Source organism: Larimichthys crocea, chromosome XXIV (genome assembly GCF_000972845.2).
Source record: "Larimichthys crocea isolate SSNF chromosome XXIV, L_crocea_2.0, whole genome shotgun sequence".
Lineage (NCBI taxonomy): Eukaryota > Metazoa > Chordata > Actinopteri > Sciaenidae > Larimichthys > Larimichthys crocea.
In genome coordinates this window covers 16,234,584-16,351,788 of record NC_040034.1, presented here as the reverse complement: position 1 = coordinate 16,351,788, position 117,205 = coordinate 16,234,584, and the positions used below count along the sequence as shown (strand labels likewise).

The 117,205-nt window shown below is 40.7% G+C and overlaps 2 protein-coding genes across 10 annotated transcripts in view; both read left to right on the top strand.

The window, feature by feature from the left end:
• Positions 1–7,210: 7,210 nt before the first annotated feature.
• On the top strand, positions 7,211–71,759 carry kiaa1109 (KIAA1109 ortholog). Of its 5 annotated transcripts, XM_019262713.2 has the most exons (91): positions 7,211–7,366; positions 9,823–9,952; positions 11,150–11,266; positions 12,562–12,640; positions 12,728–12,792; positions 13,058–13,232; positions 13,661–13,742; positions 13,898–14,091; positions 15,078–15,157; positions 15,377–15,527; positions 15,904–16,060; positions 16,497–16,575; positions 18,669–18,760; positions 18,934–19,051; positions 19,175–19,330; positions 19,932–20,029; positions 20,238–20,422; positions 21,312–21,418; positions 21,528–21,760; positions 21,938–22,156; positions 22,444–22,581; positions 23,182–23,358; positions 23,656–23,784; positions 24,353–24,472; positions 24,570–24,901; positions 26,225–26,475; positions 26,796–27,033; positions 27,218–27,709; positions 29,181–29,454; positions 29,562–29,699; positions 29,815–29,885; positions 30,015–30,188; positions 30,736–30,856; positions 31,130–31,279; positions 31,887–32,014; positions 32,261–32,463; positions 32,742–32,942; positions 33,094–33,305; positions 34,047–34,198; positions 34,923–35,073; positions 35,183–35,335; positions 35,550–35,790; positions 36,019–36,167; positions 37,088–37,319; positions 37,876–38,037; positions 39,748–39,932; positions 40,318–40,493; positions 40,603–41,197; positions 41,907–42,105; positions 43,423–43,686; positions 43,915–44,008; positions 45,163–45,213; positions 45,774–45,980; positions 46,484–46,719; positions 46,938–47,182; positions 47,282–47,387; positions 47,883–47,980; positions 48,156–48,344; positions 48,487–48,655; positions 49,087–49,298; positions 50,291–50,374; positions 51,291–51,489; positions 51,814–51,873; positions 52,034–52,260; positions 52,618–52,794; positions 53,334–53,464; positions 53,564–53,687; positions 53,845–53,957; positions 54,494–54,584; positions 54,899–54,958; positions 57,365–57,621; positions 57,775–57,990; positions 58,288–58,468; positions 58,964–59,153; positions 59,480–59,641; positions 59,736–59,875; positions 60,094–60,289; positions 60,747–60,947; positions 61,113–61,289; positions 62,476–62,613; positions 63,110–63,355; positions 63,571–63,724; positions 64,922–65,079; positions 66,159–66,348; positions 66,589–66,806; positions 67,127–67,378; positions 67,522–67,725; positions 68,376–68,570; positions 68,881–69,015; positions 69,633–69,798; positions 70,782–71,759. In XM_019262713.2, exons 2-91 carry the CDS (start codon positions 9,853–9,855, stop codon positions 70,996–70,998), a joined length of 15,561 nt encoding a protein of 5,186 aa, XP_019118258.2. In that variant the 5' UTR covers positions 7,211–7,366; positions 9,823–9,852; the 3' UTR covers positions 70,999–71,759. The 5 variants fall into 5 exon arrangements, with proteins under 5 accessions (XP_019118258.2, XP_019118259.2, XP_019118262.2 ...); XM_019262714.2 differs by lacking the exon at positions 45,163–45,213; XM_019262717.2 differs by lacking the exon at positions 52,618–52,794.
• Positions 71,760–82,735: 10,976 nt separating this feature from the next.
• Positions 82,736–117,205, top strand: part of sntg2 (syntrophin, gamma 2) — a 93,607-nt gene continuing 59,137 nt past the window's right edge. For 3 of the 5 annotated variants that reach the window (XM_027274700.1, XM_027274696.1, XM_027274699.1), the window contains exons 1-7: positions 82,736–83,135; positions 111,185–111,322; positions 111,439–111,495; positions 111,647–111,704; positions 112,949–112,992; positions 114,235–114,276; positions 115,338–115,425. In XM_027274700.1, the coding sequence (XP_027130501.1) occupies positions 83,064–83,135; positions 111,185–111,322; positions 111,439–111,495; positions 111,647–111,704; positions 112,949–112,992; positions 114,235–114,276; positions 115,338–115,425 (499 nt within the window). In that variant the 5' untranslated portion in view covers positions 82,736–83,063. Of the gene's footprint in view, positions 83,136–110,318; positions 110,368–111,184; positions 111,323–111,438; positions 111,496–111,646; positions 111,705–112,948; positions 112,993–114,234; positions 114,277–115,337; positions 115,426–117,205 lie in introns of all 5 variants that reach the window. The other 2 variants (XM_027274697.1, XM_027274698.1) reach the window with 2 other exon arrangements.

The window sequence follows — 117,205 nt, the reverse complement described above, 5'->3', positions numbered from 1 at the left end:
TCCAATAGTTGAAGATATTTTAGAATGGAACAGCAGACAACAGAGTGATATCCTTTGAGCCGCCTCTCTATCATGGCAAAATGTCAAAGAATAAAGTAAGATTAGAGTCGTGCAAAACTAATGATGTAAAAGTTGGCCAGCCTTAGCTCCTCAAACAGCTCTAGAGCTGAAGGAGCCCTGATAACAAAGATTCAATCACCTTCAGGCTAAGCTCAGACTCCATGAGTTTAAAAAGCTCTTTATTCAGGGACTATGAGCCTTTCCGCGAATGCATCAGGCACAATAAAGCTGGGTGAAATACGACCAAAGTAATGAGCAAAGTTATATTGTTGTTTAGCTTAGCATTAGGAATGCTGGCCCTTTATAACTTAATTTATGGATTTATGTGTGCCCTCAGACTCACCGCCTACATTTTACATTTAAAGCACTGCTGATGGAAATAGAAAACCTACTCAAACATCACCTGACTCATCATTGGCAAACTAATTTTGGCTGACCATGTACCATTCGATAAGGTTAACGGAACTGAGTATGCCAAATGTGCTTTATATATTCTTTAATGTTTTTAGACATTCAGTACTTTATAAGTCAAGGTATAAGGCCAACTTTTACATCATTAGTTTTGCACGACTCTAATCTACTTTATTCTTTGACATTTGCCATGATAGAGAGGCGGCTCAAAGGATCACTCTGTTGTCTGCTGTTCCATTCTAAATATCTTCAACTATTGGATTGATGCTATGGCATTCTGTGCAGACGTTCATGGTGCCCAGAAGATGAACCTAATGATAGCAATCCCGACTTCTCCTCTTGTGGCATCATGAGGTCAACATTTGTGGTTTTGGATGAAATGTCCGACAGCTATTCAATGTCACCCAGGATGAACTGTCTCACTTCTCTTCTAGCGCCACCATCAGGTCAAAATATTTTTATATTGCTGATGTGCAAAAACAGGACATTTCCATTAGCCTCAGCTTTACTTTCTGTTCAGTGCAAAAAGCAGATTTTAGTATGCTACCACAATAAACTAAAGCACATAATATTGTGTAACAGTGTAATAGATGGTATATATATATATATATATTAGGGGTGTGACGAGATCTCGTGTGACGAGACCTTGCGAGATGAAAATTTGCGAGATTTCTCGTCGGATTGGAATCGGTCTCGCGAGATTTGTTGTCCAACAAGCAGCTGGAAAACACATGCATAACTATTTGTGACGCCCCCGCCACTTTTAAATAGAAATAAAAAACAGGCTGAGAGGGAGGTTGAAAACACAGGAGAGAGGCATCTATCCCTCTCAGTGGCTGCCCTTGAAGTGGTGGCAAGACCACTGCTCCCGATATCCTTTGCTGTCTCAACTTGCCAAAGCGTGCCTTGCTGTCCCTGCTACCTCTGTTCCCAGCGAGCGCATCTTTTCCACAGCTGGAGACATAGTCAATGCGCAAAGATCCCAACTACTGCCAGAGAATGTGGACATGCTAATATCTGAACAGGATGTGTAGTTGTCAGTGACAACATGATACATCTTTGTATCACAGAGAAAACTTCTTGTTTTGCACATATTGTTTGCACTTGAAAAAAGGAGAAATAATTTTATTGATTTTATTTTAACTTTTATAAAATTTTATTTTATTTCCAATTTGTAGAGGAAGAAGTGACATACTTGTCAGTGACATGCTTGGTTATCTGTTTGCACTATTGCAGTCTGTACTGACAGAGAAGAACCTTTTGTTTGCACATATTGTTTGCATTGGAAAAAAAGGAGGAATATAATATATATATATATATTATATATATATATATATATATTTTTTTTTTTTTTTTTTTTTTTTACTATTTCAACTTTTATAACATTTTATTTTAGTTTCAATCGTAGAGGAAGAAGTTAATTAAGAAGTTCCTTTCAGGATCTGCACAATCTTGCTCTTTGACTCTTCGTAGAGTTTCGGAATTACTGTACGAGTAAAATGTGTGCGTGATGGGATAGTGTATTTTGGTTCTAGTGTGTGGAGAAGGCGCCGGAATCCTTTATTTTCTACCACAGAAAATGGCCTCATATCAGCAGCAATGAAAACACCTATGTCTCTCGTTATTGCTGTGGCTCTGGCGCTTGACGGTGTGAGTTGAGGTCCGAATGTGTGCGTCAGCGTTGTCTGGTTTTTTGGCGTTTTCTTCGGTGCAGTTGTGGATTTGAGTACTGCGCTGTGGTGGTGCTGTAAATGTCTTTGCATTGTGCTGGTATTAGCTGCGCTGTATGGCATTGTTAGCTTGCAGTGTCTGCATATTGTCCGTGTCTTATCACTTACTCTCTTGCCATTTATCATTTCTGCCGGAAACCCAAAATGCTGCCAGACAAAAGATTTGAAAGTGGTGGGGGCATCTTCCATTCCAATACCTGTATTTTCCGACGTCATTCGGCTGCTTGTTGGATCACAATTTAAAAGTGGCGGGGGCGTCGCAAATAGTTATGCATGTGTTTTCCAGCTGCTTGTTGGACAACAAATCTCGCGAGACCGATTTCCAATCCGACGAGAAATCTCGCAAATTTTCATCTCGCAAGGTCTCGTCACACGAGATCTCGTCACACCCCTAATATATATATATATATATACCATCTATTACACTGTTACACAATATTTATGTGCTTTAGTTTATTGTGGTAGCATACTAAAATCTGCTATTTTGCACTGAACAGAAAGTAAAGCTGAGGCTAATGGAAATGTCCTGTTTTGCACATCAGCAATATAAAAATATTTTGACCTGATGGTGGCGCTAGAAGAGAAGTGAGACAGTTCATCCTGGGTGACATTGAATAGCTGTCGAGACATTTCATCCAAAACCACAAATGTTGACCTCATGATGCCACAAGAGGAGAAGTCGGGATTGCTATCATTAGGGTTCATCTTCTGGGCACCATGAACGTCTGCACAGAATGCCATAGCAATCAATCCAATAGTTGAAGATATTTTAGAATGGAACAGCAGACAACAGAGTGATATCCTTTGAGCCGCCTCTCTATCATGGCAAAATGTCAAAGAATAAAGTAAGATTAGAGTCGTGCAAAACTAATGATGTAAAAGTTGGCCAGCCTTAGCTCCTCAAACAGCTCTAGAGCTGAAGGAGCCCTGATAACAAAGATTCAATCACCTTCAGGCTAAGCTCAGACTCCATGAGTTTAAAAAGCTCTTTATTCAGGGACTATGAGCCTTTCCGCGAATGCATCAGGCACAATAAAGCTGGGTGAAATACGACCAAAGTAATGAGCAAAGTTATATTGTTGTTTAGCTTAGCATTAGGAATGCTGGCCCTTTATAACTTAATTTATGGATTTATGTGTGCCCTCAGACTCACCGCCTACATTTTACATTTAAAGCACTGCTGATGGAAATAGAAATCCTACTCAAACATCACTCTGACTCATCATTGGCAAACTTAATTTTGGCTGACCATGTACCATTTGATAAGGTTAACGGAACTGAGTATGCCAAATGTGCTTTATATATTCTTTAACGTTTTTAGACATTCAGTACTTTATAAGTCAAGGTATAACAATCTGGCAAAGTGTGTGTCATGGTGGAAGTGGAGTCCAAGTGGAGGTATGCATTGAAAGCTGCAGCATTAGGCTTCAATTAATCCTAAAAACACTGTTCAGATCAATCAATCAGATTAACACCATCTGGCTCAGGAGAGAAATATCTGTGACAAACCACCTTGTCGAGATGCAGCTGAATAACATTAAATAATTGGCCTTTGGATGTCAAACAGTCAAAGAATATAGAAAAACAGTAGATCTAACAGTGAGTCAGAAATAATTAGTCATTGTAACTGAGGCAGTTCGTGAACTGTAAAGTCCTTCACAACCTTACTGCAGTTGCTCTGAGAGGTGGTTATCCACAAGTGATATCATCAGTGTGGAAACCGCTTTCTCTAAATCACTGGATAAAAAAGGCGGCTCGCTGTCTATAATTGCCTCAAGCTAAAAAATTATAATTAGTTGTCCTCTAGAGGGCCTTGAACTGTTGCATATTTAAAACAAGAGGGAAATGAACCAAAAGTGAAGCTGTTAATTACTAATAGAATATCTGTAGCAAATGTACCAAGGACCTCCTTCAGGAATTTAACTGAAATAACACTCACGAGGCAGGAAAGAGAACTCAGGTGAGATATGGTTTCTTTTAAAGTCACAGCCAAAATAGGTTGGTCTTAAGGGGAAGGTGTGATTGGCAGGGAAAAGCCTTGAGCTTGATGTTTGGCAGCTTTTTAGTGATTTGACTCCTACTTGTTCTTTAGGGAGGCTTTATTGTTGTGACTGGAAGAGGGCATGACAGCAGCCTCTTACATTAAACAGTATCCTAAAGTTCTGACAATTCTTAGAGATAACAAAAAAGTTGATATTGTACCCTAAAATGTTTCTGGTGTGTTGACATTAGATTGTTTTTGAATAGAACAAGAAGTCAGATGGCCCCTAGTGTCTTTCCTTTTGGCTCCCAGCAAAGAAGATAAGATGTTTTTAAGATAAAAAACATCAGCTAACTTGTATTAAGCTTGTCATTTTAGGAGTTTGTAGTGGCTTTAAATAAAAAAAATTAATTCTAGTGTTGGCAAAACATTTGAATTGATCAGCAGCATAGAGATCAATGTTGGCAAGTTGATCTCTTTAGTCCAACAACTATTGGATGCCATGAAATGTTGTACTGACATAGTTGTGTTTGTGTGGGGTCATGAAATATTTCATCTTCTACTAGATGGATTGGCACAAAATGTAGAACAATCGTGGTTCCTAGAGGATAGACCCTAATGATTCCAGTGATCCCTTTCTTGAGGTACCTCTATGACTTTGACACTTGGTACAGACATTCTTGCTCCCCTTGGGATTAACTTTGATCCACTGACTTAGTGCTATGAGCACCATGTAGCACTATGATCAATTCAAAATATTCATTGTCTACTAGGGTTGTCATCTGTCCTGTAAAATTAAGATCATCCTGTATTGAAAAATATAATACACTCTCCATTACTGAATCCATATAGGATGCGATTTGTCCTGTATTTTTGTGCAATGCCAACTCTAAAACATGTTTTCACGTGGTTGAAGTGACAGAGATATAGTGCAGAAGAATCAGAATTTGTGGAAGAAAGTGACACCTACCAAGACAGGCCAGTTGTCAGTCGCTCAAAGTCATTGTTGCCCTGGTCACGGAGACTCAGATGCATGGTCTTTTAAAAAAAACAACTGCAAATACCTCCAGGCTGTAAGCAGAGTGAGGCTGTCCAAACACAGGTGTGAATGGCAGATGGATGACGAGTGGACTAATCCTGTCAATGGACTGTCTGACCTGAAGCTACATTCCCTCAGTCTGGAAAAGGCTTTATTTCAGTGCTTAAATCCAGGAGAGATGCTCTGGATATTATTTTATTTATGTTATATTTTGACAAATAAAAGGAATATCTTTCAGTCATCCACTATTGTCATCTCTGCGGTCTGTCAAGTCTTTTGCCATTGACAAGTTTCTTGCTTCCTCCAAATAAATAGTTTATTTTGACAGTCTGAACATTGTGTCTATGTCTATGATCTGACGCCTTGGTCTGATGCAACTCTGTTTACTCTTATTGACTCTTTATTTCCCTTACAGTCATGTTGAGAATATCAGAGGACACCCTAAATCTCAACCCCACACTTGATTTGTATTTCCCAGGCAACGGGCCGTTGGCAAGCTGTCCCTTATTTTTCCATATGGAAGGTGGCAAGCCTACTTACAGCACAACTGTTGTTTGTAACTGCAAATGTTAGCATCCTAACGCACTAAATTAACATAATTAATGTAGGAACTATACCAAGGGGCAACCTCAGTGGCTGTGATGTGAAGCCTATGTGGAAGTGCTGAAGAGACAGGGCTGCCAACATGGTGGCCAGATATTTAACCCAGGAACACTGTAAAGGAATGTTTTAAGATTTACAAAAGTAACATACACAAATAATCAAATGGCAGGAAAAATAAAGAGTGACTGTTATAATTCTTAACAGTTATACAATAAACTTTCACATTCCCAAGAAACATTTATAGCCTAATGGAAATGACAGGAAATGTGTTGCCTAACATAACAAACGTTTGTACACATTGCACTTTCTGTTTCAATATGATAGCATGAAGGAACACAGGTAGACTTCTCTTGAACAGGCTATATATGTTAGTAGATGATTTTTAGTCTAATTTATTGCCTCCCTAATATGCTAATAACATGTAAGCATGGAGTAGTCCCTCCAACATTGCATTTGACTGCTTTAGGAACTGAATTTGCAGCCTTTATAATTATTAGTATTATTTTTAAAAGTCAAAGTTAACTTTATTTGTTAACGTTGCCGTACAAGACATACAGAGAATTGTAATGACATTTCCCTCAAATCCCTGGTGCAAACGACAATACACATGAAATATTAAATATATATATATACAAGTTAAAAAGATATCTATCTAAATATGGCAAATCTTAAGGATATAAGCAGTATAAATATGGTAAATAAAGCAGTATGAACAGAGTGAACAGTATAAATATGGGTAAACAGTGATTGTAAACAGTTTGATGTACAGCAATTTACTGTACATGCAATTAAAAAAAAGTTAAAGTTTGTAAAGTAGGAGGCTGAAGAAGCAATCTCCTGTTGGCTAGAGACCTTGTTTTACTGAGATAGAGATAAAAAATCAAAATCACACTCATGAATAAGGGAAATATTTCAGCATATTACCTTGAAAGAGTATGGTCCACATTGAATATTGAATCCCCTCTTGTCTTACGCAGGAAAGTTAGTCTACAGTAAATGAAAGGCAGTGTGTTTGCTTTTTGCTTTTAGGTGATTAACTACCTTCATTTCTTTGCTCTTTACTGTTTTGTCTGTTATTTGTGTTTTATTGCATATATAATGTGTGTATATTTATCATTGTAATTGTATTTTGTATCCAGTTTTTACATAATTTTTCGTTTTCATACCCCAAGCAACTTCAATAAACAGATAAATAAACAAAACATTTAATGCAACACCTGAGTCCTCATGACCCCGCTGCGGGTTCACCAAACACACTATTATAAAAACATTCACGCTGATTGGTTGAAAGAACTGTCACTCATGCGTTTGGTCCCGCTCACGCTTCCTTCTGATTGGTCAGTCTTTGACTTTCCCTTTTCCCTATTGGTCGGTTCCGGTGAGCGCTCTGGACAGAGCAGGAAGAGATGTGAGCTGGCCGTCCGCCAGGTAAATATTCAACAGAGGATGCTAGCTGTTCTCATGTCCGACACGACAAACGGACAGCAACTCCCGAATAACCGGAGCAAAGATGAAACCACATGCTTCGTCGAGGACATTAAGGTATTGTACGAGAAGCGAGTGACTTTGTCTGTCACAGTTTGAGAATGGAGAAGTTACAGGGCGCGGCCTGCTGTCATTAGCCTGCCAGCTAGCCCCAGTGCTAACGTTGTGATGTGCAGCAGTTTAATAATAACTGCATCAAACACAGGACAACACGTCATTAGAGATAACAAAACTAACCGGACCGGGTCAGCAGCCTCTTGCAGTGACGTTAAAAACGACATAAAAATACAAAACACGTCAGATAACAACAGTACGTGATTGTTTGGAGAGCTGAGGATAATGCTCAGACCACAGAGCTGGGATTAGCTGGGCTAGGTGTGTGTGTGTGGTTTGTGTCAGGCTACAAAGTGAGCTGTCACTTTATCAATGGATTTACGCAGGGCCGTAAAGAGACAGGATTATGTGAAGATAGTAACCTGTGACGATATTAGCTCCACAAGTTCACTGTGTAAACAAAGCCCGGAGAAGATACTCCTCTGCTTTCTCTCGTCGTCTTGTTTAGCGTTGACCAACATACAACACCCAGACCGAAGCAAAGAAAGCTGCTGGGTGTGTTTACAAGTCTTTAAAGTTGTGTCATTTTGCTGATAGGCGAGATCAGATTGAAGTGAATGGACATGTTTTCAGTCAAGTTGCAGGGTTAAACATCTTTGTTACAGACTTTCATTTAGTTTGTTTTGAACATATATTACTCCACTACTACTGTTCTTCATACTTGGATTTTGTACCTGTGTCCAGTATTCACGTCAGTCGATAGATAAACTTTTTATTCACTGTTAAGTACAAAATCAAAGAGTGACTTTTTTTCAGATGTGTGTTTTTTGGGACGATAAACAGTCCCAGAAACTGTCCTAACTGTCAGGAGGGTTGATAACCTGACAAATACGCATGTGGCTGTGGTAGCTGATTTAAAAGTCGATAGTTACGGAGTTATTTACCCGTCACCACGTCCAAACCAAAACTGAAAACGTTAATGTGAAGTGTCGCTGATGGATGACGTGTTGTGATTCATTCAAATGGACACACAGTGTGTAAGAGGCACGCGCACACACACAACAAGTAACATTTAGGTGAAGTCGTCGTGCACATGTTTCCAAAACACTGTTTTATTTTAGTTAAAGCTGACCACATAAGTTGTGGTTTGCGTTTGCCATCTGTCTGATTTGACACAGTAAACAAACACAGCAGCCACAGCAAATTGGGTTAGTGTCTGGCAGGTAGCTCGTGTCAAGTCCCCTGTGAGAGCCAGATGTTTTGTTTAATTGCAGAGTGTCAAATTGAACAGATAATCACATTTTGATTCTTTAAAATGTGATATCTGTCAAAAAAAGTTTTTTCTTGTGTGAGAGGGACTGCTGGGTTTTGTTACATCTCAGTGGTTTTACAGCCGGCGTCATTTAAAGTGGATTAGATGAGGATTTGTGTTTGTGTGTGTGAGTCTGTTTGTGTCTGTAACAGTATTCGAGCTTTGTGGTCTTAAGCACGGGCTGACCGAGATCACAGCATACACTTGTGGATACGCACACACACACACACGCACACACACACACACACACGCAACGACGTTCCATCAGCCCCCTGCTGCTGCTGCACACAAACAAAATAAAATAATCCTGCCGAGGCAAAGTCCTCGTCACCAAACGCCGCCTATGTCCTCATGACATGCAAAGTAGCTGCAGTGCACATATAAGTGCACATAATTCTGGTCACGTGTTTGGTACGCAGACCAAACATTTTCCCCCTGTGCTCAGCTCCTGTGAAGAGTACTATACAAACGAGTTAAAATCACTGTATGATACAGTTATATACTAAGATAATGTACCTTCTTTCTAAATATGATGGCACCATGTGCAAAATGTTTTGAAATAATGAATGTTACCGTTTGCCTGCAGCTCTTCATCTAAGTAACACATTGAACAGACCGAGTGTACAGCTGACCATGAAGACATCTTTGTTCTCTTTCATAAATGAAAAAAACAAAAAAAAACAAAATAAAATAAAATAATTTATCTGTTGTCAGGAGATTTTATTTTCTATTTAATATCAACATGTGGTGAAGTTGGAGTGGCTGTTTTAAGCACTGTTTATCTGTTGTGTCTATTTACAATTCAAATAATTGTTTACTTGTGTTTATGATTTAAACCTATGTAATCTTAATCGTGTGTCATTACTTGACCTTGTTTTAGAATTGAATTCACTTTTCATAAGTTTGTTGTTGTCTTTTCAGTGCCGCCATTTTAATTTAAGAATTTAGTCTTAAGTGACTGTAGCTTCTTGTAAAACTTATGCTGCACCCATTGGTCGATCAAAAACGTATTCAAATAATTAAAATATTAAAACTGCATCTCTTTTCTTTTTCTTTGCCGTCCACATGGTTAATTTTTTAGTTTTCTGTCTTGCCTGTGTTCCTCTGCCATGGAAGCAATCTGATATTTGTCTGTTTTTATTTTCAGTTTTAGACATCGGACTGAGAGCCTGTAGCCATGGATGTTGCCAAAAACAATGAAAGCACTTTCCCCAGCTTCGTTGATCTGGATAACTTTCTTACCAAGCACAACTCGAACTTTATCTGGCTCCTCGTTGGTAAGTCTGTATCTATCGCCGTGTGGGTGAATATGGAGATCAAGCAATATTTTCTTGACTTCGAGTAATTGGTCGCATATAAAGTGCTGACCTGTCAGCAGTGGATAAAGTTGCATTTTAGATCCATAGCAGTGTCGTAGAAGATATGCTACTCTATGACATTTTTACTACTTCATTTGCATGTAATGTATTAGACAGAGATTTGTGACATGTTATCTCTACAGGTACGAATGTTGACTATTTGGAGGAGTGATAATATTAATTCAGTCCAGATTTTGATGAAGTTCTCTACACAAATGTTAATTACCTTCTTTCATACTCGTTAAAAATATGATGAGGAAAAATTCAATGTCAGGGCCAGAGCAGTTGCTCATTTGGCACATTCGATAATATAGTAAGCATGACAAATTGTTTCAATATCAGCTCATAATAAGTTCTTTTGATTCATGCAGTTATCTTAGGTAAACTGAGGTTTGCTGCATTGAGCTGCACGGTATAAAGTATGATAAAACTCTGTAATATTCCCGAAAGTGTTAAAGATCTCATTTCATGAAAGATTTTAATTAGTGTTTGCTTTTAATTTAGACTGTATTAAGATTTCATTAAATTTAACTATGACAAATGATTGTTTCCAGTTCTTGCTCGGTCCAGGTGCGGCTCTCTGTAAGGCCAGCAATATTGCGTGTCTCACAGAATGAAACAGAAAAAACATTCTGTCCCCAAACACTCTTTGGGTAAAATAAAAACAAAGGTTTAGTGCTTAACTCAGCCATCAGCCCACATAAGAAAGAATAAGTAAGAGTTACTATATTATTTCCATCTGCCTTGGTATATTCCTCTGTGTCATGTCAGAAAAAATAGTATCTGGGCCACAGTTAGCTGGATTTAATTATTTCGTGTACCCAGCTTCTAAATCTGTGCCTGTTAACGCTGCAAAATAACGACATGAAGAAGATCCCTTTGGTTTGTGTCCGACGGTTTGACAGACAGACAGAGGGAGAGAGCAAACGCTAGTCGAGAGACGTAGACACACACACAAACACACAACCCTGCGGCGAATTGCCTCAGCGCCCGACGCTGTCTGAATGTACACTTATTGTTAGAGTCACAAAATGAAAAATACCTGATGTAAACAACTCAAGTACTAGCATCAGAAACCACAAATGTTGTTGATCACGTTGTGTTTTTCCCTTTCAGCCACCATTCTGTCCTGTGGATGGATCATCTATTTAACTTATTACAACTCCCGCAACATTGGCCTCATCCTCACCCTCATCATCAACAGACTCTACAAGGATGGCTACATTCATATTGGTGTGTGCATCAGGAGCTCTGTCACACTGTGATGAATAGCGAGATGGAGCGCTGCCGAAGCCTCGAGTTCAAGGCGTTAACCCAGTCTGCTGAATATTTCATGATGAGCTGGCTTCTCTCAGTGATTATCTCCATTGAGTCTCAACAGCAAACTGCAACCAACACCAGATTGAATTTCTCTCCATAAATGACACGAAACTTAATTTCTACAGCACCTTGAGGCCATAAATCCACGCGTAAATGTGTCATTACTTTTTAGCAAGTGATTTGTTTCTACCAAGAAAGCATCAGTTTCTTGACTAAAGAGCAGATTTTGGCAGGTGCATCTGCTCCGTGATGCAGCCCTAAATACCATACACTCTAATCAAAAAACCCAGAGTGATGCCTACTTTGTGAAGAGACGTGTTTGTGTCGAATATTTTATCAGGCGAATTGGCAAATTCACACCAGAGTGTGTTTGAAAGAAACCCGCAACAAGCTGACTTTGAGCAAACGGGAAGTGCGAGAATGATTGCCACGGCAACATTAAGATTTGATGAGGAAGGCATGACTTAGTTAACAAGTCTTTGGCAACTTGTGTCGCTACAAAATGAGCAGTCACCCAGTGTGCCTGCTTATCTATTTTTAAAATTGTATTGGTTTTTGTCTTTCTTGAATTGATTCAGGGCTCTAACAGAGGTTGTTTTCGTGTGTAGGGGCAGCATTCACAAAAAGCTTTTTTACTTAATAATTGTATAAACAGAGCACAGCACCAGAGCAGAACCTTCATAACAAATCAAGCGTACACATCCTGTCCTCCGCCAGTCAGAGGAAAAAGTCAAAAAATATCACAGACATGAGGAAGTGTCAGCTGGGTTGACGCCACTCGGCTTGAACAGCACAGGCGCTGACGCTCTCTGCGTGAAATGAGTGAAACACAAGAAGATGATGTGAGCCAAAAAGGATTAATGGTGGAAGATCATGTTCAGTTTTCTTGCTCATTTCTCTCTCTCAGTGACAGACTCTGACCTACTTATTGTACAATTAGATCCTAATTAAGATTATATTTTTTTTCTAAAGGATAAGAGGGAGACAGAGAGATTAAATATCCTAGCAACATCCAGACTGTTTATTTCCACCACAGCTTGTACAACCGACTAATTACATCCTTTGTTTATCCATTTTAATTAGCTGCTTTGTTGGCTAGGATTCAGATCATTGTGATCAAATCCCTAACGTTTATATAGCTTCATATGTTATGTAAATATTATACTTTTATGTCTGTGTAACATACAATGTATCTGACCCCACCACAGGCTCCTTCTCCTTCTCTGTGCTGTCGGGGAAAGTCATGTTCAGAGACGTCTACTACATCAACCAAGACATGTCGATCAGGTAACCTGACCCGTGCTGCATCTCTCCTCCTCTTCCTCTTTGATCGCACGGCTTGCTTATCGGTTATGTTTCTCTTCTGTGTTACAGGATACAGGATGGCTTCCTCATATTTCGTTGGTGGAAAATGTATAACCCAAAACAGAAACAGCATGGTGAGAAGAGTGGATATGTGTTTACATAGTTTAGCAGCTTGTAATTATGCTAATGCTGAAGATAAATGTAGCTTAAATAAGCTTTGCTTGGATTTATAGTCTTGGCAAAAGTTTATTTGTTAGTATTTTTTAATATATTTCAACTTTGTAGAACAGTATAAAGTTCTTCAGTCTGTTCAAAGTGTAGCAGCTTTCTAAGTGAACCAGTCATGGAAGGGAAACATCAACAGGAGTTGTGAGTTTCTTCTCTGTGTCTTTCCGTCAGACCCCAAGGCAGAGACCAGGCTTTACGTGACGGTCAACGGCTTTGAATTTCACGTCTACAACCGGACTGACCTCTATGCCCGACTGCAGGAGACCTTCGGGCTGGAGCCCACACTCTTAACACCCAAGAAAGATGAGGAGAAGGGACGAGAGGACAGAAACAAGACCCTAGATAGGTAGGTGTGACCGAGGCCTCTGGGAAAATCAAACTTCTCTAACTTTGCTGAGTTGAAGTTACTTTCAAAAAATTCAATTTTAATAGAAACTCCTCATTGCTGAGTACCGACAATATCTTACTTATGTAGCTGTCTCACCTTATGATGATATAAAAACGACATTTGGTAAATCGCCTGATCCACAAGTTTGAGCGGTGAACAAAACTGCCAAAAAAAAGGAATCAGCAATTTTCCATCACAGATGACTGATGAATAAAGATTAGATGACAGGCAAGAAAAAGCTGCACATGGGCGCGCTCCCTTATCACCACATGCATTGGAAGTGTCGGCACAGAGGAGAGCTATTGTGATTCCGTACTGACAACCAGATTAAATGTACTGACTGGAAATATATTAAATTGACTGAATGTCTTTTGGTCTTTTTATAGTGTGAACATCAAAGCAGAGAGTCAGGACCCCACGTCATCTTGGCGCTCCCTCATTCCTGTCATCAAAGTTAACATCAGCACTGTAAGTACCTCAGAAATTCAACAAAACATTTATGGGATTTGGTCAATGGCCTGAAGAAAGGAAGCACAATTCTTTTTTAGAAATGACTACAACAGAACGTCTCTGAAGTGTTTTGGGCCTTCCTTTATTACATGTTTTTGCTTGCTCTCTTGTAGGGCCGTCTGGCTTTTGGTAACCACTGCCTCCCCCAAACTCTGTGCGTGAACTTTGAGGATGCCTTCCTGACGTACGCCACCAAGCCTCCATCCAGCCACCTGGACCAGTACATGCACATCGTCAAAGGCTCGCTGGAGAATGTGCGCGTCATGCTGGTTCCCAGTCCGCGCTACCTTGGCATGCAGAATGATGAGTAAGTAAAGAAAAATTGTACTTATTTTTAATTTGAATTTAAGTTGCAGTAACATCACCCCAAAGAAGTTTAAATTCAGGTGTAAAATTCCTCTGCAGACTTCTTGGTACTTATTTATTCAAAGCACTTTGTGAAAATTAACATAACATAATTTTTCTTGTCAAATTGTTGTCACGACTAAAACTGTTTTGCCTGAAAACATTTTTCGAGATAAATCTCTTGCCTGGAAAAATAATAACCACAAAATTCATTATACAGTTTAAAATTGATAATGCTGTGCACTGCAATCTGCACTGCGATATGCAATGTGTGTGAATCTGAAAGAAAGGCAGAAGACAGAAGATTAAAACAGAAGTGTAGCTTTTTGTGCCACATTTGTGATGAGTAAATTTCAAATAACATTTTCTTTTTTGTACATTCAGCCACTTGCCATTTAACTGATGACCCTGCTTTTCGGTTGAGTGTAGGAATAGATGGTTGGATTTAGCTATTGAAAGATTTAGTAACAAAAACTTGGCAGAATATTTGAATCAGGCCTCTTTTTTTCTCCTCTAATTGTTGTTACCTGGCAGCTTTAAATGTACTGCATCATAAGTGAGGATACCATAAACCGTTATCTGTACTTCAGCCAAATGAAATGACACAGAGTAAATTCCGTTAGCCCTCCGCGAGAGTCACTCTCAATAAAAAAAACTTGGCGTCCACAGAGGCTGTTGTTGCCATCAATGATTTCAACCTCCAGTAGACCTTTACTTGTCTTAAAGCTTTTTTTTTTTTTTACTTCCAGTGAGATGAAAGCCGCTGCATTTATGAAACTAAGTGTCTTCGTGCAAGAATCGAGCGACAGTATCGACTGAATGTTTAATTCATGCTTTGGAGCCTTTTAGGTACCTGCCAACCTGCTGTGACAAGACCAGGCTGCAGAGTTCATAACCTCTACATAAAATCTGTACTTTGACTCTAAACTTTGTGGATTTCTCATCCAGACCTCCCAGACTGATGGGTGAAGGCTTTGTGGTCATGCAGTCCAATGATGTTGACATCTACTATTACCAGGATGAACCTGGTAAGCTCACACACACTCGAACACAGACAGATGATGTACAAATGTTTATAATTGGGACATTCTTTTCCTCCTCTACACTTTATGGCTGTTAGAAAAATTAGTTTCAAGATTGCCTGCAAGGTTTTTTTTTTGTTTTTTTTGTCCACTTTTATCTTTTTGTTCAGCATTTGTTGTCACCGTCTTCTAGAGCTTGAAATGCGTGTTTGTGTGTGTGTGCAGGTCTGGTCCCTGTGGAGCAGGAGAGCGGGGAGGAGGCAGAGACGTGCAGCGAGGGCGATAAGCTTCAGGATCTGCCTCCGTGCTGGGGTCTGGACATTGTTTGTGGAAAAGGGACTGACTTCAACTACGGTCCATGGGCAGATCGTCAGAGGTGAGTAATGATGAGGCACGAACACACAAACTTCATCAAAGTTTCATTAAAGAATTTAAGCACAAAATCTCTTGTAAGTCCCGCCACGGTGCTGCGCATACTACACATATTACACAAACAGTGGAATTTATTGACATCAAACAAGTGGCACAAATGTGGTTCGCATTTCAAATTGGTGAATGACACTAATTTGGAAAACATAGCACTGTTCTTATGTCTTTTGCATAACCGCACAGCATATCAATACAGATGTAAATGTAGTAGATGTAAGATGAATGCTGTTTTGGTCAAGTGAGTCTTCAAACAGCTCAAACTTGTAAAGCTTCGGGCTTTACAGATTTCATCTTTCATTTGCATAAACTCTTACTTTTCTCAGGGACTGTCTGTGGAAGTTCTTCCTGCCGGCTGACTACCAGGCCATGAAAGTGACCGAGGTCGCCCAGCCAGGAAAACCCAGGCAGATCCAGGCGTTCGAGCTCCGCATGAACATCATTGCTGACGCCACCATCGATCTGCTTTTTACCAAAAACAGGGTGACTCTCTCTCTCTCTCTCTCTCTCTCTCTGTCTCCCCCCTTTCTTTCTTTGTAATCTCTGTGATCTTTATTCCTCCCCCTGCTGCTCCCCTTGTCTTTGCCTTTATGGCTCACCATGTTTTAGCTGCTGATATTGGTTCATGTTTTATGCTTTTTCAAATTTGCCTCCTCGAGCAGTGCAGGAATTCTCACAAAGCTAAGCACGTGAAGTGCATACTAAATATCAACATAAATGCGTGTTGAATAAAAACATGAAAAGGCTCGTCACTGAAGATTGCCATTTTGTTACATCTTTTCAGCATATTTTTGTTCAATTTAGGCGACTTTCTTGTATTTTTAAGGCAGTCTCTCTAATAATTTGACAGCATGTATGACTTTTTGGTTTGCTCTCTCTTTGTCACCCCCCCATGCTCTATCTTCATCTCTGTTACTAGGAAACCAATGCAATCCATGTGAATGTAGGAGCAGGCTCTTACCTGGAAGTCAACATCCCCATGACTGTAGGAGAGAACGGTGAGTGTCTGTTTGAAATATCACTATACTAAAATGTCAAAATGTCAGAACTTCAATCAGCTGCCACAGCAAAGGTCCCACTGCCTTCAGGACAGATAGAAACTCACATCAACAGATTTCCCATCATTTGATGATCAGCTGTCGCACTGGTTAATGGCTGAACTAAGCCAGAAATATATATATGAATGTTGAGAATTAATGTGCCTTAAGCTGGACACAGTATAATTGGATCTTTCTCTATTTTCCAGTGAAATATATCATGTAGGAAAATTGTGTAGGGTCATTCACAGTTATCACCTGATGCCACAGCTCCCCTCGCCTTTTCAGAGCGTTCATCATTTATCCGTCTGTACACAACCTGTTCAGCACCACAGCAGATAGACACAGTTAGAGACTAGCTGGTAAACACAGTGGAGCATTTAGCAGCCAGATATTTCCCTCAGGAGTCAGACACGGCTCCAATTGAATGATCATTTTGCTCCGTAACTGCTGGTTTACGAAGATGTTATGTCAGTGTTGTGTTCACCTCTTGTTTGTGCTGTTGCCATAGTGAGCCCAACGTGAATTCAACATTGTGGAAATTATGTTTATATGTGTATATTGCAGTTGCTTTCAGTTATTATAACTGATGAATGGTCATTGAAATCACCACAACAGAATATTAGCCCTGTTACCAAGGTCAATTTACTTTAATAAAGAATTTTGTGAGTACGGACTGTGAACTGCAGAGTGTGACAACAATAAATCAAAATAAATGGAGAAAGTCTTTGGAGAAGTTTGATGCAAAAATGATAATTTATTGTTAAAAATCAGCGTTTTAGAGCGACTCTGTAGTTGAATGTTACATCATGCATGCCACATGGTCACAGTAATTACGGGTTCGATTCCCACCATGCTCCTCTCTCTCCCCACTGTCTGTTCGCCTCTTCACCTGTCACTATCAAATCAATAAAAAAACAAAAACAATCTTTCCAATAAGGTTGAGCCTTAAATAATCTGTTTGCATAGAGAGCTAAGTCTGATTCATAGCAGGGACAGTCAGGGCTGCATAACAATAATTCAGCACTAGGATCAGATTGGGGGGGTTGAGCTGAATTCAGACACATAAGTAAAGTCCTGCTCATTACTAAGACAGAATCTATTTAATGACTGGCTTCAGTCAGATTTTATTTATATATGCCACAATCACAGATCTCAAATTATTTCTGTTGGCTATACAATCTGTACAGCGGGCACTACCCTCTGTTCTTAGAACCTTAATTCAGGTAAGGTAAGAGCTCTAAACTACATTTTTCTTACTTCAGATATATAGAGCACATTATTTAACACGTCATTATTATTGTATTAATATTTTACATTTATACCGTACTGTAAATGTTACACACACATCAGATCATCTCAAATTGTTTGTAAAATGGCGTTGAAAACATCCAGTATTGGCAGAGACGAAGGGAACCTCATGTCATCATTGGCACAGAACTAAAAGAAGTTCCAAGACATCATCAAGGGATCATGCTGAAGTACTATTACTGAACTGTGTACCAGAGGAAACGTCTTACTTTAAAGTTTCTGCAAAATCACAAACACATCTCTGCAAGCTGTGACTAAAGTTTACTACATGAGAGCCCTTTGCATTTTTTATGTACAGTGTCTATGAGTATCTAGAAAAGCGCTTTTAGATAAAATGCAATATATGTTGTGTAAGTGTAACACTCTCCACACCACATAGGTTAGGTGAGCTTAAATTCAATACTGAAGTTTATCCTCCATTATTCAGTAATACAGATAAAAGATGAAGTTAAACTATCAGAAATTCAATTCAAAGTCATGTCCAGAATAAAACTGCTGACCTCAGGGAACATCAACAGTCTCAGCACTGATAGTTTGTGAGATATGTGTAATAATTGATCACACTGAGCTGATAATATTTGGCAGTCATCAGTCAATTCTCTCCTCTGCCCCCTGAAATGCAGTTAACATAAGTAGCTTTTCAAGTTTTGCTGGTAAATGACATTATTTACAAGAACTTCGCCCTAGCTCTGGGTTCTGAGAACTGATAGCTCTGCTGCTCTGTCTCTCTCCTCTGCCCTCAGGCTACTCTCCCACCATCAAAGGCCAGCTGCTTCATGTGGACACCACCAGCAGCATGCTGTACAGGACTCTTCTGGAGGCTGAGATGCTGGCGGTGAGTAGCTGGCAATTACACAAGAAGCTTTTCAGTTGACGTATTGGACAGAAATTTAGAAAAATCACTTCTCTGCTGACTTACAGATGCAAAGACAAGTTGCAAATCAGATTTGAAATGCACATACATAGTAAGTGCTCCGCCATTAGTGAAATCGTGTTCTGTTCCCTCAGTTCCACGTGATAGCCAGCTACCCTCGGGTGTGGAACATGCCTCAATCGTGGCAGTGTGAGATTGAGGTGTACAAGGCGACGTACCACTTCATCTACGCTCAGAAAAACTTCTTCACTGGTGAGTCGTTCAGCACACACCTTGTCAGAGCAGTTAATGCTTAGCTTTGTTAGAGTGAAATATAGGATGGTAAAACTTTCCATTTCTTTCACTCACTGTTCGTTCTTTCTTTTTCTTTTTTAGATTTGATCCAGGACTGGGCGAGTGACAGCGCCCCAGACATCTACTCCTTTGTGCCGTATTCCTGGAAGTTCAAGATCCTTTTCCACCAGTTTGAGATGATCTGGGCAGCAAACCAGCACAACTGGATCGATTGCTCCACCAAGCAGCAAGAGAATGGTACGAAAGATGATCTTCCGGATGTAAATAACTTAAGAAGCAGAAAGTTCATACTAAATGAAAAGTTTCCTACTTTGAATAAAAAAGATGAATTGTTTTTACACAGAAAGTGTATTTATTATGACTAAAAGTTTCACTAAAAATTAAATACATATGCATATTTTTTGACAGCAGTTACTTTATACAGTCAATAATGATTTTCAGTGAGTAAGACAAAGGTGTAAGATCAAATCACTAAACATTCAATTCTTGAGGCAGATGTTTCATTTTCTGCATCTTGAATCTCATCTTCATATGCAAACATGAGTCAGACCACAAATCACAGGCTCATTTGAGACACACGTACAGATGATTCTGTGGTGATGTGAATGTAAAAAATTCTTGACTAATTATATTCACAGCAAGTTGATCTAACAAGTAAGTGCAAGAACACTAATAGAAAATACCCACATCCAGCCATGAAAGCAATAGATAACTTAATGCCTCTGGAAGCTGATGTCCATGACAGGATACTATAAAATCATTATATCTTGTACAATATATACTTCACTTAATCCCAGAGCAGGGCAGACTAATCAATTGCATTATTGATCTTCTGTAGTTTACCTGGCAGCATGCGGTGAGACGCTCAATATAGACTTCACTTTGCCTTTCAATGAGTTTGTTCCAACCACCTGCCATACCCGCTTCAGCTTAAAGGTGAGTCATGCTTTAAGTGAATTTGATTTGTTCAGAAAATCAGGAAAAACGTTTTTCATTCCAGACATATTGCCGCATACGCAGCGTGTTTTTAGTATTTGTTAGATGTCGATTTTTGCAATTCAGATGTATTCTCTAGTCTTTGACACCAACCATGAATATGCGCGGGTGCCGTTCATGTATCGTATATGTGTTCCGTCCTCCTCAGGCAGAGGACACAGACATGCGACTGTCCCTGCCAGAGTGCCACCCGAGCCGCTATCCCCTCCTCACGCTGGCCAAAGACTACCAGAACGTCAAACTGCCCCCGGACATGTTCATGCAGGGGGAGAACCAAGGTGCTCCCCCTCCCAAGCCTGGCAAGTCCCGCTGGAGGAACATCACCCACGCAGAGTGAGTTAAACCTGGGAATTATTTCTCTATAGTTGTGGGCAAAAAAATGAGCGTGTTAGCAAAGAGCAGGATGATTCATCGATGTAACGCTGACTCACATCAATATCAATGCTTGGTAGGAAAGAAATGTTGCGGAGGTAGTAGGTGGTAATTTTATGCAAATGTACCACTTACTGTCACTTTGTAAGCTTTGTTGGCTTGATAGTTACTGTTTCTGTTGGTTTTAGGTGAAGTGTAATAGCCTGATTATTAGGGCTGTTTTGACAGATTGAATTGTGCTGTGTCAGTTCTATTTGGCACCCTCAATTGTATAAAAGTTTTTAACTAATTTTTTTAAATGTTGAGTTATCCCTTGCTTGAGATAAAGATAGGAGGTATAGACTCTTTTTCTTAGAGCGTGCACCAGTGGTGCCATACCAGTCTTTTTCTACTGTTCTGCATCCATCTTAGTCTGCATTTCTTTTGTGCCCAGAGCATATTTCCACATAAGCACCACCCCGCAGGTTCATCAAAGTTCATAAAGCTGCTGGAGAACTTGTGCTAGTTGATTAGCACATGCATTGTGCGCACTAGTACATAATATCTCAACATAAACAACATCTAGATCATTTATTATGTATAGCTCAGAGCCAGACTACACTGATGTAGCACTGTGAGACCCACTTACCCCCCTGGGAGGTTACGATCGAATTCTGTCTGGACCGCTGCACTCTGTGCTGCAGAGAAATCAGGCGCAACCCATTTGCCGTGTATTCGCCTCGACTTTATGTCCTCGATCCTCGGTTCATAAAGCAAATGATAACTGGAAAATCCACTTCAAATGATGATAGACTAAGCATTTTGACTGTGTACTGAGCGTGCATGTTTTTTTTTTTTTCCCTTACATCAGAGCCGGCTGGGTGGATTGCTGGAGTGTGCCCAACTTCTTGCTCATCATTGACTACACCTGGCACCCTATTTATCCGCAGAAGGCCGATGAGCAACTCAAGCAGTCGTGTAAGCGTACTTCTTTAGTATCAGTTTGCTCTACAGCTAATCACACCACTGTCGACTGTGGAAGAAACATCATCTTACCTACAGTGCATGATGTGATTTGTGTCTGAAGTGTCAGAGATGGAGGAATCGATGCTGTCAGCTCTACGTCCTCCAGAACACTCCTCGGCACCTCACAATGCCCAACCGCGCTACACCTCCACGTCTGCCTCAGCTGCCCACAGCCGCATGCCCACTGACCCCTCAGAGCTGCCTCCCGACAGACTTCACGTGGAGATGGAAATGTCGCCAGACTCTCAAATCATCCTCTACGGACCTTTGCTCCGAGCACTGATCTCCATTAAGGTACAGAAACGCTCGAGTCACCGTGGCACCATTTTTCACTCGGTAGTTTAATTTAATAGTGGGGATGCTAAAGTTTTTGGATGATAATGAAACCACCACAAACTAATTTGTGTTAACGAATCAATTAGAAGGCTAAACGGCTCATTTTTCTAACCTTCCTTTCCTCTGTCGCTACAGGAAAACTACTTTGGTGAGGACGACATGTACACAGACTTTGAGGAGGCAGTATCCAGCCCTGTGTTGTCCACCTCCACCTCCTCGGGCCTCGGTTGGTCTCCTCTTGGAATGGAAGACAGCGAACAGAAGGAAACCTCAGACATCCATCCGCTGGACCTGCGCCCCTGGGACATCACCGTGTACATCAACCTCTACAAAGTCCATGGCCGACTGCCAATGGTAAAACAGATGACTGCCAAGTCTATGTAATGATTTGGTTTGAGAAGAAAAGAGCAAGAGAGAGAGAGAGAGAAGTGCATTAAAGATGATTCTTAATGTATTACATCAGTAGGGTGAAATAAAAATGATAAAAATGTGCAGTACAGACATAGAAGACAAAAATATATATATTTGTTGTATGTATCATTAAGTCTACTTTATTTACCCCCATTGAGTTGATGCATGTGTATGAAAACAGCTTGATGCATGAGTCCACATGTTTACTCACTGTTTCTCCTTGCCTCCAGCACTGCAGCAGCGAGGGTCCCGAAGGTCCGTCCGGCTTCCTGGAGCGTCTGTGTTTTGAGATGAAAAAGGGTTACAAGGAGACGATGCTTCAGCTGCTCCTGTCTCCCATTCACATCTTCATCAGTGACAACTACCAGGTCCGGAACGCAGCTACACTAGCCTGATATGAATATTTCGGTGCAGTCGCTTTAGATCTTTATAGGAAACCGCTTGAGAAAAAGATGTTTATGTCAAGCAGCGCACAAGAAAATGTAACAACAATAAAACAAAAGTGACATGTCGTGCTCAGCATTCATCGTTCTAATTACAAAGGGTAATCAAGACAGTGTGATTCTGAAACTGTGTTGTGAAGAGGTTAAATAATTCATACACAAACAACTCTTTTCTTTATCGGGGTGATTCAGTCTTTACGAAGCACCATAAATAAAGCATAATTTAAAATGTGCTTTTCACCAGCCATGTTTGCATAAGCACCTGCATATTGTACAACCGCGCAGGGTTTCTAAGCTTTAGCCGTGAGTTGAATATCTTTCCCTAATCCCTGACAAAGAATGTGTAACCCTCATCTCACTCCTCAAGTGACACTAGAAGCTCTCTTTTTATGGCACTTGCAGGGATACAATGAAATGAATTTCACTTTATTTGAAGCTGAAATGTCCCTCATGTTGTTCACTTTCGGTTTGTTACCCAGTGAAGTATGAGAGTAGAAATATTTGACTGTTGTTCGATGTCCACAGCGTCCCACAGCAGATGGGGTTTTGAGGGATGGTCACCTGAGTCTGTCAGGCCTACAGATGAGGGCCCATGCCATGTTCTCCGCTCAGGGCCTCCCACTGGGCAGCGACACGCTGGAGTACGCCTGGCTCATCGACATGCAGGCTGGGGGGCTGACAGGCAGGGTCTCTGTTCCACAGGTACGTATGTTTGTTTGGCTTAAGTAAAAGAGTGGTTTGGAATGTGGAAGGGATAAATGTTTACAGCTTTAGATTATCATCATGTGACTACTTTTCAAGTCATGTTTTCTAAAGCTCACTCGTTTGTTCAATATAATTCCCTCCAAAAATAACCCAGCTTTAATGTATTCCCTCTGCTTTGCCCACCTTCGCAATGACTGTTACACATTTTTGACTCTGTGCAGTTGCAGTAAATGCATTTATTGATATTAAAAGCACAAATGTGTCTGCCTGTGTGTGTCTGTTTGTGATTATCAGGTGGCCAGTTTGATAGAGTGGGGTGAGACTTTCCTTTTCCATGGGGTGTCCCGAGAGTTCCAGCTAGAACAGCCCAAACCCTCGGTCATCTGCCAGCACGGCGCTGACCGTCGCATCTGCGATGCCAAGGTACAAACAGGCAGTATAATGCCGCACAAGGTGTGAGCCTCATTTCTCACATCTTCTCTGCTAAAGCTGTCCAGCTTTGAACTAGTTAGCAGCTGCGCGTGTCTGAATCTCACGCTTGAAGCTGTTTAATTAGCTCGTTACTGCTGTTGTTTCTTCTGCGCGAGACTTGAATGCTGGTCGGAACTGTCCAGCAAGAAAGTACATGGCACAAATGGCACAGGATAACATAATAGACCACTGTGAACCTTTTCTCTAATGATGCATGATTCATGACTCAGCTGACCCAGCTTCGAACACAAAACTATTGATCTACTCACAGCAGACAACACCATGATGTGCGAAGTAACATGAAGAGAAAACGAGTCTGTTTCACAAAATGTCTTGTTTGTAAGTGAATACTAACAAGGATATTTTTAAAAACTGAGAACTCTCATTAGTTTTTGACGACTGAGCAGCTGTGGCTGCAGGTTATGTAGCAAGATGTAAAGCATAGCCAGACTAAATCAAAGATTTGTTTCCTTGCGAGCACAGAAAGTCTAATTGGGACTGAATGATGGCTGTCTTTCAGATGAGCTGCCTGCCAGGTCACTGCCGCACATCAGAGGAGCTGAAGTACACCATGACCCGACTGGCCATGGATGGAGTTGACCTCTTCATTGTAGAGCACGGCTGTGCCGCTAACGTCAAGGTAAAAAGCAACAACCATCTATGTGTTGGTATTTTAACTAAATATTTGTTTATGTCTGAAATATCAATTTTCCCTTTTTTAATTCCTCGCTCCCCAGACGGCTATCGTCCGCGTAGCCAACTGCAACCTGCACAACCAGGCGGTAGGAGAGGGCATCAGCGCCGTGGTGCAGGACGTAAACATCCGGCAATACATTGAACAGCAGCAACACACCGAGGCGACCAGGCTACAGCCAACTGGACAGGGGCAAGGTCCGGGTCAGCCGCTGGGTCTCGGTCAGCCCCCTTTGCTGCGACGCTCTGTCTGGCTGGAGGCAGGTTCAGTCAACCTGAACCTCATCACAGCAGACATTGCCCTGGCTGCTGACCACCCAGCCAAATGTGAAGTCCAGAGGCATTTCCTGGAGCTACACGACGCCCAGACCAAGAGGTAGAAAACTCAGACTCTCGTTCACTCTTGTGTTGTTTACTCTTTCAAGCACTTTTTCATTTTGAGCGTGTGGGAGGAAAAGACTCCTCCATTTGTCCTTCAGCTATCCCAGAGCAGCATTTTGACATTTTGGCATTTCTTGTGTATATCATTGGCCACTGTGGTATACTTTTATTTCATTTGTGAATTTGCTTACAGCTAACAGCAGCCTCTAATGTTTACAAAAATGTCAATGCTGAAACTTATTTTCAAAGTGGAAATGACTCACTTGCTCTATCACCCCTCTGTATGATGACTCATTGATACAGTTGATGTAAGATATTCAGCTCGTAATGTAAATGTATTTAAGCAAAACGAGCTGATTCTTTTGCTGTCATATATGAAGATGCTGCTCATCATGTGATAATCAGCTGGTAGATTGGCCGACTACTGTGATGATAGATTTAACATGATGATTCAAGAGCTCATTAAAGGTCTGAAGGGAACCATTACCAGTACAGATGTTCTTGTCTGGCTTGTAATTGGACATGATCTTCCTTATTAGTTTAGCTAAATGCTCATATCTGAGGGTTATGAGAAATGGTAAAGTTTGTACATGCATGATTTATGTAGTGTATGCCAAAGCAGAACCAAGGTCTGGAAAATTTAAAAGAAAACGTTGTTATTTTTCAACCTAGATTTTTATTTTCCAATGTTTGTTTTTTTTTCTTCATTTTTGTCTAAGTGACTAATGGAGACAACCATTTCTGAAATTGGTCCAGTATCGAGTGAGAGTTCTGCAGCCAGCTGTCACAAACAGGCTGCGATGTGTAACCCTTGGGGGCACCATCGAAGTACATTCACTGAAAGTGCTTGTATTTGGCACGGACAGGCTCGGATAGTTATTACAAATGTCTGACAACATTATGGAAAGGACCCTACAAAGATATATGTTTTTGTTCAACAGTAAGATCCGTTTTGTTTAAGCAGAAACAGCCATTACTGTATATCTCTATGTTAAAGCCACCCGACTCCATTGGAAGAAAAACAAATTTTATATCGCAGATTGCAGCAGTTGTTTGTCTACTCTTTTCTGTCGCTGCCTCGATAGATGAGTTTGTTTGTGTGACAAACTAACTGAAAATGACATATTACAGTGCTTTTGCAGCTTCGAAGCTCTGGCTTGATACTGAACCAATTGCAAAAATTGTCCCCACTAGTCCCAACACATGGTAAAATAGGTCTAGGTTGCTAGAGCCATGAAGTGTCTGACTCTTTTAGTGATCTCGTTACCCCCAAATCCTCATCATGTCATCATCTCTCCCTTTACCCTCTTCTCTTCAGACTCTGGTTCCTGTGGCCAGAAGAGGCTGGCATTCGCAACAAGCGCAGCAGGAACCGCTGTGGCTGCCTCGGAGGCTGCAGGTTCTTTGGAGGTACCAACATGGGCCTAGACTTCTTTAAGCTTGAAGAGCTGACGCCCTCGTCCTCGTCTGCGTTCTCTTCTTCCAGCACTGAGTCAGACATGTCTTACGGCCAGTCTTTGCTACAGCCTGGGGAGTGGATTATTACCAAGGAAACACCCAAAGTGGACGGTATGGATTTGCACGTTTCATTTATTATTAAAACAGCAGCTACTCTCTCATTGCAGGGCAACTGGGAGTAAGAATGCAGGTCTTTGTTTATCTAGGAATTCATTACATGAGAATTTATTGTATTATATGGTAATGTATTGAGACTTTTATTATTATCTTGTCTGCCTAATCAATGATCTTTAAACTTTTATGTGTCTCCAGCTTCCTATAAAACAGAATGTATGCAGGGAGTGTAAAATACTGAATGTAACGATCTGATACAGGAAAAAAATGTGTGGGAAGTGATAGCAGTTACTAAACTTATTGCGTGTTTTTCACAGGGAGAGTTGTGGGACTTAAGACGGACACACACTCGCCGTGCCTGCCCCCTGAGCTGCCTGAGAGACGTCAGCAACACCTCAGTCTCCAGGTGCCCCAACGCTCCCACAGCTCCGCCTCTTCCTCTGAAGAAAATAGTTCCTCCAGTGCCGCGTTGCCCCTGCTGGCCGGAGAGAGGGACACTCCCTCGCCAAGCACAGAGGAGCGTATGCTCCCCATGAATGGCAAAAGCCCAGCAGAGTGAGTAACAGCCAGACTGACAGTCTGTTGTCTACATACTATGTTTACTGTAACATTATGTGATGTATTTTAACATTAGAAAAAAACCCACATACATAAATATAAGAGGTCAGAGCATGTAGGAATAACTAAAAGGCAGAACAAGCCAGGGTGTAATCACTTATTTTCTCCTCTGTCTGTGCAGCACCCTAGGGGAGGTCCCAGAGGTCTCGCCCGTCTCACCCAACAGCTCCCAGGACCGCTCCTCAGTACGCTCACCCCTGTGCTCCCCTCTCAAGCGTCAGTCCTCTGTGCAATCAGGTCGACTGGGCAGCACCAAAAGCCTGTCGGCTGCCGTCTTTAACGACAAGCCTCCACCAGTTTTGTCTGGAGGTGTCCAGTTCAGCAGCGAGGTTTCCCGCAGCGACGAGAACGTCCTGGATTCGCCACGTCAGCGCAGGAGCTATGGCTCATTTCCCTTCACGCCTTCAGCAGACTCCAACACCTTCCATCAGTACCGCTCTGCAGACTCCAGCATGTCCGTGGCCGACAGCGAGGCCTACTTCTCTGCCACTGAGGACTTTGAGCCAATCAGCAGTGCCGATGAGGGTCCAGGGACGTACCCGGGGCGCAAAAAGAAGAGGAGGCAGCAGATGCAGCAGCCACAGCAGCCTCCGTATCACATGGAGAACTACAGGTTAGCTTAGATGATGATATACTGTACTTTGGTACTCCAATATTATTCCGCAAGGGGCACGCCGCTCCAGTTCAACTCACAAAAGTTCTCAAAGTTAAATAGTTTGTTTCTTTAAGGGAGATCTAAAACAGGACTTGGAAGATGGTCAGACGAAGTGCAAGGTTAAGAATGGGATTAAGGTGATCGTTGAGTCTAGACAGCTCATGGCTCTCAGTAACATCAAAGCGTCTCTCATTTCTCATCTGTAAGAGCAGATGAATTAATGACCCATTTAGCAAGTTCTGACCTTGCTTGAGACGTTCCCCTTTTAAATAATGTTAAAAGGACCGTTCTGAAGAAGTTTTGATTTATAATTTCAAGGTCATGATGAATGCAGCAATTAGATTTTTCCCCCAATTTGTCAGTTCCTCTTTGTGGGTACAAAATGTTTTAGGTTATTATCATGTGAGTTTCCAAGATTTTATGAAATATATTCACATGGTTTTAAAGGGTGCGAAAGACAAACCAGGGTGGCTGAGGAAATGTGTGGAAAAACATGAACGACCCTATCTTGAGCCAGATGTAGAAACATCGTGGTTGAACATTTTGGACTGGACCCGTGGTGTCTGTAGATATGAAAGACTCATTCTAAAGTAACAAAAAAAAAAATCATTATTTTCAGGTGATTACACACTAATGAAACATTTTTATTGCATTTTTGACATTTCTGTAAATAGAGACGCTGCACGCTAGAACCTCTGCACATTGGAATGAAAAACAGGCAGTAAACTATTTCATCAAATAACTTCTGACGACTCACACTGACATCTTTACAATGTTTGTACATTTTTGGCACAATGTACAGGAAAACATTAACAGTGTTATGACATTTTAATGTTTTGATTCCTGACAAGTTTTGCATCTCATGGCGTTACGCAACTCGTCACGGAGCTAAACACGTCGCAGCTTTCATTTATTACTTTGATACGGTCATGCAAGGACGGATGTGAACTAGACTGGCTGTAGCAAATGAGATGTTTGATCCATGGGCAGCCACTTACCGGCTGGTGTATTTGTGCAAATTGGATTTCAGTCTTGTTCTGCAACCACCTTGTCATTTTTCTATTACCCCCCAAAATGTTCTTGCATTGATTCCAGCACGCTTTTTTTGATTGATACAGCCCCCACACACAAACAGACAGAATCAATTCAGTCTCATGAAAGGCACAAGCCTGTGGAAACACAAAGCTGAATCTCAACAGAGCACAAAACTTTATTCAGAAAAGAGATGCAACAGATTCTGTTTGACATACTGTTCAACACCTGGTTAATGTCGACATTGTTGACATCACTGCTGTTGTATAAACGTGTGAGGCTAAATTATGAAGCAGAACGATTTCAAGGGTTTGTTTGACTGTAACAGGAGTGACATCCAAGTGCAACAAAAGGCCATTTGCCTCCAAACAGCATTTTCTTGTACTTACTTCTCCAGCCGGAGCTCCATCTACCACAGCGTTGAAGGTCCTCTCACCTACGTTCTCAATGGGGAGCTGATCACAGAGCCACGTCCCCTACCCCTGCCCCCGATGCTGCCACCTCTGCCTCCGCAACCCCTGCCCAGCCACACTTCCCAGGCCTCCTTCGTCTCAGCCCTCGCCATGGAGGAGGAGAGCTCGGTGGAGGCGGAAAAGACGGCTGAACCCGGCCCTGTGACCCGCCAGCCCCACGTCATGGCATGCTACCAGAGCTACCTAGCCCACTACCAGGTGAAGTTCGTTATACGTGTGGAAATGCTGCGTATTAGCAAGTAGGTTTATTATTCACTGTGATAATTTATTTGTCCAATTAAAACACTTTTCTGCACCTCTGCCAGGTCTCAAATTGGTCTGTCAAGCAGCCCACTAATAAGAGGACCTCCAAGTCTTCTCTGCACCGCCCCCTAGATTTGGACACACCCACCAGCGAGGAGAGCTCCGCCTCCTTTGACCAGCTCTCTGTCCCCAGCTTTAAGGTGTTTGTGACTTCCTGTCTTTGGCTGTTTTTAAATGGTTAAATGGTTTGTGTGTATCCATAATACACACAGTAGACCCATTTGGAGGTGTGACTTTTTCTTTTGTGTGTTACAGGTGATAAAGCAAGGCCTCTCAGCCAGCTCTCTACTGGACAGGGGAGTTCAGCTGATGGGAGAGAACAACAGGTATCTCATCCTTCTTTGTGTACTTGTATAGCTTCACACTGTCCTTTTTAAGTAGCACCCGATGCTGTGCTTTGTATTATTGATAAAAAAAAAAGTATGATCTTAGACGGTCTCTTTGTTCATCTATAGTACGCCATATACCCCGCTGGATAAGAGAGCCATGGAGAACACAGATGAGGACACAACAACAGATGACTGGACTCTGGAGCAGCCCTTAGCTCAGACCAGGACCACTGCCATCGTGGAGGTGAAGGGAGCCATCAATGTGGTCCTCACGCCTCTTGTGGCCGAGTCTCTTGACAGGTAGTAACTAAATCCTTCATGTTGTTTTTGTTTTGTTTAAATCTGTGTGTTGTTTGTCTTTGGTCTGCTTGTCTCGCTGCTTTATTGACTCACATCTCCCTTCACGTCAGGTTTTCAGTCTCCGTTTGAAATATTTCATGAGGAAAATAAATTTAAAAAACTTTCTCACACTATAGACTCTTAGTTAAGTCTTTCTTTTAGCCTGAAGCTAAGATTTGACCTTAAGCCAATTTAATCCCATTGCACATTGCATCGTGGATCTGAAAGTCTGTTGACAGTGTTTCAGTGTCTGGCCTCGCTTTCTGTCGTTCACCAGTGTGAATCTTTCAGTTTGCCAGAGTCTAATTGTGCTGGCTTTACAGTGGTCTTACAGGCACTTAGCTCTTGGCTAGTGCAGCGTGGAGGTTACTGTAGCTACAAGGTCGAATTATACTTGAACTTGATTCTACATGGAAAGTTTGATTTCTGAGTCAGCTATGGTTTGTTAAGTGCTTTACAAATATCTTTTTTTTTTATGACAACTATCTATCTGTTTGTCGTCTTTCAGGTATATTGAATCCATGGTCCACTTTGCCAGTATCCGACATCCTGCAGCCATTCTAGATGACCTGCATGGGAAAGTCCTCAACGAAGCCTATCAGATCAGCAAGTCCACAGTCACTGAGTCCGTAAGTATAACAATGCACAGAGCAGATTAATATAGTTTGATTTGTTAATATTTATTCATCACCATAGGTGTTTTTGAATGCTGTCTCACAGCTGATTAATCAGAGTTTGACGAAGGAAAAGATGTTCTTGTGATGGTGTCGAATGTGTCAACTATTTATCAACAGTATGAAATAAGTGTTTCTTTTCTAAATGCTTTGAGCGTCACGATTGTGGCTTTTTTCTTTTAAACCCACTGACTGATGTCCTACTGTTTTGGATCTGGATCTGCACAGAGCCAAACAGGCAAGCAGGAGCACAAGCTGTCCAAGACGGAGGGCACGACCCCTGGCTCCCTCAACATCTCCCATGGTCAAACAGACCTGTCTGTCAAACCAGATAATGTGAAAATCAAGGGCCTGCAAGCCAACGTCTCCATCCCCAAGGTAACGGCCATGACCCCAAATAATGAGAGGCCGGCAGCGTTCCTCAGACTGTGGTCTGACCAAGGAAGGCCTAAGAGCCAGCACAGAATCAATAGCTTTGCTCTAGATCACTTAACATTTCAACAATGAATATACAGCACACATATTATTATGTAGGATGATGATAGTTTATCAAATTATTAAGCTTTCCGCCTACGAAATGTAGCCTGTGCTGTCTGGAACCATTTAAGATTCTTTTTTCATTCCACTGAATGGAAGTTAAAGTCTGTTTACACAGAAAGTTAGACTGGATCCATAATACATTGTTGTTAGTGTTGCAGTATTGATTTTTCTATTGCCCTCTATATATCTTCATATAGAGAAATCATAAAAAATCTTACTTTTGGGGAAAATATCCTCACACACACAGTATGACTTACCTGCTTACCTGTATTCATCCCTGTGGAGCAATAATTTGTCTTTCCAAAGAGCTTCTTGTGAGAAAGCACAATTATTTATATCCATAGCATCAGCTATTTTTTTTTTAACAACAATATTTTACAGCGTAGTGGAGTTCACTTCAGGTCGATTTAGCGTCTGTTTATATTTTGTTTTTCTCTTCTCGCAGGTGAACCTTTGCCTCCTGCAGGCTTCTGTAGAGGAGGGGTCACCGTCTTGCTCCAACAAGTGCGTCACACATGTGTCTCTCGTGGCGCTGTGCTTCGACAGGATTGCCACCCAGTTCAGGATGAACAGGTAACGCATCGCCTGCTCCTCATGTCAGTGTTTGTGTACAGTGACTAAGCTTTTTGGAGTATAAGCGCTCAGGGCAAATCTGCTTAGATATGAAGATGAAATGCACGTTGGCACATTTGATTGTGGTTGTTTGGGTGAAATTAGGACTCATTTAGATTTTATACAGAATCAACAAATCTTATTTCTCTGACTCCACAACAGCAGCAGAGCTCAAACGCAAACACAGATTCTTTCTCCTTCTTTCAGGGGTATTGTAGAGGAGACACCCAACACCACAGAACATGGCAGACCTTCAGTCATGTTGGAGAAGTATGCCTCAGCCACCAAGATGCAGCCGCAGTCTTCTGGCTCACTGCGATCCAACGCCGGCATCGAGAAAGGCAAAGAGATCGCTGCCAGGCTCAACGTCCACCGCATTCACAGCCAGCTGCGAGGCCTCGACTCCACAGGTCGGTTCAGGGGAACAACAGCCTGTTTTGATCCCCTGTGCCACTTTTTGAAGCATTTAACTGACCTTTTATATGACCTGCAACCTCTATGTTAATATGCTGCATGAGTTGTCCCCAGACAGGGTGCAAAGGTGCCTTTACTTGACCTACAGTATGAAGCAAAACTATTTAGACCTTTTGACTTTTTGTGTATCCTAAGGTTATTTTAAAAATGCTTTTTTCAGATATTTGGCTCTTCCTAATTGCAAAAAGTTGTGTTGTTTCTTTTCTTTTTGTAGACATTGGCACATGTGCCATCACAGCAATCCCTTTTGAGAAGTCCAAAGTGCTGTTTGGCCTGGAGGAACTGGAGGAGTTTTCACTGGTGGATGAAACCGATGCCCAGGCCACTGCAGGCGATCTCAGCCGTTCCACTGCTTCTCTAGAGAAATGGGGCTGGATCATGTTTGAATGTGGTATCGAGAACCTCACAGTTAAAGGTAAAACATCCCAAACTCTTTGAGCAGGACTCATAGCTTTTATTGAGACATAAGTATATGAAAGAATGTAAAAGATTGCTTGAGTTGTACAAAGAAGGATGTAGGGGGAATTCATTACAGATTTGTGAATGCGCTACACTTTGTGTTGCAGGGGGCCGTCAGTCAGGAGCCATTCTTTACAATGCATTTGGTGTGATGGGCCGCTCAGACACTGGAGGGAAGGCGGGTATGTCCAAGTCCAATGGCTCGACAGGCTCTCAGACGGGCAGTGGTTACAGCACTGACGTCTCTGATGACAACCTGCCACATGATACTATCAGCCCCGTCTCTGATGTCAACGAACACTCGGACTCAGACGACCAGGTGACATACCGATAAAACGCTCTCCATACATTCCTCCCTCAGATTTATTTTGCTCGGGTTCAGAAAACTACCCAAACCATGGATTTAGAATTCTTACCATGACATTTGAATCCTCTGCAGACTTGAGTTCCACATTCTCTTTTATCTGTTTCCCGTGAGTTTGACACATGAAAGATGACAGCTACCTCAAACTTTCACTTAAAATGAATTCTCTTCAAGCCAACTTCTTCTTCTTTATTTTATCTGCCCCTCTTAGTTCGCTGCATTAAAATGTAACTTATTGTGAGTTTACAAGCCTCTAAATGTCTCAGAAGGTGCATGTGAATGTGAACTATCAGAGAATCAAAGCTCTAATCCACTGATATGAACCAAAATGCATCTGTGCGACGATTCATCTGTTTCTTCTTGCATTTTTGTTTTTGAAAATTTGATAATATCGCTGCCTGTTGCCAGCCTTTGGTTCAGATTTAATAACTGTGTTGCACAAAATTAGCTCCTTAAGACTGATTCTGATGTGTATCAAAAAATTACTTTCAGTCGAAATAATCATGTTGAGCCTGAAGAAAGACATTAAAGTCGTCAATATAGGAAAAAGACTTTGAGAGGGAAAATAAGTCACATCAAATCCAAGCTGTAATTAGGCTGAAAGTGATGTGTTGTGGCTCCTGAGCTGCAATCCTGGAACTCATACCCACCAGCCGGTCTAGTCCACCGCTAACCCTATTTTCTTGTGCACCGTAGGATGAAGGGGTGGAGTCAGATGACTTGAAGAAAGACCTCCCCCTCATGCCCCCACCTCCTGACTCCAGCAGCATGAAGCTGACCATCAGGGAGATCTGGTTCAGCTTCGCTGCTCCCACGAACGTGCGTTCACCTTCCCAGGCCATCTCCAGGTACGACTCCACTAACATCAATAGCCTTCTTTACAAACATTCTTTCCCTTCCATTACATTAAACTCATGATTTGTGCTTCATGGTTAGCAGGTAATCTGGTGTATTTTCCATGAAGCTGCACAAATAAACAAGATTTCATAGCAAGTAGCTGGTAATAGTCATTATGGATACCTGTATATGTACACGTTTGTGAGAAATAAGCCAAGGTGAAATATACCATTCTACCATACTATTCCTTGAAGTTCAGAGAAAAACACATTTCACCATCCTCTGGCTGAAGTACTGTGAGCTCACTAGTTGTTCCCCTTGTGGCAGTAGTGTGACGGAAATGCAGTGTGATGAGTACCATATTATCTGTTGGAGAGTTTTTTTTTTTTATTATCATTTTGTAGGAGAAATCCTCTCTAGTGTGCCCCTGGCAAATGCTTGTCAACCACTGTCAACTTTGCTGCTGATGCAGACTTGTCAGCCTCACAGTTAATCAAAGTGACAGGTGCATTCTGGGTTTTGAGTTTTATTATAACTCAACTGAGTGCAGTTAAGAATAAAGCAACAAAACTTGATTTTTAACCAACAAAAGTTGTTGACATACTAATAATACATACGTTACAAACATATTACATACATAACATGATTTAAAAGAAGTATAAACATGTTTTAGAATATATTGATTAATAATATGAGGTGATTAAAAACTCCTCTGACTCTCTTTTGTGTTTACAGGCAGTTGAATCTGCTCAGCACAGCCACGCCAGCGATAGGAGCCTGGCTGGTTCCCATCGACCAGCTCAAATCTTCTCTGCGCAAACTGGACATGGAGGGCACGCTGCGAGTGTGTGCTGTCATGGGCTGCATCATGACAGAAGCTCTTGAGGTCAGCATTACATCTGTAGACCTAAACAGACGAAGAATGTTAAGAAGATTACCGTAAACCTCGCGTCTACTTGATTTTATGTCTACTTTTTTTTGTCATTCCCCAACAGAAAAAGAGCATCCACATCCCCATCCGGAGCAAGTACAACCGCGTAACTAAACGAGCTCGCTACCTGCACGAGAATCCCTCCTGTATGCTTTGTAACATCCTTCACCGCTATCTGCAGCAGGCCGACTACTCTGTCATAGAGGAGGCTACCATGGTCAGTGCGATGCCTCTGAATCTCTTCTTTTCTATCAGTTTATGAGACCTTCACTTAAATTGCTACTAAAATTGATGCTATACGGTCTCATTTGGACTACAGCCGGCAATTATTTTAAGTGGTCTTAAGTGCTCTTGGCTGCCCTTCACTATTTTAATTCATCCTTCGTCAGTGGCATCAATCCAATTCTTTCCTCTTCTCCTTTACATCGCAGAATGACGGCGTTCCGGCACTTGTGACTCTAAAGAAAGGTCTGGTTGCTTTGGCCAGACAATGGATGAAATTCATTGTGGTAACTCAGGGCTTCAAGGCTATAGGTCTAATGAGGCCCAACCAGCTTGCCAAACCCAAGGAGCCTCAGCAGAGCCTGGGTGAGACCATCTTGGGCCTGGACAACGGCGCCGCACTGCAGAGTGACACAAGCGCCGACGGAGCTGAATTTGAATTTGACGCAGGTGGGAACTTAGAGCTTTCAGTGTGTTAATATTAGTTTGACATGCCCATCTGTTACCACAGATGGACTGGTAAACTCCTGACCTCGACTTCTCAGTGTTTGCACAGCAATAAATAGGCTGTCACTTCTTGAGATTGAGTGTATATATTTTGTATGAATGTTCATGTTTTACATTTAGAGCAGTCACATGGTTCTTCTAGGAGTTTTATTTGATTTAATTATTGTGAAGCCACAGTGAGTGAACACACCATGTTGCTGGAGGGAGCATGCAGTCGTCCTCCGCCAAAGGAAGGGAACTCGGGTCCCGTCAGTGGAGTCGAGATCATGAGGAAACTGTCCAAGTCCCACACACACAACGAGTCTGCACTCAGGATAAAGGTACAACTCTGTGACTTAGAACGTCTTTGTGTCTTTGTCTATCTGTTGTAAATCCTTATTGGGTTGCATTAGATTGCACAATTATACCTAATAAATGCATTGTATAAATGTGCATATACATTTCTAGGGCTGCAACTACCGATATTTCCATTCCCGATTACTGTATCAATGTTTTTTCTCAGTTGTTCATCTATGAAATGTCACCAGTCAGTGATGACGTCTACAAATGTGTTTTTTTTTTTTCCAACCAACTGTACAAAACCCAAAGATGTTTTCTAACATAGAAGAAGAAAACAGAAAACCAGACAAATATTCTGATCTGAGATCAAGATTTGTTTTGACAATTCTGATCAATTGCTTTTGAGGCAAAAATGTCGAAAATTCAGTGGCTCCAGCTCTTCAAATTCTTAGTTTCCTCAGAATACATTGACCAAAAAAAAAAAAGAGCAAAAAAGAAGTTGTCACCTTGGGCTCTTGCCTCTCTTAAAATCTGCGATGGACTTTTTTCAGACCAAACCTTTAATCAAGGAAATAATAAGCAAATTTATTGTAATAAAACTAATTAGTTAAAGCCCCTGAAAGACAGTCTGCTGTTCCTTCCTGACTGTGGTGTGAAGGTGATACCATCGTTTGAAAGTCAGGAGCGATCAGAGCTGACGTTTGGTGGCGAGAGATTTCCTCTCTCTCTCTCCACCAAATCAAACCGTAACACTTTTTTTGAAACCATCTCAGGGTCTGTCAAGGTTATTCAGCTCTTTTGTCAGGAAAAAAAAAGTACTACCTCAACTCTGGATTATTTCCATAATGGATCATGGCAGCCACTTCGTATCCCACTCATGTTTCAAATCTAAAAAGCCACAGGAGGTGTTATAGTGTGAACATGACCTCCTCTCAGTAATCTGTACATTTGTCATAACCAGGGCTCCCATCCATACCAGTCACTGAGCTACACCAGCGGTGACACAGCAGCCGACTCACCCGCCCATGTGAGCCGCGTAGGCCTGCCAGCCAAGGACAGCCCCAGGAAGGAGAGCCTCCTGAGCAATCTGACGGGCAGCTTTCGGAGTCTGCACAACCTGCTGGAGGGCATGCCCCAGAGGAACGAGCCGTCTGCCGCCACTGCAGCCAAGAGCAGCTCCCTAACCCGAACAGGTAATCACGGAGGCACCACTGTTAATGTTGCTCAGTATGTGGAAGATACAGAAAAACAGCAGAATACAACGTTTAGCTGATTTTTATTACCACAATGTAAAAGTCATTTTTGCTGCAAGGCTGACCTCTACCGTTCAACAGTGTACAGACTAAAATTCACAGCTTCGTTCCCCTTTAAACACATGCCAACAGTGAATAAATATGCAGTGTGTCATAAGTTATTTACTTTGTTTCACACTGTAAACGTACAGCACCCTGGCTGATATCATCTGATATATCTTCATAAAAGCAGAAACCAGAGAGGGAACTAAAAACAAAAATAAAGCATACCTTCTACATGTTTCAGTTCCTCATGAACGCGTATGCAAACATGAAACTAATTTTGAAATCCCCAAATCTGAATTTACATGAACTCTCCGTGCCTCTCTGATTGAAGATGAAAGTTGTCTGTGAAGAGCAGTCGGTCTCTCTGTGATGTCTCTATTATTTATTTTTTTTCTGCAGTAATCCACTCCATGATGTAATGTGCTCTCAATCTCTTTCTTCTGGGTCTCAGGAAACAGCTTAGGGACAGACATGCTGACCGAGCACCCGCTGCTGTCAGAGCCCTCTTCCGTCAGCTTTTACAACTGGATGTCCAACGCTGTGGGCAACAGGACGGGGGCTGGAGCCCAGGACTCCCCGGTTAACCGTTCCCAGCACAACAGCCTGCAGACAGGTGAGACACTGTTCCTTAATATTTGGATCTCAGTTGATTAAGTTGAAACAATTAATGTAGTACCTTGAGGGAACAATGCTGCTATTTTTTCTTCTTGAATGTTTTGCTGTTAGAATAGATACTACTCATTAACAGCTGAGGAACTCCATTAAACGTCCATATAATGTTGCTGTTTTACTAGACCCCCCGGATTCTCCTGTCAACCACTACCAGTACCAACCACTACCAACAGTTCACAGTCCAGAAGGAGGTCAGGGATTGTTGCTCAGTGTTGTGCTGATGGTGTTGGTGAACTAATCATTCAGCTAGCAGTTAGTTTGTCCCCCTGTGTTAGTTCAACAGTCACCTAGAACTCCTAAAAAAACCCTGGAAACTAAATAATCATACTTGAGGACACTTCAGTTTAACAATTAAGACTGTACATTGTGGGTTAACATCACTAAGTGTACATTTATTCTGTAATCATAGTATATAATTAAAATTATTATTATTATTATTCATTTTAAAATGAGCAATTCAGCAATTCATGCCTATTTAAAGAAGACTTCAAAGCAGTTTGAGCATATATACATATAATAACTATAATTAAGATTTATATTCTTAGTCATCAGTGTGGGATTCTCACGTGATTTGCGTATCCACCTACCTCACAAGGTAACACGATTCAGGCAGCAGGTTTGCTTATCACATTTTCACACGTCATGTAACCGCAACAGATGGTGGTCTACTTTGCCAACTGCAAATTTGCCAACTGGATTGAAATTGTAAATAAAGAGCAGAAGAGAAGGGTCTATCTGCAATCTCAGAATACACGACACACACCCTGTAAAGATACATTCTTGGATTAATGTAATGTTACTTATTTGAACACACACACACGCCGTAGTGTCCTGTAGTACTGTGCATCCACAGATAGACTTAACTTGGAGCAGAAAACCTTGAAGCTTCTATGTTGAAGAACTTGCTCGAACTCAAGTCTGGTCTAGTGGTTATTAGTGGTCATCTAGTACAGCACTCTCTTGTTATGTGAATATATCAAAAGAATCAAAAGTAGTAGCTTCTTGGGCTCTCTGGAGTCCATTGTGACTGCACTACAGGCCTGCAGCGGTGCCACTGTGATGGATAGGTGAAGTCACGTTGTTGATGTTTCCTCTCTGTTACCTTCCTGCCGAGCATTCTGTGAGGATCAGAGCATGTTCAGCGACCCGAAATTTAGTTCAATCCCTCACAGCGCTGCTCTTTTCCCACCCTCTGTTCCTCTGTACTCCCACTCACTTTCTGAGTTCACAAACAGCTGCACTCTGCAATTGTTTAATCCTGCCCTCAATAGTAGTTTAATATTTGAAATCACCCACTTGGATCACTGAAAAGATGCATTTTAACCATCACAACCTTCAATAAAACTGAAGCTTTGTCCTTATCTACACACCCAGGTGTCAGCCAGTGACGGCGCGATAAATTAGCAGTACTTCGTAAACAAATGCAGCGGATGTGATGTGACTGTTCCAAATTGTGCATAACACCCCCTGTGATGTGACTGTTGCCTTCCATTTAATCCACTCTAACATCTTTTGTTATGACGAGCTGCAACTGCTACTTCAAGTCAAGTAACGTACTGCTGCTCACACACTGTGGTGTCAACATACTTTACCAGGACCTGCGTGGACTCACAACGCATGTATCTTAAATCTCTTTTCTGGACACCCTTAGGTGGGACGTGTAACCTGCCCACCATCCCCTCGGCTTCAGACTTCAACACGGTGCTGTCCAGCGACCAGAACACTCTCGATGGGACTCATTCCCAACACTCCCAGCACAGCACCAGCCAAGACGACATGGCCGACATTGAGGAGGGCAACCAGTGTCCGGCTGCTGTTCAGCTGGCCGACGCTCAGGTGCTGTGAACACATCTGTCTGCACTTCTTTGTCACTTTCTGATTAAACTTTCTCTTGGGAGCTCAATAACTTGATGACTGCACCTCTTTATTTCTTGAATTATGTAACTGTAGAATTGGAGCAGATGAAACGAGCAGAATATAATTCAATTTTCAAATAATGTGTGGCAGTAATGTCACCAAGGCTCAAAAATATGTGAATCCATTCAGCCTCTGTCTAATAGTTTACACAGTATATGAGCTTTTAGCTTGGTTGTATTTGATTCATCTTTATTTCCCATATGTAAGTGTTCTGTCTGCAAGGATCATAGCTTAAAACAACTCGCCTCTCCCAAAAAAGTATTCAAAGTCATTTGGTGTCTTGGTATCTGTTTTCCACCCTCAGGTTGTTTTCAAGCCTTTGCTGAGCTACACAGGCATCCAGGCCCAAGACACCACTCCTCTTAGTTACAAGATGTATTTTGGAGAGCATCTGTCTTTTTCTGGCAACCTTGAGTGTCTCAGAGCGGACATCGTCGACTCTGACACTTCCAAAGAGCGCAAAAATAAAAGATCCAGGAGGTAAAAATAAATCGTCTCCATCATAGCATCATCATCATGTGATTTTAAGTATGGAACGTCTGCTGAATGCACATATAACCCTCCTCCTGTCCCTCCCTCTTGTCTGTAGACAAGGCATGGTGAACCTCCCTCCCCTGGAGTTCAAGCCAGCGCTGCTGATTGAGACATTCAGCCTGAACGCGGTGGTGATGGAGAAGTCAACGAGCGCTCCACAGGGCCCCACAGCAGCTCCGCTTTCCTTCCACGACCTCAACCGTCGCCATTACAACACATTCCACTGTGATTTCACCACAGCCTGCCAGGCCATCAGCCAGCGTGTGGACATGGCTTTGGTGCGCCTCATCCACCAGTTCAGCACCATGATCGACGACATCAAGGCCACGCAGACCGACATCAAGCTGAGCCGCTACACTGCCGGCTCGGCCTCCCCGACGCCTACCTTCAAGGCCCGGCCGTACCGCCACTTCAGGTCCTCGGACTTCAGCCGCAGCTCCCGGGGCAGCCTCAACGGAGCGGGACGCAGCGGAACCCAGACCCTGAAGAGCAAGAGAGGGGTGGGTGGAGGAGGAGGAGCAGGTGGTGGAGGATCAGGCGTTACAGGGGGTTTGCCATCTAACGGGCCACCATCAGGCATGGACACACTCGGGAGGAGGGAGCCTCGGGGACGCAGCTCCCTCGGACGCTCAGAGCGACGCACCTCTAAGGTAACGATAATAAAACTTTTTAGAACATTTTAAGAACTTATTTCAGTGATTACATAGAACTTGTCAACACAATTTCCTTTCAAAGCAACAGCCTGTGTTAATACTGAATGTTGAGACTTTCAGCCTTGACAGCGTAAGCTCCAAATTGGTCTAAGTTTGTTTCCTATTATATATTTGCAAAAAAAAAAGGGCCCATAAATTTTGAACACCCAAAGCAGCCCATTTCAGAGTTTAGGAACACACTTGCCTTGGAACAACCAGTACCTGTCTGAAGGCTTAAGTTAAGATCTGATATTTCTTTATTATTCTTAGCAGCACACCTTTCCATACGACCAGTAAAATCACAAAATTGAATTGAGTCATTTTCTACACACAAACCCTAGAGGGAGCCACGAGATAAGAATTTCAATCACCATTCACTGAAACACAGCCAGCTATTAGAAAAAAGTACCTGCCTGTTGGCAGAAGATGTTCAGTAAAACTTGAAAAAGGGTAAAAGCCTTCCCTGCAAAACCCTGTTTGGATTGATAGAAGTCGGGGATGTGAGGATTTTTATCAACATGTCCACAGTATCTTCCACAAGTATAGTCTAAACCGGGCAGAAACAGTGGAAGGAAATAAGTAGACCAGACTGTTTATTTCTCCTTCAGCCCAGTGATGCGACATTTCTATTTGTTTCATGATATAAAACATTCTGTAACGTCATCAGGTGTCGAGGAAAGGCTCCCGTGACGTGGCAGACCACATGGCCATCCAGATGGACGACTCTGACTCCATCACTGTGTCAGAGCAGAGCGAGCCATCGGCAGAATGTTGGCAGAACATGTACAAGCTGCTCAACTTCTACTCTCTCATCTCCGATCCCACTGGAATCCTGGAGAAGAGCTCCCCAGAGAACTGCCTCCCAGGTGGGAATCAGCAGTGTGCCAGCTTCTAATGACCATCATTTATCTCACCCATGACGTTCCTTTTCTGCTTCCTTTAGCAGTTCTACATTGTTTATACATCCTTCCAAACATTATTTTTTGGAGTCATACCTCTTTGTTTTCCATTCTTCTCCTTCTTCCTCTCTGCTCTGCCTTACAAACCTTGCTGCTGCATCTCAGTTATCCCCTGACCTGAACTATAGCTGCTTTATTTATCAAACTATCAAGTTACTTTGATACGTTTTCTTTCTCTTTTTCATTCATTACAATCTTTTCCTCATACAGTACCATTGTATGTATCCTACGGAAGCGCATTGCATTCACTGGATAAAAAAAACTAGACACCTTATCTCGTAATTACGAGTAAAGATCTTGTTTTAGGTTGAAATTATGTGTGTTTTGTGTTTTAACAAAAGAGTTATTGATCTCGGAAGTGCCATCTTTCTAACTTTACCGAAGTGCAGTGGTCAATGTGGCACCTTTCCTTTCCTTAGATCCTGAACTCGTAATTAAAATTAATTCAAAACACACATATTTTCAACCTGATCTCGTAATTACGAGATAAGGTGTCTAATTTTTTTTTTTTATCCAGTGAATGCAATGCGCTTCCTTAGTATCCTAACTATACAAATCTACCCTTGAAATCCTCAAGTCATTGAAAGTGCTTGAATTTTATATATTTTGTTTTTTTAGAATAGAAATTGAAGTTACTTAATTTTTTTTTTTACTTAATGTTAGTAAATAGGCTACATTCTGCTGTCTGCAGTGTTGTAACAGTAATCACTTCGATCTGCGTCTATGCCGTGTTGGGTCCTTGAATTGAGGGAATTGGGCCAGAGAAGTCCTTTAAAAGTCCTTGAATGTGATGTTTAAGAAGGCGTGGGAAGCCTGCATGTAATATTTCCCACTTGCTGTATTATTTATTCATTTCTAGTCACTCGATCCTCATATCGCCTTTTGCTGCTGTTATGACCCCACATTCCCAGAGGACTTCATTAAGTATGAGAGTAGCTTGTAGTGGTGGGACAGTGTTTCAGCAGAACTCTCTTTGATGCAGTGACAGAATGAGTTCCTTAGGGTCTAAAACTTTGCATTACATTTTACACTTGGTTTTTGAAAGGGCACACGTCATCCAGTTAAACCCGCAGCTAAATGAAGACTGCATTGTGATGTACTGAAGTCATACCTCACAAATATTTGTAGTCTTCTGTACAAAACCTTCGTACAAACGGTACTATTGTAATAATACAATTGGAACTACAGTGTTTGACTTGGCATGTGAATCGTTTTTTCCTGCAGAAGGTGGATGTCGCCCCTCCGAGCCACTCTGTAAAGTGATCTTCGAGAACGAGCAGCAGGAGCCCGCCACGCCCAACAAGCCCCCCGGTACGGGCGGGCGGCGGCGCAGCCTTGTGAGCTCAGAACCCCAGCACGTCACGCTCATAGTGTTTGGCATCGGCATGGTGAACCGAACCCACCTGGAGGCCGACATCGGCGGGCTGACAATGGAAGCCGAGCTGAAGAAGATCCATGGAAGTTTCACCCTGAAGGAAAAGATGAAAGGTTTTTATTCTTCTTTTTTTTTTAACGATTCGTTTGAACTTGTTGAGTCGTGGAAGGAACAATCTGACATCAATCACGCATCAAAGCCATTCTTCGGCAGATCAATAAAACTTTAATTTTATCATCCTTGTCCTGGAACTTGAATGATTTGATAAATTCCACGTCTGCAAAAATGGGTCAACAGCAATTCTCTGAATAGGTAAAAGTTTTTCTTTTATGTGTTCACAGACATCCTGCACCAGAAAATGACTGAGACGTGTGCATCGGCTCACATAGGAGGGGTAAACATTGTTCTACTGGAGGGCATAACACCTGATATCCAGTACGTACAAGTTCTCTTCAGCTTCTGCTAATTAGGAAAGTGCTCTAGCAATTGTTTAAAAATGAAGAAGTCGCTTAAATATGAAGGTTTGCGTAATTATAAGTGCGAAATTATGTTGTAAATAGCGAAACTGAGTGTATTGATTGTGACGCCCGCTGGATGTCGATTTGTTAATTGTGGCCTGAAGTTTGAAAAACTTTTTAATTCTAACTAATTCATGATTTTTGGTTTTGTTTTAATATTCTTTTATTTGTTCTATTTGTTTTTGATTTTGCTCTGAAAGACACAAAACTTTTCAGCTCCCAAGTATTAGAACCTGACCAGAATAGAGATACTTAATGAAATTAAAATAGTGAGTGAAGTCAAAAGAAGAACACCTTACTCTGACTTGCAACAGACCTGCATATGGATGCTTTGATGTCAAGCATATTTGTAAAATTCACAGTTTAAATGAAAAACTGCTGGCGAGAGACAATTTCCAACTCCTTTCCAGCCAGATAATTTTAACAGCAGCTTTTTGTTTTCACTGCAGGCAATTTCCTCAAAACATAAGCACCATAATCAGTTTAGAAGCCTTGTAGTTATGCATTCAGACAGGCTGATGTATCTCCGCGCTGCTTTAATTCAGTTCAGAATTCATAACGCTGCTCCAGTGAGAAGTGTTTTCTTTTCTTGTTGTTTTTTTTTTTTATCCTTCTATTTAACAGATTCACCCACTGTGAAAATAAAACTGAATCGGGATCCCATTTTTCATACTATATGCTCTGAACAGCTCACATGTGTTTGAATTTGTATATGCCAGACAACTTTGCACTTTGCACTTGTTACTGATGTTTAAAATTGGCCAACATTCAGATGTAGGAAGTAAGAATGATTGCACTGCCTGTTTGCTTCAAATGAACGCAGTGTGCAGACAAAGCACATTGATTACGCGATAATCAACAACAGGCTCCGATGCAAATGTGTCACGATTAAAGCACGGTGTCTGCCGTATTAGCAGATGGTTTAGAGATATTTTCTTTCACTCTAAGTGGCTCCTTGATGTTCTTGCTTGTGGAAAAAAAATTGTTTTCACCTTATAGGACTGTTTCACACTTCTTCTGCTCTTCTTCTTTTTAAATTTCCTTGTCTTTCTCTTCCAACTACTTGCATAGACTGGAGGATTTCCCAACATCTCCCACCAGCACAGCTAAACAAGAGTTTCTGTATGTTATTGCTACCATTCAGGGCTCACACGCATCAGTAAATCAAAGCTGCCCTTGATTGCACATCATTCATTTGTCTCCTGTCACCCATGTGTGTCTTCAGTGACCAGTTTCTCAGGACTCCCCTTGTACAGATGTTAACTGTTTGTGTGTAACGGTTTCGTTAGTTACAAAAAAAATAAGGGTCATCGTTACTGTTGATTTCATTAAAGCAGAGTCAAGTTATTTATGAATCCCCTGGTGGAAATGCTGAAAATATCGTACAATCAGTAAGATATTTTCTCCTATAAGTAAGTACACATTCACAAGTCACTAAGAATGCAGACAGTGTTGCATATTCATCTGCCATAGTGTACAAGTCATTGCCTTATTGTTTCATAGTGGAACATTTGTCACTGATAACGACTGCTCACCTGTTCCCAGAAAACTTGTCCTGAATCTGCATGGCGTTCCAGTGTTTGACATCCATCTCACATCTATTCAAATGTCCACATCACCTGGAGCAAAAACAAATAAAAAATTAAATCCCATTGCTCATTCCAGTTGACTCTGTGTTACAGAACGGTGGTCAAATGTAACATCGCCAAGTCCCAGGCCTTGTACAGCGCCCAGCGAGGACTGAAGACCAACAACGCAGCCGTATTTAAAGTGGGGGCCATCATGATCAACATCCCCCAGCACCCGGCTACTTTGCACAGCATGATGGTCCGCAGCTCCCACCAGCTCTCGAAACAAATCTCTGACCTCATCCGCCAGCCCTCCAATGTGTACGTACGCTTCGTCTATCTTTAAACAAAGTCTCGTTTATAGCGTTTTAAAAGTAACGAGTCTCTAGACTGTGTTTAATTAATCCACCCTGCAACAGCTAATGTCTTCTGAATTTAATAAAATCCTCATAAGAAGTCTTTTCATCTATATAAGTGACTTCAGTAAATCCTCACTGTTGCCAGTTAACTGCTTTCAAAGCCTGCGTGTGGTCCGTAATATTCGGAGTTATGTTAATATATTTATAGAGTTGTAGGTGTGCTGAGGATAATAAACAACCTTTCTATAATTTGATGTTCACAGGAATATGAGCCAGTATCTGCAAAGCTCTGCATAACAACACACACATCAATCAAAACAGCAATAATTTCAGCTTTTAAAACAAGTTTAGGCTGTGATCAGTTACGATCAGTTAGAATTTTAAAGTCAACACTTTTGTACATAATGAGCCGATCCTGACTTGACTGAGTGTTGTTTTATTTTTTTATTTTTTCTCCCCTCATAGTCAACCTCCTAACAGGGAGGACACCCCCACCCCGCAACCCTCTGACAAAGCATCCAGCATCAATCAAACCCCCGTAGAAGCCAATGAGTTCCCTCAGCTTCCCGAGGGCCTGGAGAAGAAGCCCATCGTACTCAAGTTCAGCGCCATGATGGATGGCATCACCATCGGGGCCGCCCTGCTGCCCTCGCTGAAAGCAGAGTACAAAATGGGTCGCATGAAGAGCCATGGCATGACAGGTGTGTGTGTGTGTGACAATGATTTTGATGTCAATGAATTAGCCAACAGAGCTCTGGAACGTTATTTCTACCTGTCCTATGTTTTAATCCTCATTCCTAAAAAGATAAAACTGATTTTAAGGAATAACTTTGTCTTTCCTGTGTTAATATCAATGACGAGGCAAAAGAACAAGTCATAATATTGTTTTTTTTCTTCCCTCCATCCTTCTGCATTTCAGGGGCACAAACCAGTTTCACCTTTGAGTTGCCAAACCACAAGCTTTGCTTCCAGTCAAAAGTGTCCCCGGTGGATATGTCCACCATGCCTCCATCAGCCAGCCTCACCCTGCCTCCAGTCACCATGTCGGGAGAGTACATCATGGAGGAGCATGAGAGTCACTCAGACCAGGGCTGGGCACCTGACGACTTCCCGGCAAAGCAAGGAAACTACCTCCAAGGCAACTACCTGCGCTGTGTAGCTGAGGTGAAAGGCTCCTTCATATGTGTGTAGCCACCTGGATGTATGAACGGGGCACCATGTGTTGAGTTGAACTGACCCAAACTTATCTCCTTTGGCGTGCAGATTGGTTCATTTGAGCACAACCTGACCACAGACCTGCTCAACCACCTGGTTTTCCTGCAGAAGGTTTTCATGAAGGAGGTCAATGAGGTCATTCAGAAGGTCTCAGGTACTGTACTGAAACAGATATTTTCATACTGCAAACTTACCTCATATGTGTGGAACCTGAATAAACTATTTCATTTTCTTTGCTGCTGTAATGGCTCAGTACTCGGATCAATAAAGTGAATCTTATTTCAAACACTAAACATCTGACTGCTCCAAACAGTCTGCCTATAGCAACTGCTTTATCCACACAAAACAATGCCCAAGGCACTGGCACAAATCCAGTCGTGTTTAATTCCACAGCAGTATTGATAGGAATTTCTTTAGCTCACTAAGCTTGATCGATGTAATTGTCCAACGGAGAGAGAACTGGGAGTTTGAAGCCAGTTTAGGGTAAAGAATAATGAGGCCGGTCTAACTATTCACATCACAGAGGAGACTTTTTAATGTAGCTGTACTGGGTCATAAGTATTACAGGTACACGCACACGGACAACTTAATTCCACTTTAACACACACTGAAGCTGTGGTGTTGACTTGTATACTTTCCATGCATGCAGGAGGAGAACAACCAATCCCGCTTTGGAACGAGCACGACACCTCAACAGATGCAGACAAGCCCAAAATCCTGCTTTATTCTCTCAGCCTCATGTTCAAGGTATCCCACGTTCATGTTTCTTTCAGCATGAAAAGCCAAACTAATACGTCAGACAGTCTGGGCAAAGCAACTAGATGAAGACTTTCATCCAACTTTGTGTTGTTTTATGTAATAAAACCAGAAGGGCTTCTCTCTTTTTGTTATATTTTCTGAACGCAGTTTTTCTTGTTCACAGGGAATCCAGATGACAGCCACAACTCCTTCTATGCGAGCTGTACGCTTTGAGACGGGCCTCATTGAACTGGAGCTATCCAACAGGATCCAGTGCAAGGCTCAGCCCGGCGGCAGCAGCAGTTACCTTAAGCTGTTTGGCAAATGTCAGGTGGATCTCAACCTTGCTCTCGGACAGATCGTCAAGCACCAGGTACAGATCAGCCTCTTACAAGTGAAATATAAGTTTTCTTTCAGTAACTTTCACGGTAAAACACAAAAAAATTATCCTACAGAATCCACGTTTCAGTGCTTGGTTATATTTGTTCGTGACGTGACGCAACTTCACTTTCCAGGTATATGAAGAAGCTGGCTCGGACTTCCACCAGGTGGCGTACTTCCGAACTCGGATCGGTCTGCGTAACGCTCTGCAGGAGGAGATCAGTGGTTCCTCAGACAAGGAGGCTGTCCTCATTACGCTCAACAGGCCAATTGTTTTCGCCCAGCCGGTGGCATTTGACAGAGGTTCAGTTTCCTTTTTCGCCGTATGAAATCCAACAACGCGCCAAAGCTTCAGACTGGTTAAAGCATCAACTCCCTGTGGTGTACCTAATGTTAATGAAGACCGTCAAGGGAATAAAAATGTCCATAAACAATTATCTGTCCTACAAGAAAGTAAAATCAATCTTTAATTTGACATAAAACCATTATTTTGTAGTGCGGGAAGGAAATTGTAAGAAGTTCCTGCCTGGTTTATCGACACTGAATATACCATCAGCTGAGCAGGAACCTGTTGATTTTTGTATTATGTACACTGTGTGAGACAAAATTGCATCTGATTTTCACATACAGCAAAAGTCAACCGTCTGGGTCTCCAAATCTAACAAGGACACGTTCACATGACATTCAGAATCTAATCTGAAGTTCTTTCTCCCCACTTGTGTGCCCTGCTGCAGCTGTGCTCTTCTGGCTGAACTACAAGGCAGCGTACGACAACTGGAACGAGCAGCGCTTGGCCCTCAACAAGGACATCCATATGGCCACCAAAGAGGTGGTGGACAAGCTGCCAGGCATCCAGCAGACCTCAGCTCAGGCCTTCAGCACACTCTTCTTGCAGCTGACTGTCAATGACCTGGGCATCTGCCTACCCATCACCAACACATCCCAGGTAGTCTGCTTAGTTTTGATCTTTCAAAGTCAGTATTGTAGAGCTGTAACATTTCTCTCGGATATAGATTCCCAAGTTCATTTATCATAGCCACTAATTTGCGAAACAGTAGTAATATGTTTCTTTTAAGTGTAAATATTCACATTAACACATATTTTTACATTTATGGCAGATAATTAATCAGAGAGATCAGACCTCTTACAAGTTTAAGCATCTTTGATTGGCATATAAACACTTTGGTTCGACTTATAGCATTGTTTCACTCTATAGTTTCTACAGTTTGCAGATTTGTAGTATTTAGGATAAAACATGCACATAAGATCTTTCTTCTAAAAAAATAAGATGTTTTTAGTGTTGTCAGTAATCTTTATTAAAGCAAATAATTTAATTAGGAATGTAACTCTAACTAAAGACAAGAAAGAAAGCACACAGGAACCATGTTTTGTTCATTTTCTTTGTTTTGTGCTTCTTTTGTCAAATTGTCAAAAAGAAATTTGATTATCATCATCTCCATAAGCACTTGGCAACATTTATTGTCCCAGTGTGCATGGCATTTATTTTAATTTATTTTTATTGGCCTTAAAAACACAATAGCATTCTTGTTCTTTACTTTCATGAAAGAACAATTCCTTTGTTCTAAATTTTAATATCAGTGTTTCCCCTACTTAAGTTGTTTATGGGCAGACTGTCTATTAATCAGCCCCGACACACACACGCCTTCATTCTGCTCCACAGAGCAAACAGCTGCTGATATGCTGCAAACAGACCTGTACATAAATGAAAAAACAAATGTGTAATATGATTTATTATTAGTGCTTCTTTAGTCATGATGTGTTATTGTTTATACATTGTTTTTAAACATTCACATTCTATACACTTATAGGGGAAACACTGGATATTAATGAATGGTCCATATCAGTTGTCTTGTTATACTTCCAGTATGTCCATTAAGACAACATATACCAGCTGTTATGTCACACTTATTTCCATAGAGAGGACAAGTACCAGTTACGGAGGGCATCAACTCTGAAGCTGGGGCCAGCACATCAGTAGGCCGGCATAAAAATGCACGAAAAGTAACCTACAATTTATTACATCTCTTGTGATGGCTTGTTGTGGGACTATGACTTACTGTGATCAATACTCTTCCATGACACAAGTACACTGCATCACAAGCGCTCTTTTGTTTAAAAAAAAAAAAAAGAAATGGCAGGACGCACCAGATTGTAACTCTCCCCTCACAAAAGCTGGCATAACAACTAATGAAGCTTGAGCTGGTGTCTGACGTGTTTTGGGGTGTGTAATTACATCATACTAAAAAAAGACGTTATGCGAGTTGGTGTCCAGCGCATTCCTTATGTGTTGCTCAAACTGAGAAATTTTTCTCAAGCTAATATTTCAGGAGGCTGCCATGAAATTGTGTGACATTTTTTATACACGACACTAGATCTAATGGCACATTGGTGCACATGACAGGCTCCGTCTACTCTTGTAAGACAAAACATTGGAAATTACCTGGATTCCTGCAATAATCGCTCCAAAACTTGCAGCCAAATTTTGATCCATATATATTTTTTTTACAACCAATGCAGAATTAATCCAGAAATTCAGGTAATATGAGCATTTTTCTTTTTAAATCCAACATGATCTAACAAACTGAAAAGCTCGGTAACATTTCACTCATGAGTGTACTTACAGGAGCAGTGATTCTTGATAGTCTGTCATGTGTGGATTTTTGCAAAAAAGCATAATTATTTTTTGCAAAACTACAATCAGAAGTAATCTGCCAAAGTATTATTTATTTAAAATTGCATGGAAATAATCATATTAATAATGATTTTATTTAATGCATAAGGTGGATAATCAGTACTGTAGAATGAAGTGTTACCAGCTAACCCTGCCTTTTCCGAACACATGGAAGTGGGTTCTTTTATCCATGTACTTCACCCTCACTCGAGGCCTGGGTAACCCCTCTCCCTACCCCTCTGCCAGGCCAATCACAGCATAGATTTTGACACCGGCTCAGCCATGGTCCTGACCATCGAGAGCACGCTGATCACTGCCTGCTCCTCTGAGTCCCTGGTAAGCAAAGGCCACTTCAAGAATTTCTGCATCCGCTTCGCCGAGGGCTTCGAGACCTCCTGGGACGACTGGAAGCCTGAAATCCGAGGGGATTTGGTCATGAATGCTTGTGAGTGACTGGTTCTGTTTCAGTCTGGATTTTTGTCATACATACGGTTTATTTTGCTTCGGTTTTATCAAATTAAAGGCAGGCATTGGAAAACAAAATGCAATACGGAATACTTTAAGTGTTTCAAGTAGCATTCTAAAACACAGATACTAAATAAAAGATGAACTGAGTCTCAGATTGACAAAGTACAGAAACACTTTGTACTGTGGGCATGTTATCGCATGATGAATTCATTCAGTAGAAACAGTGAATACTGAGACTCTCTATGCACGCAGCTCCCTTAAATAATTGACTGGCTGTTGCCTGTGTGTGGTCTGTATACAGGTGTAGTCCCTGATGGTACATATGAAGTATGTTCCAGGACTACAGGGCAACCCTCTGCAGGCAAGTTTTTTTTAACTAAGCTCTGGTCCATACATTATGGATCACACCAGAAACTATGACTCTCTGAAAATGTTGTTTTGCATTAATTTCATCTGTACCCTTTGCTGCTCTTTCTTTCCTCTCTCCCTCCTGACATCCACCTCCTCCTGCTCAAAAACAGAGAGCAGTAGTGCTGGTACCTGGACCTTGAATGTGCTTTGGAAAATGTGTGGTATTGATGTTCACATGGATCCCAACATTGGCAAGCGCCTCAACGCGCTGGGTAACACGCTGACATCTCTGACGGGCGAGGAGGACGTCGACGACATCGCCGACCTGAACTCCGTCAACATGGCGGACCTTTCGGATGAGGACGAAGCCGACACCATGTCGCCCACCATCCACATGGTCAGGGAGCAATATGTTTGTGCTACATCATACCTGTTTGTTTTGGCTAATGTACAAGTGATGGACTGTTTTCACCACAGCTAGCCAATTATTTTGTCCTTACATCACTTCCAAACTGTGTAACGTTCAGATAAATGTGCTGTGTCATCAGTAGACCAGATGTTCTGTTTTGTGACTCCAGTTAGGAAGTTCTCAGATGATATCTATAAAGTAATTTTTATGCAGAACAAAAGGTGAACTGGTAGTACATTTGAACAAATCCTACCTGGCTTACCTCAAAGCTTCAGAAGGTAAAGTCTGACCGGAGTCGTCCATTCTTCCACCTCTCCACCCGTCTGTCCCTGCCGTTGTTTACAGAGTCCAGAGAGCCAGTTCAGCCCTCGGCTGACCTTAAGGAAGCGTCTGGTAAACCACATCCTGGGCCTCAGTCCCAGGCCTCAGAGTGTGTCTGTCCCAGCTGACTACTTAAACTGTGCATCGCCTCGCCTCCGAGCGGGCAGTGCCAGGGCCCAAAGACCCCTCTCCTGGTCTTGTGTATGTAGCAACCAACAGTGTTAAACTCTTCTCTGGGCTGACAAAATCACTTGCAAGGGGACTGAGATTTAACAGTCACCTGTAGTTAACGGATGAAGGTTGTGGATTCCAAAATGCTGAGCAATGCTATTTTATGCTTTAAATTAATAGCATGATAGCAGAACAGTGTCGCTTAGCATTTGCTTTCACTGCCCTCCTCATTAGGCTTCAGTGACGGGTGAAATGAAATGAACTAGTGTTGCACAATTCCCTTTGGCAATCGAGCCTTTTGTCTTTTCCTCTTGCACTTTGAGTGGAGTGGTGATGGTAGTGGTGATGGTGTCTCTTGTTGTGTGACATTTTGTGTTTTAGACCTGGTGTGTGGATTGAACTACATTTTAACCAATTCTGATCAAATTATAACTCACCATTAATCAGATTTGGGAAGGATGCATTCTTATTCACAGCAGCTGCCTGGCAGATAATTTTTCAGAAAAAATGGTTTTTGGGTCTAATGACAAATGTGTGTCTGGGTGTGTATCGCTGCTTTGACCCAACAGGAGACTGCTGACCCCAGGAGGCAGGTTGTGATGGGGAACCAAGTGATTGACGCTCGTGGGAGAAAGTTTACCAAGAGAGTGGTGGACATCAGAGAGCTGAACGAACAGGCCAAAGTCATCGACGACCTCAAGTATGATTCTTGCTTACTCACTTTTTGATTCTGGTGTGATCAACTGGTTGAAAACATCTTGTGTTTTATTGCAATCCTGTTTTTTTTTTTTAACCACAGGAAATTGGGAGCCAGTGAAGGCACCATCAACCAGGAGATCCAGCGCTATCAGCAACTGGAGTCTGTGGCCGTCAATGACATCAGGAGAGACGTCCGGAAGAAACTTCGCCGCTCCAGCATGAGGGTGAATGCCCATCTATTTACCTTCCCTGACCAGCAAGTTATTAATGAAAGAAGTTTTGAAATTGACAAATTCAAATGTCAAACCTTCAAAATAATAAATGAATATCTCTCATTTGGCCTTTTGAGAAACCCATTTCTGACTCTGTGTTCTTCTTCAGGCCGCCTCTCTAAAGGATAAGTGGGGTCTTGGCTACAAACCAAGCTACAACCGCTCCAAAAGCATCTCAGCGGCAGCAGGCCGACCTCCTCTGAAAAGGATGGACAGACAGAGGTAAAAAAAACAAAAAAAACATGAAGGGGCAGGAGAATCCACTCTTCCTCGTATCATGTCATCATGGAAATAACACCGTTAAGAGTGCTTCATCCGGCATTTACTGTAAACAAACAAGACCAAATAACCTCTTCCTCACGCCACTGCTGTTGGCACCGCATGTTTATGAAACACATTTCCCATTAACCTCTTTACAAAGACGACGCAGTGACTCACAAATGAGAATATAGTGTGCAGGAGAGAAAGTGGTTATCTCATTTGTTTATAGTAATTATGCATATATCTCAAAATGAATTTAGTAGTGATATTAAAGCAGTTGACATGCTGTAAGACCTTAAGCAATGGAAAAACATTAACTCCATGGCAGAAATGAATTGGTAAAAAAATAACTGCAAATGAATCTGATGTGGAACAATTTGTGCTTTGATGAAGAAGCTCTCAGTCGCAGTTCTTCCTGAATCCAACAATAAGGTGGTGTGTATTGTTATAACTTTAAGGTATTTGTGCAGTTTTACATCATTTTGCTGTGTTTGTAGTTCCAGAATAGGAGATGTGGATGATTTACCAGATATGCGTGTGGATGCATCCTCTCCTGGACCTCGGGTCACCTTCAACATCCAGGACACGGTAAACTTATTTCTAAAAACATCCTACGTATCTCACACGCTTGACAAAACAGGAAGCTGTGAGACATGAACATATTTTAGATTTGTATGCTCTTGACACATTTGTTCCAACCAAAGTTATTGCTATTTTATGTTTATGTTGTGCATTTTTGAAGGCCATCATCTCATCTTCCATTTCTATGTGTTTGTCACTTTAACTGTTCTCCATACTCCGTGAGATTTACATGTTGTGTGACTCGTATGATGTCATGGGAGTAGACGTGTGAGGATTTTTCTGTTCTTGAGCTCATTTTTAATCTTTTTGTTCAATTGAAGATAAATAATCAGACCTTGGACTCTACACATGCACCTGTCAGTCCAGGAGAGGTATTCAAGGTATATGGTTCAAAAGATTGAATCTAACAAATTGAAATACCTAACCAACACCCACAAATACTCCTCTTCTCCTCTGTAATTATCTTGACAGCGCTGATTTGCACTTTGAACATGCAAAATCAAAACAGGATGTTATATGTACACATGTACACCAATGTTTTATTAAACAACAGTGTGTTTAGTGCATGATGCTGTACTGTAATTATGCTCTTTGTGCCCCTAGTTATACTATGTATGTATATGTGTAGCAGCAACTTAAATGCACAGTATATGCTACAGTCTTTATTACTACTTGCTAAAACCAGTGACATTCCATCAGTGCGATACATATATTTGTGTCCCTGAAATAAATGTTCTTGCATAATACATGTAAATGCAAGTTTGTAGTTGGAATGCTGCTTTAATGAATAATGGAGGCACACATTCTCATCCTGTCTTGAAACTGCATAAAAATCCAATCCAAACCGGCTTTTTCTTCAATTTAATATATTGACTGATTTCTAACAACTATGCATGGTTTGCCTCTGATCCACTGTTGTTTGTTACAACAGTAGTTCCTCTCTTATTTCTGACAATATCAGTTCCGATTTAGCTTAAGATAAGATACACAGGAGCATTAAATTGCTATTAAGAAAAAATGTTTATGATTAAGTAATTAAACACAGACCTTATTGACATTTCACTCTTTCCCTCCGCAAAAGCTATAAACTTAGTTAGTGGTACAAGGTTCATCTAAAGTAATTACAATTACATATGAACATTCATCTTGTATGTATGTATGTATACACCTTAAAGGCTCTTGGTGAACTGAGATCATATAAATGACCGTCCTCCTCGCCCGTCAGAGATGTCAGCGTGTTACCCAGCGCGTTGAGGCGCTTGCCGATGTTGGGATCCATGTGAACATCAATACCACACATTTTCCAAAGCACATTCAAGGTCCAGGTACCAGCACTACTGCTCTCTGTTTTTGAGCAGGAGGAGGTGGATGTCAGGAGGGAGAGAGGAAAGAAAGAGCAGCAAAGGGTACAGATGAAATTAATGCAAAACAACATTTTCAGAGAGTCATACTTTCTGGTGTGATCCATAATGTATGGACCAGAGCTTAGTTAATAAAAACTTGCCTTTAGAGGGTTGCCCTGTAGTCCTGGAACATACTTCATATGTACCGGTCAATATGAAGTTAAAGGTTAAAGACTGGAATCTTAGGGAGGTTATGCATGCAGTGACTTCCTGAAGGCTTTCGATTCAATTTTATTTATATAGCACCAAATCACAACAAAGCTTATCTCATGACACCTTACATATTGTCCAGGTCTACACCGTACTCTTTATAATATTATTTACAGAGACCCAACAATTGCCACCATAAGCAAGCACTTGGTAACTTTGGCAAGGTAAAAAAAAAAAAAAAAAACTTTTATCAGGCAGAGCAGAGCTCAGTCTTGTCATTATGAGCTGCTGAGACTCATTTGTGAGTAAAAATCCGCCTCACCTGACACAGAACCACATATATTGGACAATCTTTAATGGCAAGTCAATTCAGAATTGATCGTTAATGAATCTATGAAGGCTTTCCTGGGTTTATTTTCGCCCTGTGATTGAATGTTAATGGATCAGTCACTACACAACGCCTTCAGCATTCACTCTCTAATGAAGACAGATGGAGGCCGATTCCACGTAAAGCTACATTTACTTCATTTGTCAATTCTTCTGTAGCCATTTGGATTAAACCATCCACCTGGCTACTTATTTAATGATACACTTGTATTTCCGTGATTAGATTATTGCCTAAAATGGTCAGTGAAAAAAACCCCGACAAGTACAGACGAACATTGTTGAGAGACCCCTGGAACAGCTCATTATCTGGATTAGTTTCAGATTCAGTTAGCAAACATTTTGCAACACTTTTATCGATGTTCAGCAGCCAGACATGGTCAATACCTCTCTCTGGGAACTTTGGTACTGTTCATAATTGGGCTTCTTTTCTAGCTGTCTTTAAAGACACCAGACTCAGTCATTTTTCCATTGTCACCTTCTGGAGTGTGTTTCACCCTTTGTCTTGGCGGCGTGTCACTTGGTTCTCATCTTCTTTCTTGTCTCACATTCTTTCTCTTTCATTCTTCCTCAATAAAACTGCATGACCTCTCTGTTCAGAACAGTTGCAGGCTGATAGTGTTCTGTCATTGGCTGTGAGACTAAGACAACTAAACTGTGCTGTAAGATTCAATTTCAGCATTCAAGACCAAATATAATCATGATCATCACGGTCCAGTCAACAGAACACTATCTCCTTCAAAGTTATGAATCCATGGCTACCTTCCTACTTGAGACATCCTTGTTTTAAGTAGGAAAAGCTTTATGAAGACATAACATGTGTGAGTTTGTCTCTGTCCTTCTCTGAAGTTTCCTGAGGAGACAGAGGACCTGTTGTCAGTCACCATTGATGAGCCATCCCATTCTCATCATCATCATCTTTCTCCATGCGTTCTCGAGGGCCAGCACTCCGCTTTCAGTGCCCCTGTCACCCCTGCTGTCTTCTCACCCATTCCCTTCCAGCACGACGACATGAGGCGCGACGACCTCACCTCCTCCTCCTCCGAAGACTCTGAAAAGGAGGACGAGTTTGAGCGCGAGAGACCGCAGAGCTACCGGAGACCCTTGTGAGTCTTTTTGTTTTGCTGTTTGGTTTTTGTTCCCGCTCAAGCATTCTTGTGCTCAATGGTAGATGAAAGGAAGCGTCATTACACTACACTCTGTGGTATAAATACAATTTTCAACACTCACCAAACAATCTAATCTGTCTTTCTCCACAGCCAAGCGTCTCACAGGAAGGCCTCTGGGTTTTCTGCTGTGAGTCAGCTGTTCAGCGAGCGCTGGCCGAGCACGCCAGCCAGCCGCAGCTTCAGTGGCCCGACAACCGAGAGAAACATTGACTTTGAGCTGGATGTACGTGTAGAGATCGACAGTGGGAAGTGTGTCCTTCACCCTACCACTCAGCAACCAGAGCATGAGGACATTTCCCTCAGGAGGTAGGATGAAAGGCGCTTTACTCATTCTGATAACTACTGGAGAGGAGGGAACAGTATTTCATTCCAAGTCTGACTCACATTTCCTGCTGTGAATCATTTTTGAAAATAACATCCTATAAAGATTTGAATCAAACTCTACATTACAAGTCCACTCAAATCATTTCCAGGATGAAACTATGCTGGAGCCAGTCCACAGTGGATACAAGAAATAAAACTTTCTATATTCAGATATATAAACAAGTCATAAATAGACGGTCTTCATATGACCGGACTTCTCTCTCCATGTTTATTTTGTAGGAGCTGTGAGCGCAGCCTCAGGAGTCTGGACCAGGAGTCTCCCCCCAAGAAAAAGAAGCTGCAGCCCACGTACACCTCCACCACCCACCTCCTCGCTGGCAAGAAATGTCCCTCCTCCCTGCAGACCAAATCTAATGACATAGAGACCACAGTCTTCTACATTCCAGGAGTAGATGTAAAGGTCAGCGTCTTGCTCAGCAATTCACCACCATCCCCACACTCCCATTCTGTCTCTTTTGACCACTTGATAACTGATAGAATCATGCCTCCAAAACACCTCATTCAGACATGTAGACTAAGGGAACACCACGGGAAAAATTGAATTATTTGGCGATTTCTTTAAAAAAATGTCATTTTTTAGCACTTCTCTTCAGCTCATATAAACCTGCTTATTGCCAATATAATCTGGAAGTCCATAATCCTCCAAATGCCCTTGGTCTCTTATTTTGGTTGTGATTATCCTGGAGGTCGTTTTATACAGTGAGGTCAAGTTTCCCCCTTTGAAAATCACCTTTTCACTTGCCAACTGTAGCCTAATATCGGAGCGTTATTTAGTCCTGTCAGCGTGACGCGGTTGGTACCATTGGATGCTTTAGTGATACCAATATTGGCCGAGGGTGTCTGTGTCTTAGCAGGGTTTAAAAGGTTAAATGATTCTTCTGTTTCTCTCCCCCAGTTGCACTACAACTCCAAGACACTGAAGACCGAGTCGCCCAACGCCTCTCGTGGATCCTCCCTCCCTCGTACCCTCTCCAAAGAGTCCAAGCTGTATGGTATGAAAGATAGCGGCCCTCCCAACCCTCCCAATGCAGTCCAAAGCAAGACTAACTCGCTCCTACCTCCCCCGCCCCCACCTATTCCATCAGGTACTGAGCATTCCCTCATTTTAAATTGCATGCCCTAGCACCACGTGTAATCACAGACACTAGTGTGCCACGCCTCTCCGGGCTGATGATTTTCATCCACACGTGGACCCACCGAATCAAGTGCATGTGATTCCATCCTCTAAAAAAAAAATAAAAAGCATGAATCCAGAGGGCACCTTTTGATCAGATGGCCTCATACATATTGATGTATAGAGGGGAAGACACCAAAGGCAATTTAAAAAAAAATAAAAAAACTGTTTAAAGTTTAAGAACTGTTATCGACAGTTCATGCCACAGATGACTTAAACTCCCATGTGTCTTTGCAGCCAAAGGCAAGGGCAGTGGTGGAGTAAAGACGGCCAAGCTGTATGCCTGGGTGGCCCTCCAGACTCTGCCAGAGGAAATGGTCATCAGCCCCTGTCTGCTGGACTTCCTGGAAAAAGCACTGGAGACCATTCCCATCACCCCGGTGGAAAGAAACTACACAGGTTCGTTCTGATCTTTATGGACCCTGTTCTTAGACTTATACAACAACACCATCTTGTGTGTCTGGGATTCATGGTAAACTCTTTTGTTCGTCAGCTATGGCTTCCCAGGAGGAGGACATGGGTCAGTTTGATACGGTGGAGCAGCTGGAGGAATCCACCACCTCCCTGGTGTCCTCTTCCACGTCGGCCTACTCCTCCTTCCCTGTGGATGTTGTCGTCTATGTCAGAGTCCAGGTACCGTCAGCCGGACTGTAATTTTTACAAGTTACTTTCTCTGGAGCATTTTCACTAAAAAACTTTAAAGTCAGGGCATTTACAATATTAGATAATAACAGAAAAAAAACGTTTTAATCCATCATCCATGCAGTCCTTTTGATTGATTTGTGTTCCTGTAAAATGTGAAGCTTCTAAGACTCAGACACACTAAAGTTGGTCATCGTCTGTGTTTGCAGCCCTCTCAGATTCGCTTCAGCTGCCTGCCGATGTCCAGGGTGGAGTGTATGCTCAAACTGCCCTCTTTAGACCTAGTCTTCTCTTCAAACCGCGGCGAACTGGAGACCCCGACAGGAACTCATCCAGCTGACGGATCTCACCCGCCCTCCTCCACTCCACCAGGGCAACATATCCCCAAACCACCTCCCAGCAAAGGTCTGCAGAGCGTGACTGGCGAAATAATGACACTCTAATGTGTGCAGAGAAATGTGCGAAGAACATTTGCAGGCAAAAATCTTATAATATCAAACACAGCGAGAGGATATATTAGCTGTCGCTCCATGCCACGTCTTGGCCCTGTGTGATCTGATGTCGCTCACAGCTTGTTCTCATACATTCATTACTTTCTCTCTCTTTCTGTCTTTCTGCCAGATCTTTTTTTTTTTTTTTAAATCTCTGGTTTTCCCAGGCATATTTACAGTAATTGTACAATTTGTTCAGCCAAAAGAGAAATGGAAAAGTATTAATATTACACTATTATGTTTTTAGCAGCATCTGTACTCTAATTAACTTACTCATGTGTGTCAGATCTGTAAAGTTTATAGTTAATTAACGCCTGTTCGTCTTACCTCCTGCCTGTGTTTTTCCCCCAACATCCTCTGCCTCCTTCCAGCATCTCCGTTGCTGGGGAGCCCTCTGGGCAGGAGCAGACACAGCAGCAGCCAGTCCGACCTCACTGGACCCCCCAGTACCTCCTCAGGCCTCAGCTTTACCGCCTGCATGTCTGACTTTTCGCTCTATGTCTTCCACCCCTACGGCGCCGGGAAGCAGAAATCTGCTGTCACAGGCCTGCCTCCGGGTTCAGGGCCTTTAGGTACGGGAAGGGAGAAGTAGTTGTAATATTCTAACGTGATAATGAAAATACAGAGCTGCAGTTTCTGAAGTTTTGTGAATTATTTTACTGTTCTATGCTGATGGATGTTCAGTATTACATATGTTATGCCACTTGTTTTTAAATTTATCACTCTTTTTCTGGAAGGTACAGTCGATGAGGAGCCGTCTTCAGTAACGGGAAGGAAAGACTCTCTGAGTATCAACCTGGAGTTCGTGAAGGTCAGCTTATCCAGGATGAGGCGAAGCGGAGGCCCCACCTTCATTGAAAGCTTCATTCCTGGCAAAGGTGGCAAAATGGACACCACCTTGATCAACATCTCAGGTACGTTGTCAATCTCCGAGCAGGGCGTTCCTTGAACAGACATGCAATACATTGTTCTGGTTTAGTCTATTCAAGGTTCAAATTGTTGCTGGCTTGCTTGGAATGGTGTTTATAAAGATTTCATGGAGGGAATTCAGATCATATCACTTGATAAAGCACGTACGCTAACACACTAGCTGCCAACAAACACACAAAACTAACAAAATGGCTGACTTGTTTTCCGTTGTCACAGCACTCTCTTTGCACGTTTTTCAGGTTCATGCCGGCAGAAGAGGGAGGAGCAGTGTAGTAACTGGATGTAACTGTAGTTCTATAAGTGCATGTGCAGCCGTCTAATTTCATTTTGAAAAAGAGAGCCTCTCTTCCTCTATTTTATTATAGCATTGTTTTTACTGACCGTATAAAGAATGGACAAAATATGCCTGACATCAGCCACGCGTTTCTGAAAAGCCTTTTTTAAAAAGTCCTCTTCTTAGCTAATTAAAAAAATCAGCAAAGAGGTGAATCATCAGTTGACCTGAAGTGGGCCGAATGACACCTGGGTGCTCAAACAAACCATCTGTAACAATACCCACTGTCAATCAAAGTGGGCCACGCTCTTAATTATGCAAATTTAAGCCTTAGGATGATTTGAACGGTTGAGTTAAAAAATTTCTGCTGTGAAGTTGGACATTTTAATATGGGGGCTTATGGCAGACTGAGTGGTCGCTCAAGCAGCGGCAGTTTTTGGCTCACAGACACGGAGGATGCTGCTTGATCGTTATACATTGTACTGTGCTAATTGGGAACCTGTTAAGGATCCTCACTTTAAGTTTGGGAACATTTACATGAGATTTTGGCAATGGCTTCTTTAAGAAATTAGGTTTTTAGTTTTTCCGTAGAAAAATATTCATGGCATCAGTCCTTTACTGAATATGGGAGTCCAGCAGCGTTCAGTTTTGCCAGTGTAATCAGGATATATGAAGTGATGCACTCACAGTGCAGAAGCGGAACATTTTAAAAGCATAGAAATGAGACCGGGGGAGCGTGATAGATGAAAAATGCACCTTTCTGATCTTTGAATGTGAAGTGCTCCTTTTCCCCATCTAGATTTCCTTTAAGGAGCATATGCTATCAATATGCCTGTACTGTTAGAACCTTTTTATATGCGTCTCTTATCTCAACAAATGTAATATTCTCCCCTCAGCTGTGTGTGACATTGGCTCGGCTTCCTTCAAGTACGACATGAGACGGCTGAGTGAGATCCTGGCTTTCCCGAAAGCCTGGTACCGTCGAAGTATCGCCAGGCGCCTCTTCCTGGGAGACCAGACAATCAACCTGCCAGGTGACTTGTTGACCACTCAGCGGTTTTAGTGTGTGTTGGGGTTGGTTTATTGAGTGTTTCATAACCATGGTATGTTTTTTTTTTTTTATACTGTTACCCTGCTGTTTTGAAAATATCCAGCAGTGCTCGTGTTGTTGTTGTAGTGTCGGCTTTTCTTTGCTTCCAAAAGTGCTCCTCTTTTCTTGAGATTGGACTACCTACTATCTGCCTGTTCATTATTGACTTTTCTGTGAAAAACTGAATGATTAACAAGTGCTTACAATTCAGCATGTCCTTTAAGTAAAATATATAACACGGACAAAAGGATAAAAGTCTTTATCATATGGAGATAAATGCATATAAAGGATTTTTTTTCTCCTCATCTCTACGGGTTAAGCTCATTTTTAATATCCCATCTCGCTGACCTTCCTTCAGCCAACATTTCCTCCCAGTGCTCCATGTTGACATTTCAAATGCTGTCCTTTACTTACATCTCTCAACCTTTACCTCGCTTCAGCCTCTGGCCCGGCCACCCCCGACTCGGCCGAAAACGTCACCCAACATCTGTCCCCAGAGTCCAGCCGGAAAGCCTACTGGAGGACCTGGGACGGCAGCACCGGGACGCAGCACATGCCCCAATCCCCAAACGTCTTTTCAGAGCACACCACTGGAAGCAACATGTCACCGGGAGGCCTGGGCCACCTAAAGTCCCCCGCGCCCGGACGCACCAGAAGCGTGTCGGACTCCTCTGCTCCTAGGAGAGGTAACTCCAGACACTCTTACCATTTCCAGATGGAACTTAAACTAAAACATTCCTGGTAGTTAAAAATGCCCTTTTGCTGCAAATCAGGGCGAGTCTCAATACAGATGTTAAACAACTGTGTCCAAACCAATAAATGAATATGGAAAATGCAACGCGGCCATGTACAAGATGATTAGAATTTGTCCTTGACTTGCCTTTTGTTCATTCTCATCCAGATTCGGTGACAAAAACGTCGACTCCTTCCTTCAGTAAGAACGGTAAGGCAGCAGGTCAGCAGGGGTCGCCGTGGGAGACGCTGGTGGTGTTCGCCATCAACTTGAAACAGCTCACCGTCCAAATGAACATGAGCAACGTCATGGGAAACAATACGTAAGTGGTCACAGTCTCTGCGCTGCTTTATCGTACATACTTTAATGCCCAACACGTGATTTTATAGAAGATTTACTTGCTTTCTTTAACTGAGTTAGATGTATCTATAGATATGAAGCCACAGCAACTGCTTAGTTTAGCTTAGCATAAAGGCTAACCTGGCTCAGTCCAAACATGAAGAAAATAATCCAGCAGGTACAGGTGAGATAAAAAAAAATAGAACATGTGAATTAGCGCGCTTTTTCCTAATGTTTGAAAACAGATACTTCTCTCAGCAAAAAACACTTCCACTCTCTGGCCTTGATAATTCCTCTGAGTGCTGTTTAAAATCATCCTCCCTGAATGCGTCAGTGAGGGATTCATGCCACCCATTAAAGCTGTTTTGGCGTGAAAGAATCAGTAAAGGTGAAGATAAATATTGAAGATAAGTGTTATTGACCAAATAGGATGTCGCCAGCATCGTTTATTTTAAATTACCGGAGTAATCGGCTGCTCCGCTTTGTGTACAAATGCATCTCCTCGCTATCACTGTGATTTCAACTCCTGCAACACGTCCATTCAGTCTCACGCTCATGGGCTCAGTTCATCTTTTACACACTGTTGTATTTTACTGGTCAGGAGGAGCTGCAGCCGTCACAACTTTTCGTCTCTACAGTTTACGGCAGAATTGTGCTAAAAACCTGCTGAATCAGTGACACACCCACAACACGCCTGTAACTAAGGCAGTGCAGTTTTATGAGCCCTCCGTCATCATAAAGTAAAAACATGTACTCTAGATGTGTTTGGGGCTCTCTGAGCAACACATATACATCCCCTGCTTCTTCCTCACAAGGTTAGGAGGCCTCTCTCTCCAGATTGAATTATTCAGGACTCTAATATTCTTTGGTCATACAAAACATTCACACATAGATGTAGTCTTTGTTGGCAGTAAGACTTGGATTGACACAAAGCTGTACTTATATATCAGCAAATGGTTTAACAATAACATATTAAGTTGATTGATTAAGATAATGACATACAATACAAGTACATAATGACATGTCGGCTTGCTAGTCAGGTTTAGTGGTCGACCGGTCTTTTCCTTTTCAGTTACCGGTGTTTATTCTCACAATGGGAGTCATTTATGTTTCATAGAGAGCATCGCTACATTATTCAGCAGTCTTCCAGGAGCGCTCACAGTTGTGTTTGCCCCTGCAGCTGGACGACCAGCGGGCTCAAGAGTCAGGGCCGACTGTCTGTGGGCAGCAACCGGGACCGAGAGATCAGCATGTCTGTGGGCCTCGGCCGCTCCAAGCTCGACTCCAAGGGCGGGGTGGTGGGTGGCAATATAGACGTGAACACCCTGGAGATGGTCTGTAAGTAAACAAAGCATCATCTTTTCAGACATCTGGTGTTTTCCCGCAAACTCATTAGCAGCTCTTGTTCTAGCTGAGTGTAAACTGTGGATATGGACCCGAGCCAGAGTTCAGTGCGGAGTTCTCCACACAGAACGCTGGGAGCTGTGCAGTGACTTTAAAACACCTACACATTTTACTCTCATTTATTTACTCCGGCATAAGGTGTAAAATGAGCTCGTATTTAACCACGTTAAATACATTTTCAAGCAGGAAGTATTTAAAGTATTTCTTTATACCCTGAGAATGTGTGGATGAGTATTCATAATACTTTTGATACTATTAAAGCTCCTGCTGCAGCTTTGCATGTCATTTCTACATTGCTACTTCATATAGCGTCCTGTTCACTGCCATTGATCTCCCTGAAAGCAAAAGCTTTATGAAATCTGCAAAACACGAGAGTTTGAGCCCAAGAATAAAAGTCTCTCCAGTCTACACTACATGTGGAAACCAGAGTCAACTTAAACTACCTTTGCCTTTTTCATTTTTCGTTCTTTGTTGCTTCGTCACAATGTGACTTTCAATGTTTGCCGAAAAAAGAAACTCAAAGATGATGAATAGCAAAATGTCAGATGTTCTGGTGCTAAGAGAGCTGCTAGTTCAGTTAAACCACTCAAACCACTGGTGGTACACAAGCCTCCTTGAGATGTCTCTGCAATATAATCTTTTAATTAAACAATAAAAAACAAACATTTAATGCCATCATTAAATGATGCCTGTGTGAAGTTTGCATGTTCTCCCCGCGTCTGTGTTGGGTTCTCTCTGTGTCCAAAGACATGCACTTAATAGGTTAAGTGGTGACAAGTGGGACTAAAATGATCCATTTGGTTCAAAAACACTGTAATGGTGACTCCAAATGGGAACCATAAGGAAGAGAAGTGCAGCTCCATTTCTGCCCGATTATCTCTGGTTTTCAAACTGGTTCTGTTGGGGAATCAACATCATCCATTTATCCATTTATTCATCCATTTTCAGTAGTGGCAGGGTGTTCTCTCCCCTAGTTCAGCCACAGTGTTAACCGATTACTGTCCGATTTCTAGCCCACATCTCCGAACACCCCAACCAGCAACCCAGCCATAAGATCCAGATCACGATGGGGTCGACAGAGGCGCGTGTGGATTACATGGGCTCCAGCATCCTGATGGGTGTATTCAGCAACGCCGACTTGCAGCTGCAGGACGAATGGAAGGTCAACCTCTGCACCGTCGACACCAGCCTATCAGAGAAAAGGTGTGAAATGATGCCAGCAGAAGCTTATCATGCTATGCAACACTTCTGAAGGGTGTAACAAAATGATGATGCCGATCCAAATGTAATATTCACTGCGTGCTTATTCCACATCGAGGGTGTTTAATCTAAACTATTTCCATCTGCTTTTAGCCTCTTTTGTTTCCTACAATCTGTCTTACACTTCTATCTCCCCGATTCTCACCGTTTCCCTCCCCATATGTTCTCCCTCTCTCCTTCCAGCGAGATCTTTGTCCATGGGGACTTGCAGTGGGACATTTTCCAGGTGATCATTTCACGCTCCACCACGCCAGACCTCATCAAGATCGGCATGAAGCTGCAGGAGTTTTTCACTCAGCAATTCGACACCAGCAAGCGCGCCCTTTCCACCTGGGGCCCTGTCCCCTTCCTGCCCCCCAAAACGCCCGTCATCAACACTGAGAAAGGAGCCGCAGAGCTCTGTAAGTAAACAGTTCATGCAGACTGTGGCATAATAACGTATGCACAGCCAAGTGTCAAGCTTAATTTGTATACCACTTTTCCACATAGTTGACACGGTTGTTCAACAACTGAATGCAATCAAACATGCTCATGAGGTAATTAAAATCAAACCGCATACATTTAAAGAGACCGGAGCCTCTATGACAATAAAAAATATCCCAAAACTCAGCAGCATGCCTTGTGTTCAGGTCAGAATTGATTTGTTGTCTCTACACCGTCTCCCCCCTCTCTCCTCTCAGATCTCATCTTGTGTCTCCTAAACGTTTTTTTTGTCACGCAGACATGGATGCAGCCCATCATCGCCACTGGCCCGGGGTGCTGAAGGTAATCGCTGGTTGCCACATCTCCCTCTTCCAGATGCCTCTGCCTGAGGACGCCGTTCAGCTGGGTGGTTCAATGAGCCTCCATGGCAATCACATGACGCTGGCCTGCTTCCATGGGCCCAACTTCCGCTCCAAGTCGTGGGCTCTGTTCCACCTGGAAGAGCCAAACATCGCCTTCTGGACAGAGGCACAGAAGATCTGGGAGGACGGTGAGACAAAAATGTTCATTTCAGCTGCTTCTATCTGGATAACTAGCACTGGAAAATAATTACAGAATGAAAATAGTAGTGAAAATTTGCATTTGCACATTATAGCTTGGCACTATAATCCCTTATGTTTCTGCCACGTCCAGGCTCCAAAGATGATTCTACCTACATCGTTCAGACACTGGATTTCCATCTTGGTCACAACACCATGGTGACCAAACCCTGCGGCGCACTCGAAAGCCCGATGGCCACCATAACCAAAATAACCCGGCGACGGCATGAAAACCCCCCACATGGAGTCGCCACAGTTAAAGAATGGTTCAACTACGTTACTGCCATGAGGAATGAAGGTAATCATCACACACAGAGAGGCACGAGCCAATTTTGTCTCAACAACCTCAGCTCTGCTCAGTCTGAGCACAGAACTGAACCAGACCAATCTGATACCAAAGTAACACTCACATGTCGACATGTACAGGGAAACTGGAGCTCTTGGCGACGGGTATGAACAAGAGGAAAGTGAACCTGTCCATTAAATGTGTGACCATCTGCTTATTTCAGTGTCAGTGCACTATGTACACTACCCTTACAGATATAAACCCTCGTTGAAGAAATATTCCTCAGTATAACACAATCCAGCTCAGACTCAGAAGCACAAGCGAATCAACACCTCTCAAATCTGAACATTATACCCTTCATGAAATTAGATTTTATTGCAGAGTTGGCGTATCAGGCTGCCATTACTTCTAGCCAGGTGTAGTTACTCAGTGTAAATAATTGCTTCATTGTAGTATCGTCTTCAAACTTTTCTCAACCTCAGACAGCTCCGACTGAAGGAAGACAGACACAGCCTCTCCCCGCAGCAGCTGCCTGTTATCTGAAATGTAAAATAGGCTGCAGATAGTATTTAACAAAGCAGAAAAGCCGAGTGCGAGCATGACCTTCAACTCGAGAGAGAGAGAGAGAGAGAGTTTCTGACGCGTCTTATCTCCCGTTTCAGAGTTGAACTTACTCAGGAACGTGGAAGCCAACAACCAAGAGAGCGGAGTGGCTGCCAAAAGCTCGAGTCTGCTGAGCAGCTTCCGCAGCTCCTCCAGCTACAACCACGAAACAGAGACAATCTTTGCTCTTCCCCGAATGCAACTGGACTTCAAATCCATCCACGTGCAAGATCCAGATGAACCTTCATTAACAGGTAGGGCTGGATACGTTATAGGCACGTAAAGGCAATAAACCATCTTAAAGTCTTTTCTTTTAAGGTCACACTGGATCCTTTTATCAAGTTAGTCAGCTGTACAGTAATATTTTATTTGCACAGCAACAGTGTGTTATGTTCTGTTCTTCAGGACCCTCACTTCAAGCATATTTTTAAAAAAATCCATTAATTTTCATCCTCTTTGTTTTGTTATTTTTAACCAACCATTGTCAGGACAACAGTGTTACAGAAGTGCACAGCTAAATCTGTACCTTTTCAAAGCAAATTAAATTGTTCTGATTTGTTCCAGACTCCAACAGCAAACCCAAAGTGGAGTGCAGCGTCGTGACAGAATTCACCGACCACATCTGCGTCACCATGGACGCCGAGCTCATCATGTTTCTTCATGACCTGGTGTCTGCCTACCTGAAGGAGAAAGAGAAAGGTTTTTGTCATTACACCGACTCTTTGGTTCCTCCCTTAACAGCCAGTCAGTGAGGAAAATAAGCAATGTTTAGTGATCTCTTAACAAAGCACCCAAAAAAAGACGACTTACCAATCTGTCTGAGGAAACATGACGGGATGAACAACGTCCGTCTGCCTCCGTAACCCTGTAAAGATCTTTGTATGCTGTTGGACACATTTGGCAGAGCAGCATGAAACGCAGGAAGCTGAGTGTTATTTTCACACACAGCAGGGAGGTCAGAGAGCCCAATGCAGGCCGCATTTTAATGTGTTTCCTATTGTCAGAAAGGAACAAATTAGCACTCTGTTTTCCAGCAACCTCACATTCTTCACAATTAAAATAGAGCCACGACTTTGTTGTGTTGACTCTGCAGCTGAATAGAAAGAGAAAAGAGGCGAGCGGTGAAGATTTTCATCGGGTTTTGATTAATCCTGATTAATTTAATATGGCAGATGGGTTTTTTGAATGTGAATAGAGTCTCGATCTATACTCTCAAGGTAGTGACTGTGCTCTCAGGGATGTTGGTGAATGTTTATTGTGCTCTGCGCCTGGTTTGTTGTTGAATATGTTTGCCTCCCCCTCATCTGTGTCCTCAGCCCTTTTCGCCCCGCGGATGTTCGCGGCTCGGCCGGGACAGAAGAGCCCCACGGCCCTGCACGATGACAGCTCCACGGACAAAGACAAGGACGACGGCATCAACTACACCACGGTGGACTGGAGAGAGTTCATGTGCAACACCTGGCACTTGGAACCGACTCTCAGGTCAGCTCCGCTCCGCCGCACTGCAGATATTTGGAGTGTCTTTATTTAAGACGCACCCTTTCGCATTGTGACGGAGTCAAATCAAGTCACAACGCCCAGTCATGAATAAGTCTCATTCAGAATCGACAGAGGAGAAAATAGAAAAGGGCACTTGTAACTCTGTGTAAACATCTATGACCTTATAGCCACACCAGATTTTTACAGTGACGCACTAACCAAACCCGCAAATCCACATTTACAAGGCGGACATGCATCACTGTATCAGGCAAAAAAGAAATAATAAAGCCTCACAAATACAATTCAAATGACTTTTTTCACACTAAACTTACATGTTTACAAATACAATTCAAATGACTTTTTTCACACTAAACTTACATGTTTTAACACTTAAGAATCACTTGGTATCCTCCATTTAAAGTAGTAGTGTAAAATGTGGGCAGCGGATTGTTTTTTTCTGCTATTTCGACTAAGAACAGTAAAATGTTTTGAGCCGTTTGTTGTCTTTGGAGATTTTCCTCTCCGTGATTGTGAGTGACTGCTATTCAGCGAGCTGCAGATTCAGAGCATTCCTGCTGGTGGCTCTCTCACTCGGCCCATGTGCGGGGGCTCGGTTCTTGCCTTTCCAACATGTGGCCCTTTGCTGCGTGTCGTTCCCGCTCTCTTCTCCCAGTACAAGTCTGCAAATATTTGTCTCAAAATGTACTTAAAAGTAAAAGCCCTCACTCATGTAGAACAGTGGTTCCCATCAGATTACATTAGTACTTCTTATATTATTAAATTATTATTACTAATGTGTTAATTTGTAAGCAGCATTGCACGTTGTGGTGGATTTTATGTTTGAATGCTGTTGGATAGATGAATCAATGCACAGCATTTTATAAACTCATCATAGATTTAGTTTAAGAACTTCTTCTCCAAAGTAACTACAGTTAGAATAATGTATTTAGTTAGTTACATAAACAAAATGTTTTCTGTATCTTCAGGCTCATCTCCTGGACAGGACGGAAGATCGACCCAGTTGGCGTGGACTACATCTTGCAAAAACTGGGCTTCCACCACGCCAGGACTACGATTCCCAAATGGCTACAGAGGGGCGTGATGGACCCGCTGGACAAAGTGCTGTCGGTGCTCATTAAGAAGCTGGGCACCGCCCTGCAGGACGAGAAGGAGAAGAAAGGCAGAGACAAAGAGGAGCACTGAGGAACACTCATACCACTGTAATCAAAGCTGTGCAGAATTTCCCTACAGGTCACAAACACTGGATTACTGTATTACAATGGCCACTACTGTACAACATATCCGTCAGACGTACACACATTTTACCTGCAACAGCCTGTGAAATTCAGCATAGCTGTTTTCTGTGGTACAAACCACTAAGCGGCTCTGACTGAAGCGTTTTGCACCAATGTTATTCTCTGTATATTTTGAACAAAGTAGCAGATGTTGGTATTATTTGACTGCTTTAATGGTAAATCCCCTGCCTCGTTTACCTGTTGTACATGACCTTACTGAAATCGCTTGAAAGTTTTATTTTAAGGCTTACCAATATTTCATGAGAAATGATTTCTTAAACCATTGCCTTTTCTTTGTTTCCCATGGAACACATGGTAGATATGCTTTATGTATTTTATAGCGTAGTTTTAAGATATTTAAGAACAGTTCAGTGACAGTGTTCTTGATTTTCTCTTCTTTTCTTTTTTGACGTGAACAAATAAATACGGGGAGGTTGCGGCACATCATCCACTCATGGGTTATGAGGATGACATGAACTTGTAATTATAATTTGAACCAAGATCATTATTTATGGGTATGTGAAATGCAAAGTCTATAACATGTATTAGCTTGGTGTGTCAAGCTTATTTTTGTCTTTTTAAATCCATACGGTAGAACCAGTGTATATAATTACATTTCTTAAATGTGTTGATTTCCTAACTTAATAAAACTATTGCCATTGAATTTTAGATCGAGCGCTGCTCTGTTGTTTTCAGTTTTAAGTATTTGAAATCTTTCGCTAATTTCATGTGTATAGGTAAATTTCTTCATCATGAGGTTGGCTATTCAAGTTGTATGTCGTCTGTGGCGAGAGGAGTCTGTAAAAATAACCCTGATTATTTCATTAGTGATGTCATCAGGGTCATCTTGGCTAGGCTTGGACTTGGACATAAAATGGATAACAACAGAAAACTGGCATAACCTTGTTGATTTTGTAAGTTGTGGCTGTTTACCAGGCAAGTAGGGTCCAAAAAATATGATTGCTGTATTGGTTGAATTCTGGGAAATGTAGGATCCAGTGTTTTTGGAGCTTGTTGACATTGCTGTTTCGAATTTGGTCTCTTGCGAGATGCCAAACTTTGGGGATGTGCAACACTAAATCACTAGGGTAACCCTTTAATTATGTTTAATCTCTGTAGGCGGTATTTTCTGTGATCTGAAAGCGACTGTGGCGTTTAGTGCTCATTTTCCAATCTGTGCAATGCATCACTTCGTGTGGCAAAGGATTTTCCCCTGGAAACGGCTGTCAGACAGGTGTTTAGAACTTCAAATGAAACTTTAATGAACTGAGAGTGGGTTGTGAAAATGTCTCACGCTGGTTGAATCAAAGCTTTAATAGCATCAAGAGTCAAATGTGTTTTTGTTTTTTTTTTCTTCAGACAGTGATTTGTTTCTGTTCTGGGTTTGTAGGTCAATTAATGAGTCTACAAGACTCCTTCAGTCAGTTACAACATCCTCTACTTTCCTCCACATCACCTCGCCCCTTGTCTGTAAAAAAAACCTGCTATGCTCACCACACGCTTTTGTTAATACAGTACTCCTGACTGTAAGACTCACCCTACCAACGCTAATCTCTTCCACTGTGATATCCCCGCTCACTACGAGCCATGTTCTACTTTTGGTTCCATGCCACGGTTTTGCATTTTTGATGTTGCGTTGGTGGGTGAAGGAGAGCAGGGTGGCACCGTGGAGAGGAAGAGAACTGCGGGCCTCCTCTGTGATGTCTGCTGTGAGATTACAGCAGTGTCACCTGAGGAAATGCAGACAGCTCAGTGTGAGAGCACACTCACAGTCTTTGCTCTTGCTTGCCCGGGCTGGACATAATTTTTGATTTCAGAAACTTTGCCTGCTGCACACCTTTTCCTTTTAAGCGATTTTGCTACGCTCTATTACTTCTATTTCTTTCACTTCACAGATTTACAGTATATATTAACCTGAAAGCCAAATGAGTGACCAGCAGATGGAGTCAAAAGCCAAGTCGGTTCACAGTCTGAACTCCTTAATGACACATCAGCGGCTCCCTGCAGTATACTGTCCTGCTACTGAATTATAAAATAGAAAGAGAATAGAAAACATTAAAAAGTCATGAAGTGGCCAGAGATGTTGGACAGCTTAAATTTCCTGCCTGTGTCCTTCCTGGCCTGGGATCAAACTGTGCTTGGACATTCTCCACTGAGCTCCAGGCTGACCAGTCAACAGAAACTGACAGCGGCAGTCTTCCTCAAGTGGATGTACATGTGAGTGCTGAACATGACAAAAAAAAAAAAGGTAATTATAAAATGGGAGAAGTGGAGTTAAAGTGTAGAAGGGCATGCTGGAAAATGTTTGAATATTTTATCAGCAGAACACAGAAATTTTCAACATAAAGGGTTTTATGCTTTGAAGGGAAGAAGATACTGGTTGAGCTTTTTGACAGTTTCCTACACGCAGTTTTAGAAAAATACGTGTTCTCTTCCCAGAATGAAAGGCTTCATTAGTAAGGGAGCTGACAGTGTAGAGAAATCAAACGGACTCTTTGGTCAGAGGAATATATTAAACGTGGTCAAAAAGGCCTTTAAGCTTCACCATACACACATGTTGTGGGCACATGGCGCAAAACAAATGTATTCGTATTGTATATGAATAAGTTATGTACAGATTAGTCAGAGTTTGCTACCACCCTTTATAAATTGTTAATACATTGTATGGCGTCATTAATGGTCAATAAATCAGGAACTAATGCTTTATACATCAGTTATTAATAAAAACAACTGGAGTTGCCAAGTTGAAACCTTTATTGATAATCTGTTAAAAGCATAGATCAATATTTTGGGCAATTCTCTTGAACAAGAAGTTTGATACCAGTCTCTTAACTGTCAATTCAATATATGGCTGTAAGACTTTTTACTTTACTATGTGCAGGCATATTTATTAAAGTTTCACCAACATTTATAACAAAATATAAAGGAAGAGGAGGAGGAGAACCCAAAACTGTTATAATTAATGGCTTGTATCCAATAATTGTGAAGCATTATTAAACGATTTACTACTGCTTATAAACCTTTTACAAAGATTGTATTGAAAATTGTCGCCTATCCTGACTTTATTTCAAACATTGTGATTTTATTTTATCAGACCCACTGTGCCAGTTCAAGGCTGTAAAAGCCAGATAAAAAAAAAAATGTAGACAAAGGTTCAAAACATTCATTTTAAACATGATATAACCGATGTCCTCAACATTTGTCTTGGCCTATTTATTCTATAGGAGAACATTTTTAAATAGACTTCTTTCTTGTACCATTCACAGCTCCCCTCAGCCTCATACACCTACACAAGAATCCTTGATTGTTTCTTCAAAACCTATTACTGTGACAAACCTAATGATTTCAAGTTTCTGCTTTCATTTCAGCAAATTGCTTTTTTAGGAATGAATATTTTTCACATCAACTGATCGCCCTGTTAATAAAGTCCTCATTAGCCCTATGATCAAAGAAAGCGCAAAGACATGATACCTTTTAAGAAACCGCTTCAAAGCTGTCTTCTAAGACTTGCCCGACAGAACAAATGCACCCATGTGGAACAATAAAGACTGAACTGCATTAAATTGAATACCGCAGAGTGCTGTTATGATGTGCAGCAACTAAACTGCCTTAATACAAATGAGCAGATTGAGATTTGAGCTACTTTTTGATTGAGTTTCTAATTGCATGTTCCACTCCACCAGCATTACCTTGATTCAATAAGTCAGTGTAACAGTATGGCTGAAGGGTTGAAAGGAGAAGCTGGTAGTTAGTATAATAGCCTGAATGTTCAGTTAGTTATTCTCTGGTTGAAGCTGTGAAATGCTGCCACGCAACATGGATTAGAGCCCTCACCTCCCTGACCACCATTCCTGAACCTCCTTTCTATGACGTATGAACATCTGCCATGGCTCCTGCAGCTCTCTGTGCTTCTGTACTAATGCCAAAGTTGCAGGTTCAGTCTCCTTCAGGACCAACTACCCAGCCGTTTGAAGGCTGTTACATCTTTTGGAAATACAGCTTGTCAGTCTTTTCTCAGGGAGACAACATTTCTTCAACTATGTCTGTGACTGCATATTAATTTGAGTATTTAAAGCCACACTAATCCATATTTTATTTTAGTAATATAGCAAATATATAATGTGAAAGGTGTTGGTCTGAGCCCAGCTCAGTTACATTCAGCTCTACTGAACTTTTTCACATTTTTCAACACATTGTTGTGCTTTTATGGTCAACAAATGTAACTACATTTTTTCATTGTTGTGCTTTTATGGTCAACAAATGTAACTACATTTTTTGGACATTTTGGGGCAGTGCAAATGAAACCAAGCTGTGAACACTGATATATAAATAAGTGCACATGATAGCAGACAGTGGCTTGAAAACATATGCAGCAAAATTTGAGGTCGTGTTTTGACTATAGACTGTATAAAACATGGACGTCATGGACGTGTGACGTCACCCATGAGTTGGTGTGGGGGCTCTGGCTGCCTCCATCCTGGCAGTCCTGTCTCCTCCCAGCTAATCCAAAAAAGGGCAAAGACATCTGGGTGGTGAAACAAGCCACCTGTGATGGTATCCACCTGTCAATCAAAGCGGCTACTCTGTTATTTATGAACAACTTAATAAACCTTAATATATTCTGAATAGGTAAGTTATATAGAAAGTCAGACTGAGTACAGTTGTCATGAACAGGGTAATTATCCATACAGACCAAAACAGTTTTTTGTACCAGGCTGTAAACATGTTTATTTCTGCATTTTAATATGGGGGCTTATGGAGATTGACTCATTCTGTAGCCAGCCTCAAGTGGCCACTCGAGGAACTACAGTTTTTGGCACATCTGCATTGGTTTCACATCACAGCAACGGAGGTTGCCGATTGGTTCTGCCGACTTGTTCTACCTGGCAAATGTAAGTGCAATATTCATTCTCCTTTAGCTCTGTTCTGGTCTTCACTAACAGGCAGGAAGGGTTACAGATCAAAAAGGATGTTGAATATTAAAATTATATTCACTGGTTGGCCAGAAACATGACCCCAAATAAATATTGCTGCTGAGTGAGTGTCTGCTGAACATTTTAATAGGCAAATTTGCTAAGACATGCTAAATAAGAACTTTAAAAGATCATATATAACGAAACAGCTCGCTGTGCTGCCCCCAAGTCACCAAAAAAACAATTTTAACATATGTATGTGTGTATGTATGTTCAGTGGACAAACAGTTGAGAACAGCAAAGAATAATATCCAGCGTATCTAGTTTACTGAGCTGAGTCCTGCCACTCTGCACACGCTCAGTATTGACAGACAGTGTTTCAAACCAGTCAATTCTTTCAGGAAATGAAACGCCTTCAGGACCAGAAGGCATGTCACAGCAATGACCGCTCTCACCTGTGGCACTTGTCAGACTTATCTCTGGCAGTGAGAGATAAAGTCTGTGGGTTCACCCAAACAAATCACAGCTGTTTATTATTTTGTCATGTCATGTGCAATTTTATAAGCGTCTGCATCTCAAAGCTTGTTCTCTGACCCACAGTTATTTGGATTTATGTAAACAACGATTTTCTATCCTAGGACAATTTGCATTAAATGTAATATTGGAATAATGTTCACTTTAAAAGGGTCATGAAAACAGAACTGGCATGAATGTACTCGATTGAGATTGAAGTTCACCTTTTGGCTGATTCTACTGAATATCTGCTAATTTATTGTGTCTTTTCAATCAAGCAGTTCTGAGTAATGCCTTTGGAGTTTGAGGAATCAATATTAAATGTGCAGGAATGCATCAAGTCTTTGATTCAGGATCCTTTTGACAGCTCATATAATGATACCGAATAAGACCTCACATTAGCATTTTGTGAAAAAAAACTAAAAAACTGAATGTATCCTGGAGATTACATAGTCTTACTTCTTTTAGACCTCAGTGCAGCATTTGAGATTTGATCATGAAATTTTAATTGAATCACTTAAGCACTAAGGTGGGTATCTGGCTCAGCACTGAGCTGTCTCAGATCCCATCTTTCTAATAGACCTTTATCTGTGAGACAATTCACCTGTCCGGGGCACACAGCTCCTAAAGAGTCCCACAGAGTTCAATTCCAGGTCCCCTCCCTTTGTCACACTCAAGTACAAGCTCCTACTTGGAAATGTCTTTAAATAGCACTGTACAGCATGCCTCCACAGTGACACTGACAGCATGAATCTAAACCTATACTGGGTGTCTTGATCGACATAAGACACTCTGATAAAGATTCTCATATTTGACCTTTAGTTTCGACCTTTTTAATTTACTTTAGATTGGAGATTTAAAGGTCATCTGTAATATATGTGTAAGTCGTGCTTAGTTTGCGTCAGACACTGACTCACACTGAAAATTGTCTTTAGAAGGTTAGGGTCAAAATGTAATGAAAACTTATTTATGTAGTATCAACAGCCAATTCCATGTCCATAATATTTTAGTTTTATTTTTGTAGGCTGTTAATATGACTTTCCTTCACCCGTGATTGATTTCCATTCTAAAACTACAACTCAGTGACCTTTACTGTATATTTGAAATTAGTCAAAGTTTATAACTTTATAAACAGCATTTTGAAGGACAAAGCATGAGAACAATCTTCATGACAATACAGAAATACGCAAACACCAAAGATGTCACTGATTTCGTAAAATCCATAGAGAAAGCTTCTTTAGAAAATATTAATCAGGGATGCTTCAACTGCCTGGGTTGGTTAGTAACTAAAGATGTAAATATTATTTTTGTTTAACAGGTGGAAAAGAGAACAGAGATGACAAATATCTCAGGGAAGATTTATATTAAGAGCATCGTGAATTTATGCTTGCGTTTTAGCCAACAGACTCAGCAGGAGGCCTCTCACTCCATCTGCGCTGATAAACACCTATCAATAATGGAACTAATGAGAAATGAAAAGATGATTTCTTCTGCTAGTGTCAGTTAAAATCCTAACGGTTGCCAGATGTTGGAGACGCATTTGACTTAAGCTGGAATAAATAGAATCAGAATCAGAATCAGAAATACTTTAATAAATCCCAGGGTTAAATTAAAAGAAAAGTTAAAAATTAAAAGAGAGTTTAAGGTATATATATAATAAAACAATTCCCCACTCTTGACATTGAAAATGCAAAAGTTTCACTTGGTTTGTGACTCAGATCTCAAGATACATAAATAAATAAAGGTCTAGTGTGTAACATTTTAGGGGATTTGATGACAAAAATGTATTATAGTATTCATACCATGTTTTCACAGTGTATAAGTCTTACCTTAGAATGAGACTTTTAGATCTACAGAGGGAGCGGGTCCTCTTCCACGGAGTCCTACATGTTCAACCACTAAGTTTCTACAGCAGCCCAAAAGGGACAAACCAAAAACTAGCTCTACATAGGGCCTTTTTGTCCGTGAGTCTGACAGCCAATGTAGTTTCTCTTTCATGCTTCAAACAAGAGGGTGAGGTGAGGGGGATTCAGTCAGTTGCAATCTGCAACTTCACCACTATATGCCACTACATTCTACACACTGGACCTTTAAGTGTACGGGACTGTCCGACTGAGCATCAAAAGTTAAAGAAGTGAGATTGTGTTTTAAGATGGTGGACGACATATTGTACTTCTGAAGCCATGCGGTGTTGGGTAAAGTCTAAATTTCACTTTATGTCCAAATATCTGTAACGTCCCAGCTGTCCTTTGTGTTTAGGGATAATTGCCTGCAAACACACTAAACTAATGTAACGAATATAGTAAACATACCTGCTTAACGTAATTATATAAGCTAAACATCATGTCATGTCATATTGCCTACATTTAGTTCAAAGTGCAGTCCATCCTCACAGAGTTATGTTATGTTATGTTAGCATGGCTTTATTTAGTCATTTACCAATGCACCATATGCACATATGGTGCTTTTATTGCCATCAAAAGACAAGGCTTGATGGAGGAAGATGATCTGAAGTATTAATGTGGAGAGCAAAAAAGTTTTGTCCACCTGCAGAAAAAAATTGTATTGAAAGATTGTATGAAAAATTTAGCAGAGACTGAGAGAATGCAGAGAGTAAAAGACCTGAGGGTGAACTTTCGAAGGACCCTGCCCCTGTGATTGTCTGCAAAGGATTACTGTCTGATGAGTTTTAAGTTTGAACAGAAAAGGTTGTACAGTATGCGAAAGATAGAAGCTGAGCCAATTTACAGCAGCATCCTTAATGAAAGAATTGTACGTAGAGGGATTAAAACAGAACCTAAATTCACTTAGATTATAACAAAGGATACCTGAACCAGGGCTGCCCCCTAATTCTGAGTATTGTTCAGGAACTAGACTGGAAAGTTTTAGAAATGCATTACCTGTCAAAATCTCAAGTTCTCCTCACCTGCTTCCTCTGGGGGAAAACTTCAAACACCTCTTTCGGGATTTAGTGTGAACAAGAACAACACCAAAGGAACGTGCGCATCATTAGTATCAGTCACCGAGACAAAGACGGGTCAAAGTGGCTAAATTCTCTAGAAACTGGCCCAACGACCAACAATGGTTTCTAAACGGGAATCCTGAGAGAACAGTTTGGCAACATTTTATTTTGGCAAAGTATTATTTTCAGTACCAGAAAAAGAGAAAGGGAATTTGGTACGTTAAACACAAGCCCGGAAAAGTGAACATTTTTAGATAAAATATGAGAAAAAGAAAGTCACTTTGAAGTTTCGACACAAGCTTTTCAAAGTCTCGCAGAAGTTAAAGATGCAAGAGAGAGATCCGCAGCAATACGCTCGCAGCTGGGAGGAGAGGGGCAGACCGAACTTGAAAATAACTAATTAATGGTCGAACATGCTGAGGTTGATTTCTTTCCACACAGCTGGAACCAGGTGCTAGAACTACACTGCACTAGAGTATCATTTCCCCTTCGTGATAAAGGAATGCAGAAGGTTTTATTTTGTATTGAAAAGTCTGAACTCCTGAAAGGTGAGGGTGAAGTACAGTCATCTTACCACCTTATGAAAGTTTGAGCTACAGATTTAATAAGACTGAACTCGGACGCAGGAGTAGATGTTAGGCAACAACTATTAAAACCCGAAATATTATAACTCAATAACTCAGTGTTACGAGAGAAAACAACAGTGAAGAAACGTGATCTGAAGAGGTTATTCTGTCTTTTGGTGGTCAAAATTGATAACATGCAAAGAGGTATACATATATATCTGTACTTTTTCAAATATCTTCAACCTCAATAGAGCTAATGATCTGAAGGTGTCACAACCCATGAACAGCTAGTTCAGCATTTTGGAAAATACTCATTATTGTCATGAGGAGGCTATTCGCCTCTCCTGCCTCCTGCGACCTTGTCCGTCTCTCTCTCGCTTTTGTTGCTGGGCGTGGCCTCTGGTTTCCCTCTAACCTGCCGAATAATCTCACAACTTGAATAAAGAAAAAAAACAAGCTCGACCTCCTGGTCTGTGCTAGATTGTTCAGTCTCCCTTGCGGTAACTATGCTGCGTCCAACTGTAGTGTTTGGTATCATTCTCATTGAACCCTTGTCTAACTGTGATCTCCTTGTGCTTTAGAGAAAAGCCTCTCTGCCACTTATCTGCCACGTCCAGCCCGGTCACGTCTACACAACTGCACCTTGGATTTCTGCCATCACCATCCCCGCGCCTCTCTCGAAACCTCTTCGCTGGATCTCCATGTACACTGCACCATAATCTTTGTAAACTCAAGATACTGGTTTAAACTTGATTTCCTCTGGTTTACTTTTACACCTTTGAGTCTGCTACTGTTCTCTCTTTAACAGTTATTCACTTTCTCATTTGTGATGCCAGCTTCAGCTTCAGCTGCCTTAACATACAGACTTGAAACAGGAGTAAACAGCTTTGTCCCAAGGTAACAAATGACAGATACCTTTTAAAGCTCATTCATTCACATTTGTTGACAAGACATCAGGGAACCACGATGCATAAACATTTCTCCTGTAATACTGTTGCTTTTACACTGAAGATGTGTTCATTAGTGAGCTTCAGAGATACTGCTGGCTGTCGCTTCACATTAGTTTACAGACATGAGAGTTGTATTGATGTCTCATCTAACTCTCTCTCTCTCTCTTCAAGAAAGTAAATAGGTGCTTGTCCTCAAACTATTCCTGTAATGCACTGACATTAAATCAAAGTAAGCATTTGTGGCCTTAGTTCATCTTGTTTTGACATGTTATCAGATTAATTCTGGAAACATTCACACTGACAATGGCCAGGGTCAAAGAAGCAACCAAACCGAAGGCATTCAAATTCCTGCCGGCACTGTGGGTGAGCCATTTTTTAAAAATCTGGTTGCAAACAAAATACTGTACTGCTTTGACCTTAGAGTCTCTGTGGTCCACTTAGTCTTACTCACTTGAGGTCCTTTTTGGTATTCCCACCGAGATAGAAAGTTTGTGTGTTAACATAGCAGACATGGATATTTATGATTAAAGACCTCATATTGTTTTTTGGCATGTTAAAGATGGGTTTTAATGTGAGCTTCCATAAACTCTGCTACATAAAACTTTTTGGGCTTTTTATTTTTTGATTTGAGCTATTTTTATTTATTTTTTTGCTTTCAAAACCGGCGTTGTTTTTATCTTTGCGGCTCTTCTCTGTTTTTCCAAGTTTGTTTAACTAAAACTCAAGGCTGAACAGTGAATTCCACAAGGTCTGCTACATTTGCAACAGGCAACAACAAAAAGTTGCCTGGGAGAGAGATTTTGCTCAAATACGGTTTAAAAATATCTCATCAGATTTTGAAGAAAAATAATATAATTTCAGGATGTTGAACCTATCATTGAAAATGTGAACAATCCCACATTTCCCGATCCTTAATGGTACCTTTTCATACTCTCTGAAGGTAGAGCCACACTGTCATATACTGTAGTGCACTGTAGAGGTCCATCATTGCTCTAGATGCACATAAAGCTCTAACCTTGAACATAACAAAACACAAAGCAAAAGTATGTCACTGATTATAGGCCTGTAATCATACAAAGTAAAACCATCTCTCAGGTTCTGTGTGCATTCAGGAGTTTGAGAGCCTTCTATTTATAACTTGTATTGCTCCTGACAGTGTGATATTACTGGGGGAGCTATCATATATTGTGTATAAACCTGTCCATACCACTAAAATCCAATGTAACTCTGGTTCTGAGTCTGAGGATGGTAGGAGTAAGATAGCACCAACTCCCTCGGGCAAACTATGAAGAGTCAGCAGCGAGACTGGCTCACAAAAATCATCTCTGACCCATCTCCACTCCTCCAGGAAAATGTACCAAGGCCTCCCGCCTTGTCCACAGAAATTAATTTGTGCCAGTATCCATTAAGATTTAACATGCTCGGGGGAAGCTGTCAAGTTTCACCTGCAGCACAGAGTTGAAGGACTAGAGTTCTAGTTTCGCTCTATATTGATTTTCATGTTGTTGTTTAGTATCTTGGTGATGTTTCTCACCAGAGGCACAGAGGAATCCAGGGTAAATTTGCAATTTGATTGCAAATACATCCTAGAATTAAAGTGCCACTGCTACTACTAATGAAATTATACCTTTTTTTTCTTCTTCTTCTCTACTCTATGATTTATGCTGATTAAACGCCAAGTGTGATTTCAGGATTGAAATAACCAGTGAATGGGTTAATGTCCTGTGGTTTGACGCAGGGATGGTTAATAGGAGGACAGGCTGCAGGTGGAAAGACATGCAGACTGATGAGCAGCAGCAGAGGAGCTACTGTGTGCAGACAGTCAGGGCTGAGCCGTGGAGACATAAGCAACGATTGACGTTACTGATCTGTCCCTGCAGCAGACAAACATTGTTCTAACTGCAGGACAGAAGCAGCTTTATTTATTTTTCTTTAAAGGCATGGTGTGTCCGTCTGCCTGTGCCGTTCAACGGGACGCCGGTGAATAACACTTGCAGTCAGATTGCTGGGTAAATGACTTGAGAAACTCTCGTCGAAGTCAGCGGACAGAGAAAGCGGTTTTATGGGAAATGAATGTAACCGGGAAACAACAGCAACCTGAGCTGATCGAGCGACCCGCCAGCCTTTTGGTTCCAACTTGGGCAAGTAAACCTATTTATCTAAAGATTTACATCAGTTTGCTTTATTCCCATGAGATGTGCAATGTGTAAGGGCAGTTACAAAGAGCACGCACGCAGGTTTATTCTCTGATTTAAGGTGAACTCCAGACTCCCTTTAAAAAAACATCTATTTATCTTTTATTGCTTATAAATACTTGTGAATAATTAACAGGACTCGAGGTGACGATCTTTTCCACATGAACTGCATCTTTTGCACAGTTCGGCATGTATTTATCAAACTATGGTGCTCTGGTGTGATCAAACGCATAACTTTTATGACTGTAAGATGACTGTAAGGCGAGTGTCCACGACGGAAGCGACTGATGCGTGCGACGCTACAAGTTCAGCGCAAAAATCCTTGAAATGCAGCAGTGCCTTGTTTCATTCATCAGTACGTGTATGCCGAATTTACCAGGAGAGCATGCCCATTTCAAAAAGCTCCACAGTCCTGCTTTATAAGACGTGCAATGTGACCGGTGAGCAAGTAGTCCTTAAACTACCAGATATGTGCCTGCAGGCTGGGGCGACGTTTCTTCCATTTGATGGAACGGTGCGTTTTCATGAATCCTCCATCAGTTGTGGTTTGATAGGGAACAGCGAACACACACACACACACACACACACACACACACACACACACACACACACAGACCCTAGAGTGGCTTAACTCTTATAACTTTATATTTAGTCGACGTTTCTTAGACGTCAATTTTGGTCGTTGTCAAATAGTGTTTTACAAGTGATTTATTTATTTATTTTTATATCAAATTATATCACACTTTCAGTAATGCCCAAGTTGTTAGGGAAATGAAGCCAATGCCAATTAAGTGCTATAAACTGTAATTTCTCCAGCGGCCACTTGAAACAGGTTGCAGAAGTGAGTCAGTCTCCATAAGCCCCCATATTAAAATGTCCAACTTATAAATATAAACATGTTTACAATGTGGTTCAGACAACACTTTGGTCTCTATAGCTAATTTCCCCGTTTATGACCACTGTGAGGGTGCTGAATGTTTTTTTTTTTTTTTAACTCACCCTTTGAATGATATTAAGGCTCAAAGTTCTGCATAATTTAAAGCATTACCTGACAGGTGGATGCCATTACAGATGGCTTATTAGAGCACCCAGGCGTCATTCAGCCTGCCTCAGGTCCATTGGTGATCCACGTCTTTGCCGATATTTAGATTAACCGGGAGGCGGAAAAATCAGTACGTCCAACATGGTGGGTGTCAGTGCCACATGTTTTTTTTTTTCCAAAACAGTGCTTTGGAAACCTCTGCGTAACGGCAGGCTCTGTCCATTCTTTATATTGTCATTTGATGAACCTGTAATGCCTGCTGGCTCTACAGTTGTATCAATTCTGGCTGTTACTGAGCTGTGCTTTCTTGGGTACTGTGGTTAGACTACTTTTAAAGGTACAGTGTGTAGAATTTAGTGGCATCTAGGGGTGAAGTTGCATATTGCAACCAGCTGAATACCACTCGCCTTCCGTTCCAAGCATGTAGAAGGAAGTGTCACTCTTTATACTTTTTATGCCATGTACCACCTCAGAAAATATTTGTCTCTGAGACTTTGACAGACGTTAAAATCCAGCAGTGTAGGTCGATCCTCATCCCTGCACAGGAAGCAGTCTTATTCTTAGAAGAAGATTGTTTATTGACAACTGTTGTTAAATCCTGAACAGAACCAGTTCAAAAACCATTTGGTGTTAAAAGGGTACTCCTGATCCACACTTCTCTTCCTAATCATGTAATCCCTGCCTACTATCTCATGTCACATCTTAAGTCGTCATGGATGTACTGTATGCGTGCACTATGTGAATGAACATGTCTAGGTATCAGGCTGATATTGAAACAAGACATTTCAGGAAATGCAATGCATGCTCATTTTAAATTACATTTGAGCGATCCACTGCTTTAATTTCGTTCAAAATGTTGTGATGGTTTCATATGTTTTAAATTGTTTTATTTCATTTAAAGTTTGAGAACCAGTGATGTACAGAGGCCATGAAAACTCGGGAAAAACAGAAGATAACAGAACTTTAAAGTGTCAGTATGTAGGAAGTAGTAGCATTTAGCCATGTATTTGTTGATTGCAGCCTTTTCATGGCGAATGTGTGAATGCCTTATTTACTGTAACATAGTGGGTGAGCGTGGCTGAATCCATGGAAGAGGATCAGCTTCCTCTGTAGATATAAAAGGCTCATTCTAAGGTAATAAAAACAAAATGCTATATATAGCTATATACCTGCATGATGTTCCCCGTGTCTTGCAAGTCGATTTTTTCGTTTTTTTTTGGTTAAATGCCTGAAATAAAGAGATTTTCACATTTTGTTATATGACATATACAGTCTTCCCTCGCTATATCGCGGTTCACTTTTCGCGGACTCGCTGTTTCGCGGATTTTTTTTGTGTCATTTTGCATGCTTTATTTTTACATACTGTACAGTATGAACGTGCATTGTGTTCTGCGTCCTGATTGGCTAAGTGAGAACCGCACGTGTGTTCTGCGTCCTGATTAATTAAGGGAGTACTGTACAAAATGTGTGTAAAAATGTGTATAAAAGTGTGTGGTTAGGGGGTTTACGGCCTTAAAACATGTATAATAATTGTAAAACTTACTTCGCGGATTTCGTTTATTATTCGGTTATTTTTAGAACGTATCCCCCGCGATAAACAAATTTTTATGCTCTGCCTCTGGATCCCACAATGCAGAGGTGTGTGATGGCTCCGTTCCCCACGTGGCTTCATATACCCCACCAGAAGCGTTTCAGAAGTATTTTGTCCATCAGATTTTATTAACTTGCTCAGATTTAATCACTTTTCCTTGATTTATGTGCTTCTCCCATGAGTAAGTAGGCCACGTAATTGAATAGTTTCACATTTGTCTGTTTTTACGATCGGGAGCCTGCACCGGATGTTCTATTGAGGAAACTGACCAGATTCTCGTCATTTTGCATTAAGTTTTTTTTTTTATTTGTGAAGATTATCTTGTTAAACAAAACGTTTACCCTAAGTATCACAAACTTTGTTTGCCAAACAATAATCTCAGAACCTATTGTCTGAAGATTTAGCCTTTGGGTTTTCTGGCCTTTTGGTGGATCAGCAGGAAACCGATAACAGATTCCTCTGCAGTGCAAAGAGTTACATTTCTGCTAATCTCTATAATAAGAAACATAGCTGATGCCTTCCGAAATTGCCTTTTGCCTAATGTGTCCCGCCTCTTTTGCTCACCACATGGACTGTTGCAACCAAAGCCTGCTCAAATGTGACTGGTCAGACTTAATGGAGACTAAAATTGGAAACCAGAACACCTCTGGTGCCAAAATCTTGGTCCCTTGCCCAGAGATTCTGTATTCATATGCAGATATCTGTTTATAGAGATTAACCATAGAGCTTATTTTCTGAAATAATCCAAAATCCCAGAAATGGAAAAAATCTCTTTCTTTTTTTGTCAAAGAAACCAGTGTTCACCTTCAAAAATATGTCATCCCTGCAGCACTCTATTTCCTCCACCGGACACATAGCACCTTTTAACTTCATCAGTCCCTAGAGTCCTGCTTTGTGAGCACTTTACGTTCACAAAGCATTTCCTTTTAGAACTCAATGTCTGAGACTCAAGGGACACAAGTCTGCAGCTTAAATCTGCTTAGAGTGTGTTCAGTTTTCACACATATCCCACTCTCCATTTACCACTGACTGATGACTAAAATTATACAGTAAGAGAGTTTTCCTGTTGCAATAGATTCTCCCACAAACAGAGTAACGTCTGTACGGCTTTCACTTCATCATGCATATTTTTGATCACCTGGTGAGCAGTTTCACAGTGTTAAGCACAGACTTGATTGTGCTTCCACAGTAATCAAACTCCAGATTTTGCAGGTTCCTATACTGTGGTAAACAGAAAGGCTTTAATGATCTAGCTTTTGGGTTGAATTAATGTTAAAAATGTGTTATATATAAATGCTTTTTTGACATATGATGGCATGTATTGTTTTTGCACTGAATACCCACCGTTTTAATATTCAAGACTCAGGTTGTGAAAATGTGCATCCAGAGTGATTACATATATACAGCTAGGTCTTATGACAGGACACAATTTATTTCCTGAGATCCTGTCCACCCTCGTACACAGGTTATGTTTTTGTTCTTGCAAGCGGTCTTCAGTCAAATTCATTAAGCATAAAGCAGGCATTTAAAAATGTTAGAGTTGGTTTTTGAAACATGCAAACTAGTTCAGTGATTGGCAGTCACTGACAAATTATATAGAAGAGCTTCCAATCCAAAAACAAACAGCAGTGTGTGCATTACTCTGGCTGTGTGTTTGAATTGTATGTCAGGGTATGTGATGTGATGGACAGGTGGCATTAACGGGGTGTTTTCCTGCCTCTCTACACTGGGAGAGATTTGTTTTTAGACATCATTTCTCCTCGACTGTAAAATCTATTTCAAAGTGTGGCTCCTTTTACAGAGAGTCCACTATGTTGAACCAGCATTTCACGTGTTTCGCCACGGTAGTTCATCCTTCATGCTAGTCAGGTGAGTTTTATGCTTCACAAAATTAAAACGGGTTACACCCAAGTCTAAACCCACCGTGATGATCACTGATTGGTTTTAATTTTAAAGCCTTGAGTTTAATGTTAGCGAAGCATTTTGTTTTTTAGTATTTAGTCTGTTGCTGTCTTGTTTTCTGGAGCCAGAAATTACCATATTTGGATGAGAACGTAGCGCTAATGGATGTCGTTTTCTGAAATATTTGATACGAAAAATAGTCAGTACAGTAACACTGGCGAGTATGACAGTTTGATCTGAGTTTCGTGATCCCGGTGGAGGCACCTGTACTACGTGGCCACACCCTGAAGTCTTGAAGACTTGAAATTAGAGATTAAACTCATTAGGAAACTGTTTACTGAGGTGATAAATCAGTTGGGGGAAGTCAATGGCGTCACTTCACAGACCTGGTAGCTCAACTAAAATAGGGCTGCAGCTATCGATTATTTTTGGAGTATTCTACCTAAATTTCAGTGAGTAATCAGTAATCAGATTTTTTTTGTCATTTTTAAATAATACTAATGCATAATCTGTGACAGAAACGACAGGCCTGTTAAAATCTAACAACTGATCCCAAACTTAGGACATCTTTTGCGGACGGTCTCTTCGCTCTCTTTCATAGCGACAACTTTTTTACTCTGAGTTGCGTGCATCACTGTTAACAGTGTGTGTAGAACACGATCACCGGGGTGGAACGCAAGTGACTACTTAAACGAAATTAATAATTAAACGAATATTTGAGGCAAAAAAAAATTGAGGATTGAAAATGAGGATTTTTTGTACTCAAATTACTCGAGTACTCGTTGCAGCTCTAAACTAAAGCCTGCTAATATGACCTCTTTACAGTAAGAAGTGCTAATATTTAATATAGTCTACATATTTAACCTAAAACCTAATGTTTTTTAATTATTGATTTAATTTTTTTGATGAAAAAAAAACACCCACACATAATTCACATATTTAAAATGACTAAACATTGTGCTAATTTAGTAAATAAGTATATCATATCAGTCAGGTTTAGCACAAAGCCACTGAATAAGAGCGCTGCAACACAGTCACATGGTTCACGTACATATCAACAGTTCCAATTTAATCCAGCCTGTCAACCTGTTCAATGCTTTCCAGTGACAGAGAAATGACATTATTCAGTTTTTCTGTTTTTCAATTTTGAGCAGGAACTATTCCAATAATTTAGAATACATTTACAGTACACATTTCTATTTGTCTTGTGCTTCATTCCCAAAATATGCACCACAAGAATATCAATGAATTCCAGCAACGGCTCACTTTAAGCCAAGAAACATGTTTGGTCAATGGTGCAGAATGTACAAGACACACATCTGCATTCAACAAAACATTTCATTATGTATGTCCAAGGAGTTATTTCTTCCTTTTTAATTGAACTCTTTAAAGGAACTCATTTAAGTTCCTACAGAGAAAGAGATGGCAGAAAGAAGGCCAGCAAGTGTTCAACAAAGCCATTCTTGCAGTCTTCCACTGCTTTGAAAGCTCCTTTTTAATAGGCATACTACGCTATCAGGTAAGTCCAGGGCTGACCACCTGGTCATGGATCAGTTATTTACACCTCAACACTGCAGCTGAGCATTCACAGTGTTGCCAACTCCTCAGTAAGAAAAGTAGCTATTGGCTGTCCAAAAAGTCGCTGGAAGACGCTAAACGATGTAATGACCTAATTTGCATAATTTACCATGTGCATGTAATTGTAATGGAGTAAAGTCGCTAAATTGGCAACACTGGGCATTCATGTCCAGTGTGTTCCCCCACCCATGGTCTTGTTGGTAGTGTTAGGGGCCACTATAAAAAAACAAAAATTATTTTGGCGGTTTGTGGCAGTAAACTTTCTGTAAACACAGCTCGATCCAGTGATAACTAATGACCATCAACACCAAATGTCACCAACTGTCGTTTCTGTTTATTACAACATATTCCTCATGTTCCAATTATCTTGATATTAACATTATAATTAGCATAGGACATTTATGATTGTCTTGGTTCTTGGCTCTGATTGGGCTACATGTGAACTGAGAAAGCACTAAAAAACTTGTACCTGGTTTCAGTCAACTTACTGCAAATTAATTCCGTCCCGAGAAACCAAATCAACTTTTTCTGTCAATACAATATGAGAAAAAATGTTAAAAATGCTGCACTAAAATATTTACATTGAAGGAATAATTTCCCCACACACAGCCTTAGAGGACTGCACAAAACTGTGGAGGTGATATCGACTTGTTGGTCAATATAACCTTTACAGACAAGTTGCAAGGACAACCCAAAACTTAGATCACTGCAAATGGGATTAAATAGAGGTTGATGCAATATGGTTATCAGACAATCAAACCCTGGCTTGTGCCTTTTCTAAAAAAATAAGTGACATGCATGTCATATAAAATTTCCAACCCCCCATGGTCACACGCCTGAGGGCTTCTCTTGGCAGGAGCTGCAGAAGCATAATTATACCCCAGTGGAGTGTGAAAGTCGATGCTTTTGTATTCAGGAAGTCAATCATATTTTAACCAAATCGCTCCTGTTGGAGCATGAACATGTATTCTCTTTAACTTTTCATTTTCCCCTCAATAGCTACTCAAGTAATTGGAAAAGACACCAAACAATCAGATGTCTATATTATAAAATTGAAATTCACTTTCTTTAAAAGGGATTATATTTAGTGTCTTTCATTTCCTGAACAATATTCAATTTTCTTCTTATCATTGGAGCCGTGCTCTTCAAAATGAATGATGTAATTTAATGACCCTAGAGTAAGAATGCGTACACGTGGCATATGTTGTTTGTATCCTTCAAGCATTTCCTCCTTATGCTGTATTAAATGTTTAGTAATACTGTACTACATCATTATATATAGATATAATTTCCTGTCAGATGGCTCCACAGTTTGACTTTAATCTCTGTATGGCATATGAACTAAGGAACTTGAGGAACCCACGAGAGTTCTGAAATGGGCCAAAGGGCAAACTCCAGTGTTATATCATAAATGAGTCTTTTTTAAAACTTCTAATTAGTCCCTGTTGGAAGTGCAAAGATACATATATAATACAACATTATGCACAGTCATATTCCATTATTCAACTAACCACAAAATCAGGCAGTAATTAAAGCCTTAATTAGATGGTGTTTTAATTTTTAAAATGTCAAGAGAATATGTAGTGTCATAAATCCTGATACATCAAAACAAGTCGCGCTGTCAGTTTGGAACCTTTCTCGAAATGTTTCCTTAGCAAATAAAAGGAAACCCACCCTCTGCATTATTAATACCCACAGCGTTTCATTAGCATTTTTATTTATATTCAAGGCGGGAAACTTATGCATTTTAATGTCCCCATTCATTTCTAAGTGAGATATAAAGAAATCTACCTTGTCCTTTTACTAGCTGATAGAGGATTGTTGTGGACACTTTTCTTACCACTTCAGACAAAGCACTCAAAAAAAAAGGGCACTAAAAGCAATTTTTATTTATTTATTTAGTTTTTGTCCAACTGAGATTCGTCCTTGAAATGGAGAATGGAAGACTTTTGTAAATATTAACAGTCCTAGATAAGTTCCTCAAAATTCACCCCGGATTGCTCAGCAGAATTCATTAGTTTAATTGTGTGTCTGTGTCGCATGTGTGAAAAAGAGACAGAAAATACTATCAAAAACACAAAAGTCACTTTTAGAACGTACAGGCTAATTTCCTTCATCTAGCTGTTCATCTCTGGCACTAAACCACATGCAATAATCTCACACGTCGGATGGATTTGGGAAAAGCACGCGGTGATCACGCAGCCCGGCCGTGCTCTTATTTGAGCAGTGCAGCTCTGCGAGACAAGTCTATTCAAACAACGAATACACTGTACAATAGAGAGGAAATGCATCAAGTGGCTTTGAATCCCCACGGAGCCACACAGAGTGGAAGATTGAACAAGGATGATTGCGGAAGATATAATATAACATTTCGGGTGGGTTCTGTGCATATGGGGATAGCTAAATCCATTCCTACAGTTTATTGACCTTCCAGGATATTGGCGTATGGCCTGGTGCTGCATAGTGTGGATTTACTGATGCACAGGGAAATTATCTACTTAATACATATGAGGTAATTTACCTAGACAGCAATTTAAAGCAGGATTTGTGGCATAGAAATATAAAACAACCATGGTTGGCACAAAGAACTGAACTCCCACTTTGTCACACACCTACTTGCTTTCCTGCAAATCCCTTCCTTACATTTCTAATCTCTGCTTGGTTGCTGCTCACAACATTTTTGAAAATCTTAGCAGCTGCATTATTACATGAGAAACTATAAAATTCATTAGCATTTTGTTGTTGTTGGGGGGTTTTTTCCTCAATGTTTGGGGATGTTTGGATGAAAGTGATATTTTCAGAAAAATCTTGCTTAGCTCAGCAAAAAGACTAGGCTGGCTAACGCATGAGATAACAAAATCTGCCTCCCAGCACCTGTAGAGTTTATTCTTAAATTGTATTTGTATAGTTTTGCAAAAAGCAAAGTGTTAAAACAGCAATTTATGTTTTCATGGAATCTCACTGTGCCTTGCTTAGTTAGCTTCGAAGTGCTGGTCGGCAGATTTTATCACTTCTGGACAGAGGCAGGCCAGCTGTTTCCAGTGTTAAGGCAAACTAAGGTAACGGGTTGCTTGCTGTAGATTCAGTATTTAGCACGCAGGCATTAGAGTGGCATTAAACTTTCAGCAAGAAAGTGAATGCTGAGCTATTCCTTTAAGCTTAAACACTGTTTTTAAATAATACTTTGAGTTAAGTGTCAAAGAGGAAAGGCTAAAGAGTGTGTTCTTAAATCCTCCTTTCCTCAATGAGCTGTGTAGATAGATAACAGAAGGTTAATGGTGTGTAATAATATAATATACAGTAATATAGTAGTGTTGGAATGTAACTAAGTACATTTACTGAAGTACTGTACTTGTACCTTTGCAATTATTTATATATATATGAAACATTATACTTTACTCCACAACATCTTAGATTTCCATACCCTTTTTGTACAGTACAGGGCTGCTGTGGCTCAGGAGGTAGAGCGGGTTGTCCACTATTCAGATGATCAGGGGTTTGATCCCCGGCTCTGCTGCGCCATCGGTGTGTGGATGTGTATGAATGGTTATCTCCTCAAACTGATGAGCAGTTGGCACCTTGCACGGCAGCCGATGCCATCAGTGTATGAATGTGTGTGAATAGGTGAATGAGATAGGTAGTGTAAAAGCGCTTTGAGTTGTCGGAAGACTAGAAAGGCGCTATGTAAGTACAGTACAGTGAAAACAAATTCAGTGATTTAATTTTCAAAACCCCTCTTACATTAGCTAGAAATGCAGGATCATAAAGCTGGAAACATTGGCTGGTTTTCAGAGATTTGTGGATCTCACAGGACTGCAGTGCATTGGTAGTAGAACAACCCAACAGTATAGAAAGTACCTTTTTAAAGTTAGCACAACCTTTCTCATCTACAACAGTAAAATGCAACATAGACATTAATGTAGCAGTAATATTAACCCAAAAACATTATATTAATACAGTAACAGAGGGACTATGAGTACTCTGTTTGGATACTTTAAGTACATTTTGCTGATAATACATACATACTTATCCATTGTCAGAGTACAGCAGACAATAGTTGACATAACCCCAGTTTAGAGAAACGACTCACTTCTGTGGACCGGGGCAGCAACAACGCATATATTAGCCACATAAAAAGGCCCACATAAATAAATCAGTATCTGCCTAAGTGAACACTATATTTAGAGTATTTGTTTTCCTGCTTTACCTTAACATCAGCCAGCCCTTTCCGATAGGAAACTGAGTTGCTGTTCTACCGCTGCCTCGATCCACAGCAACTCATGTTAGAGCAAAACACTGTCACACAATAACTAACCAATCAAGGCAACGGTGGGCAGGCAGCCTCATGTTCTTTTGTCAAAACCTGTGGTGGCCTTGAAGAGTGCACAGATTGATGGAAAGGCTTCGTTTTCCTATTGGAAACAGCAGTAAAACAGTAAAAATATTCTAAATATAGCGTACGCTTAGATTGAAATAGATTTTTTTTTTTTTATAGCTGGTCCTGTAGGTAATTATATTACTGTAGGTAATACACAGACTATGGCTGACTGCCTCTTCAACAAAGCAAGGCTTGAATGCAGCACTTTTAGTGGGGGTTTTTCAGTGTGGCATTAGTAGTTTTACTTGATCTCAATACTTCTTTCACCACTGATTATAAAGGAACAACTTGCATGCATAAGAACATTAAAAACACCCCAGTGTTTAGCAGTATTCTTGGAACATACATGTATGTAACACAGATTTCATGTGAGAAGATGCAGTGTCTGAATCCAGCCTGTAAAGAGGAGAGTCATGCACTGTGTGTTTACTGTACCACAGTCAGAAGCTGCTGCAGGTTTTCCCAGCATGTCTTAAGCTCCTGCTGTTTTCAAAAATACATTAAAAACAGCTTGTGGAGACATGCTGCTGCATTGATAAATATAATCCATCAGTGTAAATTAGATGACTGGTGAGTTTCCTCATACGACTTTACGAAAACACAACTTTATTATAATCATTGCAGTGGTATTTAAAGTAGATCTTTTCTGCAGTAACCGAGTGTGAAGGCAGACAGTTTTTCACATTTAGTTTTGCCTCTTTGCTGCTACCAGCCTTATGTAAGAGTGCATCTTGATGGAAAGAAGTGAAAATAGCTCCACTAAATGTGGTAATTAGCAGCATGGTAAAGCCATGTTTGGTGAAATCGCCAAAGTTGTCTCATTTCAAATGATGGATTATTCTCATCAGTGCAGCTGTATCTCTGGGCTGTTTTTTAATGGATTTCTGTGAAAATCCAATTAAGACTTTTTTAAACTTCTTTTTTTTTTTTTACTTTAAAGCTGCCAGGCAACTTTGCATGTCCGCATTTGCAAACAAAAGGTAACTTTGGCACAGTTTGGCACAATTTCTAAAACGTGCATGTTTGCAACTTATAAAATGTGTGTGTGGGCAAAAATGCAAGCTCTCAGTCTGCAAAATCTATATGCTTGCATTTTTTGCTGTGGAAGCCCGACTTGTGTGCATATTAACTATTGCAAATAAATGAGAATATTCCCCATATCTATCTATTTCTGCTGTTTCTTCTCTGTTTTTATAAATACAGAAAATAGGCCTAAATCTTCGCCCTAAATTGTAGCTTTCTGCTTGGATTAATGATGATTAACAAATAAACAGGAAATCCCAGGCACATTTAGATGATGAATCTGTAACTGTAAAGCTGTACACCGCAGACACAACCCCGGGGTCGTTTTAATTGACCTGATAAAAGAGGGAAAGCTGGATAGTGCTGGGTTTGTTCTAAATCTCATTTGGACCTAGAATGTGAAGATCTTTAAAGGATCTTGATGAAAGTGCTCAACTTGACAAATGCAGTAATTGTGACACCTGCCAACATCATCCAGTACTTGTCATACAGGCAGCTCACCCATTTCATACCAAAAGAAACATTTATCCAAATGTCTGCCTTTTTAACCTAACTCTTACTTAACTGATTCCGACTGTTATGGGTGTTTTGGGGGTTTTACACAGTATGCGTTTGATTTTTTTTTTTTTCAGTGGAGTCAATATTTCATGCACATTAACAACCTCGGGGTTCAAATGAATGTGATTTTTATTGTAGTCAGGTATGCAGCCAGAGAAAGAGAGTGAAAATCTGGAGTGATGTCTAGCTCTGGCCCAGAGACAGTTCCACTGATCAAAACTTATGACTCGTGGCTGAAACTGTATGAAATCCATGATGAGGGGTTTGTCAGTGTTAAAATGAACTGATGGAACTAAAGTGTGATTCTCTGCAGACGCCTCTAAGTGGATTAAGGCGAGGACTTTTTTTTTTCTTCTTCTGCATTCTACTTCTTATATGTGCTGGTTTGATGACTGTTCCAGGCGTTATGTGATTGATCTGAAGCAGAGAATGTGTGTGTCTGGATAATGTGTGTTAGTAAGCTCTGGCTGCTGGCTACGTTTGTGTATCAGTGTGTATGTGCGCGTGTGTGTCACTTGACAGTTGTGGTGGTTTTCAAGGTTATCAGTGTCTGGCTGCAGTGGAAGAAGAAAACTTTCCAAAGTAAAATCAACTATCTTTATATCAGATGTTAAGGAGGCAGAAATGACTGTGTCTCACTGTATTGCTGTATTAGTTTTGCATAAATGAATAAATCCATTTTCAGACTATGAAGTCCAATAAATAAATGACTAATATGCAATTTAAGCTAAGAAACTGCGAGAGCCTATGTTTTTATAGAATACAGTACTCTACAGTTGATTTAATCAGATTGGTGTGTAGCAGAGTGAAATCGACCACATCCTAATCATCATATCAAGTTCAACACGTTAGTACAGTGCCACATCTTATGAATTATATTTAAGATGTCTTGTATTAGTGGAAATGTTTTTTCATGCACTTTAAGCCTGATCAATAATATTCAACCTTGACTTTGATTCGATCGACATGACAAAAATAAGCCGCAAGCCCCCGTCGAGACACTGTACCACCCCTGTCTCTTCGAGCATCTGTCACCTTCAAGTATACAAACGTAACAATTTCAGCATATGGAAGAGTATAAACATCAATGATAAGCATGTTAGAACTAGACACAATCTAACCAGGGCTGTCTGTTCCATTTTGGATGAGATGAGATAAATCTTAATTGGTCCCTAGAGGGGAAATTCAGGTGTTGCAGCAACACAGACAGGACGGAAATAAATAACACCTTTTTAGAGAAAGTTCAATAAGTGAATACATGTGTATAAAATAAGAATAGAAACTATACAAGAGTGAATAAAATTACAAGGCAAACAGTATACATACAAGTCAAAATAGAGTAAAATAGTAGACCAATCTGCTAAACAGCAACAGCCTACACCATAATATTTATTTAGGTAGTTATTTTATATGTGTTTATTAGGGGTTAAATTGTGATTTTTATTTATTTTTTTATGTAATGGGGTCTGATGCAATGACATTCTAGATACTGCAAAACTACAGCTGATGTCCAGTCACAATGTTAGACATTTTTAAAAAATGAAACACTATTTATGCTGTGTCTTGGCTAAATACTTGATGGTCATTATATACTCAGGGCTTGCATCCATATTACCATCAGTTTCAGCTACCAAACAACTAACCAATCAATTAATCGAGACAGATGAATCAACAATGAAAATGATTTTTAGTTGCAGCCGTATTATCCAGTGTATACAGCTAATTAACATTTTAAATTCAACATTCTTTTCTTCTTGCATTAGTTCAGAGTTGTAGCTTAATCATGACTGAGAGACGAGATAATCGTTGTCTTGTTTTAAAATGATGTGCTCTTATAAGGCATGCCTTATTTGACATTGTCCGGGCTGGACCCCACAGAGTTTTATTTTGTGTTTCATTTCCGAGCTGCGGTTTATACACATTGTTGCCCGTTGACATAATATATAATTGTATAAAGTTGTATATCACTCCCACTTTTGTTAAAGTCACAGAGCACCACTCACACACACCTCACCTGACCACGAGATGCATTGCCCAGCTAATGTGAATGTACTGCAAGCGGCATATTAACTTCACTTTACGCATTAAACTTAGGAAGTAGAGAACACAAGTTTATCTGATTACTGTTCCCGCAATTCACTCATGGTGTTCCCAGACAAACTAATTTCTCTTTGTACTTTTTATTCCTCTTCCACACTCTTTTTTCATTCGCAAAGAGCAATGCAGAACACAGTCAGGTAACATCAGTAGGCTTCACATTTTTATCCCCCGCTGACAACCTATCTGCTCAAAATGTCAAATGTCTGTAGATTGCATCAGCTGCAGCTTATTAACTTTAATTCTGTAATGTCTAAAATGAAATGTTTGGCTGCTGTTGAAAGATCTTTTGAGAGCAAAAAGAAACACTCTTAACATCATTCTGTTACTGAAAATTGATTCCTGTGTCTAATTTTAATCTGTAGTGCAGCAACACCAGCAGAGTGGTGACTGCATGCATGAATGAATTGTTTAGATTCTAGTGTCAGTGGTGCTCAGCCAACATGCTTACAGGACACTATTTACATTTCATACAGAGGCAAGGAGAATCTCGACGTTGAGCTCATTTGCATCACAGTTTGCTACAACTTGATTGTTATCCATCGGGATCTCCAATATCGGAAGAAAGTACTTGATAAATTGTGCAAAGCAATAAGTCCACACCTGTTATTTGAACGGACATTTAATCAGCATACTGTATGCTGCTGCTCTCATTTACAGATTGCAGCTACAGGTTGTGAACATTAATTAGGCTGCCACTAGAAACTGTTTCCTCCTTCTTGGATAACAAAAGCTGATCACAGATCTAAATTGAATCTTTTAGGTGTAGTTATTTATAACTTTAGTTACCTGCAAATGAAGGAAGATTCTAATTAGATTTAATGAGGGATTTGGAACAATTTGGATTAGGTAAAAGCGGTTAGGTGGTACCTGGTGAAGTGTCTGTTTCTTCTGGCTGTGGAGCTCTGAAAGAAAAACATACTGTGTTCTGACAGCAGTGCTTTATTTCCAACTTGGAATGTGAAACAGACTGAAATAGTCGATTGGGATCGCTCTTAACAGAATATTTATGCAAGGATAAAAAAAAAAAGTGTTCTGGTACTCATGGTCCACTGGGCATATACAATGATTTTTTTCCACTGCAGTTGTGCCAAGCCAAGTAAGATCTCGTTCTAATTCACTTCTTTTAACTCTGAAAAGTGTACTTTACCCACTCCCTTTGGAGCCACAACTATGATACCGCTACAAACACTATAAACAGTTGATATGATGGTTGAGACAGTTTGTAGCCCCACCTGTGTTTCTAAAAAACCATGATATTTCGCATGACCCTTGCCTTCTCTTTGTAAAAAGAAAGCCTGCTGGCACTTGCTCTGGCAGAAAAGCATTCTGTTTTGTTCCAAAGTAGATGTGCTATAGATATCCTGTGAAATCTGGTCAGTTGCACACAGCGTAAATTACAGTGCGGAGGCCAGCAGTCTATGTTTATTATGTTTCAGACAGACCACCGGTCTTAGAAGTTGTAATTGACCATGATCCCTGCAAACTCAAACTCTTCATAGCTCTACACCAGGGATGTCTAAAGTACGGCACGGGGCCAATCATGGCCCGTAGTCAGATTTCATGTGGCCCAAAGCTTCTCCGGTTGCCATAATGAAGCATTTGCATGCACTAAACGTTAACCTTTAACAACATAACTGCTGGAGTTATATATCTGTAGATGTGACACAAAATATTACTTTCTGAATGATTTTGTGAAAGAGAAGAGAGAGTGATATGTTTAAACTTAAATGTTAACAGACTTTGTATTAGTCATAACAAGTCATGTTTAAAATGAACATGAGGTTCAGATTTGTTTCAACTTCATGCGAGCTTAACGTGTTCCATACAATTTATTCTTTGTTATCTGACTCCAGGTGTGAAAGAAAGGAAGAACTGGTTTTTAGATTTGTTCACACCTGATTGGTGTAGATTTGGTTACATTGCCATTTAAAAAAAAGATAATTGTGACAATGAAAAAAATTATTGTTACACAACAGTGCATTGGTATGTAACTTTTATTGGTCATTTTTTTTATTTTTCAAATGTTAGTATTGGCCCCCGGGCATATTCACATTGTCAAATCTGGCCCTCTTTAAAAATACGTTTGGACAGCCCTGCTCTACACTGTCGTTGGTTTTCATTAAAAAGTTACAATATTGAAACTGAGTGAAAGACTTGCTTTGGGGGCACAATGGTTTCCAGTTTATATTTTATCGCTGCTGAATTGCTTCACTTGGGTGGGATTGCTGAGCTTTTGCTGACAGCAAGCAGCTGTGATAAGAGACTACGATGACGGCACAGTGCGAGTGGTATTTTATACAAGAGAAAAAGCACAGTAAAAGGTGTTATGTGATTTTTATTGGCCGTTGTTTGAGTTGTGATATTGGCTCAAACTGCCTGTTGTGTGCATCTCTTCATGTGTTCAGCTCAGTGTGGCTATTTCTTTTGTTACCATTCTTATCTGCAAAATTATCACCTTTTTGGTTTTGGATCATTTTCTTTATTAAGACCTATTTGTAGTTTTTTGTTATAAAGATAAACTGTTCCCACTTTTACAAGACTTGTCAGTGCCTTTTATACTTCATTTCTGGCCACTCAAGGCTCTGGTCCAGTTGGCAAGAATAATTATGCAGTGTCCTATTAGATTTCCAAAATCTTGCATTGTTGACATTGTGAAACAGTTGCACTTTGGTTAGGTTTAGTCACCAAAACTACCTGGCTTGGGAAAATATTGTGAGTTATGTTCTGTACATACCTGGCAGAACTAAAGGGTAACTAAGTCCTCAAACCCTTTTTTAAGATGAAAAGCAGCATATACGGGTATCTAATACTGTTGATGAAGGGTAGATTCAGGTCCACAGCCTAAGAGTTTTAGTGCAAGTTCACATATTCTGCTATTGGCTCATTTTGGAAGCAGGTTAAACATGGTGGCAGCTTTTGTCACAAATCAATCCCACCCCATGCAGGAACACAGCTTCCCCAGTTCTATTGCTGCGACACTGAACAGTGGTTAGGTCATGCCACCTATCGTGATTGTCCTTGGCTGCATTTTTAAAATTTACCGAGAGGTAGCAGAAGTACACTTTAAATATGTTAGGTAAATTAGCTCAAGAAGTCAGCACTTTTGGTTTCATACGGGGCATCAGAGTCATTTGTTTGTTTGACCCAAACGCTTCCATACAGTAGGTGGACCTTCTTCCTCTTATTACTACTTCACCTGACTTTGAAAACACATTAAACCTTTTTGCTACAGAGCTACTACCGTTTCCTTTTTACTATATCAGTTGTTGCCAATTACTGATGAGTTTCTGCGAGCCAGTCTTGGTATTACAAGACTTACTTGGGACATGCAATACGATCACTTTGATTTTGTTTGATTTCTGCTATACTATTTCACCTGACTTCGATGGCACATCCAACCATTAAGCTACATGGACGTGTCCAGACATGACACTTAGAGGAATATCATCTCTATCACCAAGAAGGCCCAAAAGAGAGGATGTGGTAACTTAGGAAGTTCAAGCTGCCAATGTCAATGAAGCACTTCTACACCTCCATCATCACCTCCTCCATCACCATCTGGTATTCTGCTGCCACTGCCAAGGACAAGGGCAGACTGCAGTGCATCATTTGCTCTGTCGAAAAGGTGATCGGCTGCAATCTGCCACCCCTCTAGGACCTGCATGCCTCTGGGCCCTGAGGCGAGCAGGAAAGATTATATTTAACTCCTCCCACTGTGGACATGAACAGAATCTTTGAAGCATACCCCTTTGGCAGGATGTTGCAACACATCAGGACCAAACCTCACACCATAAGAACAGTTTCTTCAGTTTCCTCCAACTGCAGCTGGTCTCATCAACAATGTCTGGGACCCCCACTGACACTGACTCTTATCTTGCTCATCGAGGCTACACGTTACATTAATATAGTCTCCACATCTGGGTCAATGCTTTACATTAACACACATGTTTTGAGTTATTATCTCTGTACATTGCACTTTGTGAACATTTGTACATTACGTGGTCAATATAAAAAACAGATATATTTCACATTTTTAATATTTGTTTCATATTTCTTATTGCAAATTTCTATTTTATATTCGAGATTAGACTTTTGGAGTTTTTTTTTCTCTCTCTCGCTTACTGCGTTTATCGAGATCATTGTGTTTCAAAATACCTTGTACATGAAAACCTACTTGGCAGTAAACCTGATTCTGATTGTGCTACTGTCCGGTCCGGTTTCCCGTACAAATAATCCAGCAGACAAAGTCATACAAATGACGCAAGGTGAGAATTTGCTTTCAGACACTACTTTGCCCTTTTGTTTAAGAAACTGTGTTGCTTACTTGATGAAGATTCAACTGCCATAGTGGCCACTGTAGTTTCTTCTTCATGCTAGGAAGGAGAGGGTGCCATGAGGGGTTGCAATCAGGAACTACACCATGATATGCCATCAAATTCTAAATATTGGTATTTTATAAGAAGTCTAGTTTAACATCTTATTTAATCTTCTTTACTGTGTGTGAAATTAGTGATGTAAATAAAATCATTTCATCAACAGAAAGACCTAAACTCCCCCTCTCCTCAGGCACATTATGGACGTGATCTCCACTGGTGACATGGTTATAAACACTCCTCTAGCCAGCGTGACAAATCTGGCTAATTACGGACTGTCAGGTCAAATTGCACTCCAATTCATAGAGGACTGAAAGTGTAAACCAAGTATATTTAGAAGAACCTTCACACATCAACAGAAGCTCAGCTTTGACCTTCTCCTGTCCTTTTGTGGGTCTAAAATAACAAATCATTCAGCCTTGCAGAGATTTATTAGTCTTGTACTCGAACAAAACTACCTCTCCAATCTCTTGTGCGAACATCAGGATAGTTAATTGCAAACATGTTTTTTTTTTTACCATTTAATGAAGCTGAGATGTTCTTTGAAAATCTTTTGTACTTGTATTTGTTCATAATTTATATTTCTGTCTTGGAGTGAATTGCAGATCTCGAGTGCAATGTCTGAATGATCTGATCTCTGTTTGGGTTCACTCACCTCCTGCCCAGAAAGATCCCCCTCGCGTACCTAATTAACAATATATGTTCACACTTTCACTATCTTTGATGTATACAGACAACTCTATAAAAATTAAGCTTTGATTTTCCTTCAGTGTTGTATTCCCTTTTATACTACTGAGGATTTGGTGACCTTCTAAACCAAACTTGACTGAGGCAACTTTACAGTTTTATTTTTCTTTAATTTTTCCTCAAAACCTCACCTTAAAATGATTGGGTTGATTTGATTTGGAAACTGAACTTGAAAGGATTTCACTACCTAAAAATCTTGTAATGTGCGTTAGACAGACATACATGTCTTGCCTTTAGTGTCTGGTTGGAATTAATGAGGTGAAGAACTCTGGGCACTGTAATGTAGGGGTCTTTGGCTACAAAGCTGCTACAGTAAATTATTTATTGTATCATTAATTAATGTTAATGTCTTACTTATTTGCCAAAGTGAAACTTTTGGCTGTTATCTGGTTAATGCACTTTCTGCAAGCCAGTGTCAGTACTATGAGACTTACTTGTGACATGCAATACAACTACTTTGTTCCATCTCTGTTGTCCATACAGGGTCCAAGAACAGTCAGACTCAATCTGAACAGACCAGAGAGAATTAGACCTAAAATATGGTTGATCTAAATAGACCCAAATACAGAGAGGACAGTGCCATTGGACACATCATGATGCGTCACCGATTAATGAGTAGCCTTGGACAGAAAGAGTATCAGTTTTCACTCTCCATCTGCTTCAGAGCACCACAACACATGTGATCATCATGACACACCACTTGATCAGAGCTGGAAATGAGCGATTGGACCGAATCAATCAGACCTGACCTAACATACACTGAACAAAAATATAAGTGCAACACTTTTGTTTTTGCTCCCATTTTTCATGAGATCAACTCAAAGATCTAAATCATTTTCTATATACACAAAATAACCATTCCTCTCAAATATTGTTCACAAATCTGTGATAGTAAGCACTTAACTTTTACTGAGATAATCCATCCCACCTTACAGGTGTGGCATATCAAGATGCTGATTAGACAGCATGCTTATTGCACAGATGTGGCTTAGGCTGGCCACAATAAAAGGGCCACTCTGAAACGTGCAGTTTTGTTTTATTGGTGGAGTCTTGGGAGGGTCAGAAAACCAGTCAGTATCTGTCACCATTTGCCTCACGCAGTGCAACACATCTCCTTTGCATAGAGTTGATCAGGTTGTTGTTTGTGGCCTGTGGAATGTTGGTCCACTCCTCTTCAATGGCTGTGCGAAGTTGCTGGATATTGGCAGAAACTGGAACGCGCTGTCGTATACGCCGATCCAGAGCATCCCAAACATGCTCAGTGGGTGACATGTCCAGTGAGTATGCTGGCCATGCAAGAACTGGGATGTTTTCAGCTTCCAGGAATTGTGTACAAATCCTTGCAACATGGGGTCGTGCATTATCATGCACACATCAGGCACAACAGTGGGCCTCAGGATCTTGTCACGGTATCTCTGTGCATTCACAATGCCATCAATAAAATGCACCTGTGTTTGTCGTCCATAGCATACGAGTGCCCATACCATAACCCCACCGCCACCACGGGACATTCGATCCACAACATTGACATCAGAAAACCGCTCACCCACACAACACCACACACGCTGTCTGCCCTGAACAGTGAAAATCGGGATTCATCCGTGAAGAGAACACCTCTCCAACGTGCCAGATGCCATCGAATGTGAGCATTTACCCACTCCAAGTCAGTTACGACGATGAACTGTAGTCAGGTTGATACCCCCATGAGGTTGACGAGTATGCAGATGAGCTTCCCCGAGACGGTTTCTGACAGTTTGTGCAGAAATTCTTTGGTTATGCAAACCGATTGTTGCAGCAGCTGTCCGAGTGGTTGGTCTCAGACGATCTTGGAGGTGAACATGCTGGATGTGGAGGTCCTGGGTTGGTGTGGTTACACGTGGTCTTCAGTTGTGAGGCCGGTTGGATGTACTGCCAAATTCTCTGAAACGCCTTTGGAGACGGCTTATGGTAGAGAAATGAACATTCAGTTCATGGGCAACAGCTCTGGTGGACATTCCTGCTGTCAGCATGCCAATTGCACGCTCCCTCAAAACTTGCGACATCTGTGGCATTGTGCTGTGATAAAACTGAATGTTTTAGAGTGGCCTTTTATTGTGGCCAGCCTAAGGCACACCTAGGCAATAATCATGCTGTCCAATCAGCATCTTGATATGCCACACCTGTGAGGTGGGATGGATTATCTCTGCAAAGGAGAAGTGCTCACTATCACAGATTCAGACAGATTTATGAACAATATTTGAGAGAAATTGTTATTTTGCGTATATAGAAAATGATTTAGATCTTTGAGTTCATCTCATGAAAAATGGGAGCAAAAACAAAAGTGTTGCACTTATATTTTTGTTCAGTGTAAAATGGACCCGATCCAAGTTGGGTCCTGGGCTAACCAAGTAGTACATTTCTTATGTGAAACTTCTCAGACACTCCACTTCCACTGAAGAGATACAATCGTTTTTTTTTTTCTCTTTTATTGAATCGTTTACAACTAAGCTGCCATTGAGAATATTCAGCAGTCAAAGGTCACTTTATCACAGCACTTTGTATGGTAATGCTTTTCAAACAACTTGGGTCTCACAATTTATTTTGACTGAAACGTGAATCAAAAGCTCCCTTAAAAGTGTCACTGAAACAACAAAACCAGATATTTTAAGCTTCACAAATTCAGGATATATTGCAGAGCTTTTCTACCAGATTGCATTAGGCTGTCAGCTTCACCCCCTCAGGTTAGCTATAAGGTTTTAACAGCAAAGAGGACACAATTTGACCACAGTCAGCACAAGGAAGATGATATGCTTTCACGAGATTTTGACTTCAGCTTTGAATATATTACAAATGCTCGTGATTCTGCAGTATGTGATTTGAATGTTGAAGGTGTTTTTTTTTTTTCATTAAATTAAAGAATCTCTGCCTAAGGAGAATATGAAACCATGTTGCTTTTATGGTCCGGTGTCCTGCACACTGGCTTTTATCCTCTCTATCGTTTCCTACACAAATGAGAGATTGCAAGACAGCACCATAGTTACTAGAATATGCTTTATAGGTTCCACATACCTGCACTCACAGATAAACAAGCTGGTAGAAGCACAGGGCTGATAAATGACAAGCTGGAGAGCTGGTATTCTTTTTTTTGGGGGGGGGGGCAACACTTTCCACTTCCCACACATTTTCCTACTATGGATTTCTTGAGGACTCTGTGACTTAATCCATGGAAATATGTAACTGCTCCATGATCCCCGCAATAATCCACAATGCCTTATACTACATTGAAGTAAAAACAAAATGTAACCCATGGATAATGAATCAATTCAGGCTTTCAAATAAGAAATCCCATTAAAGGTCTTTCTGTCAATCCAGTTTTGTGTCTAATTCATAAAGCCAAGCGATGTTTTCCTTCAAAGGTCATAATTTACATCATTATTTCAGCACCAAAGTAAGGTCGGTACACTGGCTGATAAATGGTTGCCCAACAAATGTGATGGATGTCTTTTTTTTTTTTTTTTTTTCTTTCTGCACCTGTTTTATTGTATAGAGACAGCTGAAGAGAAAAAAACAGGAAATGCAAGTGAGAGATGGAATGACATGCAGCAAATAGCCACAGGTTGGAGTTGAACCCTGGGCCGCTGCTGCAGGGACTGAGCACGCACTCTATCAGGGCGCCCCTGATGTCTTTGAGCATTGATATCAGATGTGATATCACTGATGTCAACTATTTTAGTTAAGTTTAAAAAATTTTAAGCTCAACTAAAATTATTTCTATGGCTGCATTGACTGACATCTGAGAGCCGCCTTTGCGAGGAGTTGGAGTATTGTCACCGTCACTGACTAGAACGTGTCATTCTGTATGGCCTATAAATGTTAGGACTAGAGTATTACTGGATTTCTGGGGCAGGTGGTCATGCCAATATTAAGGAGTAAAAAATTTTGATATAGTAAAGACACAATATTTGCAATGATGCATCAAACACCTGTGACAAAGATATGGCATACAGGCAGAATACAGTTTAATAACAAACTTTATTGTCCAAAATGACACCAGCACACTGAAACAAACTTATTATATAATATTTATATTTTTTTGCTAAAAAATATAATTTGCAAAATACCCAAAAATATAAGATATACCAGTTTAATAATTATAAATAACTATGCATAAAAACAAATAGAACACAATTGGTCCAAATGACCCCAAGAATATTTTTCTGCATTATGTTCTGTAAAAAATAAAAATACATAAAAAGATAACATACACTGATACGTCATATTTGTGATAGGCCAATATGGCTTATGTATCCGGTGGTGCTATAATTAGTAAATATTTATTAAAAAGTTCAAATGAATGTGAAGCAGCACATAATTTAATACAATTCATTGTGATGGAACCCATATAGCGTAATGCACCTCCACACCACAGAGTCTAACTTCTTGAAACGGTCTGAATTTGAACAGGTCTGAATATTTAATTTTCTCCCAAATTGAAAACAAAGTTTTATACAAAGCATTTTTCCCCTGTATTTTTAATAAGATCACCTAGTGTTGGCTAACAATGACTGATTTACAGCAGCTGTCCCTTTACAACATTCCTCGATGTTTTCTTCAGAGTTAAAAGTTTGTTGTTTGTTGTTAGTCTTGACTTAAAGTTCACACATGAACTAGTTTCTGATTCTCTGTAGCTATTTCTTCAAAAAGTCAGTAGAAAAATAAAGGAACAAAGAGGCTTTTGTGTACAAAAGATTTTTGTTCCTGATGCAGTGAGCCTCTTGAACATAATTATGTAAAGTTTATGGCTATGTGTGAATGTCCTAAGATTCACTGTTGACAAGCCAAAAGACGAAAAACAACAACACGACATAAAAGAGGTTGGATAGTAACTATAGTAACTGAGTGGAGAATAATGGGAGGTGAAACTGATTTCCTCTGCCATTATAGACATTCAGACTGACTTATGCTGCCTTTGTGTGCCATCAACATTTTAAACTTGTTTTGTGTCTTCCATAAATGTATCCACTGGGTTGCCCAACAGCCATATTTCCACAAATCCACAATCTGAAGCTTTAATTCATGCTCTGTCTTCTTTGGCAAGAACGGAGCATGACCTTCATTCCAAAGTCTCTTAAAAGAGAATTGGTTGACCTCTATCAGACAGTGATTGTCACTTTTTCCACCCTCTGACCACTTGAGAGTACATCATCTATTAATCCTCTGCTGTTCTATACTGAAATTAGATATTGCTTGCAAAAGAACGGTGGGACAACAAACAACAAACATTAGTATATTTCTCTTAGTATACATTATAATATTCTTTCTTACTGATCACTGTCTTATCATCCTTACCCTCCTTAGGGTTATCTTCAGCGTTTCAGTACATTATTAAGCCTAGGTTTAGACACACAATTATTTAAAGTACATTAAAAAGTAGTACACAGCCATGTGTGTTTTCAGTCGTTTTGGTAATTTTCCCTGTTCTTTTCATGAAAATGCTTGGTGTGAGGCATTGATAAAAGGGTTAAAATGGTAAGGCACTCTATAAATAGTACACTACTTATTATCAACAGGGTCGTAGGAGGCATTTGATAATACTTCAAGCCAAGAGGAAAACCTAGAGAGTAAAACATGCTACAGCATCAAATGAAAGAGGGGGTGGACACAATAACAGAATAGAACAGAAACATATTGCAATAAATCCTGCCTTTGTGAAGCTTCTAATGCTCATATCTGCTCTATTGTAACTTTTGAGGCCATTGCTTGTGATGTATTGGACTACCTTTTTTGTGTGTTCCTTTTTATTTTGTCCACTCGTTGTATATTAAGCTTTTCACTTAATCTGGCAATGTTTTCATCAAGCATGGCATGTTGTCCTTTCATTTATTTATATGTCAGATCATCCATCAACATAAAGGGGTTTGGGGTGGGTACATAATTGTTTGCGTGATATCGAAGACATCACATATTGGATCAAGGTAATGCATCTTACCACTCTCTTCAGCAATTTTAAAAATTATTTAGATCAGAGCAGCTATCCAAGGTTAGAGAGAGATTACACATCAGGCTTCATTATGTATGAAGACTAGAGCTAAATGTTAATGTCAGCGTACTGTCATGGTCACAGTGACGATGCGAGCATAGCAGGTATACTGTTTAGCAGCAGGGGTGTCAAACTCAAATACACAGTGGGCCCAAATTAAAAAATTGCGACAAGTGAAGGGCCGGATGGGTTCAACGTTTATTGAAAACTTATTGAAACTACCTTATTGCACATATTAAACTTGGAACTAACAAGGCATATAGATTACTGCCTATAAAACAATATCAATTATGAAATAAAAATAAAAGCAATAAAATCAGTTTCATTAATTTTTCATGGCTCTATCTGCAGTTTTTCCTGAGTAATTTCAAGTGAAAATGTTTTCTGCAGGCAAACAACAGCCCAAAAGTAATTTACTTCAAAGAAAAATCAAATGTCCTGTAGTAGCAAGAGGAAAAAAATGCAAAAATGAAACTGCATTTAAAAACTGAAAATGCGTCAAAGCACCATTTGCTGCTCTGTGATGCTTACTAGTCTGAGCCAGATGCTTGGTGTCTCATCTTGGATACAAGTTCATCAATGTCTGGGGTCAGGCTCTGAGCTGAGAAAATTCTCAGGATTGAGTGAAGGTGTTCATCAGTAAGAGTTTGTGAAGTTTTGTTTTCATCTTCATCAAAGAGAACAGTTGTTCACACAAGTATGTGCTGCCAAACATAGAAAGGGTTTGAGCAGCCTGGGAGCCCAGCTGGAGCATTGTGTCGGGGATGGAACGTGAAAACTCTGCAGCCACAGATTCATATTTTGCCTTCAGTGTGTCACTACAAAGATAATTCATTCACGGGCCAGATGTGGCCCGCGGGCCTTGAGTCTAACCTTAGCATGTAAGTAGCAATGTTAGCACGCCAACATTTGCTAATCAGCGTTGATTAGGTACAGCTGAGGTCATAAATGTCTGATAATTCAAATTAAAGAACTGATGATTGGATTGAGCTCGACAGTTGAATGTCACAGAAAAGTCTGAAGCAAATTGTGCAATCTCAGAACCCTCTTGATGACGATTTCCAGGCCAAGACTTACTCTGCAGTCCAATCAGCAAGTCCATATGTGAGAATGAAGAGAGAGGCAGACAATCCTGCTAATCTCTATACACAAATATGCATGAACACATAAAATAAAAAAGCTAAATCGTCATCAGACAATAGTTGATGGGTGCCCAGGTTGCATTTTGGCAAATGTGTTCTGCCCACTCAAATGCGACTTACCAATACTACTTGGACGACAAATGCTATCAGTGCTGAAATCTTGGTCCCTCGCCTACAGATTCTGCATTCATATGAAGATAGAGATAACATTTTGAATGGCAGGCCATTCATTGCACTAAAATCTCATTGTTCCACTAGGAGGAACACCATTAGATTTCATCCTTCTGAGAGCATAAATATCTATAGAAAATAGAAGTGGTGGAAAAAATTGAAATCAGGATTAGGTACAAACCATTTGTCTTTGTCTGAATAAGGTTTACAAATTGGTTTGAGGATCATCTTTATTATATTGAGTCACACAAGGACCAATAAACTATGAAATACCAAAGGCTGACATCATATAACAAGTTAACCACCAACCTGAGAATGATGTAACTCTTGAAGACCACATGTAACTTGGTGTGTAAAAAGTAGTGAGAAAAGAAGTGAAAATGGACTGCTAAAAGGATAATGGTTGTAACATCCTGCTTCTGCCGTGTTGATAGAAATAAACTTGGCTTGACAAAGTTTGCATTTGTTCTAAGCACTACAGCTCACTCAGATCTAACTATTGCAGGTACAGGACTATGGCAAATGGTGGACATGGAATCTACCAGAGAAATCAGGTGATTCAACTTCAAATGTATCAAATTTATTCCACCTGGGTGTAGCAAAAACATTTAAAAACCCCTTTATTTCTAGAATAAGATGGTGTTAAAGAAATGCCCAGTTCAGACTTAATCCAGAAGAACATGCAATATGGACTATAACATTTTGTTTGATGAAGGGGTCTTTGAGCTTACTGATAGGACTGTTGGGTACACACACAAACAAAAAAAGGTTACACCTTTAAAATCTACACCATATGAAATATGACTAATAGCACTGTAGAACTTTAAAACCTCCCTCCGGCATTGATTCACTACTAGACAAAAGGCATTTTCTAATTCATCACAGCTACTCCAGCGTTTGGGCATTAGGTATTTGCAGATAGTGATTGAGCAGTGAAAGATCAGAGAATGATGCATTAAATTTGATGGTGGGATTAAACTGAGCTGTTATGTTTAGAGGTGTTTTTGGGATCTAATCACTGACTGAGATAGTCATAGAGTAAAGTGTGATTACTGTGCTGTGCTCTTTTATCTGAGTTGGCTGTCGTCATTTCTGTCCTCATAGTCAGACAGTCTCACCCAATTTTCTGAACTTTTGTGCATCCCCTTTTTTGTAAGGTGAAGATATAAAATTCAAAGCATGCAATCCATTTTTTTTCTATCACACAAAGGTTCACACTTCCTCAACGTCAGGCAAAACCAATTAACCTAAAACTACACCAGTAGAATGGGGTACATAAATGGCACATTGGGAAAAGAGGATTAAAATGTTCATTGTGTACATAATTGCTTCGCTTGGCAAAATGTCAATGCTCTTCTCAATTTCCAACAGACAAAATCTGGAATTGCTTTGCTGTACAATGAGGAGACCAACAATACCTATGATGTCTGCCTGAAATTGACCAAAGAGGTATTAACCATACAGAAGCTGGATGTGGTTTGCACAAGTGGAAGTGAATCCCAAGTAAATGTAAGTGCGCCCGAGGGCTTGAGACTTGGCATTGTAATTCATGCTGCATAACTCCAGAATACTGTTTCAGTGTTCACAATATCTTTTTGCCAATAAAAAACTCCCACTTTCTAAAGCACAGAACTGTTGTATTGCGAAGACAGACGACTGGCGGTCTGGGCTTAAGCATCAAAGTAAGCAGATAAGTTTTCATTATGGAGAGACTAAAGTGGAAATGAAAAATCTTTGGGCTGCACTGCAGAGTTTACTGTTTGTCTGAGAGAGTCATTTTAGCAAATTTCACTGCAGAAACTTAACACTATTCGTTCTCATCTTTCTTTTCAGGGGGGTGCAGAGCACAACGTACCTGTGGTTATTTCTAAGATTTTCAAAGATCAAGTAGGTAAGAAAGTATCTTAATTCTATACTGCAATTTGGATTTGAAATGGTTGTTAATGCAGTGGTAAATGTCATGAATCAGGTTGATTATAGAAATGTTAAGTTAGACAGAGATACTAAATACTTTACAGGTGACATTTTTAATGAATAATGAATGACAGCATTGTTAATAAAAAAATAATAATAATAACCTGTATAAGTAAGTATTAGTACATAATCAAAGATAAAAGTTACCAATTTGGAAGAGAGAAATGTGTTCACAAAAGCTGAGATGGAAGGTTTATCAGTCTCATGTCTGAGTATTTAAGGGCTTCTCCAAATCTCCAATATTTCTTACATTTATTTCTTCGACAGGCTTACAGAAAGAGAAGTAAAAAGATGCAGCAGAGCCTACTTTTCCCACAATACAAAAGCATCTTACATTAGAGACTCCTTGCCTTGAAAATGCTCACATCTTTCATAACCATTGTAAAACTCTGCCAATTTTATGCTACTTTAATGTGGAGCTGGAATCAGGAGGTGTTTAGTTTAGCACAAAGACTGGACACATGGGGAAACAGTTAGCCCGGCTCTTAAAATCCCTACCAATACCTCTAACACGGACTCAGGTTAGAGATGTTGGCGTCTATATGCTAAGCTAGGGTAAACCTGTCGTGATTTCAACTTTATTGCATGAGATTAGCATGTATTCCTTCTTCTAACTCTCACAGGAGACAAAACAATATTTTGCTCTAAAACACAAGATGAAAACTTGTAATCTTTCCATATACATTCAGCATATTTCCTGTCATCGTTTGGTTAGCAAGAAGAGAATGTACTTCAGTCATGTTTGGTAGGAGCTGATGACCTCTCAGTCTCCTGTTATGGATGATTACAGCATCACATGAGTGAATCATTTCCCTGTAATTTGTCTTTTTGCACACATCCCCATTAAGACCTTTTTACATACGAGAGAATCATGTCTTCATATCCCCGGGGACGTTAAGAGCTCTTTTCACAGAGCTTTCCAAATCTTTTCACAACAGAGCTTTCATTGTTTCCTCCCGTGCTGCTGCAAATGAGTTTATATCCTGATTAGTTTCAAATTTCATGCTTTCCTGTGTTCTTTCTCTGAGCTGTAGGATGTTGCCAGTGATTAGTCAGACAGAGATACTGATTGCTATTTCCACCACATTACCATGTATGAAATGAGCAATTATTTTCTAATGTTTTCATTAACCTCTGACACTTGACAATTGACGCCTGCAGCTGATCAGACAGGGAAGCTGTTCGTCGGGGATGCTGTGTTGCAGGTTGGTACATCAGTTCATGACTTATTTGCTTCGAGGTTGATTTGGGTCACTGCCAAGAGTGGCGACTTGTTGCATCTTAATTTGAAACCTCTCCTGTTTTGACAGAGTATAATTTCATTTAGGAAAGAGGAGGAGAATATTTTCAACTGCATGATTTTAATCAAATGAGCCTGTGGTTGTCCCTTTGCTCTTTTTTTAAGAGATAATATTGTGGTCAAATATATTCTATTTATCTACAAAAATACTTCATTGTCAGATTCTGTGGTAGATAAATCATGAGGTCACCAACAAGTAATGTTTTTTTTTTTCCATTGGAATAATTATCTATACCCAAAAGTGTTATATGTAATGATATTCATTTAATCTTTTAAAAAGTTCATTTGAATCTGTCTGGCAGGTTTATTGGATGTGTTCTTTATCTAGAATATCAAGTAGACTCACTGGACAGACAAGCAATATCAATATTCATATCGGACATTATTATGAGATATATTATGAAATGAATTGCTATTGCTTCCACCTTTTGATTCACCAGTTTCATGTTCATTTGCATATGGATTATTTGAAACGACACACTGCACAATATTGCATATACTTACATACCTACATACGAGATGCAGCAAATCAGGGGCAGGTTTATAGACACCCAGACTCTTTGTAGTCACTGGATCTGTTGCAATCATTTTGCATCTCTTCAAGCTCGCTTTACATCTCTGTGTTTTTGTGTGGCTGTAGTGCATCTCTTTGTGGCCAGTTTGGGTCTCTCTGGTCATTTTTGGCTCGTTTCTGTTTGTATTGTCAAAGGATCTTCGTCATCCTTTTGTGTTGCTTTGTGGTCATGTTGGGTCTTTGTCAATGTTTTTGGTCTTTGTGCTTGTGTTGCGTCTCTTGTCGTTTTTGGTCTTTGTGGTGGTTTTTGGTTTGTTTGTGGCCATTCTGCGTCTCTTCATGGTCATTTTGTATCACTTTGTTGTCATTTCTGCCATTTTCTGTGGTCCCTTTGGGTCTTTGTGATCGTTTGACTTTCCAATAAGAAATGTTTGGTCACTTCATACAGAGGTTTAGTCCAGTGATCCTAGGCCTGCCCCTGTAGGTTTGATCAGTGACCCATCCATCATACGAACAAGTCAAATACTTGTCACCTTCTGACTCTAGTAGAGGTATCAGGGCTTTGCTAAAGTACGCACTTTCCACTAAATATTTATTTATTTGCTTTTCCACTCTCTTTGTTGGTTTCTTTAGGTCAATGGCATTAATGTAGAGCCTTGTACTCATGAGGAAGTTGTGAGTATATTTGTAATTAACTGTTGTAAAAATCCAACACGCTGCTCCATCTATCCATCACTGTTTAATTCTTCTCTGAAGTTCATCATCAAAATGGCAGTGGCTATCAACATAGAGCAGCACATCAACAATCTGAGTTGTCATCTTGGTAGGAGCCAGTTTTTTTTTTGGTTTACACTGTGACAAATTGAAAAGATTGAAAAGGAGTAGATTGGTATCAAAAGCTGTACAGGAATTGAGGGCGCTAATGTTTGGGAGCGTTTTTCTACAATTTCACATCTCTTCTTGTTAAATATTTTCTTTATTCTCTGCCACCATCCCACCCACACACACTCTCTTCCCATGGCTGTCATTTCTTTCTGCCCCAAACAGCTGTTCACTGTATTCACCTCCAAAGCGTCAAAACACATAATGAGCAGTTTCTCTTCAGAACAAAATCCAAAGCTTTTAATGGCAGGCTGTCACATTTGCAGTACTGACAGATGCGCAGGGTAAAGTAACAAGGGCTACCACACAATGCTCGTGAGGATAGCGAGGGTTTTGATAGCAAAAGTGCATGTAGGTTACAGAGAAGTAAGCTTGCATTATGCGTTAGACATAACAGTTGGATGTATCATTTGCTCTTTCATTTTCCATGATGCATGGAAGATGGAAACATTTCATATTTTATCCATTAAATCTAACCTTACTTGAATGCCTCTTTCAAACTACAGCATAGCATGACCATGATATTTCGCTTAGACATCAGATATTCAGAGTGTAATTACTTCACGGTGTCAGCTGTCACTTGGCGAGAAACAGCGGCCTTTGACTTGTTTCTTTTATAGTTTAAGCGATGTTACTTCTGTCAGGCTTTAACTTGATGATTACATTTTCTCCACTCATCTCCTGTTTATATTTTGTTTGCTCAAGCTGTGTACAGCTTGACATGACTGTGGCTCGTTTGAGTCATATGAGATTAGATTTTACCTCGCTGCATCACTCACAATCTCTCTCCCTCTCTCTCTGTCTGTTTCGCTCTCTCTCTCTGACTATCTATCTAAATTTCTCACCTCTGTCAGGTTCACCTCTTGCGCACTGCAGGAGATGAGGTCACCATCACTGTTCGGTACCTCCGAGAAGTTCCATCGTTTCTGAAACTGCCTCTAGGTAAGAGTTCTGAAGTTTTGATGCTATGCAATCTTACAATAACCTTCATTTGACTCAACTTTTCTTTTTCTTTTTTTTTTGGCAATAAAGGAATAAACCGTGCTTATGGGAGATTGTCTTTTTGCCCACTTTGACGCTTTAAAGCAGTTCAATAGATGAGCATTTATTTCAAAGTAATAGAATGTCATGCTCAGTGGCCTGAGGCAAGCAGTAATGTCAGAAACACCCAGAGCTGCAATGCCCTGCTCCTGTAGTTACCTTCAGCAGCTTGAAGAGATGAAAACACAAGACGCTAAAATCATCCATGTGGAGCCGGTAAAAGTTGATATTGGCAAGCAAGAAAATGAGAACGTGAAGCAGCTCTCAAGACAAAAAGAAATTGTAAAATTTGGAAAGTTTAGCAGAGCACTGTCTTAAAATAAGGGGAAGTTTCTTTTTTATAAATCATGTAGAGGAGTGAATGACCTGAAATAGCTTCAAAAATCATCAACTGTGAACAACAAAAATAGCAGGTAACATGTTGGAGAAACTAGAAGCTAATTAGTAAGTTGCTAACCCTGAACATGGATAATTTAAAGCCTGTGAATAATTAGTTTCAAATCTTCATTTTTTTTCTCAGCTCAAATATCCATTAACAATATTTCAACAATCAGTTAAAATAAATAAATAAAAAGATATATCCCTCGTCGACGCCTATGTATAATTAGTCTAACCCTGAAGGACTGTGTGGGTGTGGTGTAATAATTAACACTCAGGAATGTGTGGGTGTGGTTTGATTGGATTTAATTATAGTACTGCAACAATTCCACTGCAGATGATTAATTGATGAGTTCATGGAAAATGACGAACAATTTTGATGAGTCATTTCTCAAGCAAAAACGCCCAACATTTGATGGTTTTAGCTTCTTTAACAGGTCCTTCTGCTATATCATCATAGTAAAACTGAATTTTTGTTTTATAGGGCCAAATGATTAATCAGGGAAAATGGCAATTATATTGTTAGTTTAGTTACTTTCAGGCAGAGATGTATAAAGTACTGGAGTAAAGGAGTGGAGTAAAAGTACAAGTGCTATATCAAAAAACTGACTTGAGTAGAAGTTGAAGTGTTCTTTAAACACCATGCTTAAGTGAAAATACAAAAGTATTTAAAATGTTTTGTACTTAAGTATTGCAAGTAGAAGTAAAAAAAACGCTACTCAAGTACTGAAAGTAAAAGTACAAGTAAAAATACAAGTACAAGTACTGTTGTTTATATTATTTCAAATATTTATTAAGGCACAACTTCTAATGTTACAGTGTTACAATGTTCATGGTAGAGTTCTATGGTTTCCCATGGTCTGTGAATGCGTCTGAATGAATGCGAGAGCAAGGGGGCGTGGGAGCAGGTGAGAGAGACCACGCCTGGGTGAGTCAGGTGTATGACGTACAGCGCACGAGCGAGGTTGATGTGTGAGACCGGGACTGTTCTGTTGGTTTTTTTGGTGTGGTTACGGCCGACAGTCACCGAGTCCTGTAACCAAACGTTCAGCAATAAATGCAGGTTTGTTGAATAACGCCTCGTCATTCATCACGCGTCCAGGTGGATGCTACAGTAGTAACGAGTAACGATTCAGCACATGAAAAATGTATTGGAGTAAAAGTATTAAATTAATTAAAAAATTATAGTGCAGTAAAAGTGGAAGTTGGGGGAAAAAATTATACTCCAAAAAAGTACAGATACTGCATTTTAGTACTTAAGTACAGCACTTAAGTAGTTCCACTTCGTTACTATACATCTCTG

What these genes read in the sequence shown, in the direction of transcription:
- kiaa1109 (XM_019262713.2), top strand. Translation starts at nt 9,853, where the DNA reads ATGGATGTTGCCAAAAACAATGAAAGCACTTTCCCCAGCTTCGTTGAT. An exon ending in CACGACGCCCAGACCAAGAG is followed by an intron (nt 24,902 to 26,224) that starts GTAGAAAACTCA and finishes TCTTCTCTTCAG; the next exon opens with ACTCTGGTTCCTGTGGCCAG. An exon ending in ACTCGGACTCAGACGACCAG is followed by an intron (nt 33,306 to 34,046) that starts GTGACATACCGA and finishes TGTGCACCGTAG; the next exon opens with GATGAAGGGGTGGAGTCAGA.